Source organism: Chenopodium quinoa, unplaced genomic scaffold, assembly GCF_001683475.1.
Source record: "Chenopodium quinoa cultivar QQ74 unplaced genomic scaffold, ASM168347v1, whole genome shotgun sequence".
NCBI lineage: Eukaryota > Viridiplantae > Streptophyta > Magnoliopsida > Caryophyllales > Amaranthaceae > Chenopodium > Chenopodium quinoa.
The window spans coordinates 300,682-428,288 of NW_018745521.1; the positions used below are offsets into that span (position 1 = coordinate 300,682).

Consider the following 127,607-nt stretch of genomic DNA (forward strand, 5'->3'; position numbering starts at 1 on the left):
ATTCCGTTGCAAGTTTCCGACGGAAATTTCCGTCGGAGGTGGATTGGTTTCCAACGGAATTTTTCGTCAGAAGAGGAATATTCTGACGGAAATTTCCGTCGAAAAAGTCAATTAAAAAAAAAATAAAAAACTAGCCCCCACCCCACCCTGCCCAGACCACCCCCCACCCCCACACCCACACCCCCTTCCCCCCTGACTACCCTCCCACGCCACCACCAGCCCACCCCACCCCACCCCCTGCCCCCACTGACTACCCCTCTACCCACCCACAACCAACACTGCCCCCCTACCCCCTGCCCCTAAACCGGACCACCGGCCCACACCCACACTTAATCCACCCATCCAAACCCGAAATCATCCAAAAAAAACCGAAACTACCCAAAAAACCTTAAACCACCCAGATCTACCACCCAAACTCACGAAACCACCAAAAACACCCACCACCTTCATAAATCGCCACCCACACATCACACACGCACACACAACAACGTTACACCCAAAAATCTAAAAAAAAAAACAAAGAAAAAAAAACCGAAATCGACAAAAAAAAATAATAAAACATACCTTATTCGGCCATGAAATCGACGAAAACGGTTTAACAAGGCCAAATTCGGCCATGAAAAGTCTAGATCTAGGCTTTTAATGGTCGAATTTGGCCTAAAAAACCTTAAAAATAAACAAAACACACCCCGTGGTGGCTAGTAGAGGCGGTTACGATTCGGCGATGGTGGTGGTCCGGTTGCGCAAGGAGACGAGGGAGAGGAGACATGAGAAGGAGAAGATACGAGAAAAGAGGAAAAGGGAGGAGAAGGAAGGATAAGAGAGAGAAAGAGAAGGCGGAAGAGAGAGAAGGGGGAGAGAAGAGAAGAGGAATTCAGAGGAAGAGGAAAGAGAAGAGAAGAGGAGAGGAGAGAGAAGGAGAAAGGGGAAGTGGCGGAAATGGAAGGCTGTACTTTTAGGGTTTAGTTGTTAAATTTTTTTTTTTAAATAAGTTTTTGACGGAATATTCCGTCGGAAACTTAATGTTCCGTCGGAATATAAATTTTCCGACGAAATATTCCGTCGGAAAGCCCATAATTTCAGACGGATTTTTATTCCATAGGAAATCCGTCGGAAATTTCCGACGGAATATAAGTCCGCCGGAATATACAGGATTTCCGACGGAATTTTGGGTCCGTTAGAAAACGTCCGTCGGAATCTGGCCTTTTTCTTGTAGTGTGTAATGCGACGGTGCTTTCCGAGGGATTTTTTCCGTCGTTGATTGGCTGTTTTCTAGTAGTGTCTTTCTGCCTACACCAACAATCATTCTCTTCTCTCTCTTTAGCCTAAACACTAGTCTACCCTTTTCTCTCACAATACTTCCCTTAAGCACTCCCCGGAGTCCATACTTTACCCGTAGTTCTACACTTAAATCAAGGCGTGAAAGGTAGAACTATTTGAGGGTTTGGCCCCAAATCAACTCTAGTTTAGTTTAATTTAAATTACATTATTGTTTCTTAATTTTCCTTGAAGTTACTAACGCGTTTATTATTTTATAATTGCAAGCAAGCAAAATCAAAGTAAGGAATCATGTTCCTTTTGTTCCTATTATATTTCTAACGATTTTTCTTATGTTTGTCATATATTGATGGTTGGATAGTATTGTTAAATTGCTTCCAATGTTGATGTTGATTTTTATCATATTTTTGATCACCATATTGCATGTTTAATGGGAATATGTAAGTGAATATCACGATTAATAAGATAATTTGGACGACCGGTTTAGGTCCCCTTTTAATTTTGTTGTTAATTAAAGTGATCACGATATTATAGAATTATATGTTGCAATAACAATAAACCAATTTAGCTTAATATTAGTTTGGAGCAAATTGAATCTTTGTTTGCATGCCTTTGAGATCGCAGGAATCACTTTTCACAAAAAGAATCGAGTAGAGGCCAATACGGGCGAATGTAACTCCATGACTCACTTCGTACCATCATCCCCGATCCTCCTTTCATGGTGCCGAACCATATGGAGTTAGTAATATCATGGATTATGAATGGGGTGTAACCTTCACGGGTCAATTGTTGTTGCCTATCGTTGTCCCTTAATGTGGCCTTAAATGATCCGTGAACGGTTTACAAGTTCCTTAAAAACTTGTTGTCTGCTCCCTACTTTCCTTGTCCCTAATCGTTGTCTCTAATCGTATATGTCAATCCCTACTTCTTATGAGTGCCAAACATATTTATCAAATGCTTAAAGTAGGCGCGTTTCGAATGACGTCTACACTCCTCTATTTTCTCTCTCCTCTATTTTATTTTTCTGTCTTTTGAATTCGTTCATCATCCTTTTAATTGAATACCTTCATCACCATTGCCGATCACCATAGATTGAATTCCTTCATCACCATAAATTAAATTCAAATTCTGTTTTCTTCAACCTTCGATTTGAAGTTTTATTAATGGAGTTTCTACAATGAAATGAAGCTGAAAATGGCGGCTTCGACGAGGAGAAGGTGGTTAAGATGACGAAGATGATTATTTTTTGATGATATTTCATTATCTAAATCACCATGGCTAGGTTTGAGTTTCGAAATATGTAGCTTTCATATTCTTTTGATTTTTTTGTTAGTGATATTTATGTATTTTGTTATGAACAGTTTTGTATTTGATTATATTTTGGTATTTTGAACATTTTAAGTTAAAAATATGAACCTATGATACGTATCCTATAAATATATATATCTTTGGAATTATGAACATCTTTATTAGAATTATGAACATGTGATACATTACTTATGAACTTTTTTTTGTTTTGTTTAGATCTATGTATTTTAAAACATATTAAAAATTTTGGCATTCTCTACTTTATAATTTATATATCTAAACATTTGATTCTTTGCATATGAAAATTTATTTTGTTTTCGATTTATGTATTTTAAAAACCTTTTTAAATTTTGTAATTATGAACATATAATGTTATATTTGAACATGTATATGTTTATTTTGAACATTTGAGTTAGGTCAATATATGAACATAAGTTAGTTTGGGTTAAAGAATTATGAACCTGAGTTGGGATTTGATACATAAAATGAACATTTAGTACATTATAATGAATATAAAAGAATTTATAATGAATTAATATGATCTATTTTTCGTTAATAATTATATAATTAACGTTTTAAACGATAGTTTCTGAAAACAAATATAGAAATATGAACATGACATTATCAGAATTTGAACATATAATTTTTGAAAATAAACATTGAAATTTTTAAATATAATCGTTACACTATTTTATAATGAGGATCAATAAATATGAACATGACACTACTCGAATTTGGACATTTATTATTTGAAAATGAACATTGAAATTTTAAATATATGAACACAACACTATATTATAATGAACATCAATTTTATGAAGAATTTTGTCTGACTCTGGATAATTCAATACTTTTGTAATATAAACTGAATATTTAGTGCAAATAAAATGAACATTTCTTTATAAAATACGAACATATAAAATTGGATATTTTTGTTCATTTTTTATGAAGTGTTCATATTTTTTTGACTAAATGTTCATTTTTTTTATAAAGTGTTCATATCTTTTTACTAACTGTTCATATTATAGGCGTGAGGTGCACATAATAAGTATTCATATAATATTTTTTTATAAGTAGAATAGTATGCTAGCTAGTAGCTAGTGTGGTATATAGAGCAATTGGGAGAAGATGAAAAACTTGTAAAATTGGCGGGTAAAGAAAATGCTGCTACTAAGAACTCGTCTCTTCATCCCTCAACTATCATCTTCTCTACTACCCACCATTTCCAACCCTTCAAAACCCCTCAATTTTTCTCTCTCCTTTCCTCTGCAATCCTCATTTTCTCTCTCCTCCACCATCCCCATTTTCCATCGACATGCATTATCAAGCTCCGCAGCTCCTCCACCGCCTTCGGACGCCACCAAATTCACCAGCACTGTGCTCTTTGTCCCGCCGGGAGTCGACCCGAATGACATAACCGAAGATATGATCTTACCCGGGTCCAACATTGTTGTCGGACCTTATGCGGGTCATGCCCAGATTAAGGAAGTTGCGTTTGTAAAGAGTAGTAGTCGGGCTAAGGATTGCCCCGTTGATGGGTTGCCTGAGTTTGCTGTTCTTGGTCGATCTAATGTTGGGAAATCTTCGCTTATTAATACTCTTGTTAAGAAGAAAGAGGTTGCTTTGACTTCTAAAAAACCAGGTTTTGTTAATTTGTTTGTTTTCTTTTATGCCCACCATCTGTTTGTTTAAATTCCTCAATGAAAAATACAATTGAAGTGTTTCTGAAGTGTGATTAGTTTGATATGATTTAAAAGAAACTGGGATTGGATTTTTAGGGGTAATTCGCTGTTGGGGTTATTTGCGTATGATTCATACTTGTGATTTCATTTGTTTTGTTAACTTTGTGTTTGATTAGGATGTTGAATTTATATGCAGGGAAGACTCAGCTTATCAATCATTTTCTGATCAACAAGAGTTGGTATATTGTTGATTTGCCTGGATATGGGTGAGTCTCTGTAATTTTGGTTTTAATTTGGGCAATTTCTGTAATTCTTGAGTCTATTTCATGCTGGGAATATTGTATACTTGTATTGTGCATCAATTGTTATTCGTGTTTATACCTGATCATCTGCTTGAATGATATTGAAGTGCCAAAAAAGGATTGCTTTTACGCCTTGAGGCATTGCTTCAAAATTATTGATCATCCTGTAAAACATGTTGTATGTATTTAGGCTACATCCGTTGTAGTTAATTTGGTCTCCAATCGTGTTGTTTATTTTCAAGTTTAGGAAGTAAATGTCTCCTTACATGTCATTGTGGAAATTAATCGCCCTTAATTGAGTCATATTTAACCTTGGATAGCAATGGTGGATAGCAATTATGCATATGATGATCTTGAAATCTGCTTCAATAGTGCAACATTTGAAAGATCACTTTTTTATGCCTGATTTTCTTACATAGGTTTGCCAAAGCGTCTGAATCTGCTCGAACAGATTGGTCTGCATTCACTAAAGGCTACTTCTTGAATAGAGATGCACTCGTTTCTGTGTTACTCCTAGTTGATGCAAGTGTTCCCCCACAGAAGATAGATGTGGATTGTGCTAATTGGCTTGGGCGCAACAATGTATCCAATTTTTGAACACTATACTATCGTTAATTCATTTAACATTTTTGAATGTGATTTAAATGTGCTACTGATTTTCCGTCTCTTGCTGCTTTGGTTTACGCTTTTCAGATACCTATCACCTTTGTGTTCACCAAGTGTGATAAGATGAAAGGCAGAAAAGGCGTACGGCCTGAGGATAACATCAGAAGTTTCCATGAGTTAATCAGACAGAATTACAAACAACATCCCCCATGGATCATGACTAGCAGTGTCACTGGTCTAGGCCGAGACCAACTTCTACTCCACATGTCACAACTAAGAAACTATTGGGATAGTTAGAAAGTATATTAGAAGATTTCTGGTTTACAACTACAGAAATGTCTACTTACCCTATGTTATCTTTTGCAAGTTTGTATAAAATGGAATGAAGTTTTGAAATTTTATAAAGAAAAAAAAATGGGAAGATGTTTATGTTGCTTGATATACTATTGGTACTCGTATATGACACTTACATTTATTATTATACTGCAAACACATCATCTGTAAGCTAAGTGGGATGACAATTTGAAACATGATCTGTCTACATCCAACATCAATATCTTCATTTTACTTTCTTATTATTACTATATACAAGCATCTGTAGTGAACGTAAATTATTGTTTTATTACATATTCATTCTATCAGTTTCGAATCATTACCTTTCTCATCTCTAGAAAGATCATATCTTAACAAATTCAAGGGTTCCCTTACCATCATGAGCCTTCCTGTAGAAGTACAAGGTATAATCAGAATACAACACCTCCTTGTACTTGGGTTCCTCATCACTCTCGACCAAAACTTCCTTTAGAGGTCCGATCATCTTGCTAGGCTTTGGGTTCACAAACAGGGGAATTGAAATCCTGTCTTTACTTCCATTTGCTATTACACGGTGTTCTATGCTCTTGTACTTGCCATTGCTCATGATTTGCAGCGCATCACCTATGTTAATCACCAACGCCCCGGGGATAGGTGGCACATGGACCCAACTTTCTCCATCAGGTGCTCGAACATAGAGTCCACCAATATCATCCTGCAGGAGGATGGTAAAGGTGGACACGTCTGAGTGCCTCCCTACTCCTACTGTCAGTTCAGGTTTCGGACACTTTGGGTAGAAGTTGAGATTAATCCTTTTGGAACCCGAAAGAAGAGACCAGTTTTCCTCATTGATCTCTTGAATGTTGAGTCCTTTCAACAGGACTTGCAGGAGGGACTTAATCACAACTTGGCACTTGTTCATGTAGTCCAGAAGTTGGTCCCTGAACATCAATGGTAATACAGATAATTATTTTGATGTATTTAGCATTCTCATGACAAAACAATGATATAATTAGTGATTGCATAGTGCAGCTTAACGGTTAATTACCTGCAAATAGTAGGCCATAAAGCAAAAGCCTCGTCATCAGAGACATAAAAGAGACTAAGGTAATCCTTCCATTCTAAGGCATTCTCAACCTCGGGTATAAAGCTAGTACTTAACCTCACATGATTGCTAGGTGAATTCTCCTTGAAATAATTCCTCTTGTCCTCTGGTGCCATAGCAAAGAGCGCGAGGGTTGCTCGTTTCACATTCTCAAGCACTTCAAGTGGCACCCCATGGTTGATGATCTGAAAGAATCCCCACTTCTGAGCAGCATCACATAGTGATTTTAAAACTGCTTGGTCATCCCAATTAGACACATCAATTATGGGGATCGATGCCTCTTCCATGATCTTCATGTTGGACGGCCTCTCTGATTGAGGTTGTAGGTACTCCTTTGGCAAATCCTTCAATTCCATCTCCGATAAACCTTTCACTCCACGGCCCGATTTGATAAGAAAAGTGGTTAGATCTTCTGTTTCATGAGCCATTTTTCGTAAGCTTGGTGCAAGTGCAAAATTGCTCTTTGTATTAGGCTCTTTCTTTTTTTCTCATGAGTTAATTGTTGTATTATGGGTGAAATTTATAATGTTTTGATTCTAATTCTTTGTCTTGCTGAAACAATCTTCCTCCAAGAAAGTCAGCAAGGTGTATAAACGATCTTACATTAGCATGGATCGTTCGGAATACCTTAGGAAAATTAGCAACAGATCATTAGCATATAATTATGATCAGAGTGACCACTTTTGATTAATTCTCCCTGTGTAGTTATCAGCAAATAAATAACCGCATTAAATAAAGTATTTTGATCGCTTACTTCAATTTAATCTCCCTTAATATACTCCGTAGTACGTTTATCACTTTTAATTCGAGTTAATAAGGACAGTAATTATAAACACTTCATTAAGGATGTAACGTACTCGCAGATAATTACTCCGTAGTACGGAATGCAAAGCATTTAGTGACTATTGACATAAATATATAATATTCCATAAAAAACAATTAACTACAAAATTACGTTTCGATTAAGGCAAATTCTAGAATAGACCTGGTGCACAATAACTTATTGTGCACCCAACCATTTATTATATCATTATAAAAGTGATTATATCATCCAGAAACTTATTATGTAAATGTATATCATTAAAAAAAAGTATCAAACAGTAATAAAATCATTCTAAAAATAATTATATCATCTAAAAGATAAATTGTTTAAAATACAATTATATCATTTAAAATATGACTCACAAAAAAATAATTATATCATCTAAAAAAGTAATTATATCATCCAGAATGTGACTATATTATTTGAGGGAAAATTTGTTAATTACTACCTCAAAAACAGAGGCTTTATGAATTACTACCCCTAAAAAAAAGTTTTTAATTACTACCTCTAAAACCGATTAATTCAAGTGATTGCTACCCTTTTCCCTAATCAGCCCATAATTAGGTGATTTAAGCTCTTAATGACATCATTATCCGGCTAATTTGTAATTAGTTACTTTTAAACCTTAATTAACTAATTAAAACCTAGAACCACCTCCACACCACCATTGCACCACCACCGCCCACCCTCCACCCACATAGCCTAGTACCCTCCACCCACCATTAGAGAATTTATTGTAGACCGTGTCCGTACAAGACCTGCTGATCAATTAATAGTACCCGTACTTTGTACTAAATGTCAAATAACTATTTTGGTACTCCGTACTATAGAATGTCAACAAATTATTATAAGGATAATGCTATACATAGCCTTAAAATCTAAGTATTAAGAAGCTGAAAAAAGAAAATATTTGTGAAATATGATCATTAAATCATTAATTACACTGATTTGTGCGTGATTTTGTCATGCATTCCTGAATAATACCAAAAGGAAAGATATTCAATGTTTATTTGTAATCCTTAGGCAACATATAACATTACTCTTATTTTAATATGGTTAAAAAAAAAACCTTCTTCTTTCTAAAAAAGACGAGGATCAAGGATAGATTTTCAAATCCTAGTAAAATGATAATTTCTCCATTATATATAAAAGGATAGATTTCCAAATCCTATTAGAATTATAATTTCTTCAAGGAAATTACACCATTATTATAAATATAATTCTCCTATCTTTCGAATTACAGTACATCAATTCAAACTCTTCTTTTTTCTATAGTTTAGCACTTTAGCTTCTTCATAATTTCATCAAAACCTTCGAGAAAATTGTTTTTATTCTTGATCATGAAAAAAAGCAAAGAAACAGAGAGTAACAACATTGGAGAAAGTTCAAACTTTGAGGGAAATTCTGATGAATCAATCATGGAGACACAAAGGGTTCAACATTTGATAAACAATTACACCTTCTATGACTTTATGGAAACGGAAAATACCATAAAATCTACTCTTTTAGACCAAAAATGTGAGGTTAATGGTGAAAAATATGTCGATTTATCTTCGTTGAAGGAAAATACAGGGGAAGAGGAAGTTGATCATCTTATCCTCTCTCTTTCTCTTTCTACTAACACCACCACTAGAATTACTTCCATTAGTTCGTCTGCTCAAAATAATAGTATTCCCAATATATTCGAAGCCACATCCTAATGGAGCTTTACGAAAATCCTAACACCAAGTGACATTGATAATCAAGATCGACTTTTACTCTACAAGAAATGGGTGTATAAAAACTTCAGCACCAGAATTCAAGAGGAAAGCAAGAAAGATGGTTATCAAATTGATTTCATTGATTGGGATGATAAATATGAATTTAAGATGACTTTAAAAATATGGTCAAGTGGAAGTTGTGTGCTCATTGGAAATTACAAAAGCAAAGTTGTCAACCGAAGAGGACTTAAACTAGGAGATAAAATTGGACTTCATTGGGATGGAATTGACGAGAAGATGTACTTTACTGTGTTGAAGAGAAATATAAATGATAACCCTAATATATTAAAATTAGATCCTCCTAAGAAAAAAGAGGGGATGGAAGAAGAGTGATTGAATTAGACAAAATATTTTCATATTGCACACCTGAAGCAATGAAGCATTATTTGCAAGAAAGATACGAAAAGAATATATGTAGTTGTCAGTTTGTACTTATTTTTCAGTTAGTATTTCGTTTTGATTTTATTTAAGCAAGCATATCATGAGCGCACAGGAAAAACGAGTGATCAATTATGCATTTGTATAATAGGCTTGAGATAACATATGATCGTTAAACATCATTTATCGTCACATCGTTATAAGCTTTTATGAGATGTTTGTTTTTATGTATAACTCCAAAAATTGAATACTTGTAATTATTTGATGCACATCAAATATATGAAATTCATTCCAAAAAGAGTGATCACACATTGTAGATATGGTACTTCGTACCTTTTTATGTACAACAATATAGATACCTCGAAGATGCTGTCACCCATCTAAGGCTACTTTGTAAAACACAAAGATAAAAGAAAACTGAGGAGGGTTGAGAAGGTAAAAGTTAAGCTCAGGCATGTAATCTTGCTCCAAGAATATAGAGTTATGATATCTCAACTTTCGTTCTCATTTTACTTGGGTTTGTCACTGGGGTAGACTGGAACCTCCCCTCTGTATACCTTCCATGGACCACCATAAAACATAGGTTTCATCAGAGGTACTGTCTCTCCTGGATGGTCTTCCCAATATTTTTCCTGCTTGAAGTCAGCAATGAATGTTAAGAACCGAGAAAGCCTTGGGCCTGACTCCACTGCCTCATAGAGCACAGGCCAAGGGGCTAGTCACTTACTACTTATCAGATAAAAAGCTCAGTTGTAACTAGTAATGAGCATAACATAAAACTTTCAATAGCATAACAAAAGCTATGCAGTACAGTAGCACACAATTTAATAAATCAGGTTTCCCCAAATGCCAAATTGCCAACCATATTTTCCAACCTTATAGCAAGAAACCAGTACACAACCCAAAAAGGTTTTCTGTTTTCATAGACAAAGTTCACACCAAATTCTAAAAAGGGTTAGTTACCGAAATGGTGATCAGAATTCAGGGCCGGGGAGCTCTTCAATGTCCATTAGTGATATTCTAATACAAGGGCGGACAGTAAAAAGACTTGTGTGATTACACTTCACTCTTCAATAATAACTAAATGTCACCCGGCTAAAAACACTCTATTTTCCCCTAAATACCAAATTATTCCTGAGAAGATTTGCTAGCCTAGGCTGTTCACACTCAGCTGTACAAAGCTTTTAGGAATCTATCTTAAACATGGGCAATCTCTTAGTGTTAACTTACTTAGAATATGGAATAATGGATAAACTAACAGGAAAGTCCTTCATAATTATCTTAGATATATTGAGAGAAAAAAAAAAAAAATCTGAGCATTTATTTGTGCACTATAAAAGCTGTGTCTTATAGCCACATTGAAAACTACATTCCTTATGCTCACAGTAAAATTGCACTGCTTTCACTAGGAGCCAGATAAAAAGTCAAATCAATATTGCATTATCGACAAAAGATCATATAACAGCAAGTGATAGGAGCCCAAATCTGTTCGTGTCAAGAAGTTCAAAAGGACTGAAGAATTCCTTGAAATTGTGGGAGTAGGTGGCCTAAATGGCAATTCTTGATCTAAGTGGGACATAATTCACTTTTATCAAAAAAAATATATATATTCACTTAAATTCTAAATCAGTCATAAGGAAGCAAGCATAGAATAAAACCAAGATAATCCCATGAACGATTTCACCGCACATAATGGTTGCCTTAAATTCTTATACATGAAAATATCCAGAAAATGTAGGACTATGGTTTTTTTTTTTTTGGTTGGAGGGGGGGGGTGTCCATAGAAGATCAAGTAACTTACTTTATAGAGTTGCTCCGTGATTGCTGCTCCAATAACTCCAGTGTAGAAAGCAGCAACATAAAGAGTGACAAGAGGCGTAAATGATTTAGGCCGTCTGTAAGGTTCAATCATATCCCACAAAATTGTTCTTTCCCATTTGGTGTACACATAATCTGCATACTTCTTCCATAGATAGCTGGTCATATTGTCACTGAGCAAGAATAAGAGAAAATATAAGAAAACTATCAAAAATCTCTGCAAGTTGTTCTACAACTAGTCTATAACAGTGTGAGAATGATAAGAAGGGAATGAAAAGGACAGAAAGTGAGAGAGAAGGGGGATATGACTTGGGGTAGAGGGAAGGGGAGGGATCCATATTCCTTCCCTTCAAATAAACCAAATATTATTTACATCTTTGGTAACGATCGAGTACCTTTAAGTCAGTGGCGGAGCCAAGATTTTCAACTTGGGGGACAAAAAGCTTTAACTTGACAAAAAGCTTAACAAAACAAAAACAAAAAAAAAACAAAAAAAAAAACTCAAACACACAAATTGATTAATCCTAATATTAAAATTTGACTCATTTTCATTGAGTTTCGGTCTTTTTAACAAGAATTGTCGAAGATCGGGTTGTTTAGTAGTTGCCTTGGACTTGTTTGAATTAGGTGAATCATTTGACATTTCCTAATTAAATTGAAAAATATATATCAATTTCCACAATCCACAATACCACATCATTACATAATAATAAAACCTAAAATTCTAAATTTCTAATTCAACTATACATTTCAATAAATTCAAAAAAAAGGAGAAAATAATGCAATCAAAAGTTCACAAAATTAACTATACATTTCATTATTTCAATAAATTCACAAAAACAAAAGAAAAAAACAAGTAATAAACCAATTAACCAACAGATTTCAATATTCAGAGATTTCAATAAGACAATAAACCAACACATTTCAAAATTTCAATAGTTCAATACTTCAAATCTTCAACACCCAGAATAATTGAATAAAAGTATAAACTATAAAACAATTAAACAAGTAAATAATTCAGAGATTAAATTCAGATTTAAATACCGTGAATTGGGTCTAGCAATTTAGCGAAGTGAGCGAAGTCGAATGGAGAGCAGCGAGTCCAGCGACGAGCCGACGAACGGACGAAGCAGTGAATCACGAAGCAGCGACGGCGGCGAATCGACGGACGGAGAGACGGAGTGCCGGGAGTGGAGCCGACGAGCGAGAGCGGCGGACTGGCAGAGGATTTTCGAACATCGAGGTGAGAGGAAAGTTAGGTTTCACTTTTCAGAGTTCAGTTTTCTTTTCTTCATTTTCAGAGTTCAGTAATGTCCCCCGCTGGCTTCACCCTTGCTTTAAGTGTATAGCGTGAGGAATAAATTGTAAGTAAACCAAAACACTTGCCTAATCAAGCAGCTTAAATTAATTGAAATGTGCAGAATAATGATGGGCAGAAATTTGGCATAAATTGGTTTAGTAAGGATTTGCTTGGCCCATCCCACGCATACCCATGTATCATAATGTTCCATAGAAACAAAATACTTTTGGGCATTTTTTCGAACAGGTGGTGGGCATAAACCAGGGCATTGCAATTGCAATTACATAAAGATCAACAAGTTTTGTAGCCAAACCAATATTTAAAGCAAACCCAAAGAGGCAATTTGAGCATGGAAAAATCCAATCCTTAATTTAGAACAGCTTCATATGATATACTAAACAGAAAATAGATAATTAAAACCCATTTCAATTCAAGAAAATCCAACTACATATTCACAAATAACAGATAAACCCTGCTCACTTAATTTCAAATTCATATAAAACCTGGAAATAAAACTATCATATGAAATACCAAATTCACACGCATAAGATTGTATATAAAAGTGATAATTAGATGATCATCAACAAATGGCTTAAACATCCAACATCAAAATCAAACCCTAAAATATCAAGACTAGTAACAATCAATTCATAATTGAAAGCATGGAGTAAGAAAATTGAACGAATACAATGAAAAATAAAATCGAGGGAGAGGGAAAAGGACCTGGTAACAAGCCTCGATGATAGCAACTGCGATTAAAGTAGTGAACAAAGTGCAGATCAAAGAAAAAAAATAAAATAAAATTTGGGGGTTCAATAAACCTTAGTCTCCCAATTGACATTTGCAGCAATTCCCTTAATAATGGACAAGGTAGGGAGAAAGGAAGACAGACAAAGCCGATAACTGATTTTACTGTGCTACGGTAAATGATTTTACAAGACTTAATTACACTGTAATTGCTTCTCATGGTTGCCTACAATAATAAAATGAGTTTAGTCTTAATTTAATGATTTTCGTATACTTTGCTTTTATTTATTTTTTCAGATGGTTTTTATCACGATTTATATCAGCCGATCCCAAATCATTTAGATCATTTGGGGTAGTATATGATTAAAAAACATAATTTTTGTGAAATTTATGAGATTAATTTGTTGAAATTATCTAAAATAATTTAATAGAATGAGATTAAATTGTAAAAGCTTTTTTTATTTATTTTTTTTTATTGTTGTATATTAAAAATAATAATTACTCATATTAGGAGTTTTGGTGAGGTTGCAAATAATAATTACTCATATTAGGAGTTTTGGTGAGGTAGCAAGTGCAATTGTGCAAAATAGACCCAAAAGGTTGGATGTGCTCTTTTGAGTTAATCATGTGAAGTGGGGTGGAAATAAATCGTAACATAGCTCATGCAATGCAAAAGATGGTTAAATTAGGTTCATGTTGCTTCTTAGGGTACAACCTTACAAGCACAATCTTGTTGCAAACATTCCTTAATGCATTCTTCCCTTAGCAGAAATTAGCTGCTTGGTAATATTGATAATACTATCAACAAATATACACTTCTGAGTCCTGTTTGATTAAAAAGTTGATATTCAAGTGCTCATGCAAATAGAGACAGATACAATAGCAGAATTGTTATCAGTTCTATCCCAGTATCTGGTGGCTGCACAACCCTGATAACTGGTAATAACCATTGCATATGCAGTACTGACATTCTTCCTTGGTTCTACGAAGTGATACAAACTAAGGATAGTAACACCATAACTCCATTTATTGGACTTCACTGAACTTGCATAACTTAAAATAAACGGAAACAAAGACGAAACTTGAAAGGACTATTCAGCTAGCAATAAGGTGTTATAGGCTTTTTATAATACAAGGTCTCCCTTGAATGGGTTAAACCAGTTTCAATATCTCAAGGACTTCAAAAAAATAGAGGGTAGACCAAGTAACACAATGCCATCTTTGTTCAAACATTATATAACATCATCAATTTCATTATCAATGGAATAATAAGGAAGCAACTTCAGTAAAATCCACCATATCATAGGGCCAACACAGTGCAATACTGCAATTCCTTAGGGAGCTTCACTGTGGATCGCTGAAGAAACTGTTAAGACCTGGCATAATTTCAGGGCTCTTGGTGCGTACAAACTTCCTAAGGGGATGCTCTGCATATTTCTCTCCTTCCGCAAAATTCTCCAGGATTCCAGCAGCTCGGTTTTCCTTAGTCACCCTGTAAATTTTTTAGGAAAAGTTAAGCAACACAGTTGTAAATTATCAAGAACACAATATATTTACTGTGATATGAAGAAACTAAAACGGCACAAAAGAAATTAACTGGATAATAAACAAATCTTCACTTTGCAGAATAGAGCCAACCATGGATTAAAAGAGGAGAGGGCCTGAGGGAGAGTACGGGTTCTTTTTATCCTAAATTGAATGTGGAATATGGAATAGAGAAGGCACAGTTAGAGGTTTCCACTATTATTTCTCCTTGATAAACACAAATCATTCCAAAATCCAAGGAAAGATTTTTTATAAAAAAGAAACACTTTTCATCCCTTCTCTCCTTTCCTTTTGAGTAGTTGTTTAAACATGTGCTTTTGTAAGAACTTGAGCTATTCCCAGTAAATTACATATTATGCATCCACAGAAGCAATACAGACATAATGGAGTTCAACTTTTTTCCTGTTACTCTACTCCAAGTGAGTATCACAATATTTTATTAAGGGTTAGACTTTGATTCCTGGGATACTATAGAAAAACACAGTTTGTACTCCCTTCACTTTACTTTTGCCACACCACTTCTATAGTTCTCTGACTTCTATCAAATGCTGGAAGCAATATACATGTGATTCTAATTGCTTCCTCAAGGATATTATACTCTAGGTTGAGAGAATCCACCATATTTTATTTTTGGCCTATAATGGGGCTCTAATCATCAAGTGCATTATTCATTAACTTAATTATCATTAAATTGTATCTAGTATAAATTTTACTCTGCTTTCGCTAACAAAACTGTCATGAATCTTGATCGAAGAGTAATGTTAATCAACTAGAAGCCAGAGTGTATGTTGGCGTAGAATCTTAAAAATGATAAATGCAAGGAAGTAGGAGGAACACTGTCCCCAGCATTAGACTCAGTTCAAACAAAATGTCCTGTGTCTAAGTCCAAATAGTCCTTTCAAAAAGATGTTGGTTGAGCCAAAATGAAGATGAGGGTCAAATATTCTCAGGTACAGGTTATTCATAGAAAATACACAAAGAAAAACAACTAGGGTTCCATCAGCTGCAGGTACTCTCACACTTGGGGAAAGACTTTCAAGTTCTAACTTCTAAACTGAAATATGTGTTACTCACAACATGTTAGCCGACATGCTTACATTCATAGGGCCTCTTTCCACTCAATTTGTGACTAATTGCAATAACTAAGAGCACAAGCTAATTTTAGAAACATGGGCACAATAGAAGGATTGATGATATGCTAATTAGGAAGTAACTAATCGCCCATACGCCCACATATTTAAGGCATGGCTCAAATGAAAAAAACAACATGCACTTGAGGAATGAAAAACCAGAAAGTTAACATTGCTCTGTTCACGAGCAGGGCAACATAATCAACTGAAAATTTTCATGTCAAAACATTCACACATGCCTAAAGAAATCCCATTTCAAACCATTCGGCCGAGCTTCTATATAATCCCCTATATTTTCACACAATTGATCGACAAGTCCGAGATAAACCACCATATTTTACATTCCAACATTACACAGCTCAAAATCCCTTCTTTTTTGCTTATTTACTCAAATTTAAAACCTAATTCAATACTGCTACTATAATACATGAAATGGAAATCAATTAATATTAATAGTAACACATCAAAACAACCTAATGAAATCAATTAAGATAAATTAAACCTAATAATATTATGAATCCCGCTTTATGTTAATAATTTATTTAATTCTATTTAGAATTTAAAAAGAAAATCAAGAAAATGAATTAGAGAGAGAAAGATATACCTGACTTCAGGGTTTCCGCAAATATTCCGGACGAGCTGAAACCCGCAAATTCCGACGGCTAGACCAACCGATGCAAACAGAGGGTAAACCTACAAAACCCATTTCACAATTTTTATTACTCCGTATAAAAAACAAAAAAATATAATTTATTTTCTAATCAAATCTATTTTACTCCATTAGATCTGATTGAATATCATCCAAAATCATACGAATTTCATGCTAATAATAGCAAATTTTTCACAGATCTAAAAATACTGAATCTTCCATCAAAAAAATCGTAGAAAAAAATAGAAAAAAAAAAAAAAAAAAAAAAGAGGAGAGAGAAGGAAGAGAGAGAACCTCGGGTCTGACCCATCGGAAGCCGCCACCCATTGTTGAGTTTAAGAGAGAGAAACAACAAAGGTTAGAGAGAGAAAATCGGAGGACGGAGAGGTCAACTATTAACAAACAGGCAGGACGTTTTCTTTTTGGGGGCGTCTAAATGAGGAAGATGGAGAATTTAAATATAAAAAAATACGAATACGGAGTAAATGAATAATTTATGAAGTTGAATTATAATTGGTTGATTGAATGTGGGCGCTTTCTTCGAATATTCGTTTGTGATTGGTCAGACCCATGCTTAAATAATAATCCGTCGACATTTTTATTTTATTTTTATTGAAGCTTTTTGTATCTCTGTAAAGACTGCAACACAATCCTAGCCACACGTTTTTCATCAAATTGTTGGTAAAATAATTACATAAATTGTATGAATATTGTACGAGTATGAATGTAGGATACTCCGTACTTTTTTTTTTTATGGAATGAATATATAATACTAGTATGTACTCCGTATTTTAATTTCAATAATTTTCTCAAATTAATTTTGGTGCTTAGAGAGTTACAAGGGAAGGTGATGAGAATCGATCCCATTATTTTCTAGAATTAGAAGGAAAGCTCTAACCACTTAAGTTATACCTCTCTCTCATTTTCTCAAATTAATTTGATTTCACTTTTAACTCCCTCTTAAAAATAATTTTATTTTTAAAAAATCTTAAAAATAAAATTAGTATCTACTATCTATAAGACGAGTATAAAATTAAAATCACCGCATTAACACTTTGTTTGGAGTGAAGGAAATGGAGGGAAAGAAAGGGAAGAGAAGTTGAGGGATAGATAATCTCTCATTTGGATAATAAATGAGGAAGGAAGAGAATTGAATGGAAAAGAGATGGAAGGATCAAATTGCAAGAAATTGATCTCTCTAATGGAAAGATTTGGATGGAAAACTCTTCATTCTTCCCTCCCCTCCCCTCCCCTTCCCTTCCCACCTCTTCTCCTCCCTCCCCTTCCCTTCCCACCCCTTCTCCTTCCTCCCATTCTTTTCTCCCCTCCTAATCTATCCAAACACATTGTAAGGGTCTTTTTGGATGAAGGGATTTGGATGGAAAAGAAAATAAAGGAAATGAATTTTATCATATTCCCATGTTTGGTTGAATAAATTACATAAAAATCCAAAGGAAATGAAGGGAAGTAGAAGGAAAGTCCCTTTACAAATTTTTAGCTTTTATTTCCTCCCAAAATTGGAGGAATTCGACTGGAAAGAGAAAAATAATAGTTATAAATTATGAATTTCCTTTCTGTTCCATTCATTTCCTTTCATTAACCAAATATTGGAAAATAAAATCACCTTTCTTTCACTTCTTTTCCTTTCTTTTCCCTTCCCTTCCTTTCTCTTCTTTTCCTTTACTAATATTGAACCAAACAAAGCCTAACAATTATCACAAATTAAGATAAGAAAGTCATCAATTTAGGTTCTATCCTGCTCACTTTTTTTTTTTTTCCCCTAATGGAAGGTTCCATTCTACTCACCTTATTTTTGCTTGTTTCAGTTTAGATGAAATAAGTTTTACTCAGTTTCAAATTACAACTAAAGTAAGTTCTCATAAGTTTAGGTGAATTCAAATAAGGGTTTGTTCTATTCACTTGATTTTAACGTACTTGAATTTATCATATTTTATCTAAAGATGTCTAGACTAACCTTGACTTATTAGACATTATTAAAACTTATTTTAGTTGTAATTTGAACTTTTTTTTAAAAAAAACCTAGTTGTAATTTGAACTTGAGTAAACTCTTAGGGTTCGTTTGGCATTGTTGTGGTTTTCTATTTTTTGGTTTTTTGATTTTCAAAATCATATGATATATGTCGTATAATGAATAAAAAAATTAGTCAAGCTTATTAAAATCCTGATAATTTAGAAAACTGACAACAAAAAAGTGGAAACACCTTTTTCTTATTTCCAATTTTTGGTTTTAAAAAAAATAGAAAACTGAAAACAAAAAATAATGTCAAACAAACCCTTAATTATTAGATTTTTTTTCATGAATTTATCTTTTTTAAACTTATCTAAACTTATTAAATTTGAAATAAGTTAAATGTGTCAAAAATAAACAAGTGAAATAAGTATGACACAATTTAATTAAATTTATCTTATCTCTTACTTCCTTTTTTTCACAAATATTGCAACGAGGATGAAATTACGCACCCTAAAGCACATTTTATATGCTAAATATGTATAATTACATAAGAGTAAAAATTATAAAAAAATTGATATTGTGAAAGTATTTTACGAGACGAATCTAACAAGATCCCATATGACTATATTTAACTTTACATATAAATCATAATATGTGGTCAAACAAGCGTGATGAATAGTGTTTTCAGTTGTTGCAATATTACTAGAATGGAGGAAGTATATCAAAATTTTCTTAACTTAACTAAATTTATTTTATCTCTTATGACACAATTTTCACTTATTTTCGCTTTTTCTTATGACACAATAAAAAGGGTCAATCCCATTTCATGCTAATTGCACAACACATTCAAAATCAATGCAATAATATTTCATGAAATGGGATCGACTCTTTTGACACAATAAGTGAAATTTGACACAATTAGAATTGAGACTCTTTTGAATGTGTTGTGCAATTAGCATTAGAAAGTATCACACAATACATATTATTTGGTATTTAGTTGCAAAAACTATGAAGGATGGAGAAAAGCTTATATAATATCGATTTGGTTAAGATAAAATATAGGGAAGTTTAGTAGATGAGGTCCCCAAGTAGGTTACAACATCAGGATGTAGAAAATGCTTAGTCCTACAAGGGCATCGTTATGTTGTCTACAAAATACAAATTTTCATAACATGAGGGGATCTTACATTAATTTTCAAATATAATTTATTGATGTTATTAATAAAAAAAAAATTAAACTTAATAGTTGAATTGCTTGAAATGACTAAAAACTGGTCCATTTTAAAAAAAAAAATGCCATGGAAAATGACCTCTTTGATTTAAGTAACTAGATTGTATCCGTGCTAATACAGGATACTAATAATGTAAGAGGAATTTATAGATTTTTTTTTTTTTTTTTTTTTTTTTTTTGGGAAAGGAAAGGAAAGGAAGTTATATAATATCGATTTGGTTAAGATAAAATATAGGGAAGTTTAGTAGACGAGGTACCCAAGTAGGTTACAACATCAGGATGTAGAAAATGCTTAGTCCTACAAGGGCATCGTTATGTTGTCTACAAAATATAAATTTTCATAACATGAGGGGATCTTATATTAATTTTCAAATATAATTTATTGATGTTACTAATAAAAAAATTAAACTTAATAGTTGAATTGCTTGAAATGATTAAAAACTAGTCCATTTAAAAAAAAGTATAATTTGTAAATTACCACCCAAAAAATAGACTAATTTTGATATAACCACCCAAAAAATATTTTATTTTAAATTACCACCCATTAAATTAAAAAAACGCGCAGACCACCCATTTAGAATTTCCGGTGGAATTTCCGTAAGTGGGCCCCACTTTTTTTTTTTTCTCCTTTTTTTTCTTCTATTTTTTGGCTTTCTCACTCACTCTCCCCGATTGTTTCACTCTTCTTCTTCCTACCTTCTTTCTTTCTTCTTCCCAACCACCACCACCACCATTGCTCCACCTTTCACACCATCTCTGGCAACCGTTAACCACAGCACCACCACCGAAAACTGCTTAACCCCTTCGCCAGCCCCCCATAATTGCTCTCCTCCCCTTTCGTTCGCCACCGAAAAGATGCCATGATTAATCAATCAATCAAAAATTCAAGTTACCCAGAAAAATTAATCTCTTGCCGGGTATAAATTCATCCAAACAAGGAACAAGAAAGGGGATTTGGGGATAATTTGGAAGAGAAAAAATAACCAACAAAGAGAAAATTTGAATTGGGAGTTTTCTTCAATTGAATTGGGGGTTTTCTTAAAATAGGAACCCTATTTTAAGAAAACCCCCAATTCAATTGAAGCATGAACCCTAAATCGACCCTTATTCTTTCGGTGGGGTTTGTTGAGGGCGGTGAGATGTGTGTGGAGGGCAGTGAAGTTGAAGGCGGTGGTCGGACCATCTGGGTTTCAATTGGGGTTCAAGATTGAAGATGTTCTTTGTTGGGGTTCAAGATTGAAGATGTTCTTTGCCAAATTGCTGCAATTAAATCCCAGAATTGTAGTAATTGGCTGCCGAATTGCTGTTTGCAGTAGGCCAATTGGTGATTGCGGACTGCAGAGGTTGCCGAATTGCTGTTTGCGGTAGGCGAACTGGTGGTAATTATGGTGGCTGAACTGGTGGCTGTTTGTTGATGTTGTTGTTGCGGGTTGTTGTTGGCAGGCGCGACAGGGGAAGAGGAGGGGAAAGGTGGAGCAATGGTGGTGGTGGTGGTTGGGAAGAAGAAAGGAAGAAGGTAGGAAGAAGAAGAGTGAAAAAATCGGGGAGAGAGAGTGAGAAAGCCAGAAAATAGAAGAAAAAAAGGGAAAAAAAATTTAAAAAGTGGGGCCCACTGACGGAAATTCCATCGGAAATTCTAAATGGGTGGTAATCTGCGCGTTTTTTCAATTTAATTGGTGGTAATTTAAAATAAAATATTTTTTGGGTGGTTATATCAAAATTGGTCTATTTTGTGGGTGGTAATTTACAAATTATCCTAAAAAAAGGCCACGGAAAATGACCTCTTTGATTTAAGTTACTAGATTGTACCTGTGCTAATGCACGGGATATTAATAGTGTAAAAGGAACTTATATATATATATATATATATATATATTTTTTGGAAAGGAAGTTATGGGTTTTATTTTTTTTTGGGAAAGGAAGTTATGGATTATTTTTTCATGTTAATTTGGAATTGTAGCAGTTATTTGTTAGTAGTTTTCAAAAAAAAATTAAAAAAAAAAGGGATAGAGAATGCATGAGAATTGAGAGTTGAAGGTTTGGAGTGTTGTGGTGAATTTACTCTAAGGGCATGCTTGGATTAGGGGAGATGTATCAGTAGGGTAATAAAAGTCAAACTAAGCAAAATAAAAGTGAAAATAGGGAAGGAGGAGATAGTGTGGTTGTTAGGAAAATTATGTAGTGATGGTGTGATTGTAAGGAAAATTATGTAGTGATTAGGGGTGAGTACAACCGGGTACCCGGTCATATTCTCACTACCCGGATCCGGAACCGGTTATGACCGGGTCCCAAGAATTGGAACTGGTCCCGGAATCGGTTAATACCAGATCCAAGTTTCTTGGAACTGGTCCCGGAACCGGTTCCAAGACCGGGTACCCGGTTCTTATTCTTTAGTTTTATTGTTATTTTTTTTTGTTTTGGAAATTAAAAGGCAAAAGTCAAAGATTTAGGAAAAAAATTTGGGTTTTAGTTTGAAAATGAAGGTCTTTTACGGGGAAGAAGGTGAATAGGTAAGATTTTATTTTTATTTTTTTTATGAGTCAACGTTTTTTTTATTAAAATTATGGACCTTGATTTTTGGGGGCCCTGCTCTGTAGGTGAGGAAAAATCGGTCCAAAGCCGGGCCTGCTAATTGATTGCTTAACTCAATGATTCTTGGCGGTGGTGACCTGGTGGCAATATGTGTTGGTTCCTTCACTAGTGAGGTATAGACGTATAGTCGATTTGCAGTAAAACAGCAGCGCATGTTTTGATTATCGTGGTACATATGTCATCTTTGCGCAACCACATTTTGTAGAAGTTCAACAAGTGCACACACCACCTAAAAATTGCTATTGAAATCATGAAGTCATTTATATGGACTCCTCAAATTCAAAAGTATAAGAAGAGATAATAGTCATGGTACTTATGTGCAAAATTTATAATTTCTAGTCTTACAACTACTTCGTCTTTTTTTTTTTTTTTTTTTGACAGGTAGTCCCGTAATTCGTTGATGCCACCACAACCAAAAACATTGATTTTTGGCTCACTCGATGATTAATTATAAAACAACCAAATTAATGCATCAATTAAAGACTAACATGATTTAATTATATAAAGATTATACACAAAAGCTTATGATGTGAATCATGCCTCATAAAGAAACATATATATGAAGTATAATATTAAAAAATAAAAAATATCTCATTCAATGTGCGATGATATAAATACAACATTTGCTAAACAAAGTGTAACAATAGGCAAAAACTAATGAATTGAGATGACTATTAGTAGTTGTAATAAACATCTATTACACCAATTGATGCGTAATTTTGTTATGCATTTCTAAATTAATACCATTATAATATAAAATACTTCATCTGTTTTTTATTAGACTAGGGTGGTTAATGCGCGCACCATAACTAGTCTTATTAGGGGAACTTTTTCAGTTGTTAGTTACATTAATGAGGGAAGATATATAAACAAATATTTTAGGGGTATAAATGTTCTAAAACTACTATAAATAAATAGTTTAAAAAAGGCAAAATAAAACATGTACATATTAGTGAGGGTAAACATGTAAATGCACATTTTGAAGGGTATAATTGGTACTATTCATAATAGTAATCTTGTACTTTTTATAAGGTAGGGAATAGGGATGCATCACTTTCTAAAAATAGAAGTTTCAATTTAGATGCATCACTTTCCCTTTTAGTTAATAAAATTCTCTTCATTTCTTCGCTATCACATGGACCCTTTTTATTTTTCTTTTTACCTCCCTCTATTCCAAAATCACTTAGGAATCCGCACTTACAAAAATGATGCAATTAAAAAAATGGAGAAAGTATTAAAAAATGATCTATCCCCTAACACCCTGAAGTCGCTTGTGAGCATTATTCACAACAATATAATGAAAAATTATGCTTGTGTAATGAGAAGAACACTTTTTTTTTTTTAATTTTTTTTTTATAGAGAGCCAAACGAAAAGTGATGAAAATCGCTTCCAAAATCTCTTAGAATTGGAAAGGGAGTTTTTAATCACTTGACTTCTCTCTCACTCTCAGAAGAACATAATATGTTATCGGAACCATACTGTACATCATGACTTGAAAGTCGATACCTTTTATCCTCTCTCTATGTTTATTGGTATGATGTAAAGTTTTACTCTGTACAAAATGACAACTGTTAGAAGTACTCAGTCATGTAATCTGCCGACTCCAAATCGGAGAACTGTTGGCCATTTGCTCACCTGAAATACACTCAAAAACAAACAAAATATACGAGTACATATAATCCACACTAATTAAAAATAATTAATTAAATTACATAAATAAGACATTTTAACAGAACCAAAAGCCAAAAAATATCGCCGATAATCACCCCGACCAAAGCGCAGAGAGCCACACGAAATAACCCCTCGAGAATTCCACAATTCTCAGAAACAAAATAAGAGGAGAGAGAGAGAAAGCTTCAAAGCTTCATCAATGGCGTCAACAACTGGCATAGCCTTATTTCTCTCTCTCAAACCCTTTCAACTTTCTCACCAACACCAAAACCATCTTCCTTTTCTCTCTTCTTCATCTTCTCGCCATTTTCTCTCTCCAACAACCTCTCTTTCTTATCGCCGGAATCGCATCATCGGATGCCTAATATCCGGCGTCGGCGGCGGCGGACTTTCCGATACGAGGAAATCGGAATTTTCTAGAGAGTTCGCCGTTATCGCTACCATGTTGAAGCGCATCGAACCTCTAGATACTTCCGATATTTCCAAAGGTGTTTCTGAATCTGCTAAGGATTCTATGAAACAGACGATTTCTACTATGCTTGGACTTTTGCCTTCCGATCAGTTTTCCGTTTCTGTTAGGGTTTCGAAGGTTCCTCTTCATCATCTTCTCGCCTCTTCTATTATAACTGGGTACTGTATTATCTCTTGCTCAATTATTTAATCATTTTTTAGTGATTTGATTATGGTAGGGAATGTTAGTTTTGCTGTGAATTTTGGATGAATTGTGTTTTTTATTGTTGAATTGTTGATTTTGTGATTGTTAAATGTTGATTGATGTTTTGATTTGGCGAATTATTAGAGTTCTGCAATAAATTTTGGGTTAATTGTGTTTTTTGGTTGTAGAATTGGGAATTTCGGATTGTCAGAGGTTGATAGGGAGTGCAATTTTAGAGAGAAATTTTCAGTTGAATTCTGTTTTTGATTGTGGAATTGGTGCAATTGGATAAAGAATGCTACTTTTCAAAGGTGAATTTGAGCTATTTTGATTGTTAGATTATGGAAATTAATACATTTTGGATTGTTTGAACTTTGAATTGAAATATTTCAGTTGGAAGGTTAAGTTCAAATAGAATTTTCAGTGACTTCTGTATGTGATGATGAAAGCCGAAATCGGTACATTTTGATAGAGAGCTTCCTTTTACTGAGCTTATCACTTATAAGAAGAAGAATGCAGTTTCAGATCTAAACCCACCTTAACACAACCCCCCCCCCCCCCCCCCCCCCCCCCCCCCCCCAAACTTCCAGACACCCCTTCAGTAGGGTATATGAATTTTCAGACAGTCGGTTTCGATAAGGAATGTAAGTTTGTAAACGAGTTATCTGCGAATTCTGTCTGCTATAGGCGGATTAGTAATTGTAGATTGAATGTTTGTAGTATTTGTTTTGGCCCCTTTGTTATTTAGATAGTGATGATATTCAAATTCTTATATTGCTTGGTTTCAAACTTTAAGATATTGGTAGGATAGGCAACTTCATAGATATATCTTTTTAGTAAATTATATTCGAGGTAGCCAAATGTTTATACTCTTGTTATTTTTATTTGTGATAGGTATACGCTATGGAATGCGGAATATCGTATATCATTGATGAGAAATTTTGAGCTGTCTATGGATAGTTCGGAATCACGTAAATTTGAGGAGGGGAGTGAGGCGTATGGATTGGACCGTGAGGAACGAGAGTGTGAAGGTGCAAATGCATGTAATGATTTAGGCATCAATAGTTTTGAGCAGATTACTTCTCATAGCTTAAAAGATTTATCTCTTGAAGCTTTGAGATACATCCAACAGTTGGAAACAGAGTTAAGCTCTGCACAAAAGGTGAGAATTCTGTCCACTTGGAGTTGTTTAGTGGTATTATTGTTGTCTATTCCTATGCTGTGTTTCTGTAATACGAAATTCTTGAAATTGAGTAATCTAAAAATACCTCACCGCCTCACTTGCTGTGCAAAAAGGATATCAATCCTTGTCTCCTGTAGAAGAGTTAAGACTGAGCTTACCTAAGTGTAGCTTATTTGCTTCCTATGATATTTATGCTGCGCTTAATTGACCGTTCAAGTTGGATATTCCCCAAAGATGGTCTTTTAACAGGGAGAACGAAACAAAGGCGTTATATCTATTTGGTGAATTTGTTGATGAATTTTGAATTTTCAAGAACAAATCTTTCTTCTTCACATAGTAGGGTTCTTGTTGTTCTTCCACTGTTATAACCACAAACCTGCTACAACTCAGCCTTTTGGTCTCTTTGCTATTTATACTATGAAGATCCGGGACACGTGTTATTTAACTTTTGGAATCTATAAGTTTTGGGACTGGAACGTGTGCTAGTTTTGAGGATGAAATGCCCATATTTCCAACAGGGCTATATTTGTTCAAACCTGTATTTTGCTTATGCTGTGAGGAGTGTCCTGTCTACTAAAACCAGAATTACCAGATGCCATAAGAGGTAAAAAGAGAGGACTAGATGGATGGCGTTATTTGTAAGGGAATACCAGGAGATTGGCGAAGCGGTTTGGACAAAATGTCGAAATTAGTGGTTTAGGCCTTACCCTGGGATTGGACTTGCCTGTTTTGTTACTTTCTCTTCAATTTCCTAAGCTCAGCTTGTCCCAAAGGTTAAGACTATCATCTATGATGTGTGGATTCCAAGGTCGACAACCTTGTGACTCTTACAATACTTTCTGTACGGGTTCTTGAATTTATCCAAAAATTAGAATCTGCCATCTTCAACATCTTATTCTTAAAAACTTAAAATAAATCCTTATAGTTCTGTAGTTCCAGTCTGGCAAGAAGATGAAAATATCATTATGCTGTAACATTTCATGCTTAATTTAAATTCCCAATTGCTTCTTATTTAGTTATAGGCAGTTGCATGAGGAAGCTGTGGTATGATGCTGTTGAATAAGTTCGTATTCATGGATTTGGAGCTTGTTCCCTGTGGCTATCATTTCTCTGATTGGATGGATCTAGTATCTAATTCACTGTAGAAAATTTTGGGTAATTCATAGAATCACGGGAGTAGGTGAAGAATATATGCTAGAAATTAACTAGAACCATTTAGAAGACTACAAAAATGGAGTTGGGCTGTAGAACAAAGATGTAGGGTAGTTCTCAGTTTTTACTGGAATGCTGTGAGAAACTGGGAACTACCCTACATCTTTGTTCTACAGCCCAACTCCATGTTGTCTTGAGCTCATTGTTCATATGCTGTCCTGTTGTTGAGGCAACGTTTAGGGAGACTAGGTTTTATTGCAGAAATGTGTGTGAAGTTTGATGTGTATGTTGTGAGATTCCAGTGTTTATTCTAAACTTGTGATAACTTCTCTCATTTCAGGAACTAGACGCACAGAGGCAAGATTCTGTGCAAATTGAATCAAGTAAGGGTAACCATAATAATCTGCTGGAGTACCTCAGGTCCTTGGAGTCATCTATGGTGTGTGTTAAAGATTGATCTTAATGTTAGTGCCTTTGTTGCCATCTTAAATGTTCATGTGCAAGTGTTGACATCATATCTGGCATATACAGGTGTCTGAACTCTCACAGCCTAATTCAGTAGAGGTAAAGGAAGTAATCCATGAATTAGTTCAAAATACGATACATAGATTTTTCAAAGATGGCCCCATATCCAAACCCATTAAGACTCCGACCATAGCAAGCATAAAGGACCACCAAGTTGGTGACAGTGAAGGTTTTGAAATGATCACCACTTCCAGGGATTCGCTTGCAAAACTTTTGTTCTGGTGAGTAGCTCTTACTTTGTTGCTTGCAATTAGTCAAGACTCAAGAGTCATCAATTCTACATGACATCAAGCTATTAAGTTTCTAGCATTATTTGCCCTTACGCTTCATTCATTTCACCAATTGCACTACTAAATTTAGGTAGCTGTAGTTTATCACATACGTAATAGAGTAACAGTCATCGTTTGGTAGGTTTGATTATTTGGTTTGGTTCTAAGCGGTGTCTTCATTGCTGGCAGGTGTATGCTGTTAGGACATCACTTGCGAGGCTTGGAAAACAGATTACACCTAAGCTGCGTTGTTGGATTATTGTAAAGAGTACAGAAATAACCCTGTATATTCATCCCTTTTTTCTCATCTCAGAAGATGCTTGTTGTATTCTTGCTGGAAAAACTGCAATACAACCGACTTTTATTATTATATTATTCGGATATTCAATTAATCTAAATGAGTTTACTAAATATTCTCTCTATTAGCAATCACTCATATCCGTAATCCGGCCAATGTCTATGAACCAGTAGTTTGTATTTGTGAGGTTGATCTCATCCTTATCAAACAAGAACTTTGTTTTCCCTGAAATGCCAAAAGCTGTCACCTTCAATTGCCTTAAAATGCAATCCCTCCTGACTACAATTTTTTATTTTTAAACGGTAAGATACGGAGAAAGGCCCCATTCTATCACAGGAATGGGGGATGAGGAATCGAATCTCCATCACTTGGGGGACCATCCCTCCATCTCATAAGATCCTCAATCCCTCCTGACTACATGCCCACAGTAGGATTGAATGATTAAAAAGACGGAACAAGTCATAGATCGTAAATTTGTGACTTATATGAAATACTCACATCACTTGTCAAGGGTAAATTCACATATATGTAGGGTGTTTGTAAAAAGTTCACATTTTCAACATATCGATTGTACAACTACTAATGCATATAAGTATGATAACTAATGTGTACAGAAACAGTAGCTTTTATAAGGTGTTTTTTTTTATTTATTTTGGGGGGGGGGGGGGGGTGGGGGTGTCCATAAGGCACGGCCACAATGTATAAACAAAGATTGTAATCTTGTTAATTAGTTTCTAATGCTAAAATCCATATATCAGCATATGCAAACATCACCAAGAAATGAATGCTTCACAGGCCTAACATAATTCCTCAGCTAATTCATCCCAATGATATAGGTACTTAAGAAAAACACAGTCAAGCCGAACTTTGTAAAGTATCAGGAAACATGAAAGACACTCCTCATATACACCGCATGATCTACAGAACCAAGTCTTAAAACCATGCTTACTTGCTGCAAAAATCATTCGGCTGAACTGCTAAAGCTGCATCAGCGTTTGAAGAATCATACTGCTTTCTGCAGCCAGGACAACGCCCATCTACCTCGAGTATCTTTTTGTGACAGAACAGGCAAAGCTGAAAACCACAAGGGCAAGGGAAGAAGCTCAAGTCTGTAACATCAAAATCCTCACAACAAATCGGACAAGCAGAAGGTCCACTCGAAAAGCAGTGTTCTGAAGTCAGCTGATTTTGATTATACTGCTGCAGCTTTGGAAGGCCAGGCAAACTTCTAGGACGATCAACATCATACAGGCTCCAAGCGCGCTGTTCCCTTGATATCGACAATTTACACCAGCAGATTCTGTTTCTGAAGCATGGTGTTCCATATCTGAAGTGTGTCTGTTTTCTGCTGCCAAAGCATCTGCCACTGCTTCCCAATCATCTAAACACCTATCATCCATTTCACAGCAACTACTAGAGCAACTGGCACTACTGCTATTGTGATATAATCTTCTGATACTCGAGCCATTCATCCGAGACACAGCATCATCGTTACATGATATCGGTATCTCATCCTTGTGTTTTCTTGCATTCACAGCCAGATTGTCCTGCATTGTGTCCCTCTCGTGGCCATTTGGAATGGATTGAGAAAGTTCGAATTCTCCACCAACATAGTCATCCACTGAACAAATTATAAGCCAAACGGAAAAAATACATCAAATCACCAAACATTATCAGCAAAACTTAAACTAATTTAAACCAAGAACATAAAATTGGCAAACCCCAGATATTCTATCCATCAAAATCAAAGTCCCACCAATTTATTTTTATTAACGTTGTCAAAGGAATCAAAATCCAACCTTTCAAAATCTCAATTCACATACATTAAAGAAAACCAAAAGAATTTTTGTAAAAAACAATCAATCATATTATCCAAATTTCTTAACATAACCAAGATCAATTATATGATCATCAAACCGTCTGATACAAGAATTTACGCGTTCACGTACCTTGAGATAATCTTTGATCTCTTGTAACATCGACCTTGTTTTGTTTTGATTTCCCATGTTTGCTCCCCTGTTTTTTTCCACAAAAACAATCATCAATTCTCTAAACACAAAAATGATCAAAATAAATACCCGTCAAAAACAAAAATGATAAAAAAAAAAAAAACAATTTTTTTTAACAAAAAAATCCCAACAAAAGAAAAAAAATAAAATAAAAATAAACATACCCTCTTCTTCTTGGAAGAGTTCCTGTAAGGCCCGCAAGCACGAGCATCAGAAATTGCATCAGACCTCATAATTCTGAAATTTCTGAAATCAAAAGGTTTCTTATTAATTTTTATTTTAAAAACCCCAGAATTTATTGATGAAGAAGAATATATTAGATTATTGGTAACGGTGAAATAGATTGAAAAGAAAAGAAAATTAAGAGAGAGAAAGGAGGAGATGATATAGCGCAGCACGAATGTTATGAGGCATTGAGGCCACAAAATTCGGGAGGGAAAAGAGAAAAACGAAGGACCCTTTTTTTTATAAAATAAGTAAAATAAAAAGAATGATTTATTGTGAATTACTTCATATTAACAATTGACATCTGTTACATCTGTAATCCCTCCGTTTTTTAAAACTTGCTCAATTTCTAGTTTTTTTACTATTCATTTGTTCTACTTTGACTAATGTTTATGATTTATATATAAGGAAAAATAGTCTCATGGATATTTGTTGGAATCGTCTCAATAAATAAATTATTAATTTTCAATTGTTAGAATTTATGTTTATTGATAATTAAAGATATTAGTGATTAAAGATTAGCATCGACATACGTGCTCCAGAGAAATGGAGCAAGTATTTAAAAACGGAGGGAGTACATGTGTTTATATACTTTGGCCGGGAAATAAATTCCCGTAGAAAGTTGTATTTATTTCCCAAATGAAATTCTTAAGGTTGCGTTTGGATACTCTTATTTCATTTCAAATAGTGAAATTCAATTCTAGATTTTTAATTGCTAGAATTCAATTCCAAGTCATTTGTTTGGGAAAATAAGAATTTGGAATTTGGAATTTTAAATGCTAATAAGACGTTTGTTAATACAAAGTATTTCAAATCCAGAATTTCAAACAAAGGCAAATTCTGCTAATAAAATCTCCACAAAAATACAACATACTTACATCAAAGTATTAATTCAAGTTCACTCACACCTAAACAAATCTACTTATCATCATCATTACATATAAAAATTAGACTAACTCTGTTAATTTGATACATTTTTTATCATATTGAACTCATCGAATCTATTTTTTTACGAACCTTTCACAACTCTTTGTCTTGTCCTTTGGAATTCAGACTTCTTGCAAGTTACAAAGCACATTGGTAGAGTTTATTCAAGTCAAAGATGCAGCCAACTTTGAGTTACAGTTGCAGAGCTAAATCAATTCTCGGAAATTTTCAGAATTAGGGAAAGTCAACAACAATAAATCATTTGATTGAAATATGCAAAAGCAAGCAATTAAGGCTAGTAAAAAATTGAACAACTACACTATTAGCTTACTAACAGCAACATGTCTAGAACAAAATTGCTCCTTTCTTTGCAGTGAACAATTGATCTGAACAATTAATTCAGGATTTTAGGTTTTTAAGATAATCTTACACAAATTTAGAAATTATCAAGAATGAAATAAACATTGCAAATCATATTAGATAAAAATTTACAGATCTATCAAAGCATGCATATAACTTCGAAAATCAATTGGAAACAAAATACATTATAGAAAGAAAATTGGGCCAATTTGAAGGAAAGTTAGGCCAATTTAAGGGAAAAAAACAAAATCTGAAGGAAAATCAGATATTTACCAAGAAGATCCAACAAAATAAAACATAAGATTGTAGAAAATAAAACCTAAATTTATCAAGAATCGATGTGGTTTCGCACAAATTCCTAGCAGACGAGGCGTGGGAGAGCGAACAAGAAGAGCGAGAAAGCGCATGAGAAGAGAGAGAAAGCACAAGGAGAGAGGAAGAAGATGCACTGTCGTTGTTTACGATGGATTTCAAATTATGAAAAATAGACTTAAGTTTTAAGTGGGTTGGAATTGGGCCAATTCCAATTCAAAATTTTTTGGATCACCCAAACAAGGTGTCTGATCCAATTCCAACATTTCAAATGAAATGCTCCATACCAAATACGTCAAGTTGTTTGGTTGTGACAATGAAAAGTTGAAATTCCTATGATTTTGAATGAGTAAGGGGGCCTAGATAATTTACTTCCTATATTTTGCGGGAAAAGGGAGTTTAAAGGCATAACAGTAATGCACAAACAAATACATATAATTGGCAATTTTGTAAATAATACAAATTAAAAGTACTATTGAGAGGTAAAAAGTACTATTGAAAGGTAGAAAGTATGCTAAACATTTTAAGTAGTACTTTTCATGCTCCCAGTAGTATTGAATACATGTCAGTAGTACTAATGAACAGTAACAATAGTATTACTGAGAAGTGAAAAAGTTTGTTATGTAAAATTAGTTGTGCATAATTGTTATGCATCACAACTTTCTCTTGTGGAAAGTGGAAATTCCCATCAATTTCAACTTCTCCCATTTTTATTTTTCTGTGTCAACCAAACAACTACCCAAATTACAAACTCCCATGAATTTTCACTACCCTCATTTTATTTTATCAACCAAACAACCACTTTTATAAAGTTATTTTCCAACTTTTTCTGTTGTTGATTATGTCTTCTAACGTTCGTTATTACTTTGATCAATATAATTTTTTTAATCTGTAAGGGGCACGTAAGGTTTTTTTTTTTTCATTACTATTTTTTTTTTTTTTGGAAACGCATCAGCATATATATTAATTAAGGGCAAAAGCGTCCGAGAGTACGCAAGGAGCAATTTCCGGAGGACAATGGTTGACCCATACTTGCTCAACTGCAAACAGTAAAACTCCAGCAAGATAATGGGCTACATTGTTACCTTCGCGTTTTACATGAGCCACACAAGGAATTAAACTCGCAACTTAATGACAGAATATCCTCTAGTACTCCATCTAAATCAGAGTAGAAAACAACAGCCTTTGAAAGGCGATTTACCAACTCTTGGCCAATCATGTTAAGTTTAATATGGGTTTTTTTAAGGGTAATGATATATGGAGTACAAAGTATACAGTTGTATGTATTGTAAAAAAGCAAAAGCTATTAATTACACCGATTGACGCGTGATTTTGGTATTCATTCCCAAATAATTACAGTCTAGGAAATATTGGGCGACGTTCGTTAGCAAGATCTTTGTAAAAATAGTACTCGTGTATATTTATTCCTTTTAATTATTAATAGGAATTAGTTATAATGTGACTTAATGTACACATATGACAACATACTTTGATTTTTTAAAGTAACTTTAGTACTTTGATAATACAATAAGAGAAGTCAATGGTCAACTATTTTTTCAAGGTAACTATTCCGTAGAGCAACACTTTTTATATACAATCGGCTGCACATAGAGGTAGGAACACCTAAGGATAGTTTCTTTTGCTTATTAATTAAAGATTTTAAATAAGCAAAAAAATGATAAATGAATACTACCTTGGGTGCATCTTGCGCCCTAATGTATATAATTTTTCTCCAAATGGCGAAAAATATAAAATTCATATGAATAAAACCAATCCTAAGACTTTAACCAATCAAATAATATAGGTGACATCTATTAACTATTATTAAAACAAAACATTGCTGACATTATCAACCCTCAAATTATCCTACGTGTCATTCTAACATTAAAAATTTCCCCCTCCATTTTCTATGTGTAATGTCATCATTTTTTTATTTTTTTTAACCTACACTATACATTTTTCTAAAAAAAAAAAATTACCACTCTTTTTTACACAAATGATAAAACTTTATTTTATGCTTAATAATAAAAATTAATTGTGCAACGCACGAGTCTAATCTAGTACATGTAATAAAATACTTGTAACTTAGTTAGATCACTTTAAAAAAAATAAATAAATTAGCATAGGAAAGTCACAAGACATAATATACGAGTATAATTTTAATGATGCACACCTTAAATTCGATTAATTGTTCCCTCAAAAAAAAAAAAAAAAAAAAAAATCGATTAATTGTAGATTTGTAGTCCTTGATATATATGCACAGAATGTCACTTTAATTTGGGTGATAGATTGATACGCCTGAGATTTGAATGACTGGTGAAAGTGACCCAACCTTTCTGTGAATTCTCTGCTATCTTCTAGAATATTGTAGAGCATCAGTTGCTTCCCTATTAACTCCGTACTTCACAGTTTGAGAATTTTTGCTAGCCCAATCCATTACAAGATCGAGCCAAAAAAATACAACAATATCAAATCCATAACCATGTTGATAGTGTAATTTGAACTAATAATGTGACAACATTACATTCGAGCAAAAGCAATACAAGCAGACTGAACAACGGCAAGACTGGAAAAAAAAAAAAAAATCCATATCATAAATGTCTGAAAATCTTGTCTCTACAATCTGTATACACTTACACCTATATCACTATCCAAAGGGTTAACTAAAGGTTCCACTTCCAGGAACCCATCAGACAGTGGCGCTACAGCTGAAGATTGCAATACCTATGAGAATTCAAGAAGATTACAATCTAGAGGAATTTATATAATCATACAAGTATTCTACAAGAGCATAAATCTTCACCAACTGTTTCTATGTACATCATCTCGGCCGAACCCTAAGCGCAGAAGGGTAAAGTAGACATCGTTCTCATAAACAATTGTGCTTTTCCCAGGAAAGATAAGATTTACCAAGGGGAGGTTCATCATATCAAGGAAATCCTTGGGTGTTCCACTTTACATATTGTTAGAACCTGTAAAAAGACAGCTAGAGATGTGAATATTGACATCAACTAGAACTTTGCACATCTTTTTGAGTGTACGTGGTTCAAATATTCGCTGCATCGTAACATTGTGAGAAGAACAGAAGCTAGCTATTAATATGCAAGATAAAAGTTACCTGAATTTTACAGCATCTGTACGAGTTGTAATTTACCGGCATGCTTCAGATAAAAACTTGTGGAATTTGTTTAACCTTGCCTGGTTTAGTCTTGCACAAAAATCTGATTGCGATCTTTTCCTTCTATTCTTTGCTCGGAAAAAGAAATCTTCTGTGTCTAGAACATAGGATATCTGTATGAACAGAACAGCAAGATCACACAAAGCAAACCAGAGATCAAAAGCAAAAATATATTAGCTGAATGGTATATCTGGTAGGATATCAAGTATGCCAGCCATACATGTGATCAACATTACCAATTCACAAAACTGAGTGGAGATGTCTTTCAAAGGCACAGATGATGGTAATCTCTCATTGCAAGTTGGGCTAATATCAATATCCTAACAACATCTAACATGAACACTGAAGCATGCTCTAGTAGCAATGCAGACGTCATCAAGCAAACAGGAATTTTTCACAAGGAAGTTCTATGAGAAAACATGGAGGAACAGATGCCCAGAATTAAATAAAAAAAGATAGTAATCAAATACTTATAACTGCATGAAATTAATTTAACAGACACACAGTTCAACTTGTGTGGCAGAAAAGAGTGGTATTTTCACCAGAAAGAAAATGAGATGTTACTCGAAAAGCTAACCAACAGACTGACAGAGCATTCCATGCACAAGTGACAGCAAAGTGAAACACACCTTGGAAGAACTGCAAGCTATTTTACATTCCAACCCATTAAATAACTGAATGCCCTCCATAGCTTTTGACGTGGCTAAATATTCATCAAGTCCAGTATACTTCTTTTTGTTCCTGCATCAGAGAGCAGGTGAACCAATGATAAAAGGACTTCCAGAGGAGATCAAAGAAGTAATATGCTTAACTTCAGAAAAATTATGTAGTTTAAAGAGCATCCCTCTACCCTCCTCCCTCACTCCAAACCCTCTTCCCAGATCCCAACCATAACGTCCTGTTTTAGAAATATGGTGAAAATCTTGAAATCGCCAGGCAATATTTTTTTTTATTTTTATTTTTTTAAAGATAAAGAACCATGAGAAGCAAGAACAAAGAAATTTGAAAACCATAGCAGAAGATAAAATATTTACGCCATCCCTATGGAAGAGCACAGATATATTTAGATCTAATTCTCAGTAATTAGCTATGAACATAGAAATAACTACCTCTGCAGCATAATTCCTTGGGATTCTTTTCTACTGGAGACAACTGAGAGAAAATCATTGTACAGATAAGCTGCAAAGTTAGGTTCTAGAGAAACTGCAACCATCTCAGGCTTCTCGTTTCCATTGTCCATCAACTGAATTGACAAGCGAGCAGGGAAAGAGGACTAGAAGCACAAAAATAAGTAAGTATTTTTTTTAAAAAAACACGGAATAGAAATATCACGAGCTATATGCTAAATACTAGTAAGAGCTGAGAATCAAAATCTTACAAACTTAAACCGGTAAATATTGTCTTCGTGCAGTAAAACACGTGCATTTTCATGATAGACTGAATCAACAAACTTTCCAGGTTTCCGTGATTTTTCGTACTCATACAGTTGGAGAAGCTTATTGTCCATCTCATCAGTTGCAACAGCTTGAAGCTGTATGAAAAAAAGATCAGAAAAGAAAACATTGAACGTAGTTCTTTTCCCCTTTTATCTTAATACAAAAAGATTGGGTCAGAGCATCATACCTGCTTTACAAGTTTATATATCAATTTGTCCAATGTAAATAACACATATGACTGATTTCCAAGAATAGCTCGGCAATCATCCTCAAACTTTGAATTATCAGATGAACCATCAAGCAGATAGTAAAGGGCTGTCATAAAACTGCAAAGAAATCAAAGTCATAATCTATCAAGCTCCAAATAAAAGATGATTCCATTGACTGTAGTATAAATGCTTCATTACCTAGAATATGGATCTGAAGGGCTAGAATCTTTCGAATTTCTCCACTTTGTTTCGGAGTTTGTTTTAGCAGCAAATAGCCTTTCGTACAATGTCTGGCACGACAACATCACAGATCAAGCAGCTCCAATTAGTTTCGTCAACAGAAAAAAAGTTAAGAGATGACTACACACGGTCCATTCGGTAGATGGTAATTAATGGCGGCAATAATTTTACATGTAAAATTTTAAAAATTGTCACATAGCAATGACCATGGAATATAACTCCATCCCCAAACATGTGTATTACGTCATAGATTCCCATTACCACTCAATACCACCTCTATAGTGGTAATGGTGAATGGGCTGTAATGGAAATTTATAAGGAAATAGACACATTATGGATGAACAAGTGTTATCAATTTATCATGGACATTGTCATGAGTCTACAAAATCATGTATAAATTCATTAGCATTACCACCTTTTATTAACGACTATCAAATGGGCCATTAGATGCAGAAGAAATGATAAAAAGAAATCAAGAGTAACAGGAACATGTTCTTACTCGATGGAGCCTAAGTAGGACATAAAAATTATCATTTCCGTAAAAAACTCTAGAATCTTTCTTCTCAATGTCTCGAGAAACCAAATATACATGTTTCGCAAGAGGCTTAACTGACGACAGAAAACGTTCAGATAATGGCAATGGGCTTGCATCACCACCTGAATAGTGCACTTCAGCTTCACCTTCACTCTCAGCCTTACCTTCAATCTCATCATGTTCAACATCTTCCTCTTCTTCGTGTTCCTCCCTAGAGCACTCGTCACCAGCAGATTCACTGACAGACATATCATCACCAGCCTCAGATGCATTTTCACTGTCCTCGTCATCAGCATCTGCATCATTTTCAACCCCTGCATCCTTGCCATTGCCAACTTGAGGATTCTGATTGTCTGTATTACGTTTTACTTGCCCAGCTTGTGTACCTGCCTCTCCATATGCCGCAGAGTTATCTTCGTCAATATCACCATTTGGTGACAATTCGCCTTCTTCTTTTTCAACTTTGGGTTGCCCAGTAGATTCTTCAAGGCGCTGATTCACTTTAGAGCCTTGGGTGAAGTTTCCATTGACCAGCGTGGCAGCTGTAGCATCCGTAGCCTGCTTGGCATCACAGGGCATTTGAAAGTCAGCAGAGAAGATAAACAAAAGACATGCGATCAGCTTCATAAAATAATATTATTCAATAAATGAATTGAATACAAACATGACGTACCATTGATCGTGCTTGAATAGCATCAATAGAACTCTTGGGACCCTGAGAATCTTCATCACCATTGTCTGGCTTCAATATGATTGATTGAGAACCTTCAAAATGTCAATTCTCAGTATCGTAAAAGCCATAAAAGTTACAATAGGTAAAGTATTTAAGTCCTTAACAAACATTGCACATCTATATAGTATACTGATGATAAGTACACTCCCTAAATATTTCAATTAGAGAAACTTAAAGCTTATGTCTGAGCATGATTCCAACCTGATGGTAGTTCTGTATTGCTTCTACTGTGGCGACTTTCTGCACCACTTTGAGGTGATGCACTGGAACTAAATAACCGTTCTGGTACTCTATCAGCTGCACTAACATCATTTAACGTCTTTGGCTGGGCATCAAATGACGAACCTTCTTTACCTACTGCATCTGATTCACAAAAACTAAGCTCTCTTGCTGTAGCATCACCATTAGTCCTAGAAAATTTTGCGGCATCAGCAAGTGAGTTTTCTTCACTATTTACATCCAATTTCAGCTGTCTAGGGTTCACAGTTGCAGCATCAGTTGCAGGACTCCCAAGCATTTCTGATACAGCACCATTTCTTGTAGGCCGTTGCCGAAATTTAACATCTTCAACACCTTCAGCAACATGAGTCCGAGACGTAATGCCAAGAATGGGCTCCAAGAAGGAAGTCCAAAGCCTCATCACTTTGTTAAGTTGCTCTTTGGTTGTCAAAACCTCCTCACAAGAAAACTTTATTAGTTTATACAAGTCTTCATGAACGTCACTATCATGATACTCAAAGTCAAAATGAGGGACCAACGGCCTTTTGTTTCCAGCAGCAACCGCCAAAAGCATGCAATCCTCATTTTGCATATTCTCTTTGATGTCTTTGATTTCTGCGATCAAGGCTGTTATAGAAAAGGTGTTAGAACAAAAGCTAAATTAAAATAAAAAGAAAAACAACTTTAATACTCGTATAGACCACTTCAAGATTTTTAGGAAATTGTGTTGTGCTTAAGCCTAAAATGCAGCTTGAATGTCTTAATGTTCCTTTTCATACTAAGAACCATACAGCAGGAATCACCAATACAAAACAGTAAATTTAAAAATGCAGACTAGCTCAATCTAATCTTTGTAATTTTAGATAAAACAACTAGATATAAGACATGACTATTAAAAAAGAAAAACATTATGAGAAGAACTAGATATAAAAGGCAAACACATTCATTATGAAAACCTTTTTTGTAGTAGAAATTAGCATTACAAAACAGTGAATTAAGAAATGCAGACTAGCTCAATCTAGTCTTTCAAATGATGTAGCAACTAGATATAAGACAAGTCAGTTAAAGAGAGAAAAAAAATAAATTAAAAAAATAAAAAATAAATAAATGGCCTGTCGAAAATAGTCCCCTGTTTTGGAAGAAAATCACCAGGGAGAATTCTCAACATACTTTCAAGCTATGACTTTTTAACTTTTCATAAACGGCTTTTTTAGTTAAGATCACTACATCAGTTGAGAAAACAAATTTGTAAACTGTCAGATGGATCTCTCTATCCTCCGTAAGAAACATTCAGAAAAGAGATCTTCACCAAGACAACATAGTTAAAATAAAACATGTTTAGAAACCTTTAACACAGGAAAGTTAACAACAGTCATACAGACTGACCACAGGAAAGGTCTGACAGAAATTCAGATCTAAGAACCATTCAGCCTTTCCTGACTGATAAAGTTATAAGTTCATCACTATTACAACAGAAGAGGAAAGGCTAAGTCTGGCAATTAAAAGGCTTTATTAACAAATAAAAAAATGAAACAAAAATACAATCCCTATGTAGCAGTCGATCTGCATTGCACTCAATTTTGAGGTGCGAAGGACAATTCAAGGATAGATCATGTATACAAAGCACCAGCAATAGTCTGAATACTAAAGTGCATCAAAAAAATTACTCACCCTTTGCACTCAAGTTCTTGGAATCTTGCTGCTTGAAATAGAAGCTTCTATGATCAAGTGACTTGTAGTGGTTTCTGGCATATATGTCAGCCCAAACCTTGTTAAAGTCTGTACGACACTTAGTCCACTCTTCTTGTTTCTGCTTAAGTCGAGTTAATATTACAGGCAATGCAAGAGCTTGATTTTTACGCAATATGTCCATCACATCCAAACCATGGTCACCATAAAGACGCTCTATGCACCTCAAATTAAGAGCTGTATGAGACAAAAGGAAAAGGAAATGCAAATTTCAAGTTTCATATAATAGAGTATTTTTAGTTCCAAATGGAGAGCAGAAAAAAAGACCATACGTGTAAAGTAGTCCTCAATACGAATAGGACCATCTGAGCTGATCATGTTACAATTAACATGGTTTAGTAGATCCTCCACATGTTTGGCAGTAGAGCTCACAGACTCCAGCAACATGTCTAACTCAAATCTGAACACAAAAGATAAAATTTCTGATTCAGAACAGAAATTTAGGAAGATGATATTGCAAGTTTAACCTAAAAGGCAAAAGTCAAAGTTCACAGAAACATCAATGGTAGATGGACCAACACAAGAGCTCACATCAAGTAAAAGCTTGTGGTGGCATATAAAAAAAAATATATATATATAAAAAAAAATAATAAAAAAAAAACACGGAAATTTGTAGATTGAGAACAGCTAATTTTAAAATAGAAATTGTAACAAAAAGATATAAATCAATACACTGCAACTGCTTACCTGTCATCTTCACATCTAAAAAGGCTTTCCTCATATTGGTTTCTGCGCATGTGTTTAAAGGAGTAGTCCTCACTTCCTGAGGTTACAGAGACCCAATAATCATTCAAAACCTGTGCACCGATTTCTGATCGTTGGCTTGCAGTTGGTATTGGATACTGTGGTGGGAAGAAAACCATTGTGCATTAGTGCACATCTCAATTAAACCAAGGGAAACAATAGCTGATAGGCATTATAACATACATCATCAGGTAAAAGTCGATAGCTTGGTGTGCAGCGTTCACAATTAGAAAGATCAAGTTCTTGGATCGACTTAGAAGTATATTCCCTATTAGGTTTTTCTTTAGCTGGATCTAACTCACGCTTGGGCCCTTTATCTTTCTCATCCACCCTAACTTGTCTTGGCAAATGTCCATCACTTAATAAAGACTCTGCAGCTCAAACCACATTCCATTAAACTCAATGATAGAATGAGTGCAATTAATAATGTAAATAATATACGAGGAATCACAAACAAAAATTATCCTCATGGATAATGAAGATTTTCAAACGATAACATGACCGCAGTTCTTCTAAGAGTCTGCCACACATTATGCTATGTATATCAACTCATAAAGAGATACAAGATAATGATTATAAATACTTACTTTTGCCTAAAACACCAGCAAGGAATCCTTCTGCAAATCGAAACAAGAAGTAAGAGGTAAAAAACCAGAGGAAAACACACACACACACACACACCACCAAAGAGAACTTGGGCTTGAGCACTTAAAATTCAAATCTTACCTAGATGATTCTCAGAACGCTCCAAAAATTCATTAAATCCCTCCATAAGATCTGGGTGCTTCCCCAGCAGATCAGCAACCTTAAATGATAAGCTAGAGTCATTAAAGATCTTAAAATTAAAGCAGTATCCCATTCAATACAATGTGACCCTAACTTGTCTTGGTTTCAGTAAGCATGGCCCAAAAAAAAAAAAAAAAAAAAGTTGAGCAGTTTCCTGTTGCCACAATCCTCCCTTCCCCACCCAAAAAGTAAAAAATAAGTTCCTCCACCTTTATGAGAACCATTCATTACAGTAGCCCAAATCTGTAAATCTTTACCATCATAAATCACCTGAAAAGAATTGTTTGATTTATGGCAGCTATGTCTATTGTGCATTCTTAATTTGATTACTTTGTAGCCAAGATAGTAAGGAGCATAAGATATATTTGGGACTTTTAATGGAAACTCCGTCTTCAATAGCAGACAAAAATTTTGGGAAATTGTCCCTGTTTGCAAAACATCTCTCTCTCAGAAAACACACACACACACACACACACTGTAATTGATGTATGTGAGAAAATTGAATTTTTTTTTCCCCCTTTCCATGGGAACTTAGTAACTTACCCATCAAAAAATGACACTGAATTGACCGACACAACAATTTAAGGCGGCCAACACCCTAGGTAGTAGACATTAAAAAAAAAAAAAAAAAAAAAAGAACCTTGTCTTGAATGAAATGTGGCATTGCAAATGGGGTCAATGAAGTAGATCAGGGGGGAAAAAGAAAAAAAAAAAAAAAAAAAGGTCATGTGGCAAAAGTAAATTAAACCTCAACCAACAAAACAAGCTCCACATTTGGGAGCGGGCCGGGTCATTTAATTTAGAGCTGAAGCATAAAAAGTAAAGAGCTTGATCAACCGTTTAGACTTCAGAACATCAAATAATATTAATTTATCTCAAGAAAACTAGAATACCTAGCAACTTGACCACATCTATCTAGCGAGTGGAAGTCAGAGTCATAATGGAAAATGCTTGTTAAAATTTAATTTCATCCAGACAACCCAATAACCACCCTACTGAACATGACTTTGGCTTACAGAGTTTTCTTTTCTCTGGAAATTAATACTGGAGACTGATAACAAGTAAAAGGCAGATGACTTAGAAGAATTTAGCAATTTGTAGATGCCTCACTAGGTAGGGTGGATTCATCATGGACATTAATCCTAGCGGCTGATAATTTCAGGATCCTTATGCCTCAGGTAATAGTCAAATGTGAATTCTACTCCTTTCTTGTGATTTGTAATCCAAGATAATATAACCATCAATATGAGCCATGCAATTATAAGACTTTTGGTCTACAATAACGTTTACAACCATAGAGCAAAGCAAGCAAATGTCTATAAAAGGACACAGCTCAAACCAGCTTCGAATGAATGTGCAGGAAATTATAATCCGGAAAACAAACATTCCCAATGAACAAAGATATCATGTTTCTTAAGCAAAGACTGATTAATACATACCAAACTTTGCAATTCACTTCGGGTGATTATTTCTGTAGTATATATATGCAAACACTTCAAGAATGCCTGATGATCATCTTCACTAGCCAGTTTCTCCTTGACCTTCTCAACAAAACTAAATGCTTCAGCATGCATGCCTAAAACAGTATCAATCAGAAGACATATCAGAAATCCGATGAGTTGAGTACTAAATATTACAAGTCAATTTGAGATAACAAGAAAAATCCACAAGTTTAGATTTCCACGTCAAGTCAAATTAAAAGATAAAGTGCAAAAATTCATCAGCAAATTTCCTATTTGTAACAGGGTTGAGTCCATCTAAAAAATAAATTCAATATTATCCAGCTCATATGAATCAAGCATGCTGGAATTAGACAATATAGCACATCTACAATCCAAGTTTAATGATTTGCATCTCTGTGAATTGAAGGACACGGATCATTAATAATATACACTTAAATATATATGCACAAGATCTGGAAAAGGTGCATGTGTATATCTATGAGAAAATTCTCCGACCCACTCTTACCTCTTTGTCACCAAAAAATAACCCCTAAAGTCATGGAAACCCCTCCAAATGACTGTACCAGGAATGTTTCAAAAAATGCCCTATTCACTGATCATTGAATTGAACAGTGACATTCCAATTTACAACTGTTATGAGTCAAACATAACACAACATTGTATATATAATCATCAAGGTATTAATAGATAATTCATCATGGAGATTTCATCACAAAAGCATCACATATATACTCAAGCTTTTATGTAAAAATGGAAATTAAAAATCCTTTATGAGGTTGAGGGCATTTTACAATAAATTAAGGCTTTAAATACATCCATAGCAATTTATCATTTTCTTGATGATCAAACTGGTATGAATGGTGCCCGTTTTAAGGCTCAAAAAGGATGAAGAAGCAATACAGGACAAGATCCGTCATACTTTTGGTCTCCAGATTAGAAGGTATTCTAAATGGCATAGATTATCAAGCACAGAATAAAACCTAGTTTTACAGCAAACTTAAGGCTCAGAAACAAAATCTTAATTAACAAACAGCTACAAACAATTAAAAGGTAATTGAGCTGAATATAATAGTATAACTCAGGTATCCCAAGGACTTGACACTATACTGACTAGCAAACAAAAACTAATACGAAGTGTATAAGAATCGGTGTGAGTGTGTTCAACAAATTGTACACTAAGTCATAAGTTCTACAAACAAAAACCAGTTGTGGATCAATGCCACATTTTAATGGAGCAAGACCTCTAGCATTGGCAAATAACTGAAATAAGTACATGCATAAGCATTGCAACGTATTTGCCACATCATTAGACATACTTTTCATAGCAGCTTTGTCATCTGAAGATGCCAAAAGGGAATTTGCTCCAAAACCTTCAACTTTGCGGGCAGGCTTTCTTTTGTCGGGAAGACGTTGGCTGTTGAAATCCCTATTGTTATCGTGCTCAGGTTCTCTATCATCCAGATCACGATTCCTCCTTTCACGATTATCCTTATCACGCTTCCTCTGATCCTTGTGTGATTTTATTGCCCCTCTATCTTCATCCAAGTCAGGGCGCTCAACACTATGATCATGCTCGAGATGGGAAGGGCCAACTCTATCCTTAGTTTCCTTACGCAAGCGCTGCTGTGATTAACAGATGATAACAATCAAATAGGACAATGGCATTTATGTACAATCATACAGCCAAAATTGAAATTAATTACCTTATCCAGATGCATCTGTCGTGAAGGCACAGCAGAGCTTCTTTCATCAAATCGAGGTAAACTACTTCGTATGTGCTGAGAATGGTGAACAGTTGCTGACGATGAATTATCAGGTAAGAATCTAGTAAACTCTTCTAAAAGATCTGGGTGGTCTTCAAAAAGTTGTGAAACCTGCAAAATAATTACAGACACAGAAGCAAATAAAATTAACAGCAATATAAAAGAAAATAGCCATGATATAATACTGAAGAAAGGCCAACAACTTACCTCATCATAAACTTCACTGATGTTTTTATGCTCCTTACGATACAAATTCAATATATCAAGGAAAGATTTATACACTTGCTCATCATTATGGAATCGCTTCTGCATGAGGAAGGATGGAGAGAGAGACTGTCAATAAGAAGCTAAAATGTCAAGCTTTAATGGACTGAAAAGGTATAAATGCCTACCTTTATCTTGTTGACAAAATTTATAGCCTCATCAAACTCCACAGCTTTTTTTGGTGGAGGCTCCTCATCATCCAAGGTAATCTCATAACCCTTAGGAAGAAAAGTATTAAATCCATAAATCAGGTTATTGTGCCCCTTGAATAGTTCCTTTACCCGAGCTATGACACCCTCGGTGTCAATTCTGCACATAATAAGAAAACCAATTACATTTTACAACTTTGCAAATGGAACAAACAGCCATCTATGTATTTCACTACGGTCACATACGAAATTACAAAGCTTAAACCTAGAATAGAATAAAAATCTTACCTTTGTGCCTTAAAATCTTTCATGACCTCAAGGAAGTGGTCATATTTATCCCTTTGATCCTGAAACATCTCTTTCACTTCTTTAAGATATTGAAGGGCGTCATCTGTTGTCAACTTCTGTCCAACGCCCCCACTTCCGCCATTGTTCTGAGGTTGCCCATATCTTCACAGAAACACAAAAAAAAATGTCAACCAAATTCATGCAAAGCAATCTCAGCCGAATTCAACAACCCTAATCATCTCATCTCACTTCACTCAAAACCAGGAAGAAAGATCAAGGCATGAGAGGGAAAAAAGTATCATGAAACTCCAAGCATGTTTCGCAGCCCTACAAGTCTTGAAGTCCCAATTAACATAAATGTGCATCCCTCTATGCTCTCAAGAGTAAGCTTTACAAAATTGTAATCATAACCATAAAGTTCACCAAAATGAACTTTAGGGTTCTGCTAACCAAATTACCATAATCTCCAAAATTAGGTTCCAAACTTAACAATTCCCAATTGCCAATAGAAAATTTAGCACAACCCTTGTTTCAAATTAACAATTTCCACAACATGAATTTCCCACAATAACATGATCAACAATACAATTAAGCAAAATTCAATTAAAATAAAAACTCCCAATTTAGAAACAGAACAAATTATGGAAAAACACTCACGATTCTCCTCGAGAAGCACCAAAAGGTCGTTTAAATTGAGAGCCAGCAAAGCTCTCATCTCGTAATCTCTTCATTTCTGCAAATAAACCAAAAATCATCAAAAAATCGCAAAATTTACAAACCCCATAACCATAATTTGCTCAATTATTCAAGAAACAATTCTTAACCTTTCTGTTTCTCCAATGATTCAGCAAACAAAAAACAATAGCAAAATTGGGTATTAGATCTAACCCTAAAAGAGTATCAAAGAACACTTCACAAACAATAAGATCACCAACAAAGCAAAACCCCAATTGGGTAAAAATCACTTAGTTTAATTTTACAACACAACCCCTTTTGATTTTTCAGAGTAATTTGTGAAAATTTGCAGTTGTTTTTCAAAGTATTTGCTCAATAAACCAAGTTGAAATTGGAGTTTTGAAAAATTTAGTTCGAAGCAAAAAACAGGTGAATGTAATATGAAGAAGAAAATTGGTACGAAGTTGAGAGAAGTAGAGAGAGAAAATTAAGGAAGAAAGGCTGAAGACGAGCGAAGAGTTCTTTTTATTTTGCTTAACAAAAATTTCTTACGTGATGTATTCATGTATTATGAGTTTATAAAAAATAAAAATAATGTTGTATACCCAAGTCAAATATTTATAGGGGTTTTATATTCCAATTTTGATTTTGAATTAACAAAATATAATTATGATTATGAGCATTTTCCTAAGTTACTAAGGAAAAATTATAATCTAATAAAATGCTCATGATACCTTTCCCTAAAAAAAAAGGAAAAATTATACTCTAGCTAATATTTACATGCAATATATTCTCATATACCTAATACGTAGTATATACGAGGTATATATTCAAAAAAAAAAATATATACGAGGTATATCAAATATATGAAGATATTGTATATTGTGCAGTTGTGCACCATATTAGTCTGAAGATGTATATCGAGAAAATATATACTCTTCGTAGTAATTATCATGATTGTGTTTATCAAGAAAATAAAATCATTATTATAATATGTGATAGTGTAAATATAACGTCAATTATTCTAAGACTTCTAACCTTAAATAATCAAACAAGCTTAGATAAACCTAATAAATTTCACAAACATATTACTCCATAATAATCTATCTACAAGTTAAGTTTATTAAAGTATTTATTAGGTCTAGTGGTTCGACATGGCTTGGAAGTCTCTAGTTGGATTGAACACTCGATTAGCATAGCCTTTTACCCTTATTAGCTCATGGCCTAAATCTACCAGAAAAAAGGCCTGCAAAATTTGGCCAAAAATGATTTGATCATATATGTTTACCTCTATCGACAAATTTGCATGTATTTATTAAAGAATGAAAAAATAATTAGTGCTTGTTTGGTTGGAAGATATTTTCCTTGGAAATGGAAATTCCTAGGCAATAGCTAAAATATGTTCTGTTTGGTTAGAAATTTTCTAGGAAATAAAATTTCTAAGGGAATTGTAAATTTCTACATAGCATGGAAAATAACTCACCAAGCTCCCCCCCCCCCCCTAGGTGAGTGAATTCGTACCATGCATAGGAAGTTATTTCCTAGGAAATACTAATTTCTATGATGTCAACCAAACACTTTTTTAAAAAATTTATACAATTAGCAAGGGAAATGATTTCCCATGGTATATGATTTCACGAGGGAATTTATTTCCCATGTTGAACCAAACAAGCACTTATTATAAGACTCAAGCTACATGTATGGTCCATCTAAAGTTCAAATTAAATAGGATAAATATTGATAAGGGTTACCAAGTACAAATTACAATTAAAATAAGTTTTAATAAGTTTAGATAAGTTCAAATTAATTATGTTAAGTTCACATAAGTAATTGAAAATCAGGTAAAGTGAACACACCCTTAATCAAGACCTAGTTTTTTTTTTTGTTTTTTTGTTTTTTGTTTTTTTTATAACTATTGAAAATATATACCAAACTTGTATAGTCTAAGTCTTAAACCAACTATAATGGTTCGGGCAGATTTCGGTCCTACACTAGTCCAATCTACAAGCCTTGAATTTTCAAACTTTTAGTTTTTGACCTGGTTTAGTTTATTTGTTTTGATTTCAACGGATGTCATTTTAATTAATTCACTTGTTATTCTTATGTTTCACGATAAAAAATATAGCTGATTTTAATTGAACACTAAATAATTATTGACTATTTAATAGAAATATGCCTATATATTAGTGCTAAAAAGCACTAACTTTTATGAGGATCGCATTGACATCACTTCAATACTAAACCAAAGTTGATTTACTAGGTAGGATCAGGTGCTACATGAATGATCTCATAGCTTTGTTAGAAAAGACTTATACTCAACTATTGCCTATCTTTTAACGCCATGTTGACCTTTTGTGATCATACTTTTAGTGATTTTGGCAATAATCAAGGGGCAAAATTAGGGGGCTCAATTAGTCAAATGCTCAAAGAGGAGAAAAAGTTTTGTCATTTTTAGATTAAGATTGTCCCCCAATGGATGGTTTGCCAGGTTGGGGGCTAGCCGGCTAGGAGGACATTTTGTAAAGCATAATTTACTTCGTAACTTTGAGGTAAAAGTAAAACAAAGTAGTGTAAGACATACCTATCAAAATCACATTCAAAGTTGATATACTGCTACTCTGCTAGCATGTTGTTTTTTATTTTCTAAGGTCACATAATACTTCAAGAAACCTACTCATCAATCAATATGAAAGAACCCGAAGACACCCAAGTGAAATTTTTATTACATTAAAATTCATTAGCCTAAGAATAAGGTAAATAAGAAGATCAATTTTTCCTATTTCAATGGCAAAAGAATAAAAACAATGCAAGAAACACTGTTGGTGACATTTTAGATGATAAATTTTCATTAAGTATATGCTATTAATTTGCCTAAGTAGAACAGCTTATAATCTTGCACTTTAAAGGCTTTTTTTTCTTCATATTTTTACAATGAAACCTTGGCTGTTGTAAAAAAAAAAAGAGAAAAAAAAAAAAAAAAAAAAAACAATGAAACCTTGAAAAAGCACGAAAGTAAGAGCATAATAAGAAGTTTACAATTTAGCCACCAACTTTCACTATTCAAAAACATTCCATTGTATAATAAAGTAGGCTGTAGAAAGATAGGAGTATAGGACTAAATGACTAATGCCAAGAGTATCTTTACAACCCTACACCATGATTACCATCAATTTTCAAGTATTAACCAAGGAGGAGCTTTAAAAATGATTCATGAGATGAACTAAGAGGATCCAATCCTTTATGTTTAAGGGAAAAATAATCCTCTCTCCCTCCTTCCTCTCTCTTCTGCCCTTCTGTATCACAGTCAAGCTGCCGAGATCAATGGGGTAAATGTTTGACAGTGGTGGTGATTGGTGAACATAGGTGTTGTTTATGGAGGATTGGTCATGGCCTTACTGGTAGTAAGCATGTAGCAGTTTATTCTCTCTAGTAGTACAAATATAGGTGGCACGTGGCAGTGTCATGGTCGCCATGATAGCACTGGGGGACGGAGATTGATGTGGTGGTATGGGAGTCAGTGTGGTGGATTAGGGAAGACCAAGGGTGTGCAGCGAGGTTACCATTTTGGATCAAACTTGTAACATGTCTTGTTTGGGCGACAGAATGAAAGGGGCAAAATGACCAAAGCAAGCAACATATAGAAAGTCAGAGAGCTGCACTTGCAGCAAGACAGCACTTGATAAATTCCATAGACACCTTGAATTTGTCCTCCATCATCTAAGTATGACTAATTTCACAACTAATGAACACAAACGTATCCGAATCCAAGAACAAAGTAACAATAATGCTAGAAGTAAAGTCAACACAGACCCTGTTGAGGAATGAATACAGCCAGATTCACCTTCCACAACAAGAACTCGGGAAGTCAGTAATTACAATGGTATGGATAATTATAAATTATATACACAAGGCAAATAGTCATAACTATTACAAACGCATGAGAAAGAGTCCTCACATTTCCATGGCTAAGAACAAACACCAAAAATCTGATGCTCAGATACATATCTGATATCCACTCGTGCTCAGTGTAGCGCCTCTTGTTGTGTAATTTGTCTGTACTCTATACTAGCTATAATTCAGAAGAAAAATTAGACAGCAGGAAATCTGTACAAATCATGTCATACCATGTTATTTGATAATTGGTCGGTATTAAACACAAAGTATAATTTTCTGTGTCACTGAATTTACAATAAGACTAAACATGTGCAAATTCTAAGATCAGAATTTATACATCTATATTACCAAGCAACAAGACCTGCAGGATGTCAAAAAACACCAACTTTTCTTCCAGAAGAGGGTTCCTTGCGCTATTGACTCTGATTTTTAGCAGGACCTATAGTATGATTAGTATCCATGTTTTCAAGTTGGTGATCTGAAGTACCACCTATCCCATTTTCAGTACCTCGACAATCTAGGATCACTGGTTGACAGCTATCTTGCCATGTGAAAACAGCCTTGTTACCTCCTTGACCTTGACCATCAACAATACTCATAGACTGATTCTCTTGTTGAGGAAAGCATGGAACTTGAGTCTGACACTGCAGTCTGTTTGCTTTACTACTAGTAGACTGAAAACCAAATTCATCACCTTCTTTGAAACTAATAATATCAGTGTTAATACTGCAATGATTCTGAAACAAAAAAGTCTCAGTATCAATCTTCCTGCGAAGATCAACCAGCAGAGCCCTCAGTCTCAGTACCTCAGCCTCAAGAGCAGCCTGCCATTGAAGCTTCCTAACCAAATGCTGATTCAAAACACGAAGTTTCCTGACTTCTTCTTCCAAATAGGCTGTATGCGCCTTCTTTTTCTCTCTGTACTTCCTAACCGCCTCTCGATTACCTAAAGGCCTTCTAGCCTTCAAAGACGAGGTCTCACACCGAGTTTTGGTATCTTCCTCTGACGAAAAAACCTGAGTATGAGTGTGATAGCATGTATGTGTATGGACTGCATCAGGACCATGTGGGTTACAAGTATGAGTGTGTGTACAAATTCTTGTTTGCTTCAACAATTCATCAAATAATGAATCAACTGACGCTGATCCTCCTGGAAGACTAATATCATCATTTTTACATGTACTTGAATTCTGTAACAAGGAAGAATCAGAAGGCTCTACTTCTCCATCATCCATGTTCTATCTTTTGGTTGGGGAATTTTATCAATCAGGTGGTGTGCGTCACTGAAATGGGCACAAAATTACACACCAAAGCATCAATCTTTTTGTGGGGTTTATATTGGATTAATCCAAATCTTCTCCTAAGTGAGCCCTAGTTGACCAAAATTACAATAGTGAAAGAAATGGCCAAAATTGACTTTACAACCAAAGAATATATGCTAAAAGATGGAAAGCAAAAATCCTTAATAAGAACATAATCTATATATAATTTTGATTGATTGCACGAAGCATATATTCTCAGAAACAACCCACTAAAATTAGAAAGGACCCCATAATTGAGAAGATATATTATGAGGCCCTTTAATCTTAATCAACAGAAAATAGGGGGTTTTAGGGTGAAAATTGAAAAAATTTGCCAACTTTTTTGAGATTTGAAAGTACCCAGATGAAGATACTTCACTATCATTAAAGAATTTTAAGCAAAAAAACAAGATTTTGATGAGTTGAGAATCCAACAAGTGTTAGGGAGAATCGTTTCTAATTGTAGCAAATAAAAGTTGAAATGAGAAGCAACCAGAAAGATTACCTTTTTGATGGAGGAAGAGACAATTTTCAAGGAAAAAAGAAGTATATAGGCACTACTAATGCAAGTTAATAAAAAATGACAAATCATTATGAAAAAAAGTAATAAAATACTTCCTCCATTCTCTTTTATAGAGTAAATGCCGTGTGATAGTATATTATATACAGTAATAGGTTACCGATATGAAATGTCTATGCATCCGAGAGTGTACGATGATCATTATCTACTAGCAAGAGTGACAACATTTCCTTTTAAAAAAGGTATTAAGTCATTTTCTAGAAAATGATTAATTAAAATATAGAGTAGTTACAATCTTTGGTGTTTAATTAGCCAAATTCTGCTAAAGGCAATAAGCAGGTGGAATTGTAAGAGCTTTAGCAAGTTGTCAACCAAACTTGCGCAAGTTTTGTACTCTTCCTTGTTGAATCCTCTCGTTTAGTAACATTTTCAAAGTCAAATTGTAAAATTTTATGGCCTTTAAAGAACTACAGTACACTTTTATTCATTTACATATATGCTGAATTAAAATACAATACAAAAAGATAGAGATTGAAAGATGATTTTAATTTGGAATTAAATTCAAAATTAGTCATCACATTGATTACGATTTATTTGAATGACTAACATTAAAATTAAATCCAGCTAGAGTACTTGCATTAGGCTTCCAGAGTGTCTCCCTACACAGAAAGCTAATATGCTTGATTGCATATTCTCAGTAATACATTTGCTCCTGGAAACAACTAAACAGTCACTGTTAATTTATGTTAAGCACATAACATAATTCTGAAACCTATAATTACACAGATGCAAACACCACCTCCATTCCATAGCAAAGAACTCATCTCGCCCCATCTTCTTATTCACACTGCCGGGCTTCCAATTAACTTAAATGATGGCTTTAAATCCGTTTTAGATCGAGCTTTGGCCATAACAAAATCATCTATAATTTTCAGGCCTAGGTGCTTCATCAAGACCACCCGTAGTATCTCCTCAGGATTCGGGTTGATGTGTGTTCTCATGTTCAGTTTATCATGCGAATTAGTACGTGCCATGTATATATCAGCTTCCACACGGAATTCCCTTGAGCACAACGCCTTCTCAAGTTTAGCTACTTTATTCTCCAGTTCTTTCAGTCTTTCCTTCTGAGAGGCAGCATCTTGGTCTTGCAATGAGGCCGAGACAATATCAAAGATTGGACCACCCCCTACAAACAAATGCCAAGTTTGTTGATCACTATATTGCAAGAAATTTTACTACATATTGTAAAATGATACATTAAACCAATTGCACAGGGTAAAAAAGTCCTTTAACGAGTTGCCATAGTAAAAGGATACTGAAAAGATTTCATACTCAGACTATTTCACCTGTTAATATGTTCTGTTCTTGTTCTGTAGTCCGAATATTAGAAGCATTATGGAGATCTTTTTTTTGTTTGCTGAATATGTCAATAAATGAGCCAACTGGTCGAATGTAGTGTGGAACTGTTTATGGTCAGTGCTAACTTTGTAACAAAAAAAAATGTTGGGGTTTTCGAATAAGTCAATCAGATTAAACTCAATTTAAAAGCCTGATAGTTGTAACCAACTAAGTATTACCTACAAAAACTGACTGAACACAAGGTTCAAAACTGTATTACAGAAATAAATCAGGTCGACTAACAAGTAACAGCAAATTGGTGAAGAGGAATTGTAGCATGCATAAGCTTGACCAGCCAGAGACAGTGAGCTTTTTTAAATCAAAACTTGGTTTTAACAGAAAATAAACATTCATAATCAACATATTGTAGAAATTGCCAAGATTTTTTCTTCATATAAAAGATTGATATGAGATTTTGAGACAAGAACAAACACAAGTACAACCATCATCCACTTGATGACAAAACTCTAAATGACAAGGGCTGGAAACGTACATGATAGGGTTCCATATTTGAAAAGACGAATTAGGTCATTAAATCAAGAAAAGAGACTGCATCACACTGAATTGGTTATGGGAGGTTGAGATTATCAATTCGGAAGGACTCCATTGTATCTTTAATATTTGGAAGCAAATCACTAAAATGAGCAAATTTGATTACTAAAATTGAAAATTGTGAGGTGCACAACTAATTAAAACCTTGCTTTAATCCAAATTTAACCATGAACAATAAACATCACTAGTTCCTTAATGGCTCGATCTTGAAACTAAATCCTCAGTGGCATGTGTATTTTTATAAAACACACCCCAAAAAACATAAAATAAAGTGTTAAAACTATAATGTTTCATGATATATACAACAAAAACAAGAACTAAATCTGTGAACATCAGGTAACACCTAAACTATAGATAAGTTGCACATAGGTTGTAAATAGGGCCGTCTTATACTTTTTGGGGGCCCTATGCTATAAAAAAAATATGAAATTTTGATTGCTACATTTTTATCCACTTAAAATTTAAAATAATACAGCTAAATAGGTGAAAATTATCAAAAGGTATAAACAGCAAAAAAAATTGAAAAAAAACTAAGTCAGGGATTAAAATTATCAAAATAAAAACATTTATCAAAACACCAAATAAAAAAAATAAAAAATAAAAAATCGGAAAATTAGGGTATAATCGAAAAAAATAATAGTAAAAAAAGAGGAAAAAAAAAACAAAACTAAGCTAAAAAGTGAAGGGGAAAGGATTTGAACAATAACTTGATGGAAGGGAGACAGCCAACGGACAAAATGCACTACCAACTAAGCCAACTTGTTCGAACAATTTAATCTCCTTAACAAATATATATACACTATATGAAAATTCAAATTTTGGGGTCCCTAATAAAATGAGGCCCTGTGCTGTTGGGCTATTTGCACAGCCCAACCCTGGTTGTAAATTTGATTTAGTCAAAAACAAAAGGCTTATAATCCTAAAGTTCACACCAAGTTAAACATCAAAGCACCCTTCTGTAGCTCTTTATTAAGTACGAGGGGGCTTCCCAAGTTGAGAGGGTTTCGTGAATGAAAAAAGCCAATCGTCAATGAATGTTTCAATGAATGTCCTTGAGAGAACTCTTCATTTGGTTTTAGGAGTGTTCAGTCAACTCACGAGTGAGTAGACCAAAGTTTTGTCAAAAAATGAATACTTGTAGTTTTTATTTTTCAAACCAAAATAAAGAAAAAAAAACTAATTTTCATAAATCATAATAACCTTTCACAAATTGGGGTGCCCATGTTGTCGTAAATAAGGCTAGGGGCGGACACCCAATTCGCAATTAAAAATGCGAAAAATGACCACTCATCATATCCCATTAACTGCCTGAAGGATCATGCTTTTATTGTCAAAGAAGCTTCTGCTTATAAACACTTCACCAGCTAATACCTTCTTTCTTTAGTCAATGTGGGACTTTGCCAGCATTTTTTTTTTGCTTCACTTGTACACTTCACTTAGACACTTAACTTCATGTATTGTATCATTTTTCTTCCTTTTACTCCACAACAAAACAATCGGTGTCGTAGACAAGTCCTATAAAAGGGTCATCAAGCATTACTTCGCCATGTTATCTTCACTAATTGTACATTAAAAATTGCTACCAAATATCATACGAGTACTACATTGCAATGTTGAACAAATTATGATTGTTTTAATCACAATCACACAGCATATTTCGATTCATGTCCATAAGACGTGACTAAGTTTTACGCAGGCCACCACAAACCTACCACAATTCTCCTCCTTTATCCAGGCTTGAGTCCGGCGTCACCCGTGGTGAATGCCACAGGTGGAGTTTGTTTAACTCATACAGCATTCATACTAAATTACACAGAATAACATTGCAACCAAAAAAAAATGCAATTAAATAAGCACAAAATTTGACGATCACAAAACCTAATTAAAATTAAAATATCACAAAAAAAAAAAAAAAAAATTATTGATAAGTGAATTAATTAATTAATCAATCAGTGACATACCATAACTACGAGCAACGAAAAGAGCACCGGGTTTTGGACGAGAAATTTAAGGTTACGGCTTAAGAGTTGACGGATTTGATCATCGGAAATGTTGTCGTGAACGCGCTTGTGTTCTAACGGCGCCGTCAACCTGCCGGCTAACGTCGTAACCTTTTTGAACGGCTCCGGTGACCTTCGCCGTCACCGGCGTTAAGTTATCACGAATACGATGATCGGAATAGAATTCCGTTACCGTCTGCGTCACCTGAGTTGCACGTGGTTATTGGATTTTCAATGCGCCGGCGGCTTTGGTGATCAAGTTCTTCCACGCTGCCATTGATTCTCTCCCCTCCCTTCTAATGTGTAATGTGTTGTTGATCAAGTATCCAACACTTCCTATTAGCCATTATAGAGTAATTTTGATTGATATGTGAGAGGTTTCACCTAATAGGGTTCTATTCCTTACCAACAAAATAAAATGATTTATAAACGTAAATAATAAATAATAATAGTACCTTCGTTCGTAAGGAATAGAGTTAGAATAATAATAGATTTCATAGGGTATTGGATTCCATAGCTATGGGTAGAGTTAGAATCCCTTGGAAATGAAATTTCATTACTAAAAACATCAACCAAACAAAAAAAATAGATGGAATGGATTATAACTGCATTCCAATCCATTTCAAATGATCCAACCAAACGACCACTTAGATTAGATAGATTTTATAATACTTCGTGTTTCGGGGTTTTTTGATGTGTCCTGCGGGAGAGTTACAATTCCGAGAATGCCCTTCAACGCCTGTACCTGCAAAACCACGAAGTCCCGGTTGGTTGGAGCTCCGCCTCCGACGATCAAGTCAGTTACGTATAGGAGGAAAAGTGTGCGTAAATAGTGAAATTCCTTCTCACGTAATGAGAGAATTCCGCAATTAATATTGCTCAAGATTGGTGTATGTCTTTTTGAATGTATTGAATACCCCATTAATGGGGTCCTTCCACTATTTATAGTGGGGAGGCTTGGTTCCCCATTTAGGATTCATGGGACACGTGTTAGCAGGGGATTGGAGCCCTGCTGACCAATGGTTGGGTGCCACGTGTCGCTTGCCCATAGGGCCACATGTCTGGGGTATTTCTACCCCAAACACTTCGTATTAACTTTTTGTATGAAGGGTACTCGTAAGTTTTTATAACTAAAGATATTCAACGTTGCAAATGTACATTGAATTTGAAATGTGTAAATCCCTTATGGTCAATAATGATATAAGTATATAACAGAGGAATTACTACGTAATTCGTATAAATTTAGAAATTTAAAACATGTATTGCATCACATGCAATTATGCAAATAGATCAAGTCTATTACGGAGTATGGAGTACAAACGAAGTATATGTGCATAGAATAGAGATTAATGTTGAACAAGCCCTCCTTTTTTTCGTCGGCTTTGAAATCTATTCATCTCCTTCTTCTTCTTGTTATTGACCTTATTGTTCATCATACTCTAGTATTACTTTTTGCAGTTTGCATTCGTAGCAATTATCCTCACAAAATTACTCCACCTCCGCCTTGATTACAAGAGCATCTAAGTAAATGGTGTTAATGCGTAGAACAAGATGTTAAAATAAGAGGTAGATGTACCTAGCTTTTAATAATAATGGAGGTTTTACAAGTACTGTTATCTAATCAATTGAATACGCTTGAATAATACTGGGAACTTTTATAAATACTTCGTACTGAAACGCAAACTTACTTGTCAATATCATATCAGCACACCTATCGATTCTGTTTTGCTTGAATAACACTTTTTTGACTGCATTGCTGTGTAGATTATATCTGGAAAACAAAAACCTATTGCAGACCAACAATTGACAAAAGGCTTAAGCTACACCAGTATACCTCCGTCTGCAGAAGAAATACGTATACATATGCATGACGAAACAGCCACCTACTTTCAAAAAATCACCATGATTATATTACCAAGAAGACATATATATATATCCACAAAAATCAGATCGCATAAGCAATCATATTGGCCTAAAGAATGTTTTGTATACATTCACCCAAATGTACAATCACACTATGAAAGAATGAAAGAATCAATGTTTGCTGTATTAACTAGTGGCGTGTCTAGACATAAGCTGAGAATCACGTCTTTGTAACTCCTGACCAGATTGAGTTACTGACCCATCAAGCTTGTCATATTCTGCCTTTCGATGAGAGAAATGTCGCCGCAATGAGAGTTTTTGTAGCAAGACAGCTTCAGGAGACTGAATTAATCCTCCTTTCTGCTTTTCAGCTTGCTTGCTATGACGAGAAGAACCATTCCTTTCTAACAGCTGCTTCTGTTTCCCTCTTGTGATAATAGATTGGCCTTCTTTCCCATGTACTTTCTCATATTCAAGTTTCAATTCTTCTAAACGCTTCGAAATCTAGGCATCAAAAGTTGACGAAGTATAAATTAAACGGAGTACTGAATTAGAATAAGATACGAAAATTTTAGTCAAAGGAAACCTAGCTTGAGATGAAATGTAAGAGTGCAAAAGTTACCTTCTAAAGCATTATAAATTAGGGAGGAAAACGTACAAAAACCACATTAAATTCATTGCAAAAATAATCTAGGACCCTGCTAATTAGCCTATCTTTCTTTAGGATATCATTTTTTACATTAACTTATTTTGGTGTTTAATTGCAGATCATTCCAAATAGAACTTTTGAGGTAGGGAAGTGAGAGAGGTTCCACAAGTACATCCTGTAGTATATTAGGGAAGTGTGTGAGGTTCCACAGGTACATCCTGTAGAATATGTAAAATAAATATTTTTTTAAAAGTTTTGGGTTAACAGCAAAAAGAAGATTTTTGCTAAGTTACAACTTCGATTATAACACTTCACAACAACCCAGTCTCAAAGATCGACAATACCATCCATTGCCAGGTGATTTTCTTCCAAAATTACCTTCCTATTAGTCAGAAAACCCCAAAGCAGCCCTATAATTCTTTAATTCTTGATCATATAAGATGTCCATGAAAAACAGCCATCTAACACTTAAACCCATCATGATATCTAAAATATTTTACCACATAAGAGAAACTGAGTTTTTTAATAAAGATGGAAGTGCTAACCTTGATTGAATAGGCCAAGGGCAACAATGTATCAGGGTCCATGACTTCTTCAGGAAAATTTTTCAACGCATGTATGAGTGACTCAAAAGGTAACTTCGTCTGATAATCAAATAAAACACTTTGATCATCAGCAGCCAAGTACAAGTAAAATCAGAGTTTAAACAAAAAGCAACAGAGAAATAGACAACCCCCCATGGGAAATCAGACTCTACATATAATTGATCCAAGAATAACACGAACACACATGTAACACCCACACATACAAGTCCTCCACAACCTTTCTTATTATTAACCGTTCAAGTAAGGCCACCACATTCGAGCACATATTGTTCCATGATGGCATGATGAGTACAGTATAAATAAAATTCTTCGTCATGATCATCCCCAATAAAAGCTAAACATAAAAGCAGAAAATTGTACAAACGCTCACCAAGTCATCTTGACAACTCTTCAAGAGGGCCAAACCAACTCTGAAGACAACTTTTACACCCTGTCCATGAAGGGGGAAAAAATATGAACACAATTCCAGAAATACCTAAACAATAGGGGATTTTAAAAAAAAAAAAATGTTTTTTTTTTTAATTACAAATATTAAAGTTTTTTAATTACAAATATTAAAGTAATTTACTAACCTCATAAAGAAAGACATCCCAAATTCGTAGGGCCAAGTGAAAGGGAAAAGAATAAGAGAACACAGTGATGAACCATTGACTTGCATACATGCTGGGGTTTATCAACTCTTGAGAAAAATGATCTCCAAGCTTGGGCAAGTATTCCTTCACCAAAAGATCAAACTGAAAAAGGTATTGTTGTACCAAAGGCAATCCTGACTGTACACGGTAAAAGAGTCATATATCTATATCCAGAAGTATTAATGGAGGGGAAATTCAGGTAATGACTTCCAAGAGTTAGAAAAGGCCACAATTTTATAAGAGAAAATTAACAGGATAAGACTTTCCATACAATAAATGAATCAGACATCTTTATAACATGAAGAAGATTGCAACAAAGGACACACCCATAGACCATAGGTTACATTATGTTAAAAGCCCAAGAGTTAAAGACAAACACAAAAACACCACTGAAGCAGCCATCCCATGACCCATTGGGGGCACCAACTTAAACATCTTACCCAGATACTGCCATACTGCCAGTCATGCCATGCCATACTGATTTTTTGGCATATGTGCTACCTGTAATAGGTCCTACAAACATCGTTGAGTTCATCATCATGGATTCCACTGCCACACTCTGGGTCAGTGACTTATACTGTAATCTTTCTAGCCAGACCACAAGGTAGGTTCAACTTGGTCCTTTTTGGTTTACTTTTTCAGAACAGCCACGCAAGAATCTACCAGGATTATGACAACCATCCTGGTACAACACTACACCAAAGCCGCAAACAAGGGGATAGGCTATTATGTTAGGACAACCCTAGAACTCAAGAACTTACTAAAGAAATATAAAGAAAAGCATCAAGGACAGAATCAGTATTTCAGTGAACTTGATGGTTCTAACAGCTAATCTCCCAAGTTTAACCAACAGATCAAAAATAGGTCCCTGCTTTTCAATTTAAGGCTTAAAACACAACACCTTTAGCACAGCAATATCCCAGACACAGTAAGCATTCGAAACCTTTTGGACAGCTCCCTTGGTCAATTACTACCTCTTTAATTTTCAACAACCATCAGCCCATTACCATAATATTAGCTGCAACATACAACTACAAGCACAAAAGTGAATAGCCAGTGGTACGGTGGCACCTAACAATGGACATTATTTTCTGCATAAACCTCATTCTCTTAAATTTAACCTAAATACCTAGGACCGGAAGGTCCAGAACTTATTATACTAAAACAGGCAGGGTCCATTGACCACAATTCTATTCAGTATCCACAAAACATGCTCATGTTGTAGCAGTTGTAGTTATGTTATAATCATGGATCAGCGTTTCTTCATAACTTTCTGAATAGTCCTCCACAACCCAGCACCTCTCAGTCTCTCACTCTCTCAGGGCTCTCACCGGCCAAGAGCAGTATTATTACCATGTACATGACATACATCACAAAGTCCTAACATCCTCTAGATTTCCAAACTCAATCTGTCAGTATGCAGACCCCTCCAGCAGAGTTTCCCAAAGTTACTTACAACAGATACAAGCTAACAATAACTCTAGCCATAACTTTGCATGTGGACATTAGTTCAAAACACATGTTGGGAACATTGATAGTACAGCAAAAGTGATTTAGAATAACAATTGAATGGGACTATATAAAGTTGAAACCTTTTTTTTTTAAAAGCTAATAATACATTACTCATGCATAAAATCATATATTACCAGATATAACCCTTCCATCGGGGCATGAACAGCTCCTTTAAGCAATGCAACCAGCAACCAAAATGCATCTTCCTCGCTCATATAAAGAAGCAGTAGACCAGCTATGAACCCCATACCCTGCATTCCAGAAAACAGATTCATCAAGAAATTCATAGGTGACAAGTTGTCTTCACCTGAAAAGATGTTACAGGATATAGCAAACCTGAACATATCCAACATCTCTGTCATATACAGAATATGCTTTTAGAACGTTGTAGAGTGATCTCTGACCAGGACCATGCCTTTGCTGGAAGAAGACATGAGATGGGAAAGTACGTGATATATCTCGAATAATGTCCAGCTCTGACGCTGAAGTCTCATATATAACCAGTTGCTGCACCAAATATTAGTAAATGAAATTAATACATGTAACCTAATATGGAAAATAAACAAGATGGAAGTGAAAAGAGCAATGACATCCAGATACACTTAACAAATACTCAAAACCAACACTACATGTTGAGCTATGAGGCACCAATTGGTTATAAAGTCACTTAATATACACACAACAAGACAATAGAAATCCATTGATATTTGAGTTAAAACAGCAACATGCTTAAGTTTAAGACTTAAAGAGGCATGAAAATTGACAAATGACACATAATATAGATAAATAGATGATCATCATGATCTGTTAATGTCAAATAAAAATGATCTGCTAATCATCATGATACACATGCAACTGAATCTTGTAAGGGCACACCCCACCCTACTTCAAAAAAAAAAAGGGAAATAGAAAGACCCAGTATTTTTAGATCTAGCTTACTAAGCATATCAAGAGTCCTAAAACATTGACTCACATATCATCAAATGGGATCGGTGTAAACCTTGTTCACTACAGCTAACGAGATAAGCCAGAAATAACGCACTATAAAGCTTGTCAGACATTTTTCATTAAAAAAAAAAAATTAATAATAATAATAAAAAGATCAAATTCCACTCAACCTTGGCTAACAAACAAGTAATACAATACCTATGGTGTGGCACTTGAGGCTAAAATTAGCAGCACTTAGTCACATTTGAAACTGCAGAGTAATGCAGACTACTTCAACTTGGGTAGGAGACAACAATTAACAGACTACAATAGGTTTCTTGATTTAATAGAAGACTATTTGACAAACCAAATATTAAATAACTACTGATAGAAAAACAGGTAGATACAAAAGATACCAAGACATTGCTTAACAGCTGCGGAACCAATCACAGGAACTGTCCCAAGGAGCATTGAGATTGCTATACACATGAGATCACAAGCTCAAAAACTATCTTGAAAAGAGAAATTCATTCCTAGCATTCCATGTGACGCAGAAAGATTGTTTTAGTTGTATAGGGTCCAATTGGATATTGGCAAGTTTATTTCTCTCCTTTATAAGATAAGATGAAGGTGCTAAATTATACACATGAGACTTCCAGAAAAGTTAGCAATAATGCGTAAAGTCCAAACCCAATACCTCCAAATAAGCTCCTACCCTTGGTTCTATAAGGGGGTTCAATGTAAACAACCTTACCTCTGCAACAAAGAGGTTTCAAATTGACCATTACTTCAATACCCAACAAATTAACAATTGTCTATTACTTCAAAATAAGAAACACATGCAGTTGAATCAATCATATATAGTTCACTATAGCCCAAAAGCCAAAAGATAATGCATCATTAACTCCCAAGGAAAAGGATAGAACCTGACCTCTAGGGTTTTAAAATTAAAAAAATGGGAGGATGATTACCTCATAGACCCCAGGATTCATGAGCAAGAGATCACGACTTCCAGAGATTAATTGCCAAACTAGGCCCCTCAAACAATCAGGAATACCTTTTCTTACACGTCTTTTAACGACAAGAGGTTTCCTCCTTACAAAATGCTTCCAATCACTCCCACCAACCCCAATCATCTTTCTCCATTTTCGAACTCTTCTTTCCTCCCTGTGAAAGGTATCCATCTCATGTGTGTAATTAATAAATAACATGGGAAACAAAAGATAGAGAGATAAATGAAAAGGAGGGAGTATGTAATTTTGAAGACTCAGCTATGTTGTCTATGTATACTGAGCAAAAGACAGTTTTTCATGCATCAACAAATGCAACAATGTATAAGTTGTGAATAGCAAAAACATGGAAGGAAAAACCAACAAACAACTATAATCCCTCAGATAACCCACCCACCAGAGAGAGGAGAGAGAGACATAGGTTGATTGTAGTGGCACAGTAATGTAAGAGGATATAAGTCCATGCTATGGTTTGTATCCAGAATTTAATTAATCAGACATTAAAGTCAGAGAAGAGTAGTATCACTGACACACTGTTCCATTAAGCATTATCAAAGCGATGAAAGGATATAATTAGGTCAAAGTGTGATCTGTTATTAAAGTTTACAAAGGCAATCCAGTTGGTTGAGATAGAAACAACAGTTTCATACTAAAGCTTATGCTATCCTTAAGGATTATAAGGGAAAAATAAGTAGACACTTGCAATTGATAGAAAACTGTCAAATGAACATCATCTTACATAAAACATTAAGTCATGTGCCATCAAATTATGCATTCAAATTTTCCCAAAAGCCAAAAATGACGAACCCTACAAAGAATTGCACATGATGTAGTGATCATGCTAGGACAACTTAAATTCCACAATAATTACCTCTCTGATCCAGAAGTCGACTTGCTCCTCTTTAATTGATCAGGAGAACTGCTACTTTCTGGCTTTATAAACCCAAATCTGTCCACTAGTTTAGGTGATGATGGTCCAGAATCATCTTCATCTATTTTCTTCTTCTCCATCATACTATCTAACACACGATTTAAGTCCCCAATATTCCCCTACCACTCTTCTTAGCATGTTGCAACTTGCCCCAATTGAACAGCACCAAGTTTCTGGGAATTCAATGCAAAAGTAAAAGAACAAAATTTAGAAATGGGATTGCATATGTTTTCAATAATAATCACAGGACATTGTTCTGCTTAGCCCTACGCGAAGCAAAGTAACATCAATCGACGCGTGATTTTGTCATGATCGTGCTCATCCAGCCAACATTGTCATACATAGCATATAATCATCTATGCATGCTGTAGTTTTTCAACACCCAATTAAGTTTACAGCTTAACAGACCAACACAGCATATCAAACAAACTAAAACAAGCGAGATTGTACAAATTTGAACCCAGAAACTGAAAGATCACGCGAAAAATGCCCACAAATCACAGAAAAAGACAATTTACATAAGAAAATTCAAAATCTGAGAAAAACCCATTAAACCCCACGATTTTTCTTCAATCAGAGTCAACTGGGTTTTGTTAAAAGATCAATAACATGATTTCAAAATAAAAATAAAAAATCACAAGTTAAAACGAAAGGAAAGAACGATACCATGAGAGTAGAAAAACCCAGAAGCGGCTTCTTCTGTAAACAACGGTGATCTAGAAGTAGAAAATTAACTAAACTTTTAGAATTTTGGGGGCAAAAATCTAGGAAATTGTATAATTTTCTACCAAAATCTTGTTGTTGTGCTGGAAAATCTGGGTGATTTATTTGATGAAGACCAAAAATGGATAGACCAACCAGAAATTATGAACATTTGACTCTGGGACCTGGGAACTGATTGGGGGGAATTTTGTGTAATTCCTTTCTTTATTTTATTTTCTCTTTTTTTTTTTTTTTTTTTTTTTTTTGTAACTTATATTTTGATTATTTTCCACTTTTAGGAATTTTTGACAATAACAATATTGCATGTTAGCCACAATTGAGTGGAAAAGAATGTTCTCTAACCTTTGTTTTAAAAGGGGTGTTGTTAAACGTCATTCGCATTTTACTAGGTGACGTTCACATTTTTTACATGAATTTCCTAAATTGCCCTCCGTATATAAATACTCGATAAAGTAAGTTAAGGCTTTACGAGACGTTTCCCATATCACAAAATCACTCTTTGACACTTTCTCTCTCTAAAACCTTCCAAAAAATCTGAAAATATGAAGAAAAAAAATCAGAATTTTTTTTTAAAAAAAAAAAACCAAGAAGGCTACTCAAACACAAGCAAATCTTGCAATCAAACGTTGAATCCGACAATGGCAGACCGACGGAGAATTAGGCTGACGTTTGGTGGTCGTGGTTGCGGCGTTAGTGGCGGCGAGCCGGTGAGTTTTTTTTTTGTTTTAAATTTTTGAATTTTGAAAAAAAAAATCTGGAAACTGGACTTCCGCCCGGAAATTCCAGAAGTCCAGGGGAACTTCCGGAAATTTCAGGCGGAAGTGGGGTTTCCGCCTGAAATTTCCGAAAGTTCCCCTGAACTTTCGGATTTTCTGGGCGGAAGTCCAGTTTCCAGGTTTTTTTTTTCTGTTATTCCCCTTTTTTCTGTTTTTCCCTTTTTTTTTGGTTTTTGTGTTTTTCTGTTGTTCCACGTTTTTTTTTCTTCTGTTTTTCCTTTGTTTTTTAATTTATGTTCTTCTTATTTTTTTTTTGTCCTCGATTTTGTTGATTTGGTGCATGTTTTAATTTGAAAATATTTGTGTCCTTCATTTTATTTTATTTTTGAAGTAATTTGTGTCCTTCATTTGTGGCTTTAAAATAATTTTTTTCTTGATTTAGTTTTGCAATAGTTATTTATATGTAATTTTTGTTGATTTAGTTTTACAATAATTATAGTTTAGCAATAATTCTTGATTTTATTTTAATAAGTTTGTTGTTGCTATGTATTGTTATTGTTATGTAAATTTGGTTTGGTTTGTATTGGTTTTTGCTGCTGTTGTTGTTATGTATTATGGTTGTTTACTTAAATTGTTGTTATTGTTATTGTAATTGTTTTTTTTATTGGGTTGTCGTTGTTGAGTTTAAATTTTGGCAGTTTTGTGGTTAATTATAGTTTTGATTTGGTCTGTTATTGTGTTAAAATTATTTGTAGTGTGTTAGTGTGTTGTTATTGTTAGTAGTGTATTAGTATTGTAAGAATAATATTATTGTTATTATTTGTAATGTTGTTATTATTGTTTATTTGATTTGATTTATTATAGTTTTGATTTGATTTTTTTTACTATGAATTATTATTGAAATATGATTCTGTACTTATTTTTTTAATGCAGATTGAGGGTTCTGGTCCTCGTCATGCAAGATCAAGACGTTTGAATACGTCTGTTAGGAGGGAGTTAGGTTGTGCAGGACCTTCACATGCACCGTTTCAGCATGAGCAGCAGTATGGGACTGCTGGTGCTTGGTCGGGGGAGCACCAGTCACAGGGGAGCGCCCCCATGTATTCGTCTACTGGAGTACCTTCATCAGATGAGGATGAGGATGAAGATTGAGGAAGTCAATCTGCTGGAGATGCACAGTACGACCCTCAGGATTACCGTACTGTGTATAGGGGTGACCATGGGAGATATGTTAGCAGTAGTGAACCAGGTCAAGCTTCTACCAGCTCGTTAGAGTCATGGGTGGTGCAGGAGCCGATGCCAGGTAGGCCTAAGGATGGTACCGTTATTCCGAGTTTTGGGGGTCACGTGTCTGCCTAAATATGGGGTGGGCAGGAGCGAAACGTGTTGCGGTGTTTGAGCAGGACACAGTTGTGTTCTGAATTGGGTAACTGGCGCGCTCGTCTTCCGCCGGAGCACCTGGAACCGATTGATGGCACTAGTCTATCTCATTTACCCGGTATCATGTTCCGGCGATTTGACTGGCCCTTAATTTCTGCTTTTGTTGAGAGATGGCAGCCAGACACGAACACGTTTCACATGCCTTTTGGGGAGATCACGATCATGCTGCATGATGTGTATCATATTCTAGGGCTTCGTGTCGACGGTTCCATGGTTTCCACTACTCCTAGCACGGACGTTTTACGGGACGCGTGCTCGGTTACCTTGGATATGACTGAGGAAGAGCTGAATGAGAAGTGCGGTACCAAAATCGTATGGCAGGGTAATGGGGTCCTGACTGAGAGGATAGTGGAGTCGACCTTGGAGGCGCAGAGGCCCTTCAGTTTCCATTACAGGGCGTACCTGTGGTTAGTACTCGGCGGTTGTTTGTTTTTGGACAAGAGTGGAAACCGTACTCATCCTTCCTTCCTCAACGAGCTGTTTGTTGAGGATGTTCAGATTAGTGAGTACTCCTGGGGTTCTGCTGTGCTAGCATACATGTACCGGCAATTGGGTACAACATCACGAAGAGATGCTGATTCTATCGCTGGCTGCCTTACGCTTCTGCAGGCGTGGATCTACGAGTACTTTCCGTGTTTCCGGCCTCAGCAGGGGACCTTGACCAGAGAGCTTGCTATTCCTCGTGCGTCCGCCTGGGATGTTGGATCGGGGTGCCCTAACAAGAGCATGGAGCGCCTTCTCGCTTTTCGGGCTAGGTTGGATCATTTGACTGACAATGAAGTTAACTGGCTACCGTACGGAGTTGATCCAGCACGACGCGTGCCTGCTACTCTTTTCATTGGCTGCATCTAGTATCGTAGCATCATTGAGCCATACATGCCTGATCGAGTGGTTCGGCAACTTGGATACGTCCAGGGCCTTCCACCAGCCATTATGAGAAGGCTAAGAGACCGACGAACTTGAAGATGTATCGGGTTGACTTTCCGCCAGAGATGACATCTGTGATGTGGACTCGGTTTGTCCCTGGTATGTCTTTTAGTGTCGTGGTAGGTGCCCTCAGCAGACTTGGTGGTGGTGCTCCTACAGTCGGTCCTGGTTACATGCAGTGGTTGTACCGATTTTCTCATCCACGTGTTTCTCCAGTTGCGTCATCACATGAGAGTCACACACTGCCAGAGAGAACTAACACGGATTACGTCAGTAGTTGCATTTTTTGGTATAATTTAATAAGTTGCTATTTTAATATGTTGTTTTTAATATGTTGTTTTTTTAATATGTTGTTTTTAATATGTTGTTTTTTTTAAAAAAAAAAAAAAACTTGTGATTTATTTAATATGTTGTTTTTTTAATTGAAGTGGATGGGTCGGTCTATGGAGGTCATCAACAGGACTTGGGTCGTGGTGCTCGGTCCACCAACCTGCAACCGGGGGAAGTGGCGAATCAGGTGCAAGTTCAATACAAATAAAATGTGAGGCCCCAACTGTAGCGATGACAAACTCTCGCTCCGGTGCTGTGACCCCCCTTCTTGCCCGCAACGGCAATATCGTGAGGCATGGGTAGTAGCAAGTTGGTGTTTGGCCTACACCAAGAATAATAACCGCTGCGTTGAACCAAGTCGCAATAGGAAATAAATCTTGTATTGCAACCATCCAATGACGGGAATCAACCGCCCCACCGTCCCATCGAATACGCTGCACATTGATCTCAAGTCTTCCAAGCCCATAAATCCTCTCATATAGGGCTCGATAACCGAGGACCTCATTCGCTATTGTCTCTCGAGCGTCATACCATCGGCCTTGATCACCGAAGAAGAACTCGGCCACACAACGAAACCCACAGTTCCCATCGCCAATGACATCCTTCCATCTTGTGATGTAAGGCAACATCGGCCTTGGAAGCATGTGTCGATAACGGCTTTGGCTAATGTCGTTTACATCTCCTACACAAATGTAGGTTTCAGTTAATAGTTTAGTGAACGCTGATTTATGTAAAAAACACAACACTCAATCGTACCTGTTTGTCGTGCGCCGCGTTCAGTGTGTTGGCGGTTTACATGTTCAAAATAAGAACGATCACGTCTTGTATCATTGTTTCTTGGTCGACCACGAACCCGGTGGTTTACAGCAGACTCTCTGAGATCGGAATGATCCGGATGCAGCTCCTCTTCAATGATGCGAGACACGTTTCGAAGAACAGCAGGATCACTATCAAACACCTCCTCCATCAGAGAACGAAAATGTGCGGCATCCTCGGTCGAGTCATTGCCAGGCACCGTCCCACCATCTCCAGAACCAATAACCAAGGTCCTCCAAAACGGGTGAATTTGCCTTATGTACAATCATGTCTCAGCAGCTAGTGAATCATGTATCTGGCATGCACAGGGCAACCCGTGGGTCACACGCATTGCACATCCACATCGTTCGTGCACTTGATAACTCAGCTCCCTCATCCTCCTTGTCTCCTCATCGAGAACCTTCAAACAATGCTGAGACACCTTCCCGTTTATACGTGACAGTGGCAACTGTCGGTACTTTTTACCTATCTTCGACCTAGAAGCCTCCAAACCATTACGAATTGCGATGATTTGATTACCAATGTGGCTATGAACTCGAGCCCATACGGTATCCAAAAAACCTGCACATTATAAAGAAAAACCGTTATGATTTGTAACTGAAATTCCTAAATAAAAGTACATACATGAAGTACAATAAGCAAACACCAAACTTGTCGAGGAATCAAACCACATCTTCACGGCCGAATGTTGGCTCTCAACTCTGCATGTGCTGGTGTTGCCATAATGTAGAACTTGGTTTGTCCAAAATGTCACGAACTTCGTTTTATGACAAAGCCACGTGTTCTCTACATATTGTATCACTGCTGGATAACTTGCCCACCTATCTTTCATGTTTTCTACAGCGGCCTCATAATCTTCCTCGGTTGCAGCGTACATGATACGTTTCCATTTTCCGTTTTTGAAAGACGCACCGGTCTTCTTGTTTTTGAACATAGCAGTGACCCGAGCCTCCACATCTTTGTTAATGTGCCATCGACAAAGTAAGTGCGAGGTTCCTGGAAACACTTCCCTCAATGCAGCACATAGCCCAAGCTCACGGTCTGTCAAGAAAACCGACGACTCCTTATCATACCCAATCACATCTCTCAACCTCTGCAAAACCCATCGATAGCTTGTCGTGCTCTCGTTGCGCATGAACACGTAAGCGACGAGAAAATTCTGATTTGTCGGTGTCACGCTAACTATATCAAAGAACGGCATCCCGTATCGGTTAGTCTTGTAAGTGGAATCCATACCGATCACATACGGGTACGTCCGTAGGATGTCTACCATGACTGGATGCGCCATAAAGGCGTGCTGTAAAACGCCTTCATCATCGGACATGACCCAGTAAACATACTGACTCTGTCTCGCCAGATGTAGAAATTGTTGAACAACTCCTCTCCAATCAGACATCTCCTCTCTGAAGTCATTCCGGCAGTTGTAGATGTGTCTGATGTTTGGATGATCATCAGGAAATTGCTCCGCAATAGTCGCCATGATGTTACGTGGTGCAACCTTAGACTTCGTCATGTCACGCACAACCTGCTTCGCGTTCGGGCTCAACCCACTAATTTTACGATGACCCTCTGGATACACAATCATTGGATGGTTGTGGGTCCCAGTTACATCATCTTTCGCCCGGATAAACCAAGTATTGGTGACGAACTCGTAACATATCTTGATGTAGAAAGGACAACCAATGCCCTTGGTTTTGGTGTCCTTCCGAATTGCGTTCTCAAGATCTCTCGGCTTACTCGTGCGTCCCCGGTCACATCTTAAATATCGAACTGGTCGACCATCCCTCTGTTTGTTGAAAGACGATTTCACCAAAATAAATCCCAGATTTATTGCAACAGCATCCGCCCATGTAACTGCATCGTCAAACGTTAGAAAAACCGTGTCTGTCACAAAATGTGCACTGTAATTCACAACGTCACCGTCGTCTTCAACCTCCGAATCCTATCAAAATAACAACACAAACAAATAAAACACGCAAGGATTAGTATTTTAAATTTAACAATAATAATAACAATAATAATATAAATAATCATAATAATAATAAAAATAACAATAATAACAACAATAATATTAATAGTATTAATAGTAATAATAATAATAATAATAATAATAACAATAACAATAATAATACTAATGATAATAATAATAATAATAACAATAATAATACTAATGATAATAATAATAACAATAACAATAATAATACTAATAATAATAACAACAATAACTACGTAACATTAACAAATGATAACAAATATAATAATAATAACAACAATAGTAATAATAATAGTAGTAATAATATTAATAATAATCATAATCATAACAGAAATTTACAAAATTAACAAAACTAATATTAATAACCATAATAATAATAATAATAATAACAATAACAATTACGTAAAAAAAAAAAAAAATTACATCCGCTTTTTTTTTTCCGGAAATCTGGGGGAGATCCGCCCAAAATTTCCGGATGTCCCTAATTACATCCGGAAATTTCATCCGGATGTGTACATCCGCCTGAAATTTCCGGATGTAATTGGGGACATCCGGAAATTTTGGGCGGATCTCCCCCAGATTTCCGGAAAAAAAGCGGATGTCCTTTTTACAAAAAAAAAAAAAATCCGAAATACTTACAGATTCTTCCGTCGAACCCTCCGGCGTGTGACCGTTGTCGTCGGCCATCGTAAAACACCACTCCGTACACTTTCCTTTTCTGGCCGGGATTTTTAAATTCCTCGGGATTAGCGTACAATGGTGGAACCGAGATTTTTTAATGCTCGGGATTTTTTTAACACAAGTGGTGGGCTCTGTAATGTTTTTAATGTTGTCGGTAACTAAATTTACCCATGGTGGACCCTTAAATAGATAAAATGCCCACAAGGGCAAAAATGCCATTTTAATTAAAAATGTGAACGTCACCCAGTAATTTGCGAACGACGAATAGCGATTCAGTTTAAAAGGGTTTATGGTCGCGGCGTCCTCAAATCTCCAGCTAACGCCCATATTTATAATCTGAAATTACGTTTTTACCCTTGTTATTAAAAAATTAAATTTACTTCAACTTACCACTTTTATCGTCTACAAAAATTTGATTATAATAATAGTAATAGCAACAAAACTAACACAAATAGAACAACTATAATAAGAAGAAATAACAATAACAATTATCATAATAACACCAACAATAATTACAAAAATAATAAAAACAACAACAATAATAACAACAACAACAATAGCAACAAAACCAAGAACAACTAAAAAATGAGGCATGCGCAAAATTTTGGATGGTGTGGGCTCGTATTAAGATGTAAATGCTTGTTTAAAGTGATTCTTTGAAAGACATTCTTGTTTAAAGTATTAAGATGTAAATGTTTTTTTAAAGTATTAAGAGAAGGTGTTTCATGCTCCGGAGAAGAGGATTTTTTACCCTTCAGATTTTGGGAAAATTATCAATGACATTCTGCAAATTGCTTCTACCTGCAGTTGCTGCTCCTAGAAATTTCGAACCACCGTGGCGAAAGCACCTACAAATTTCAAACCACCGCTGGACGTTCGAAATTTCTGGGCGTTTGGGGTGGAACGCCCAAAAATTTCGAACGTCCCATGGTGGTTCGAAATATCTAGGCGTTACCGCCTTAGTTTTTCGGAAAAAAGGGCATATCAGCCCATACCAGAAAATTAAAAAAAAAAGTAAAAAAACTTGCCTCCGACGACGCCATCGACGACAGCTTTCCCCTTATCCTCCTCAGTATTTTTGCGTGAAAATCAGGTAGATCTATGAGGTGGTGGTGGTAAAAAGAGGTGGTAAAAGTAGGTGGTGGTGGAAAATTGAAACGACCAAAGAAACCTCTATGAGGGGTAATGTCAGTATATAGAAGAATGATGGTCAAGGTTATAAAGTGCAATAAAGTAACTTCACTTATGGTGGTGGTGGTTTAGAGAGAGAAAAAGGAGTAAGGGTGAGTTAGATATTATGTTTGGGATGGTAAATTTTTGCTTATACAGGAGGGTAAATTCGTAAAATGAATTTTATTTTGTAGTCGTTAACTGGAGATTCGAGGGCGGTGTTTAACAACCCATATAATAAAAAATTGTCACAAAAATTTTTCTTCCTCCAAAAATTACGAAGCGACGATGGATCCACTCAAAAAGTTGTATGAGACAATGAATCGAGAATATGCCGAATTGTTATATTTATGTATTTGGATTCTTAGTCCTTTTCTAGTTATTTCTTGTTTAATTTTGTTAAATCTATTTTCTTTGTCGTTAATCATTAATTGTAGATGTCGTATGACTTTAATCAATGAAAATTAGTGTCCTTTGGGATTTTTTTTTTTTTTTTTAAAAAAAAGGGTTTATGGTGACATGAGAGGTCTATTGCCCAAGAATGATTGGATCCTTCTCGATAGCTCATTAATATTCCACTTATTTCAAATTAGTGACACAATTTGACTTTTTACAATAATTATAAGTGTTAACTTGGTTTATAATACAAGCATTTTTTAAATTCATTAATATATTAAAAATTTATTTTATAAGTAAGATTTTGTTATATAATTTCATAATATCAATTTTTGAATATAATTTTCCCTAATATTTAATTATGTGCATACAAATTGTAAGACTAATAAATTAATGAGTATATCAAGTTTACATATGATATAGTTATAAATAGTAAAGTTAGAGCATAATGTGTCATGAGACTTATATAACTATAATAGTTTGACTATATATATGATAATCAACTAATTATCATTTTAACTTTAACGCGTTAATGATCACGCTTAAAATTGGTGTTGAATCATTTTTCACATCACCTAGCCTCTTGGATTTAAAATAAAATAAAATAAAATAAAAATTATTCATGATTGAAGTGTTATTAGAACTTATTTTTGTTTTTTTAAAAAAAGTGTTACCAACCCATGAGACAAAAGTGTTACCAACCCATGAGACATAATCTAGCATATAGCAATTTCAAATAACACCTCACCTTTATCATCCAAATTTTCTCCTTTTTTTTATTTTTTATTTTTTTAATTTTTTAGTGTATAGAATCATTTATCTCATTATTTCTTTTGCACTCTTGAAAATTTATATGCAAACTTTTTTTTTTTTAAACCTCAATAATAGTGTATTTTAAAATTTAGTGTGCTTCAAACAGTATAACAAAATAACTTTATTTAAATCCTTATTGAATAGTTCAAATTCTTCTTGTAGTTTTATCATGATCGTACGTTGATAAGAATTGCAAGCTTTTATAGAGTTAGGTAAATCTCATGACGCGACTATAAAGGAATCAAAACCCAAAAAGGTTGGGGGGAGCATATAAAGTTCAAGTGAAAATATCATGATAAGAATTAATGACACACATGGATTGACGATTAGAAGTTTGATTATTAAGTAAATCCATGGCTAAATGATATATGAAAAATATACTCAATATCATACATATATTTTATTATTGTAACAATCAACACGAACCCTTCTTAGATGTCAAGTGTCAAGCGTTTACTATTTAGTACGAGTATGTAATAAATGCAAATATTCTATCGGACTAATCACTAACATGAACACTTCTCTTGTACTTTGTCCTAAATCATACATACTCCGTTACTTTAAGCCATTTAGAAGATATTAATCTTAATTTAACTACATTTATTATTGCAAAACAATTACCATACGCATGTACGAAATTGAAAGTACACATATTAATATAGTGTTAATTGATTTTCTAAATTAAATTTAATTCAGTTCATCTTAACTTGAGTTATAATAATTTTCTCAAGGTCATATAAATCAACGAATTATTCCGTCGGTTTTCAATAATATTATTCATTACTCACTTGATCTAGTCTAGTTTATTTCAATTTAAATTCAATACTCCCTCCGTGTTTTATTAAGTGTTATACTTTGATCATACACGGCTTGACCATTGATATATCTAGTTATATGCTACTAAAATCATAGGAAAGTTGATATTGTAAAAGTATACATTATAACGAATCCAACAATGTATTATTCAATAATATTTGTTCTTTTTTAATTATATTATGAGTAGTAAATTAATCAAGTCAAAATCATTATGTGAATAGTAAAAAAATCAAAATATAACACTTATTAAAATATAGAGGGAGTAATATAACTTAAAAACATCTTCTATATTTAGAGACGATAATTCGAAACAAATACATAAAACGAGTCAGTTTTACTCGATCTACCATCCATCGAAGACCATCAAATTCAATGTAGCCACAAGGCTCAACCTCAAAGTAGGGTTGGGGCTCAATTGAACAAAGAACAGAACTTGGGGCCTTTGGAACTAAAATTGGAGCAAAGAATTCGCACAAAAAAAGCCCAGAAAACGAAAAAACAAAAAACAAAAACATCTTTCGCAACCCTAAAAACAAAAAAAAAAAAAACTCTTCCCTTTTTCTCTTGCACAAAACCCAGCTTTCTCCTCCGCCCTTTATCGTCGCAATTCGAAAAATGAAGAAGAAGAAGCAAACTTCTGACGCCCTAATTATCGCCGCCGACGATACCACCGCCTCCGCAGTCGCCGGAAACTCCTCCGACGTTGTCGGCGACATCAAAACCTTAGTCAAAGACCATGCTAGCTTCTTCGACAAGCTTGTGGAGTTAATTCCGGCGAAGTTCTACCTTCCGACGAACGACGATGAAAAACCGTGGTTTCAAGGGTTATCCAAAGCAGCAAAAGCAGAAGCGAAGCTTAAATCGATTGAAAACACGAAGAAATCGAGACGTGATCGATTAGACCCTGAGAAATCGTCGAAATCAACCCTAGATTTGTTGAAGGAGTCATTGGAGAGCAAAAAATCGGTTAAGAAAGATTCAGATGACGAGGAGGATGATGATGGTGGTGGTGGTGGTGGGGGAGGGTTTAACATGAGGAATTTGGATGATGATAAGAGGTCAGTGACATATGAGGAGCTGAGGCAGAGGTTGCATAGGAGGATTGAGGAGTTACGAGCGAGCCGAGGCGATGGAAGCGGCGAGGGGAAGAGGAGGAAGGCGGAGAGGAGAGAGATGAAGGATGGGAGGAAGAGGTGGAGGGATGATGAGAGAGAGGAGAATATAGAAGTTAAGGAGAAGAAAGAAAATGAAAGAGATATTGAGAAGGAAGTTTCAGAAGCTGCTAAAGGAATTGAGTTTGGGAAGGTGAAATTAGCTGCTTCTAGTGATGATGGTAAGAATTTCTATTGGAAAATCTCTTTTGTTTGCACTTATTTTATTTCTTTTTTGATAATTTTTGCCTTGTTTCTGTTGAATTATTGGTTATTATTCTTGTAAATTGCAGCAAGGTTAATCATTCAATCGTCGAAAGTTGTAACATCTTTACTGTTTTATTGTTCTTGTGCTAAACTAATTGTGTTAGATGACTATGGTCCAGCATATATTTTGTTGTAGCAATTTTTTCTGATTAATAATACAAACCATTGTAGAATTTATGTTTGGAGGTTAGTTTGTGCTAAATGTGATATATGCCGCTCTATAGTTTTAATGGGATTTATTTATTTGTTTATATATTTGAAATCATGAGATGTTGAAATGGCTAAAATGTTTTTCTAGGTTGGATTGATGGCAGTAGTTACTATGATGGACATTATTGAACACGGGAACTGAAAATTGTCTACTTTTTGTTCTTTCTAATTGCAGTATCTAAGAAGAAGAAGAGGAGATTGTCGAAGGAGAAGGAGCTACAAAGAGCTCAGAAGCTGGAAGAGGCAATGAAGGATCCGGAAAAGGGTGGTGAGTTGGCAAAGCAGCACTCTTGGAAGTCAGCAATGGAGAGGACAATGGGAAATAAAGTGCATGATGATCCCAAGCTGCTGAAGAAAAGCTTACAGAAGGATAAGAAGAAGCATGCCAAGAGTGTTGAGAAGTGGAAGCAGAGGATTGAAACTACTGAGAAGATGAAGCGAGGGAAGCAGGATAAGAGAAATGAGAATATTAAGGCCAAGAAGGACAAAAAGAAGCAGTCAAAAATTGATAAGAGAGAAAAGAAGCTTATGAGGCCAGGGTTTGAGGGCCGCAAAGAGGGCTTTGTTACAGGGAATTAAGGTTTGCAATAGAGTTTTTTATATTAAAAATTAGTCATTATGTATTCTCACTCCTTTGAAAAAAAAAATCCAAAAAAAAAAAAAGAAAATCAACTTTTCATGGTTGTAGTTAGTTAAAGGGGGGATGGGGAGAATCAAGCTTTTGCTCCTTTAAGTTGTTTTGCTGTTAAAGTCCAATCATTATTAATGAAGTTCACTCTTTTTTGACTTTCCCTTTTTTAGTTACATTGTCACATTTGCTTGCAGTTGTCCTTTTTTTTCTTTTTATTTCTGGATGATTTCCATGATTTGTTTGGTACTTTGGTGTTATATTTAAATCACAGGGAGTGGATTATGCTTGTACATTGTCTTCTGAAGATTTAGCTTTATGCACCCAATTTATGAAGGTCTTTAGTATTACTAATCATTTCTGTGGTTGTTTTCTCCATACTATAACCATATATCGACTATCGAAATATCGAGTATTGAAATGTAAGGTGAGCTGCTGTAGACCTTTTGTTGTATATTACTCAATGGTTTGGCATCCTTTGAGCTGAAGCTCAATATACAAATTTATTAAGTTTGGGCTCCAGCGTAAATGAGAAATGTCAGTGCTGGAGCCTTCCAGCCTAGTCTCTCTATCTCTATCTCCATTTCTATCTCTAGCTCTTGCTTTCATTTGCTGCATTTTACACTGCATTTTACAGTGGTAATGGTTGCTTAGATGCTTCCTTTGCTCATTGCAGCCTTCATTTTCAGATGCATATTGGTTACTTTTGGTACACATGAGTCTGTGAGTTTCACCATACCATGCTTGTTTAATCAGTTGTGTTTCCATTTTCCAAGGCTCAATAAAGTTGCGAAATCCGTCATTTTGATGATACAAAGAGTTGGTTTCTGTTGGTTTTTTGTCCTCATAGAAGATATGGCCTCAACGCCACAGTGTTGGCACTAATTAGAATGCTTGTGATATGTACTAACTGCAGATGAATCAAAATACACAGCTGCTTTGGCAGTACTTGTGAGCTTTTGAGTTCCAGATTTTCAATATATGTTTCTCTGTCCGGCTTACTTTTGACATAAGGTAAGTAATATTTCTTAGTTTTTTGGATTTTTTTTTTAATTTCGACTATCTTGCTAAATGAAAAGATTGTGAAGTTGCACTGATATAATGATGTTATTAACATTTCCCTGGGTACATTTTGTAAGGAAAATCATTTGTGAAGTAAGGTCAACTAGCATAGTAATCTGACCTTAGTCTTGGTGTATTTTAATCCTAGTAATGTTGATTAATTATATATGAGAAAAGATTAAAGTGTATGATGATAAGATTGATCTCTAGTAGCTAATAGCTAGTTCTAGGGAAACAACTACAATTATATGACTGAAGGACTTGGAAATTTCCATTTCTTGGGAGTGCTGTTGATTCAAAGTGGTTCTCTGTGTTTCTGATTAAGCAGTGGTTACCCGTCAGTCCATCACTGTGACTAGATATAGAAACTTAGAAAGAGAGAAATGTTACCATTATATTGATATCCAGAGGACCGGAGATTGGCGATTTAACCCTTGTGCTAAGCTAAGTGCTGGTTGTATGCCACACCGAAAGCCACCAAAAAGGTGAATGAAGTGTTTGTTTGCATAGTAAATATTGAAGTGCATAATTATTTTAGTATCAACTATCAAGAACAAAGTGCATACAAGTGCATAACTTGTGGGAACTTACCGATTAACCAAATAGCTTGGGCAATGCCAAATCCTGAAGATTGCTATAAATGCTTGTTCTCAGTGATCGGTTGCAAAATGGCCTGTACTCTGATGGGGCAGCAGTGAGGATCCTTGGAAATTTGGGCTAATGCCTGATCCAGTAATACATTATGGAAGGGTTATAACATTTAGCTGGTACCTAAACCATCTCAATTGGAAAGAAAAGTTTTTTTTTTTTTTTTTTTTTTTTTTTTTTGTCAGATATCTCTCTATGTCCATTAGTTGGTAATTGTTCAGAATGGGTTAAGGTTATTGTGGCAGTTGTAGGACTGAACATAATTTTGATGCTCGCTGGGTGAGGACAAATCGATGAATGCATGAGGGAAAAAAGGCAATGACTGATAAGGCTCCTGGCTTCTTTCAAAGTGTGCGGGATCATGACGGGATCATACAACTCTAGGAAGGGATCAGGCTTATTCAGTGCTTCCAGCTACAGTGAGTCGGGGAAAACCAAGGAGGGAGTGTTCATCAGGTCGCCTGGGTCTAAAAGGACATAAGTAGTAAATCAAGTTGGAAATAAAAGTTGCCAAAACTCAGAGAGACAATTGGAAATGTATTGGGCCAAATGTGGTATGTGTAGCTGCAGCTTTCACAGGCTAGGCTACTGATTCATCCTTTCAGAACCTGGGTTAGTGGCCAATGTACAATGGAAATGTTATACCCTGACAAAACTTTATATTTCTATAACTGTTGTTTTTAGATGATATACTTGTTCCTTACCTGGTCTCTGTCACATGGAGGATCTGCTGTTACTGCATCAATCCTCAGCTGTGTCTTAGCAGAGATATCAAAACTGGTGTAACAAAGTTGGGGCATCTTTACTTATGCTGTATAGGTTGTTTACTATGAAGAAGACCTGATCCTACTGTCATGAATTTAACATCCTCATAAGCCGTGCCGTAAGCCTCTCTGGTCACCCTGAATATAAGGATTGGTGGTGTCTGAAGCTTTGCATCTCAACGTCAAGGAGATGGAAGTGAAAGAGCTTTTTTTAACCCTTGACATATGAGGAGTATCCAAAAATGCTGCTGATGGTGTTTAGAAGCTTTTGGACTAATCAACAACCTTTTATGGGCCTGCCATGCAGTGAACGAGACATGCTCTTATCCATTAGTGACAGCATTTCAGATTTTAATGGTAATGTTGCAAATGGCTCTCTTGCCGAAATTTTAGAGCTATAACAACCCAGGTCTTTACTCATTCTGCTGAATCTTGTTCAATACTCTTATTCTGGAAGACGTGGTGCAATGGTATCATATTGGCAGTTTATAGAATTATAGATGTGAGTTGCATATTTATGTACTTTGTAAATTGATTGGTCTTCCTGATGTCAACGAGGCAAGTTTACTAAGTTACCACAGGTAATTTTTTCTGCTAATTTCTTTTTTTACAAAAATAAATAAATAAAATTTTCTGCTAACTTAAGTTGCTTTGCTCTTTTGGTTTAGCTTTGACTCCAACTTATGTTGTTTTAATCTAAATGTACTTTTATGATTTGGAGAGGTTGGTAACTAACCATCTGATTGCTGTGTCTTTGATGTATACGTTATGTACTTGTGTTCTTCTGTTCATCCTGTTTAAAATACCTAGCTAGTAGTCATTAACTCTGAAACTAATTGTGCCTTCATGTACAGATAATCGTTTTTCTGTTTATTTATCCATATTTTAGTCTGGGATATGGCAAATTGAGAATACTTTCTTGATTGGGTGTCACTGCTTGCATATTAGTTAGTAAAATTATTAATGGTGATATGAAGTTGGATAGCATTTTTTACGCTGAACTTAGTTTCATTTTAATGTGTGGGTGTGGGTGTGGGTGTGGATTTTTAGATGTGGGTTGCTGTGTTGGTGTTAATTTTTTGTAGTAAATGTTGATTCTTAGTTTCCAATTCTATCCTTGATTTTGAGGATTTTTTTCTGCCCAATATCGTTTGTTTGCCTTCTTTCAACAGTATATTTAGACATTAAAATGGATCTCATTTTCCCTTTTAGTAAGTATTTATGTTAAACCTGTCACTGCCATCCACTTTTAAGATTGGCCCAGTTAGAATGTACTGTTCCTTTAGTTACCTACAAGCAGACTACAATCAAGGTGTTTACTACAGTATCCATCTAAGGTTCTTCCCAACTCTTGTAGTCTTATCTAATTGAATGACTGGATGACCTTAGCTTTTGCTTTGTAATGTCTGGCAGTCTGCAGAAGAATGTCTAATTAGTTATCAGATAGAATACTTTAGGAACGATTGTCGATTACTACTTACAAAAGGCGCACCGTGCGGTTTAGCCGTTTAGGTGATTACTACTAAAAAATTGCTGCTGTTTGTAATGGACTCAAATGGCCCAAGCCCACTAGCACCAACCATTCGGACCTACACGAGGAGGCACAAGGGGCAGCAAGGCAACACTGCAACAACAACAACACCACCTAAGGCAACAACAACCAAGGAAGACATGTGAAGCAGCCACTAGTAGTAAATTAGACAATCAGAGGTTTAGTTGTTTGATTTTTTTATAGTAAAAGACAAGTAGAAAGGAAAAGAAGAGATTCACTTTTTTGTAGTCAACTCTCTTTGTAGTAATTTGTAATATATAGGAAAGGGGGGAGGAGGAAACAGGGTATGCTTTTGATGATTAGACTTTTGAAGAGTTTGGTAACCTCAAGTTACTCTTAGAGACTAATAGCCTCAAGCTATTATCTATCCCTTGTAACCTTTGACTTGCATTCAATCAAAAATCCTTCCAAGCTTTCCTCTAAATTATGTTCAATTAGCTACTGTTCTTAATTTCCAAAACCAGTCCATAACACTGTTTTTTCAGTAAAATCAACATGACTAATATAGAATTGCTTATGAGATCATGGGTCAATTGGAAACTACATATTTCTTCTCATTGCATTTAGGTGATGTTGATTTAATGCTATTTCTTTTAGCAGAAGCTAATGTCATGCATTTTCTGCAGGTTATGAATCACATTGCAGCAGGTCATGAAATACTTTTGCCTTGCCAGAAGGTAGAGACGATTTATGCCCATATAGCTAATAGGAAAAATTACTCTGTATATTTTTACATGAATAGGTGTACTTGATTCTTGACATATCTGTCATCTGTGTCACTCCCTCACAATATCTTTACTATGAAGCCTTTCCTGTCCTTGAGGTTGCATTTAAATGGTTGATCTGGCTGGTCACCAACTCTGCAAACTAGGGCCTTTCCTTTTCCCTCTCTTGTTCATCCTGATGAAGTGAACATAACAGTTACAGTGGTTTCGTACATACACTTCAGAGGATAATGCATTCTGATCTTTTGCCGGATGTTTTATTCAACAAAGCGTCTGCCACATCACAGTAATTACAGTACATGAACTGGGGTTATGTTCTTCTTCAGTTACAAAATGGTTTACTTCCTAGTTGCATCACTTCCCCTTATCAGCTTATCTTAGTAGGGGACCTGGAAATCTTCTTATATACCTCATTCACAAGATGAATGAGTTCTTTCAAAAGTAAAAAGGTGGGGGCTTTTGTGCTGCAATTTTGAGGGATCAGCCACAAAAGGTTATGTACAACATCAGATGACAGAGCTTAGGCAGAAAGTCTGGGATTTGCTCGCTAAACGGGCTTATATTGCTGGTTCTTTTACCAAAATGCTTCCTGATGTCGTGTCGACTTTTTGAGGAAATCATTACGAAAGAAAGTGGTGTTCCAGAGGAAGCTGCTGTGAAATGGTTTACAGCATTGGAGAAAGCTGGTCGAGTGATTGGTACTATGTTAAAGCATGGTTCTGATTTCTGAGACATGCTCGACTAGTTTAGTGCCTAGTGTGGGTCTATTAGATATTGTTACATCTAGTCTAGTAAAATTGTAAAAAGGATAATGGTTATTCTTAAATTGTTCAACCTTGTGTTATGGACCATGTATTTTTGATGATCATATGCCATATGTTGGGATAAATGAGCTCCTGAAGATGCAGGAAACACATGCAATTAGCCGCCGCTTAGAAACAATGAGATATTCATATATGTAAATACATAAATTATGTGAAAATTGATAAATCCTATGATTTTGCTCAGTTACATTTATTCTAGTTCTATTTCTTCATAGAGTTCCTAATTATAAGGCTCCCAACCTAACCTAACCTATTGGAACCGCCAACAAACAAACTTAACAAGTTTCCTTCATGGTACCCAACATCTTACTAAAACAAGGTTTGGTTTTGGTTTTTTTTTTTTTTTTTTTTTTTTTTCCAGAGAAACACACTAAAAAAGTTTAGCTTTAGGGTACCTTGGTGAAATTATTAATTAAGTTCATGAAATTAATGTAAAACACAAGATATCTTTCAACTATAATGTCACATGTTATGGAACCTCAAATCGTTCTTTGATTAAACTTTCTAACCCCCCAAAATATGAGGTTGTGTATGAATATATGAAAATAATGTTTTGTTCAAATTCGCTAAAAAAAATGAAATTACCCAAATAACATACACTATTAAAGATAATATATTTAAGTGTTTTTCTTCTATAACTATGTTCACTTCACTTTATCAAAGGTTTTCTAATATGAATTTTAAGAAATCCATTCTTTCCATTTTATTTATAGTATGACTCATTATCCACTTATATACTCCGATTTCTAAAATAAAATGGTATTACTATTTTATTAATAACATGATTTTCTTTCTTTTTTAAAAAAAAGATAAATAAAAAAAATAAATAAATAAACTTCTACAACTCTACATGAAAATGATGAAATCCGTCCCAAACTTTAACTCATTAGATTTTTGCCATTTAGACATTCACCATATCACCAAATCACAAAAACCATACAAAAGAGGTTTAAACCGAAAACTATTCTTATCTTCCCAATCATCCCCCCTAAGGTTGAAGCAACATCTTCTGTTCTACACAATTCCACCTCTTCAATCTTCAGGGGCATTATATTATTCGAGGTAGAATTAATTTCATATCTCCCTTCACTTCTTCACCTATACTACTGAAGAAACTCAATTTTTATGGTTGCTTTTTTTTGGATTTAAGCTTAATTATAACTCTGATTAACAGTATAAAGAATTGGGTTTTTAATTTTTTTGTTGCCAATTATAGTTTTGATGGGTCAATTTCAGTAGCAATTTCGCAATCACATAATCAAAATGTCATCTTTTTGCCTTGTTTCTAGTTGTGGATTAGTGGGTAATCCCAGAAGTTATAAATTTCATGCTGTTAGAGCTAAATCTTTTGATAGCTGTATATGTAGATCTTATTCTGTATTGCCCAATTATAATTGTGCTTCTTTTTATTCAATGAAGCCTCAAATTTATAGTAATTTGCTGCCTGAGGTTGTTTGTTGTAGTAAAGTAAGGTCAATTAGTGATAGAACTAGTAAAAATAAAGATGCCCTTTTGGAGAATAGGGAGTTTTTTGATGTAAAGAGGAGATTTTCGTTACGATTGCGGCCGAGGTTGAGGTTGTTGTCATTAAGATTGAAAAGGGTTTCGGTTAGATCAACGTTGAATGATTTTGGGATGTTTTTGAGAAAGCATATGAAGAAGGTTACCCTTGTCACTTCAATTTCCTTTGCTTTAGGAGTTTGTTATTTGTTTGTGAAGTTAATGTCAATTCCATCACCGAAAGTTGTTCCTTATTCGGACTTGGTAATGAGCATTCAAACTGGGTCTGCTTCGAAAGTTCTTTTCGAAGAAGGGTCTCGCCGGATATACTACAATACTAAGGCTCCTAATGTTGAATCTCCTCAATCAGAGGAAGAGAATTCGGGTTTGGAGAATGATCAAGCTGAAAATGTAGCAGCTGGAGTTGCTGCCGCGGCTGGGGTTACCACTGAAGTTAGTACCACAGGTGTGCCTGCAAAAGGCACTAGGAAAAAATCTGCTGCTCCTCAGTGGCAGTATGCTACTAGAAAGGTTGATAATGACGAAAGCTTTCTCTTAGGTTTGATGCGAGAAAAGGGTATTACATACAGTTCAGCTCCTCAATCAGCACTAATGTCATTCAGGAGTATATTACTTACTATCTTGACATTATGGATTCCACTGGCTCCGTTAATGTGGCTACTGTATCGACAACTTTATGCTTCTAATGGGCCTGCGAAGAAACGAAAGCCTAGTAATCAGGCTGTTAGCTTTGATGATGTGGAAGGTGTTGATACTGCAAAAGTTGAGCTCATGGAGGTATGCTATCTTCCCTTCCAACTTGTAAAATCAGATGCACTCATAAGACAGAAACATGTTTACTCTGATTGATATTCTCTTAGTCTATTATCATGAATTTTCCCTAATTCTGCTGTCCATATTGCCTTTGTTTAGCCTTCTTTGAAGGCAGTGAATTTAATGATAGATGTTGATTATTGAAATTAGGCAACCACCTATAGGCTTTTGTGAATAAATACTTACTCAGATTTTAGAATCAGAGGCTTTGGCTATATAAAGTAATTTGAGGGTATGGGACAACCAGAAAGTTTCTTTTTTTTGGAAGTTCATGGTGGCCAGTATGTGAGATGAGTATGTTCATCTTTATCAAGTAGATTTCAAGACAAGGAGTTGTCAGTTTTTTTTATGTTCAAATCACGTCTGATTTATTCTCATCAAAAGATTTCTTTGCACAAGCAATCCTATAGACTAGAATAGAGTTCTAGTATTCCAGAGACATGTTAACACCTGTAACTGGTTGGCTGTAGTTATGCTTCTAAACCGTATGGTGAATGGCATCTTAAGTTGATGTCTGGACCTTGCTTTGGGATAACTCATGGATCTTAGCATCTTATAGCTCTTTTTACTCTGACAACTCATTTGGTAGGCGGTAATAGATGGTGGTTATTGTGATGAGCTACTTTAGTCTAAAAAAATCCTATGCCACTGTACATAATAATGCAACTCTACCCTCAAGCATGTGGTGCTCTTCATATGTTTTCAATACTGTCATTAATGCTCTAGTGGTGGTTGTCATGGACATATTGAGAAGAAATTACCTAAGGGTGGAGTTGTGTTTTGATGGCCATCAGAATGTGACTTCCTTTGCAAAACTACATTTTACATAAAAATGTGTGTGTGTGTGTGTGTTAATAGCTAATGTTGAAGATCAAAGTTTAGTTGGTTGACTTTTTTCCGTTGAAAAGATTTACAATGTAATTTTCTAGGAAAGGCTTATTGTGTGGAGGTTGGGAAGCAATTATGTTTTGTTGTGTGCCTGCAAACCCCTCTGATGAGACTTCTCTAGGCCATATGGGAATGTTTATGCAAAGTAGAATTTAAGGGAAAAGGAGTTCCTCCTAACATTGTCCTTTCTGTAAGGTTAGTATGTGGCAAAAGATCTAAAATTTATTACCCCTGACACAGCTATAGTCATGTTTTGGAGACCTAATTCAATCATTGGTTGAAATCCAGGCAGAAATTAGAATTGGAAGTCTCCTTGGTTTGATGATTGTAGCAGGCTAGCAGCTCAAGAACTGTATAGTCTTCACCTAAGAAGACACTAAACCCAAATGGCATTCCTGGAACTTGTATAAATCTATAAACTTAAAAATCCATTTAAGGCATTCCATGGGAAACCAGGAGGCCTCTTTTAAGTTCTAATAACGATGATATTGGTGTTTGATTTATGGCATAAAACCCGAGGCTATTACCCCAGAAAAGGCGAGTCATGTGTAGGAGGCCCATCCAACATGGATATCTAGTCTGAGTTTTCCTAGCAAACTCCTAGGCCCCACTTATGGGATTAAGGCTTTGATTGATATTTGCTGTCACCATAAATGATGTTGAACCTATCTTGGTCCTGACATTACCCAAAACCAAAGGCTATTAATCATGCACTTTGAGGTGAGAGTTAATCCCTCCAACCTCAAGGTTAAGAGTTTGGATGATTCTTTGGCAGATCCCTACTTAAAAGTTGAAAGTTATTTACTAGTAATCATGTTCGGATTATAACAAAACCATGATGGCCCTATGGACCCTTTTCCATAGCTATATAACTGAAGAACTCCCCCCTGTTGAAACCCATGTGGGAAATTTAAAGTGAAATTGATGAAACCCATGAGAAAGCCTTGTAGAGCTCATGCCTATCAAACCTTTCCAAAGGCCAAGTATTGTACTACAGGCCATGACTTTGTGTGTCTGATTTAGGTGGGGAGTTTGCCAATCTGTCATACATTAGGGCACTTAAACAGATGATTAATGTAATATGCATGTCTAAATTTGGGAGAATGTTAGAACTGTTCTCATCTATTTTGTATGCTTTCACTTTTAGACTTGGAGGGTATTGGATTATTTTAGGAGTTCAAGACATTATTTTCTGTTACTTGTTGGGGCAGGGTTTGGATTCAGCAGTTTCTTCACTTAAGTCAAAACTGCCATAGACTACTCATACTTACAAGGTTTTTTTTTCTTTGTAGATAGTATTGTGCCTTCAGGGTGCTATCAATTACAACAAATTAGGAGCAAGGTTACCACGAGGTGTTCTGCTGGTAGGTCCTCCTGGAACTGGAAAAACCTTGCTAGCCCGTGCTGTGGCAGGAGAAGCTGGTGTACCATTCTTCTCTGTATCAGCCAGTGAATTTGTTGAGTTGTTTGTCGGGAGAGGAGCTGCACGTATTAGAGAACTTTTCAGTGTTGCAAGGAAATGTGCTCCATCAATTATATTCATTGATGAACTTGATGCTGTTGGAGGAAGGCGGGGTAGAAGTTTCAATGATGAACGTGATCAGACACTCAACCAGGTAACTTTGTCCTGCATATATAATATAGGTGCATCTTGTTGAAAGCTCCAAAATGATACACCCCCTTACTCCCCCACATAAGTAGAAAATAAAAAGAAAGAAAACACATGGTGAATTGAAGTTTTTGATATCAGTAGCTGGTAGCCTTAGTGCTTTTCATTGTACTTGGTTATTCTTCCTTGAGTTCCTTCATTATGTATTCTTTATTGATTTATCATTTATGTGGATGGCTTTGTTTGTTTAGTAGTTCCCCTGGATTCTTTTGAGGTATGTTCTACCCCCCACCCCCCGGGAGTTTTTTTACAGCATTATGTTTACATGATGTAAAAACTTCACTGTGTTATCTATGTAGGCTAATCAACCTACTATGTAATCCCTGGTTTCTCATAGTTGCTTGATTATTTCGACTGTTCATATGCATATCTGAGGTCCATTGGATGTGTTTGAGTTTGTTTGTTTGTTTTTTTTTTTTTTTTATCACTTACCCTGTGTATTAGACTGAGAGTTGGATATTTTTTTGCTGGCAGTTGCTGACAGAAATGGACGGATTTGAGTCAGATACAAAGGTGATTGTTATTGCTGCAACAAACAGACCTGAAGCATTAGATCAGGCTCTTTGTCGTCCTGGTCGCTTCTCAAGGAAAGTTCTTGTAGGGGAGCCAGATGAAGAAGGGAGGAAAAAGATACTGGCTGTGCATTTAAGGGATATTCCTCTTGAGGAAGATAAACAGCTTATCTGCAACCTCGTTGCATCCCTCACCCAAGGCCTTGTTGGTGCTGATCTTGCCAACATTGTCAATGAAGCTGCATTACTTGCTGCACGCAGAGGTAAGAATCTCGGCTATATGTGATGCAGTTTACACGCTTTCGTTAAACATACATTAACTCTACCCCCCAAACCCCAACCCCATTATCCCCCTTTCCATTTTTATGTCCGCATTTGCACAATTCATAAGAGGCATCACCCCCTAGAAACTTTACCTCCTAAAGTAGCCAGCATCATGTACCTTGTTTCCGCTTCATGGGAATTCAGAAATTTTCCTTCAGTTTGCAATATGATCTATATATACCAAATACAGAATCTGAACGTTCATTTTAGTATTTCAAATCACTGCTGCCTTCTTTCATAAATTTTTGCTGATGTTTTAATTGGATTTTAACATTTTTGAACTTTATTTGCTTGTAAAAAGGTGGAGAAGCAGTTTCAAGAGAAGATATAATGGAGGGCATAGAACGAGCAAAGTTTGGGATCAACAACAAGCAACCAATCGCGAGTGTAATCAGCAAGGAGCTTGGTAAATTATTCCCCTGGATGCCATCTATTATGGGAAAATCTGATACAAAAACTGAAGGAACTCAGGGGCCACTAGGTTATCAAACATTAAGCTCATGATACCACAATTCTTTTTTTTTTTTTTTTTTTTTTTTTTGGTAATGGTTATATTTTTTGCCACATTTACTTTAAAAAATGAAGGTCTCTGTTACAGTCTTATACAGCAGAAAACTTGGCTCTTTTCTGTAGTTAGTTTAGAGGTGGGCCAGGCTATTAGTGGATTAGGCTGGCCAGGCCCAGGCCCATATGGCCTCAACTTGGATAGCATCATAGCAGGCCAGGCCCTTGCTTGGACCCAGTGAAAGAGATTGATGGATTCTGGGCTTTGTTTCAAAAATTTACTCGGACACTTCAGATGCCTGTTTAAGGCCTGGCCTGGTATTTTCGGCCTTATTTAGCAACATTTTGACAATTAATGCAAATCAGTACAGTATATTTGCACACTTCAGTGAGTACTCAAAGCTTACTATTAGAACATTTGAACCGTGTAATATGTAATGACAAGTGATTCGATTAACTAGTAAGGAAGTTGTTCCACCTTAGTTAGATCTCTTGCTTATAAGCTAGAGAATGCAACAACATTTATTGAGAGAATTGCGTCCGGTCAGAGTTTCGACCCAACTTAGATTAAATCTAGTAAGCTTTGAATAACCGGAAATTGCTCTAGAATAAATACTGAAAGTAACATCTTGAAATTCTATGCTGAATATGTCAGTGACTCCCAGCTGTAATTGCATGATCTTAGTCCCCCACGGCCCACACTCAACTCGTTCATAATAGGAAAATTCAGATGCAGACAAATTTCAAGGACCATCCCAGTCACAAACTACCCATTCTTCACTTTCTCTTCCATTACATGAGTCATGAGGAATGGACAATCAATTAAGAAACCATTACCTGCTGTAATTGTAACTGTAGTATTATTGCAAAATTTCTTGATTTATTAACTTTATTTATGGTTGAATTGTGTTCTATTTAATTGGTCTTGTATGATCGGATGTGATTTTCAAAACTTTTATCATAAGATGTTAGATTCATATTCACGTTAGTTTTTATACTTTGCATGTGAAATTTTCATAATCATGGAATTAATGATATTTAGCGGTGAGTAAACACCATAAAAATATATGGTGTGAACACAATCAAAAGTGATTAAATAATGTATATTAAATTAAATTCGGGTGTTAGGTACCACTTTCTAACTGAGAGTTTAACTAAGCTAGATTTTGTATTCCATTACTTCCTCAAAGTTGTTTTTTTGCATGTTTTTTTTTCTTTTTATGTAATGGTTGTTCTTGCAATCTTGCATTGCAAATTATGATACTCCGTATCATTTTATGTAGCATTGAATTTAATTTTACAAATTAGTTTCTCCAAAGAAAACAAAAGTTGCATGGTCAATATTTGTGTTGTACCACTTCAAACACAAAAAAAAAAAAAAAAAAAAAAAAATTCATTTTGGGCCGTCTATTTTCTGTCATGCTGTGCGGCCATTAATCTCTTCATAACCGATATTCAAGGACGAACGTTGATTACTGTGTCAATTTTTTATTTTTATTTTTTTCCCTACATTTTTGAGTAATAAAAATTTAAGAAATTTCATTAACTTCCCAAAATACCTAGTTCCCAAAGGCTACCATCTAGGGCAAAACTATAGCTATTGCCGATTGCGCCCTTGTTGATTTTTTTATTTTATTTTAATTTTGAAATACTGTGTAATGAAATATGAAACTAATATTCTCCCTATCTTATAATATAGTGTTTGATCTATTAAAAAAGGATAATTAGATTTAACAATATAAACTTATAACATCATAAAAATAATTAGATGTACAAATATTAATAGAGGTCTACTCCGTAAAATTATAGTAGGTCAGTAGCCATTATATAGTCGAATTAAATTGGAATACCTGAATAAGCCAGTACCAAGAGTTTTTATTACAATCAAAGGTTTATAAGGGTGCAATTTGAAAGTAACGATTATTTGAAATAACTATTTTAGCAAATCACCAAATCTGAATTCAAACACTCCTAGTCCTACTGTATAGTGGACTGGAAGCCTATGATAATGAGGGGTATAGAAGTAAATTAAAAAAATTAACAAGTTGCAATCTAACTGGTAGATATTATAGTAGGATAATATTTGTCACATATTAGGATAATATTTGTAGATATTTTGTATCCTTATCGTACGAGGTTTACGATAATTGTAACACTCTATATATATTGATCAATGGTACACACTCCAGATTGAGGAGTTTCCCCGAAATCCATCACAGTATCACAACCTAGGTTTTAGATCTCAATTTTTTATTTTTCCAATTTTATTGGTTTTTTTGTTTTTATTGGGACCTTGCCTTTATCAAGCTTCCGCACCTTTTTCTTTTTGTTCTTTGTTTTCTCGTTGATTTCGATATACCATAATTTCTTTTTATTTTTTGTTCACTGCATATTGAATTGTCATGGCCAAGGACGATGACCCCACTCCTCCACCACCCACGTCGGAGTTTCACCCCGCTTTGACAGTGAATAATATTAAAAATGCAATTCCTCTTGTTCTTGATTATGAGAAGGTCAAATATTCTAATTGGGTTGAGCTTTTTGAGAACCATGCTTGCGCCAACAATGATTTAGATCACATTGACTCCACCGTTTCCCGTCCTTCGGATGTCTCGAACTCTTTGTGGGAGCGTCTTGATGCAATTGTCAAGCAGTGGATATACGGCACCATCTCCACCGACCTCCTTGAAACGATTTTGTCTCGAAAATCAACTACTTAAGAAATTTGGGATCGTATTAAAGAAATTTATCAAGATAACAAGAACACTAGGGCCGTTTATCTTGAAAATCAATTCAACTTGCTTATCTTAGCAATTTTCCTAATGTTACTACATATTGTCAACAACTCAAGAGCATATCCGATCAATTAGCCAATATTGATCAACCCGTTTCGGAGCAAAAGATGGTAATCCATCTAGCGTCTGGTCTCACCAACACCGATTTCGATACAGTGGCGACAATGATTCAACAAACCGATCCCTTGCCCACTTTCAACACTGCCAGGTCTCGACTTCTTCTCGAAGAATCTCGTCGAGCCAATGATCAAGGCCAATTGCAGCAGTCTTCTTTTATTGCCCATCAAGATTCGGCCTCCTCTCAAGGTTATAGTCAAACGCAGCAACCCCCTTCCAATGGTGGTCGCGGCTCAAGTGGCTGTGGCTCAAGCGGCAGCCATGGGGGACGTCCAGGTGACAAGGTCGGAGATGGAAAAGGACGTGGCAAAGGTCGAGGCAACAACTCGACAAAGCAAGCAAACGCATCCCAGCAGCAACAACAAGGCTCGTCCCAACAGCCTCAACAATCTCAGTGGGCCAGCCAACCTGTGTGGCCCAATCAGCCCCCTTAGCAGTGGGCTCCTTAACAATGGCCTGGATATTAGGCCATACCCCCCTGCCCATACCCTAAGGCCCAGGGACCAATTTGGCAGCCCAGGTCGGTTGCATCTCCAAACCAGACCACTCGTAGCCCACCTCAGCAAGCCTACGTGGCTGGGCCACCTCAATACGGGCAACTATATACTCCTACTGAATTGGGCTCTGCTTATTCGTCCATGACTCTTGCAAACACGGACAATGGATGGTATATGGACTCGGGTGCCACCTCGCACATGACTCATAACTCAGGTACTCTCATGTCTCTGTTTAATTTGAGCACTAATAATAATATTTTAGTAGGTAATGGTCACCGCATTCCAATAACGAGTTATGGTCACACTACTTTCCCTAACAATAACTTAGCACTTCGTGATGTTTTATAAGCCCCTCAAATCATTAAAAACTTAATTTCAGTTCGTAAATTTACCTCTGATAATCTAGTTTCTATTGAATTTGACCCTTATGGTTTTTCTGTGAAGGACCTTCGAACGGGGAGGATAATCACGAGATGTAATAGTTCGGGAGACCTTTACTCAGTCGCCACCAACACTCTACCATCCTCATGTCTTGCATCAACACTCATGGTCACTTCTCCAACTACTTGGCATAGTCGTTTGGGACACCTTGGTGCTAGTTCTTTAAATTTTCTTAGGAGAAAAAATTACATTGATATTGATAAGGAGCATGACTCCGATTTTTGCACTTCTTGTCAATTAGGGAAACATGTTAGACAACCTTTTTATGACTCCACTAGTCATACTCTTTGTGCTTTTGATATTATTCATGTTGATTTGTTTACTTCTCCTATTCGGAGTGTCAATGGTCATGAATATTATTTAGTTCTAATTAATGATTTTACTCATTTTGTTTGGACTATTTCCATTGCATATAAGTCTCAAGCCTTTCTGACTTTTATAAACTTTCGAAATTATGTACAAACTCAATTCGAAAGACCTATCAAAGCTTTTCAAAGCGATCACGACCGTGAATTTGATTATGACCCATTCAAAAAACAATGCTTAGATAATGGTATGGTTTTCAGGTTTTTCATGTCCTCACACTTCATCTCAAAATAGAAAGGCAGAGCGCATGATCCGCACTATTAATAATGTCAAACGCACACTTCTCTTTCATGCCTCACTTCCACCCAACTTTTGGGTCTATGCTCTTGAGACTGCTATTTATCTTTTGAACATTTTACCAACAAAAGCTCTTAATAACATAACCGCTACTCATGCGTTGTTTCAAAAACAACCTACTTATGATCATCTAAGGGTGTTCGGTTGTCTTTGTTTCCCTAATCTCTCATCCACCGCTCCCCATAAACTAGCTCCTCGTACCACTCCTTGTGTGTAATTAGGGTACCCCCAAACCATAGAGGTTATAAGTGTCTTGATATATCATCAAACAAAATTTTTATTTCACGCCACATGACTTTTGATGAAAATACTTTCCCTTATTTGAATTTGCACAAGTATAAGTTAGAGGATTATAATTTTTGGCCATTGATGATGCATCCCCCCTTTCAACCCATGTTCTCATGCGCTACAGTAGGCCCACTCACCCTCAAGCCCACTTACCTTCTTCTCCCTTAAGCCCAAACACATTACACACCACTCCATTATCTCCTGCTCACGAATAGTGCACACCGTAGCCTACCCGCGGTAGCACCTCACCAGCCGCGACCCCACCATGGACTGCACTGTCCCCCTCCCTACGACCGGTCAGTCTAGCCTCACCACAACCCATATACACCCCACCACCCTTTCGGGGCATTCCTCCAATTCAGCCCACTATGCCGCCTCCCCCTTCTCCTCGCATCACTCGTAGTCAACGGGGTATTTTTAAGCCTAACCTGAAATATTGTAACCTCACCGTTCAACCTTCGGGTCCACCTCACCTAAAATCACCTCTTCCAAAGTCTTACAAACAAGCTTTAAATGACCATAATTGGAATGCGGCGATGAATGATGAGTATAGTGCTTTAATTAAAAAAGGGACATGGGAGTTGGTGCCTAAGCCTGCGTGGGTGAATATTGTTAATTGTTTGTGGCTCTTTAAGCATAAATACAAGTCTAACGGTGACCTTGGAAGGCACAAAGCTCGTCTTGTATGTGATGGCAGGTCGTAGGAAATTGGTGTGGATTGTGATGAGACGTTCAGTCCAGCAGTTAAACCGGCCACTATTCGCACCGTACTCAGTTTAGCTATGGCTAAAAAGTGGTCGATTCATCAATTAGATGTCAAAAATGCCTTCTTATATGGTGACTTACATAAAACTGTTTATATGCATCAACCCCCGGGTTCGTTGATCGGCGTGCACCCACTTATGTTTGCCGGCTCCGAAAGGCTCTCTATGGTTTGAAACAAGCTCCTAGAGCTTGGTACCAACGATTTGCGAACTTTCTTATCAAACTGGGTTTTGTCATTACCAAAAGTGACAACTCTCTCTTTACTTTTCGGCAGGGTGATGACATGGCATATTTGCTTCTATATGTTGATGATATTATTTTAACTACCTCATCTGACAGGTTGCGTGCAGGGATCATATCTCAGTTGCAAACTGAGTTCCCGATGACTGATTTAGGTCCATTGAGCTACTTTTTGGGGATTGCGGTGACCCGTACTCCCTCTTATTTGCTACTTTCACAGGAAAAGTATGCACAGGAGATTTTAGAGCGTGCAGGTATGGGCTCTTGTAAACCTACAGCTACTCCAGTTGTCACTAAGTCCAAACTTAGTGCAGAAGCAGGACCACCTTTTCGGGATCCTACTTTGTATCGCAGTTTAGCCGGTGCTCTTCAGTATGTCACTTTCACCAGGCCAGATATTGCCTATGCGGTACAACAGGTATGTCTTTTTATGCATGATCCCCGGAAATCTCATTATGATGCATTGAAACGCATTATGCGTTATTATCTAGGTACCATTGATCATGGCTTGCATTTATATCCATCTGCTGTTCATCGTTTGATTACTTACACCGACGCTGACTGGGGAGGTTGTCTCGATACCCGTCGTTCAACATCGGGTTATTGTTACTTTCTTGGGGACAACCTCATTTCTTGGCCATCTAAGCGCAAGCATACTTTATCTAAATCGAGTGCAGAAGCAGAATATCGAGGCGTCGCAAATGTTGTCTCTGAGGCATGTTGGCTCCGTAATCTTTTACTTGAGTTACATTGCCCTCTTCGATAGGCTACTATTGTTTATTGTGATAATGTCAGTGCTGTTTACCTTTCTGGCAACCCGGTACAACACCAGCGTACCAAACATGTGGAGATGGATATTCATTTTGTTCGATAAAAAGTTGTTTTGGGTCAAGTTCGGGTTCTACATGTTCCTTCTAGATATCAGTTTGCGGACATTTTCACAAAAGGCTTGCCATGAGACTTATTTTTGGATTTTAGATCCAGTCTTAGCGTACGACCTCCTCCCGCTATGACTGCGGGAGTGTGATAGATATTATAGTATGATAATATTTGTCACAGATTAGGATAATATTTGTAGATATTCTATATCCTTATCGTATGAGGTTTACGATAATTGTAACATTGTATATATATTGATCAATGGTACACACTCCAGATTGAGGAGTTTTCCCGAAATCCATCGATGACTATTTGGACTATGAGCATAAGCAATAACTCAATAATGTATTACGTACGTACGTATGTGGTCACAAGTATAAAAGATAACAAGATAACATAATTTTATGGTGGGACATGGGATTAACGATCATCAATCAACCATCATCCATCACATGACTAATTATATGGCACTACTTAATTAAAGAATATACTCCATACTACATATATACTCTCTATGTGTATGCTATTTTGTATTTTCTTTTTCGCTGACTCATGATAGTCTGGGAAATTCGGAAAATACAATTTTACGATGAAATGTAGTAAAACTGTAAATAAATCAGTAATTTTTCATTAAATATAATCATAATTAAGGATTTATTTATAAAAATATCATACTAACTTGTTGATTTATTTATTGTTTTTGTCACTTGATAAACAAAATTTAGAGATAAATTGAGGCTTCCTAATATATTTCTCCTATTTGACTATTTCTTATGAAATTTATCAAATTTATTAAAGAGTTTGTGAAAAAAAAAATGGAGATATTTGGACCGTCCCTTAAAAAAAAAAAAAGAAAATATAATGAAGCATGCTTCACGGACAAAAATTCTAAAAAATTTGAGCAGTGACTGAAGGTTGAACGTTGAATAAACTTAGGTCATAGTCATACGAAATTAAGATATTCATAAAAAAAAATACAAGGCTGTATCTTAGTCAGTACCACATGCAATTAACTTAATGTTTATCTTTTTAATTAATTGAGTTTTAAGTTTGAAGTCGAAGGGTTGTCACTTTGTTTTGCCAATTTGACAACTCTCCCTAATTAGTTGCAAGTCGGTGTATCTTTTTTCAATTTTTTGCATTCTAACCGACCAACATTATTTATTTATTATGCAGTACTTTCAGTAGGAGTACGATTCAAGAAAGAGTCTTTTTGTTTTTGTGTTTTTTTATTTTTATTTTTATTTTTATTTTTAAATTTGTAAAGTTTACCGAATTAACTGATGTAACTTTATACTCCATATAATATGTTTTTTACTTACAACTCTTTAAGTTGTGCATTATTTACCTATTACTGTATATTAATGAAAACTTTTAAAAACTAAATGTATATAGAATCAAAGATAAAAAGGAAATTACATACACTGTCAAGTATCTTAATATGATAGCGCTATATCAAAATATCTTTATAAGTCTTCAAAAAAAAAAATATCTTTATAATAAGGGTGTGTTCTATTCACCTGATTTTTACTTATCTGATCTTATCTGAACTTATCCAAACTTATTAGCCCTTATTAGAGCTTATTTTAGTTATAAATTAAACTTGGGTAGCCCTGATTAACCCTTATCACAACTTATCTAAACTTATTTTTCCTGAACTTATCTTATCTGAACTTATTAACTCTGAAATAAGTGGAAATAAGGTGAACAGAACAAGGCCTAAGTATTAAGTGATTAATGTTGTACATTTAAGAAAGAAAAAATGAAATTCATTATACTGGTATTAGTCATCAATGAATGTTTACTCGTACAATTTAAAAGGAGTAATTATGAGAATAATGAGCCCTAAATGTAAGTTTGTAAATTCTCAATTTAGATTAGGTAAATATAGAAGGATTTTCATTTTCTTTAGTAGACTAATTGCATTACTCCTTCTGTCTCTAAAAGAACAACTTTTTTGGGCATTTTTCACGGATATTGAGAAACTTAAGTGGGAAGTACAAGTATATGGAGAAGATAATAAAAGTATATTGAAAAAGTTAATTTGCATGGGATTTGTAAGAAAATAGAGAGAGAATGTAATAAAAGTACATGGAAAAAGCAAAATTTATTTAGTGAAACTAATCTTGCACAAATATTATTGCAAATTGGAGGGTATTTTAATGCAAATGGGATGAACATTTTGGGACTAAAATTTGGCCAAAAGGGTCATTCTTTTAAGGAAGGAGGGAGTACTAATAAGGAGGGAGTACTAATGAATCTTTTATCTTTAGTAAATCCATTAAAACAAGTTGCAAAAGTTAGTAAGAGATCAAACTTTAATTATGCTAATAAACATGTAATTTTGTGATTCATACACTTAAAAAGATGATACTAAAACTATTTCCAACATTATGTATATATGTGAAACGATTTGTTTCCATGTATAAAATATTAAAATGTAATACCAGTGGCGGACCCAGGAATTTCCGACTGGTGAGTCACAATCGATAATCAAATATGTAAAAAAATTTTTTTTACCAAACAACCAAATAATAGTACTAAAAAATACATCTAAATATTCAAACAGTACAAAATACAACCAAATGTTCATATAATACTACAAAAGATAATTAAATAGTAATGCAAACTTATTACAATAGTTCTCGACGAGTTTTCATGTTTTGATATCGATTTATGATATCTTCCATGCTAACATTCAAAAACAAATCATTCTCCAAATAAGTAATTAAACAATCATTCAACATTTGATTTAAAATAATCACTCAGGCACTCAGCAAGTCAGCACTTCAGCATTATCATTATTACCCCTAAAACAAAAACTTAGAATTCAAACAATATAGATTTAAAATAATAATAATCATAATTGTGAAAACTAAATAATAGCAGAGACAAAGAAAAGCTTAAGTTTGATAAAATCTGGAAAATTATAATCTTACTCGTCCCACTTCGCTAGAAGATCGTCCGTAAACTTATCGAGGTTAGTGTTATCCCATGGATTTGCATCCCGAAACTCAGTTAGAGGAGGAATAGAACAAAAAAGACGAACAAGGATAGAGTCATCCATTTTTCTTTAAAGTTTTTTCTCAATTTCTATTGCTTCTCTTCGATTAGGGTTTTCTGGAAAATTTGAGAGGAAAGAGGTTTGCAATTCAGTAATCTAAACTGCAATTTTATAACCTGCAAGTATTTGGAGTCGGTTTTGGTTTTAATCTTTTTTCTAATATCAGGCCTCCTGTTTTTCTTTCCTTTTTCTTTTCCTGTTATTGTCCACCGTCCACGACTCCACGGAGACGGAGCAGGCGAAGAGAACGGTGCCTGGGTGGAGAACTGGAGATGAAGCGAAGAGGCGAAGAGAACTAGAGAAGAAGGCTAGGGTTTGAACTTTGAGGAACAGAGGAAGACAGTAACTCGGAAAGCTAAAGAAAGTTTTTTTTTTTTTTTTTTTTTTTAAAATAATTTAAAATTTTTTTTGGGCCCTGGTGAGTCACTTGACCCACCAGGCACAAGCCCAGGTCCGCCACTGTGTGATACTCGTATTAGTTTGTTTCCATTTATTAAGGTGTGAAATTTGTTTCCATGTATTAAATGCCAACTCAATGTGATTCTATACAATAAATTGAAATCTCACGATTTATTTTGGTTAGACATCGTATACAATAAATTAAAATCTCATGAATTTTTATATTCTAGATGGACATCTCACATGATTTTTTTTTTTTTTTTTTTTTTTTTTTTTTTTTTTTTTTGAAAACACGTGATATTTAATGTTTAGAAAGCAATCGATGTTTAATTTTTAGATAGCAATATCACATAATTTTAATTTTTTTGAAAATAAATCTCAACTTTTTTTTAAGGTGTCAAGATAAAACCAATATTTTTTTTTTTTTTTTTTTTTTTTTTTTTTTTTTTTTTTTGTAAGGTCTATTTGCATGGCAAGAACACACAGCTGTAATCATAAAGATTAAAAACTTTCCACGTAATATTGCTGCGTTTTATGATTCAATGCTGACGTGTATAAGATTCATGGAATCCTCACCTTGAAAGATTCCCTTAATTAGTAAACAATAGACCTGTTAATTCGCTAATTACAGCTTTTTCTCTCTTCAACGGCTCAAAAATTAGTATAACCTCAAATTTAACTGTCTTTTTAGTCAATTTTTAAAAACAACCTATCGTCTTATTTTTTTTCTATAAAACACCCTTTTTGTTCTCAACTTCAGCAACTCACAAAAACCTTTTTTCAGAAAAATACAGAGAAAAAACAGAGAGAAACAGAGGATTTGAGAGATAAAAAACAGGGGATTCTTATCAATTGATGGCAATTCGATTTACACCAAAGCTTTTTCAGAGATTTAGCCAAATCACAAGGCCTTTGAATTCATCTCCATCTACCTTACCAGTTTTACCCTTCAATTTCGATGAAAAATCTGAATCATTCGTCGTGAAAAAACCCGAAACTGAAACCAAAACCAAAACAGAGTCCTCAATTCTGAATTTTGAGAATACCCAGGAGTTGTTTCCAACTTTTTCAACCACAAAATTGATAAGATCAGTGTTTAATCTTAACATGGCATCAATTGATCCTGTTGTTGATATGGGTATTTGGGTTATGAGATCAAAATTGCTTGATGTTCCTGGATTCCGTCAGGCAATTTTAGGGTCTGTTAAACATAGTTTTTATGAGCAATTTGTTGCTGGTAAAGATTTGAAGGAAACTAGTGAGACGGTCCAAAAATTATATGGTGATGGATTAAGAGGGATGTTAAATTATGGATTAGAGCATGCTTATGATAATGATTCATGTGATCAAAATTACAAGACTTTTCTCAATACTATTGAATCAACCAAGTTATTCCCTCCGTCTTCGGTATGTATTAAATCTTTATAACATTTTTTTTAATTTAATGATGTTTTATGTTAATATAATCTTGATTATTTGAGGTATGTTTCTTTTATTTAATTAAAATATATTATTGGGTATTTTTGTTGCATGATATTTGCTTTTTTTTAGGACTTAAGTAGGTTTGCATGGCACTTTTGGACTTTTGGTTTGGTTTGGTTAAGCTTTTGTGAGGCTATGATAAAAAAAAAATACAAATTTCCGGTGTGTGTATATGCTAACAAGTTACCTGGGATATTGGGACCCAAAAACCCAAATCTCTACTACAGCAATCGTACATCGCACGAGGACTAATTATTGCATGGTCCGGGACCTCGCACTTTAGGTGGAGGTCTCGCGACTAGACCGAGGACAACTATATCAATCGAGGCACGATGCATGGATGATGGAAATGATGGAGGCGATATGATTTCAAGATGAGAGGCAATTCAAAGAAGATCTGTAACCAAACCAAGATAAAAATTTGCCAACTTTTATGTGTGACACGTTTTTTTAGCATCATATTTTTTTTTTTTTAGCACTTTTAAAATTTACCTAATTAAAGTTTGTTACTATTTCTTTTGGCAGGTAAGCTTTGTGATCGTGAAGATAAGTGCAATTTGTCGTATGGACTTGTTAGAGAAAATTAGCAATTTGCTTAGATGGGAGAAACAAAACCCTTCATTTAAACTCCCATGGAAGCAAAATTCGCTACCAATTTTATCCGATTCGAGCCCTGTATACCATACCCTAGATAAACCCGACCCGCTAACCCGACAAGAAGAGCAAGATCTTGAATTAGCTCACGAACGATTATCTAAACTTTGTCAAAGATGTTTAGAGCTTAATGTGCCATTAACCGTTGATGCCGAGGATACCAAGATTCAACCCGGGATCGATTATTTGACGTATAACTCGGCGATTGAGTACAACAAATTGGGTGACACCCCAATTGTGTACGGTACACTTCAAGCGTACTTAAAAGATGCAAAAGAAAGAATGCTGTTAGCAACCAAAGCCGCTGAGAAAATGGGTTTACCATTAGGGTTTAAGATAGTTAGAGGAGCCTACATGTCTAGTGAAAGCAAATTGGCTGCTTCACTTGGGTATGAGTCTCCTATTCATAACACTATCCAAGATACACATGATTGTTATAATGATTGTGCATCTTTTATGCTCGATAAAATCGTTAATGGGTCAGGTGCTGCAGTCCTTGCCACCCATAATGTCGAATCAGGTAATTTTAATGAATTTTTTATGTCTCACCAATAATACCCTTTTCGTTACATTTACATGTTATTTTTCAAATGCTAATGTTTTCTTTTGTTTTGTTGACGATAGGGAAATTGGCTGCGACGAAAGCCAGGGAATTGGGGATAGGAAAGGAGAATGAAAGGCTACAATTTGCACAATTATACGGAATGTCGGAGGCGCTTTCATATGGCCTAAAAAATGCTGGTTTTCAAGTGAGCAAATACTTAACATTTGGGCCAGTTGAAGAGGTCATTCCTTACCTTTTAAGAAGGGCTGAAGAGAATAGAGGGATGTTGTCCTCTTCAAACCTTGATAGGCAACTCATGGGGTATACATCAATCTTTTTTGCACTTTATATTTATTTTGATGTAACATATTAATAGTTTATTATAAGAAAAAAATATGAATATTATTTATTGATATATGAGTTAAATTTTTTTTTTTACTTGATTTTTGTAGGATGGAATTGAAGAGAAGAATGAAGGCTATTGTTGGGCTGTGAGAAAAACGGGGAAATTTGCTGCTGTTTTGATGTAGATAAATAAAGTACTAGTAGAACTTTCTATTAAAGAAAGTACTTTAATATGTTTTGTTAGTTGTAACTTGTAATTAAATTCATTTCTCAAGAATTGTAAATGTTGATTTACCTCTTGTGCTAATGAAAATTTTCAAGTGGATTTATTTATAATCTAAATATTGTTCTTTGAGTTACTTTTTGTTTTGATTCCAAAGAGGCAAAAGCCAATAGAAACAAAGCAAAATAAGAAGCAACAAAACAAGAAAAATAAAGCAGAACAAAGGTAAGCAGATATTAGGCGTGGGAAAACCACTCCCCTAATATCCTCCTCTAAAATGCTAGAAAGACTAGACGGAATAAAACTAAGAATATCCTCTTTGCAACACCATCGCAGCTAAGCACATACCATCCATGAAGAGGAGGTTGCCAAGAGATAAAGTGTTGTACTTTTGGGGTAGGGAAAAAAAGTCTTCATGGCTGTTCAAACTCCAAAATGCTTCATCTACTCTTATGCGCAAAAGGCACCTATATCCACTGGGATTTCATCACTACGATTAAACACATAGCAATTCCTCCAACGCCACACCCACCATGTCACAATGCTAAACAAAGTAGGTCAACCCATATCATCTTCATTCTGAGAATCCTTAAGATTATGCATTAACCAATCCTTCAAGGGAAGTTGGAAGAAATTCTGAAATAAATTCGGGGTTAATACTATGCGCCATATTTGCTTTGCAGCAGGACAATCTCGCAAAATGTGGAGCGTACTCTCTTCTTTGTGACCACAAATAAAACATTGAGGATTATCTGTGATACGACGCTTAAAACAATTCAAATTGCCAAGAATTCTATTGGCAGGCCAACCAAAGAAACGCTCTAATGCCTTGTTGTACAGGGGTTGCCCAGATTCTTTCCCAACACTCTTCATCTAGAACCTGCGTTTCATGCCTCATAATACTTAGCACAGATTTAATGGTGAATTTACGTTTGTTGCCATCCTTCCAGTAAATTAAATCACCTAACTCCGGGTCTGCACGCACAACATGGTGCTGAATTAATCTAAGGGTCTCTTAAGCTAAATAGGGAGCAAAAATGTCCCATCTCCAACCTTGCCCTTTCTCATACATTTCCTCAACTGTTGCACCGGCTAGTTCCTCAGGAAGAGGCTGAATAACAAGATCACTTAAGGGCTTATCAGTGGCCCATTTATGATCCCAAAATAATGTTCTAGTGCCATTCCCAACTGCCGTTTTCATACCCAAATTTAGGAGCTTTGCATTGTCAGTAATCCCACACCAAACATTGGACATGCCTTGCTTCGGAACGAACATATCAACATCACATCTACCCTTGCAATATTTGGATCGTAGCACCCGAGACCAAAGAGAATGTGGTTCAGTCAACACACGCCATCCTAATTTGGTTAGGAAAGCAGCATTAGCTTGTTTGGCCGAGAGAACGCCTACTCCACCTAGCTTTTTTGGTTTTTGCAAAATTTCCCAGGCCAACAAATGTATCCGTCTCTTCTCATCATTCCCACCCCATATGAACCGTCTTGTTTTTCTGTCAATTTCTTCACAAATAGTATGGGGGATTTTAGCCGTTTGCATCAAATAAAGGGACATGGTATTGAGCGTGGACTTAGCAAGTGTGATTCGACCGGCTAGGGAAAGATATTTGGATTTCCAACTCGAGAGACGACGATCAATCTTTTCGATCACAAAGATGACTGTAGGTGTCCTTAGTCACTTTACTAGTAAGAGTTGGCATCCCAAGGTACATCCCAAGGTCCGATGTAGCTTCCATACCTAGTGCTGTACTGATATCATGCTGATTCAAATCTGTCACCCGAGATTTAGGGAGACTAACTTTCTGTCCAGAAGCTTCACAAAACCGGTGCAGGCAAGTGCGAATCAGGTGAGCTTGGTCAATGCTAGCTTCTGCAAATAACACAACATCATCGGCAAAGAACAAATTGGAAAGGGAGGGGCCATCCCGGCTAGCCCTTATGGGTTTCCAATGTCCATTAACAATGGATTCTTCTGTCACTTGGTAGAATCGTTCCATACATATAACAAATAAATATGGCGAAAGCGGATCCCCCTGCCTTATACCCCGACTTGGTTTAAAGGCACGAGAAGGTTCACCATTCCACAATATTTGAAGAGAAGCATTAGTAACCCCCTCCATGATTAAATCCACCATCATAATTGGAATATTCATTTGAGCAAGAGTGTCTCGGATGAAGGACCATCAAAGTGATCGTAAGTTTTCTCGAAATCAATTTTGATTGCCATGTACCCTTTAGCCCCCTGCTTTCTCCTCATAGTGTGAAGCACCTCTTGCATAATCACTATATTGTCAGTTATTTGTCTTCCCGGCACAAAGCTTGATTGAGTGTTTGAAATTAAATTAGAAAGCACCGGTTTCAAGCAATTTATGGATGACTTTGGTGACAATTTTGTAGACCACATTACACAATTGTCACCAAAGTCATCATCTTGAAACCGGTGCTTCCTAATTTAATTTGTTGATGTTCTTTGAATCTTTGATGATTATCAATTAGGGAGTAGTATGAAAATACCACTTAGAAATTAAAAATGGAGTAATCCTTAAAAGTTAAACCTATAAAGTTATGTCATATTTTCAATTAAAAAATGAGTTGAGATGATGAAATATAATTATGGACTGATACAAGTTAATCAATAAAGAGTACGATCTTTAAGCGCATTAATTAAAGAATCTTGTAACTTGTGTGAATTTTTTGAGGCAAGATAAACCCCATTAAAGGTGATTTGTACCTTTGTTAATAAGTGGGAATAAATTAGCTTAGTGTGAGGCCATCATATATACAAGTACATGTATATCACTTAGGGCTTGTTTAGCTCACCTTCTTTTTTATTATTTGAATTTATTAGGTCTGGTCTGATCTGATCTGATTTGACCAAATTTTGACCTTAAGTACACGATAATCTATAAGGTAAAAATATATCAAGTGGGCTCTTTTTAGATTCGTAATAATGTGTATTTTATTAATATGTAATTTAGCGATTAAAAACTACACTAAAAGACAATGGTCTGATGTGAACTTATTTTTTCTGAATTAAGTAAAAATAAGTTGAACTAAATAAGGCCTTAGTGTAAAATGATCAAACATACAGAGTACATGCATAAAGTATAACACTTAACTTGGACTTGTAATTTGGAGAAAATACGAGTTTCTCTCGGTGATAAACAAAATCTGTTTATCACATGGCATTTTCGTAAATAAATCAACAACTTTTTCATTAATGTGGACTCCACAATTGATGGTGATTGGATGAAATTGTTGATATATTTACAAAATTGCCATGTAATAAACAAAAATTGTTTATCACTGAGATCAACTGAGACAAGCTATGTAAGTTGTAACTATTTCTAATATGAGTAATATATGAGAATAAGTTAGTGTACTGTGAGACGATCTCACATCTACACGTAATACTTAACTAGCTCAATCTTATTTTATTATTTTTATAAAAAAAAAAAAAAGAAGCAATTTAGCATGTTTAAATACCATAATAACTTTATCCTGTTTTTTCATAGTTTGTTATAGAGGAAGTCTTTATCAAGTAGTAACTAATTTGTGGGCCAATTAGCCTAATCTTCAAAAGCTCATCATATGAGTCATATGTAATTTACGACGAAGATTAATGGTTGATTGAAGAGCTATTAGTCTTCCTCAAAATATTAATTAGTCATGCATGAAGCACACTCATTTATTTTATGTTTTATTTTCAAACTATCATCGAATAAAGAAAGAATATTTCAAAAATGTTACTTTCTCTAACTATTCAACGCTTAATTAATATTCTAAAGAATGAAAAGTCTTTATTGTTAATCATTTTCTTTGACAATTTTTAGTTTTTTTTAAGTTCATTTGAGCTTGACGTTTGACTAAAAAATTATTTTTGAATCAACTGCTTTGATAATTATCTAGGTAAATAATTAATTAATTACCTATAAAATGTATAGATAATTAAATTTATACATAGTTTTCGCATACTTAATATTATCATAATATAAGTAATATTTTAAACAGAGAGTAATAGTTTACTCTTCACCTATTCAAACAACTAACTTATGAATTGTTCAATTATATTCCGTGTCAATTAAGTAATTTACCAAATATCCTACTAAATGCGTTCATTTGAAATTAGCCTAATTAGTAAATTATATGAATAAATCACGTTATTAGATAATTCAAATTACGAGTAGATGAATAAAACATACCTTAATCCGTAATATTTTTGTAGGATACCTTAATCAGTAATATAATTAGGTAAGACGATGACCTATTTCCATAATTATACAATGAGCAAATTGAAAAAAATAGGTAAGGGTTGGGCAAGAATTTAAGTCAGATTATTGTTGCAACTTGCAAGTGGTGAAATGAGACAAATTAGAGGTTGTAATAACTAATAAGTGTTGAATGCAAACGTGTAAGTGTGCTTCCCGCGTGATAACAGCTGCTGATGTTGATATGATGTGGAATTCCAATCCTTTTACACGCCAAATATTCTTTGCTTTGAATTAAATTTTAAGATAAGATTTGGTAGCATGAATTGAAGCATGATTTTAATTGAAAAGTATCCCCATGATGTTGGAAAAAGTGTTTTGGCAACTTGTTCAATTATTCTAGAGGTCTTTTTAATTGATTTGGAAATAAATTTAAATCCTATCACCTCCCAATGTGCTGATTGTTTATTCTTATCAATAAATTGGTACTTTATTCGATTTAAAAGTTTTTTTATTTTAAGATGATTGTCCAATAAAAAAAATTATGAAAAGTTTTTAAAAAAACGGAGTGAGTAATCATGTTTAGATATAACATATGAGTAACTTTTAAATGATTTAACAAAATCTTGTCCATTTTTTTTTAAGAAAAAAACACATTTGATTGACAAAGGTGTGATGAGAGTTAAAGATGGCTCTGGGCCGTGTTAGGTTGTGTTTCATGTCGGGCCCACATGCTTTGGAATTAGTTAGGCTTGGCCTAGGAGTTACGTACCGTGTTGGGCCGAAATTTTCAAAAGGTTGGTCCGTGCACGGCCTAGGCTAACGTGCCATCTTGCCGGGCTTGTGTGCCTAAATAAAATTTCATTGATTTTAGCGTGATTTGTCGTGCTGGGCCAGGCCGTGTCGTGCCTTATTGTGCTTCTCCCAAATAACGGCGGCCTAGCTAGGCCCGGCCTACGGCCCAACACGCACAGTAACATGCCATGTCGTGTTTTTTTCATGTCGGATCGTGACGGGTCGGTCTAGTGCCATCTTTAAATGAGAGTATTAATTGGGCGAATGAATTGAACCAATGCTTTGGATTAGATAATTGCTTTGGATTAGATAATTATTCTATTTCAATGAATAAAATATAATATCATTTCATTTCAACCAATATAATGCTATTTTGTCAATCTATACTTGTATTATTTGTTGTATGATAGTGGTAAATTAAAGGAGAAAAAGTGATGGCGTGGTAGTGCACTAGTGCTGGTCTTACATGTCAAAATAAATAAATTAATAATACAAGTAAAAGATAGTGTTGATCAATTGAGGATATGAAATGGGGATAAATTAATCTTTAGATTTTTCTTTTTATTAATTGATTGATTATTGGTTTCCATTAACAAAATATATAATTGCCACATACAAAGTGTTTGGGTCCAATTTAGTCCAATTGGGCCTAAGCACTAAATGATCCAATTAAAAGCCCAAGGTCAAGGTTCAGCTCTCCAATTGTGCTAAAGTCAAAGGTCAGCCCACAAAGCAAGCCAATTGGGCTAAGGCCCAACCTCTCCATGTATAATGAGGTATAAAGCATCATATTGATAGATTCAAGGGGAGATTCATTCTGATTCATTCATAGATTCATATGTTCATTCATATATTCTGATATATTCCATAAAAGCCTCAAGCAACAAACTCTCTTGCATAGTGTCTTCTTCTTACACATTGTACTGACTTTAGCATCGGAGGGGCCTTCCTCGGCAACACCCCCGAGGCTAGTTTACGTGTGTTTACTGTGCAGGAAATCTTCGGCCCAACATAACTTGGACCGAATCCAGCCTTCTCCATTTCAGCGGACCTTCGGCAAGGTCCCATTGTTTTCACCCGAAACAATTTGGCAGCCGTCTGTGGGGAAGACTTTCAAAAATCTTTAAGCCAAATTCCTAACCAAGATCATCTTGCAATTATCTTAGCAGCAATGGCTAAGAACCACAAGAGCAAAAGCCTCCGTCAAGGAGCGGGCGAAAAGCCTAAAACCCCTACACCATCGCCCTCGCCGGACCGGAACTCTCCCAAGGGTGCCGGCTCGGGGGGAGGATCATACAAGGAGGATTCCCTATCTCCCGTAATTCATGACTCTCAATATAGGCCGGGCCACTCTCGGTCTAGCAGGGGTCAGTCCGATCATAGGACATATTCAGTGTCCCAAAGCCAACCATCGGCTGCGCGCCCTCATTCCCACACTCGGCCGAGGACCCCTTTGACGGGGCCCAGCTCGGAAGAGGTGGCAAGAGCGCTGGCAGTACTCATGGAGGCGATGAGGGCACAAAATATGCCACCACCTCGTGATCGAACTCCTCCGCATACCCGGCATCAGCGGAGGAAGTTAGACCATGATGGTGGGAAGCTTCCTTCCTTCCGGGAACTGGAAGAGTGGGAGGAGGATTCTTGGAAAAATGAAAAACAGAGGAAAAAGAACCCTCAATTTTTAAAAGGATCCTCATCCTCAAGACCAGAAGCGCATAAGAGCAGCAGCTCAGCTTCTCGGCCAGAATCTACTCACCGAGAACCTGAGACTGTTCGCAGAAGCGTCCTTGACCGACTCGGCGGCCAGGAACCGAGCGTGCGTAGTCGCCTCTCGTTCCCTGCAGCCGAGGCCCAGACTTCCCAGCCAGGGACGAAAACCACTCCTACCTCTCTAAGAGGGCGGAGCGCGGTCCCTTCGGCCAGGAACAAGGGCAAGGCCGTTATGCTACCCGCTAGTTCACCATTCGAGCAATGGATACTGGAAGAGCGCGTACCCACGGTTAAAATACCGTCGCACATCACATATGACGGGACCACGGATCCGAAGGACCACGTGGCCTCGTATGAGACTCATATGCATCTTTGCCCCAGATCCGAGGCGACTCGGTGCAAATATTTCCCAACCACTCTCAAGGGGGTCGCGCAAGCGTGGATCTCCAAGGGAGTAAGGCAAGGCTCCGTAACAGGGTGGGATGATCTGTCCTCCAAGTTCAGGAGCAAGTTTTCCACGGCAAACCGCCGAGAGAAGACTACCGCAGAGCTCATGAGTCTGCAACAGGGGGAAACCGAAAGCCTCCGAGACTACCTGACCCGTTTCAGTAACGAGTCATCAAGCGTCTCCCAGCTGGACCAGGGGCTAGCCGTTTTCGCAATGCAGAATGGCCTTTAGCCAGGAAAGTTCCTAGACTTCATGGTCATGCATACCCCGCAGACCTTGGAGGAAGCTCTTAGTGCTTCGGATAAGTTCATCCGAGCCGAAGAATGGAACAAAGCGAAAACCCAACCTCAATCCGGGGGAGGGAAACAAAGGCAAATACCCTTGTCTGAAGGCCAAGGCCATAAGGCAAAGGGAAAGTCAAAGGCCCCGGAGCAATCTTTGGCCAACGACCCAAAGAAGGAAAGATTTGCCTCATACACAGGCAGATACGAGTCCTACACTCCGCTCTCTCTTCCACGCGCCAAAATTTACAGTGTGACGAAGGAGGAGCAGAGTTACCGAAAGCCGAGACCACTCACAGAGTGGTATCAGCGAAAAAATAAAAATCAGTGGTGTGAGTTCCACGAGTCTTCGGGCCACAACACTAAGGAGTGTATCCAACTGAAGGACCAGATAGAGGACATGGTCCGGAAGGGATACTTGAAAAAATACATCGCGGATCACCGCGGAAAAAAAAAAAGAATCCGAGAGGTCAGCAAAGGACCCTCGGCAGGACCTTGATTTCCCCCGGAAAAACAGTAAAAAGCCGGAGGGGAAATTCCCTCCGATCAATGTTATCTCGGGAGGAATATACTCTCGGAGGGAGCACAAGCGCCACCTTAGAGCTTTGACTCACCAGGTGAACAACGCTGACATTCAATCTCCCCAGTCGCCGGTGCCGAACATGACGTTCACAGCCGCCGACTGCCGGGGGATTACGTTCCCTCACGAGGATCCGTTGGTGATCATCGCCACGGTGGCCAACCACGACGTCAGTAAGGTCCTTGTTGACGGTGGCAGTGGAGCAAACATTCTGTTCCGAAAGGCCTACAATCAAATTAAGCTGAAGCCCAAGCACCTTACGCCGGTACCCTATCCGGTATCCGGGTTCAATGGGGCTTCAACTTATCCAGATGGGAAGGTGACACTTCCTGTCACCATCGGTTGCGATGAGGCAGCCCGGAACGTCATGATTGAATTTTTGGTCATCGACGCTCCTTCAGTGTACAACGTGATTTTGGGGAGACCCATAATTCACGAGATCCAAGGGGTCGTCTCAACTTATCATCAGCTGATGATTTACGTCTCAGACGCCGGCTTCCCCGAAAGGATACAGGGCAACCAAAAGGACGCCCGAAGGTGCAACTACCTCAAGCCATCCAGTAGTCGCCCAGATGACGACAAGGATGAGGAGGAGAAAGAAAAAGAAAGAGAGCCAAGCACAAAAAAGCCGAAAGGCCTAAGTGCTTCGGCCCAAGGATCTGTACCCAGAGGTAAAGGGCCCGAAAGGGAAAAGGCTAGCTCCTCAGCTGAGCCGCAAGACTCAGAGAGCCAGCCGAAGAACAAAAAGACTGGGACACCTGCTGACATTGGCAGCAGGCCAGATTATGAAGAGTCCAATCCATTAGCAATGGACATGGACCAACAGACTGAAACAGTTGAGTTGGCCGAAGGAGACGCTGAGAAATGTGTAACAATCGGGATGGACCTTGATCCGAACACCCGTTGCGAACTTATTCAGCTCCTTCGGGATAACAGAGATGTGTTTGCTTTCTCGGCAGCTGATATGCCCGGGATAAGTTCAGACCTCATCTCCCATAAGCTTAATGTTGACCCGACGTGTCGACCAGTTAAGCAAAAGAAGCGGAATTACTCCGCCAATAAGAACCGAGACATCGCAGCCGAGGTCTAAAAATTATTGGAGGCAGGATTCATTGAACCTTGCCAATATCCAGAATGGCTGGCAAATGTGGTGATGGTTCAGAAGCCCAATGGTACCTGGAGGATGTGCGTTGACTTCACGGACCTAAATAAGGCTTGTCCAAAGGATTTCTATCCCTTGCCGAGAATCGATCAGCTAGTCGATTCGACAAGTGGCCATGCCTTGCTTAGCTTCATGGACGCATTCTCGGGGTATCATCAGATCTTTATGCACCCCGACGATCGAGCCAAGACAGCATTCGTCACGAACGCTGGGGTGTACAATTACAAAATGATGCCCTTCGGATTGAAAAATGCGGGGGCAACCTATCAAAGGCTGGTGGATCAAGTTTTCGCCGATCAAAAGGGCCGAAACATGGAAGTCTATGTTGACGATTCGATCGTCAAAAGAAAAAAACTAGAAGACCATGTAAAGGACCTGGCTGAAACTTTCGCCACCTTGAGAAAGCATCAAATGAAGCTGAATCCGAAGAAGTGTGTCTTCGGCGTGAAGTCAGGGAAATTCCTGGGGTTCATGGTCAGCAAAAGGGGGATTGATGTCAATCCCTCTAAAGTCAAAGCGGCACTCGACCTTCTTGAGCCGATAACGAAGCGAGATGTTCAGCGGCTCACCGGAAGAATGGCAGCCCTCTCGAGGTTCATTTCCAGAGCTTCGGATAAGGGGTTACCTTTCTTCAAAGCCCTAAAACTCCCGAAAACAAAAGAGCTCGTTTGGGAGGAAGAGCAAAAAGACGCCTTTAAACAGCTTCGGGAGCATCTGGCTCAACTCCCAACGCTGGCAAGCCCAGCTGAAGGAGAAACTTTGTACCTATATGTGGCCGTTAGCCCAGCCACCATCAGCGCAGTATTGCTGAAGGAAGAGAGTAAGAGTCAGCAACCGATCTACTTCGTCAATCATACACTGACGGATGCCGAGACTCGCTACCCTCTACTCGAGAAAGTCGCTTTCGCGGTAGTAGTAGCTGCTCGGAAGCTGAGGCCCTATTTTGATTGTCATCAGATAGTGGTCTTAACTGATCAGCCGTTGGAAAAATTTCTCGGCAAGGTTGAAAAATCTGGTAGGCTAGCCAAGTGGGCTTTTGAGCTCACCGAATTCAGCATCAGCTACCGTCCGAGGGCTGCCATTAAGGCTCAAGCTCTAGCGGATTTCTTGGCCGAATGCTCATACCAAGAAGCGCTAGACAGTGAAAAGAAAGTCTGGACCGTGTTTACGGATGGGTCTTCCACCGAAAACGGTTCGGGGGCAGGAGTAGTGATAACTTCTCCCGAAGGCAAATCCTTTGAGTATGCACTAAAGTTTTCTTTTAAGGCCTCGAACAATGAAGCCGAGTATGAGGCAGCAATCGCCGGCCTAAAATTGTGCATCTCCTTGGAAGCCGATCATGTCTGCTTAAAAACAGACTCTCAGCTAGTTGCATATCAGATCAGTGGCAGCAACGAGGCCAAAGAGCCCTCCATGATAGCTTATCTTGCCAAGATCAAATCAGTCATTGCAGAGCTGAAAACTTTTGAGGTTCAGCTGATCCCAAGGGGTCAGAATACTCAAGCCGATGCACTCTCCAAACTTGCTAGTTCATCTTTTACCGAGCTGAACAGATCTGTATATGTAGAAGTGCGTCGAGAGAGAAGTGTCGACGAAGCACCTGAAGTGTGCTGCGCTGACCCAGAGCCTAGTTGGATGGACCCCATCCTAGCTTTCAAGCTTCGGGGAGAAACTCCTGAGGATAAAGCTTTGGCCTCCAAGATGAAGAGAACCAGCTCTAGGTTCATTGTCTTCAGGGGGGAACTTCTGAAAAAGTCCTTCTCAGCCCCATTGCTGAAATGCGTGGGACCAACAGATGCAGATTATATCCTACGGGAGATTCACCTCGGCATCTGTGGGAACCACATTGGGGGAAGAACCTTAGCCCACAAGGCATTGAGGGCTGGATATTACTGGCCCACCATGATCGCAGATGCTAAGGAGCTGGTTCGGAAATGCGAAAAATGTCAAAAATACGCTCCAGTTATCCATCAGCCAGCAAGGGATCTTCAGCCGATCCTTAATCCACTCCCGTTTGCCCAATGGGGACTGGATATACTGGGACCATTTCCAGAGGCTGTGTACCAGAAAAAATGGCTGATAGTTGGTGTCGACTACTTCAGTAAATGGATCGAGGCCGAAGCAGCCTCGAACATTACAGAGCAAACTGTCAGAAAATTTATCTGGCAGAATATCATCACTCGCTTTGGCATCCCGAGAGTATTTGTCTTCGATCATGGGAGGCAATTTGATAACTTACCGCTGAAGCGGTATACAGATCAGTTCGGCATCAGACTGGCATATTCAGCGGTATGCCACCCGCAAAGTAACGGACAAGCCGAGGCTGCAAATAAACAGATCTTAAATGCCCTCAAGAAGAGGGTGGAAGATCAAAAGTCCAAATGGCTAGAGGAGCTCCCTGGAACCCTTTGGTCCCTTCGGACAACTGAAAAAGAGGCAACGGGCCACTCACCTTTTGAAATGGTGTATGGTGCCGAAGCCGTCCTTCCAGTGGAAATTGGCTCTGAGAGCCTTCGAGTGCACCACTTCTCGGCTGAGAATGAGCGACTGATGAGGGAATCTCTTGATTTCCTCGACGAAGTAAGAGACTCAGCCCGAGATAGAATGGCCGCCTATAAGCAGAGAATCAGCAAATTTTATAACCGAAGGGTCCATGCAAGGCCTCTCAAAATTGGAGACCTTGTCCTTCGGAATGCTGCTGCAGTTTAGAAAGGCCGAATCCATGGGAAACTCTCAGCTGCATGGGAAGGACCTTATGAAATTTATGATGAGCTTCAGCCAGGGACATACCGACTTCGGCAGTTGGATGGAACTGAGTTGAAAAATCACTGGAACGCTGATGTACTGAAAAAATACCATGTGTAAACCCTTCGGGGCAGAACAATCTTTGTAAGTACATTTTGAACTAATGAAAGGCCTTGGAGCCGCCATTTATATAAATGTTTGCAACTTTTTATCCTTTCAAAATTTTCTTTGTTCTATCTACTCTTTAAGGGTTTTTTTATTCAGCCTCGTCTGAAACCTTCGCCTTCGGGTAACTGGGTTTCAGATTGCTGACAAAACTCGTCTTTTTAAAGAACACTGGTCTTTCAGCTGAAGTCAAACTTCAGTAAGACTTGTTCTCCAAAGACATGAGTCCATGGACAATTCTGGGATATTACCTTAACTGAGCCTTGTATCCCAGAGAGCCATTATCCGAAGCATTGCCTTAAGTTGGCCCTGTGTTTCGGGTATCCATTTTTCAAAGATAGACAGAAAATCAAGGATAACAGCAACAGTTGAAAATTTTTATATCAGCCTCGTCTTAAACCTTCGCCTTCGGGTAACTGGGTTTCAGATTGCTGACAAAACTCGTCTTTTTAAAAGAACACTGGTCTTTCAGCTGAAGTCAAACTTCAGTAAGACTTGTTCCAAAGAGGTTAGTCCATGGACAATTCTGGGATATTGCCTTAACTGAGCCTTGTATCCCAGAGAGCCATTATCCGAAACATTGCCTTAAGTTGGCCCTGTGTTTCGGATATGCGTCTTTTTAAAGAACACTGGTCTTTCAGCTGAAGTCAAACTTCAGTAAGACTTGTTCTCCAAAGACATTAGTCCATGTACAATTCTGGGATATTGCCTTAACTGAGCCTTGTATCCCAGAAAGCTAATATCCAAAGCATTGCCTTCAGTTGGCCCTGTGTTTCGGATATCCAACTTTCAGATGAAGTCAATCTTCAGTAAGACTTGTATCCCAGAAGCATTGCCTTCAGTTGGCCCTGTGTTTCGGATACCCATTTTGAAGAAGTGAAGAAATTGCTTATTCCGCTGAAGTCATACTTCAATTTCTGGGGGGCAAGAAGCACTCTCAGTGCAAGTATGTACGGCAGAATTGAAGAAACAGAAACAGTAAAGCATTCAAAAACAAAGCAACTGAAGAAAAGAACATCAGATATATAATTCATGCTCAGAAATTGAGCTACAAGTTCAATTAAACTGTATCGGCAGCCGCCCACAAGCGGAAAATAACAGCTGCCGAAATACGTACATAAGCAAAAAAAAATAAACTGCTGTACGACAAGGCAAGCTGAAGCAAAAAACAAGGCAAAAAATTCAGAAAGCGGCAAGTCTAAAGTTAAGCACATGATGAACCGCAAGATTCTGAAGACGACTGCCCGAGTTCCTATGCTTCAGCCTGAGGATCAGACTGATCAGCGTTGAGCCTCATGGTGGCCTCAGCCCCAGCAGCAGAAGAAGCGGGCTTTGCACTCTGCCGAGCCTCCCTTTCCCTCTGTTCAGCTTCCAACTCCATTCTCTCAGCTTCCTCTTCGGCTTCCTCAGCCTTAAGGATTTCAGCTTCGGCTGGAGTTGCATACTTCATATGAGGGTCTTCGGGATTCTGGACCCATTCAGCACATTTAGACCAGTCCAGCTTCGGTTCAGCATGAAGGCAGACTCTTCGGCATACTCGGAACCCGTTTCTGAAACCCATCTCATATTCCTCTTGGGTATAGACACGGACTTTGAGTAGAGCCTCAGCATCAGCCAGCTTCTTCTGGGTCTCCTCCAAGTCTTCCTTGGATTTCTTCAGCTCATCAGCGAGCTTGGAGGAGGAACCTTTCAGCTCATTCAGCTCCTGCTGAACTTGGGAAGCCTTTGTCTGAGCTTGGGCCACTTCAACTTTTTGTGTCATCAGTTGATCCTCAGCCTCATGGAGTTTAGCTCTCTGAGCTTCGGCAGCAGCATCAGCCTCTGAGAGTTGGACATCTTTGGCCCGGAGCAGCTCTTCAACAGCCATTCGGCTAGCTTCAAGAGCTTCTAGACGTTGCTGCACTTCAGCTTGTGCAGCAGCTCCTTCCTGAATACGACTCTCAACAGCAGCCTTGAATTTGGAGACGTCCACTCCCATATGCTCCTGGAGGAATTTTTCCCCTTCCATCAGTGGGGGAAAAACTTCCTTCTCCATAGCGTCGCAGAAGGTTTTGAGGGCTTCAGCAGCTCCTTTCTCATACTCCTCACCCTTCTGCTGCTTCTCTTCAGCTGCTGCTTGCTTCAGCTTAACAAGCTTTAATTCCTCTTCAGCCACCTTCTTGTCGTGCACAGCAGCGTCTACCCTATCTTGTAGGGTATCTATCAGCTCTACAGTGAGAGTCTGATTGTGCACGAACTGAAAACAAGAAGACAAAAAAAAAAAATAATAAAAAAATAAAAAAATATATAGAGCTGAATTTCAGAGGAAATGAAGACAAGGAAAATTACCTGCATCATCAGCAGTTGGTTAGACCTGGCTGGGTCAGGAACTGATCTGCTGGATTCTCTCATCCCAGCAGTGGCCTTCAGCGACCAGATCCTTGCCCTATCTACTTCGGACATGCCAGCAAAATCGCCGAAGTAGGCTGCAGCTCCTTCTCGGTTCTGACCCCATATGAGGTCCCAGATGTGGTCTGGGATTGGAATTCGGGGGGCCGAGAAACCCATTTCTCCAGATTGCAGAGTCTGGAAAGAAGGGAAGGATGACGATGGAGCTTGATTAGCTTTGGATGGCTCAGCATCATCCTTCTCAGAGGAGTCAATTACTATGACCTCCTCTTCTTCAGGGGTGAGGACGAAAGCCTCAACCTCTCTTGCGATGTCTGCCGTGAAGCCCTCAGCACTGGACATCACGGCATCCTTGTTTTCGTGCTCAGCAGCACTCTCCTTAATTTCTTCTTGGACCCCTCCCTTAGATTCGGGAGTTCTCTGATCCACCTCCATCTCAGGAGGTGGCGGAGGGGTCTTTTGAGGTGATTGGGGTGGTGGCCGGGGAACCCTCGGCGATCCATTGCCTTCCTCGGGTTCCCTTATTGCAACGCCGATGGTCATCGGCCTCCTCTGAAAGTCATGAGGGCCGATGATGGCCATCCTTCGGCGCCTTTTCAGAAGGGGCTGCTCGTCCATATCTGAGTCTGAAGACTCTCCTTGTATTTGGTCTTCGGGACGAGTAGGAGCTTTCCCTTCTCTGTGTCTGTTACTCTCTTCAGACTGTAACAGACAGGGGGGAGGAAGAATGTGAGTAAAAAAAAAAAAAAAAAAAAAAGAAGAAAAGAAAAAAGAAAAAGTTAAGTCTGAAAGCTCACCGAGGTCTTCAGCAAAGCCTCGTCTTCTTCAGCTGCTCTAGCTGCAGCTTCTGCTTCAGCAGCTCTGGAGGACCCTTCTCCTCCTTCGCAAGCTTCGAGAACCCGTGCAACCTCTTCGGCTGTGCGGGCAGCTTCAGCTTCTTCGTCCAGCAGCTGAAACCAGGGGTCTCTCTTCTTCCACCAAGGCTTCTGCCTCTGATACAGAGCAACAGCCTCAATTTGGAAGTGGGAAGAGTCTAGATGAACTTCCCTATGCCTCGGCTCAGTGATAGACGGGGCCCGTTCAGTTACAACTCGTTCTCGGTTGACACCAAGACGAGCGTAGTTAATGCCAACGTTGGTCTCGTCCCGCTCTGAAAAAAGGAAAGGGGAAAGGTTAGCTCAGATAGGTTGGCACAGCATAAAAAAGCGAAGCGAGAGAAGAAAAAGAGATAGTTAAAAAGCCTCGGCCCCAGCCGAAGAAGCTTACCATCCTTAAACTTTCGGCTGAGGCCAACAGCTGCTAGCATGTTCTCTTGGAAAACGTAATGCGTATCGGGGAGCCAAGTCTCCGGGATATGCTGCATTCGGCCACTGCCCCCCCGGTTCGGCAGCTTGCCGAAGATATGTTGCTGATCCAGGTTCGGATCCGCCCCGTTATCTGCGGGGGGACCTAGACTTCCCATTTCGGGATCAGGCTCAGCGAGGTACCGGGGAGCGCTGAAGACGCAAGGGTGGCCCGGATCTGTGGGTGCCCTAACCCAAATCCATTGACCTCTCCAGTCCTTGTCTGAAGAGTCGTTTGGCCACATGGTTAGGTATTGGGGCCGGGACTCAATCCGGTACCACCCAGAACCATGGCTTCCGTGCCCACTTTGAATATTTGGCACTAGCCGATGGAGCTTTTTGAAGCAGTGCAGGTTCAGCACGTACTTGAAGAACTTGCAGACCCATAAGTATGTCATCACCCTTCGGATGCTGGTGGGAGTTAACTGACATAGAGAGATGTTGTAATGGATCAGCAAGTCTCGGACGAATACGTCCAAAGGGAACCTCAGCCCGTACTGAAGCTGTCTTGTGTACACCCCCACATACCCCGGGGGTGGACGATGGATTCTATCGGAGGCCGAGGGCATTCGGCACCAATACCCATCAGCTTCAAAAATGCCGTAATGCAACTCAATTTGCTCGGCAAATCGATATTGATCGGCATTCTCCACCCACCATGGGTAGGGGCGGTTCTTTATCATGGCCGAAGCAACTTCGGCATTCTCCCATTCTGAAAACCCGGGGAGGATATCCCAAAGGACAGCGGGAACTTCATCATCCCGTCCAGAAGCGCTCGGCTCCTCCGTTCTCTGAGGAGGAGCCGAGGAAAGGGGAGTCGCCCTAATCCCTTCAGCAGGGTCAGACTCTGGCCTTTGTCCATTCCAGGTCCCAATCCTGTTCCTAGGATCGGGAATCGGCCTTGCTCTTCTTGGAGCACGGGCTCTACCTCTAACTCCTCTTGCCATTGATTATTTCGAAGAAAAAAAGCCGAAAGAAAAGGGGAAGGAGTTCGAATTCGAAGAAAAATAAACTGAAATCAAAGGAATTTACCTTAATCTGAAGCGAAAGTTGACGATTTACGAGTTCGTAGTGGCAAGTCTCAGTTTCTAAGCTTAATGCTCGGGGAATTTGCGAAGTTTTGATGCGGGTTCTTGGTTTCTCTCTCGAGAATTCTGGGTTTGTGTTGGTGAATAAGTGAGGAGAGATGACGCGCCTCTGTTTATATCTCCAGGTACGGGATACGAGGAGTCTGCGTTTTAATTTCTCTTAAATACTCCACTAAGTAACCGTTAAACATATGATCTTGTGATTAAACTGCCCATTATCCGTCCAACTTCCACAATCATTAATCGTTGTTATCTCATTAATTACGGTTTAAATTCAAATTTTTGGATTAATTAAATCATTTACTTCCCTCCTTTTCTGAATTAAATCAAACCCGACCCGTCATTCTTCCGAATCGGGTCTGGGGGCAAGTTGTTTGGGTCCAATTTAGTCCAATTGGGCCTAAGCACTAAATGATCCAATTAAAAGCCCAAGGTCAAGGTTCAGCTCTCCAATTGTGCTAAAGTCAAAGGTCAGCCCACAAAGCAAGCCAATTGGGCTAAGGCCCAACCTCTCCATGTATAATGAGGTATAAAGCATCATATTGATAGATTCAAGGGAGATTCATTCTGATTCATTCATAGATTCATATGTTCATTCATATATTCTGATATATTCCATAAAAGCCTCAAGCAACAAACTCTCTTGCATAGTGTCTTCTTCTTACACATTGTACTGACTTTAGCATCGGAGGGCCTTCCTCGGCAACACCCCCGAGGCTAGTTTACGTGTGTTTACTGTGCAGGAAATCTTCGGCCCAACATAACTTGGACCGAATCCAGCCTTCTCCATTTCAGCGGACCTTCGGCAAGGTCCCATTGTTTTCACCCGAAACACAAAGTATGAGTAACTTGTTAAAACTAATTTCTTGCAACCATCAATTTAACTAAAAGCTAGAAATAGGGACAACCACTTGTGACAAAAGTTCAATACAAAACTAATAGTGTACATCTAGTATAGTAGTACCTCTTCTAAAAGATTTTCCTTAAAACTATGGATCTCATATCAACCAATTACTGGCTAACGTCTTCTTTTTTTCTTACCTTAAAAAAATTAAAAAAAAAAAAAATTACCAACCACGTATCAAGGACTTAAGAGTTCATTACACATTACATGCATACAATTGTCAACTTTCATGTGATGCAAAAACTATTTATACCTCTCTTTATCCTTGGAAGCAAATCATCCAAAATTCAGTGTTTTCAAAAGACTTAAAACAACAATTCACATCTCCTCTCAAAGAAATTTTCAGAAAATGAATAACTCGTCTGAAAATCTTGGTTTCCATGCTGGTGAGGCCAAGGGCCAAGCCAAGGTAAAACAACATTTGGTTTATTTTTCGTCACTATAGAGGTTAAATTAAATAGGATATTTTTTTTATTTTTTTTAAAAATAATTTACGACATTTTAATCTAACAATAACGGAACAAAAGGTGAATATCTAAGTTAAAAATTAGCTTAACACCCGTCTTTATGAAGAGGTGGACTATGGCTTAGTCATGTATGGAGTACTAGCTAGTATAGACAAGGTCCCATTACAAGCTAGAAAGCTAAGAAATAGTTTAATAAAATGGTTTCAAAAATAGTTTAGATGTTAATTAATATAATCAAATAATGTTTTTTTGTTGGAAATAATAAAAATTATTTACACATGCTAATAATAAACACATTGGATTTATTATTTCATTGGTTTGTGTTACAGGAGAAGACTAGCAACATCTCAGAAAAGGCTACCAATGCTGCCCAATCTGCCAAGGAATCATGCCAAGAGGTCCATTCTTATTTCCCTTAAGTACATATCAATTTTTACAAGTGTTACATTAATGAAAATTATATTTACATATAAATTAAACTTAGGTTATTTATGAATTAATATGTGAAATTTGTGTTATTTAATATAGACTGGAGCACAAATGCAAGCTAAAGCGCAAGGCGCTATGGAAGCAGTGAAGGATTCCATGAGCAGCAGCAAATAGATGAGGCAGTTATGTTTCGAAAATCATCAGCCATTGAAGAAGCTTAGCTTGATTGTGCCAGATTTTCTAGGGCCTTTTTTTTTTTTTTTTTTTTTTTTTTTTGGTTTTCTCTTAGCAATTTTGTTTATCTTGTATGCTCTATTTAAGAAGCCATGCAATTAATAATCTAGTTTACGTTTAAATGAAAAGTCCTGTGAGTTACAAGTATACGTTTTACCGCATTTAATCTCTTATATGAAGTTTTAATGCAATTACCCCGTATAATATATAAACATCAATCCTTAAGCTAGCGCAAGTACACAAAATTAATTGTGGATGAGATTATAAGAATCTCGTTTGATTTGAGCGTGTTATTAGGCTTTAACAAGAGCTAGTTAGAGTAATACTGTGTCACACACGTTTAAATCTCAATATTAGCATATATATGAGCAAATTAATTAAACAATACTCGTATAATTGATTAAGTAGTGTACGCACATGTAAATAATTAATTTGTTAAACTTCTTCTTCTTTTTTTTTTCCCCCCTTAGGTTATAAATAAACCGTCGAGTTATGTATGTACCTTTGCAAGTTACAACATAAGGAGGATTTGATAAGTAGTACTCTGTACTTTGTTAATTAGTTGAAAAAATCATCCTACTAATTTAATAAGATGTGAAAATTTTACCCTATTCGAGTTAGCAAATATTCACTTAAAGGACTCTATTTGATAAATCTCTCATAATTAAAGACGATAGAAAATTTTCCGATATACCACCTTATATATTATATATAGAAGTATAAAGTATTTAAAGATCGATATTTAAAGGCAATGTAATGGTAATATCAAATATTGTATTAGGAAAATCTTCACCATGTTGACATAAATATGATTAATGCAAAGGTCTACATTGTTGTAGTATCAAAGATATATCTTTGATATTATCTACTCATATTATTTATCTAATACTGTGAATAATATCTTTGAGAAAGGATATTACTAGCATTAAGAAAAGATTATTAAGATAATCCTATTGTCATAGAGTATAGATGCAATAAGTTAGGTGAATATACAGAGGAAATAATCGATAATATCAGGTTACATCTTTGAATTGGCCTTATGGCTTTACCTGAGGTGAGTGGCCATTTGGCCCAATCCACGAGCTCATTTGAAAAACCTGCCATGTCATTTTTGACTACCTATTTGAAGTTATCAGCCCATTTGGACATTGATCATTTAATTAATTACTCGTACTAGATTAGTCTCGTTACTCTCGTGCAATGCACGATTTAAACAAATAAAATTTCTAAATTTGTTTATTTTTTCATACTGAAATTATAAAAAAAATACTTAAAACAAATAATAAATCAGAATTAAATGAATGATGAAAAAATTTAGAGCTCATATAAAAATTGAATGATGAAAGGGGTACCTGAGGAAGAGAAATTAAATTATTATTGTTAGAGAGAATAGACTGTTTTTTGGAAATTAAAACTAATAATAATATTACTTACCAAAATTTTAATAAAATTAAAAAAAAAATGATGACATCATTTATAGTTTTTGAGGGAAATTTTTTAATGACAACATGACATGTGTCTAATTTTAGGATATAATGATGTCAGCGGTTGCTATTTTAATATTAGTTATATAAGATTATAGATTTTTATAGGGACTAATTGTTCATAAGTAGTGTAAAACTACAAGAGAAAAAGATTAATGGTAATTTGGATGTGAACATTCAGTAATTTTATTTTGTTAAAACTCTTTTTAGGGAAGCTAATGAAATTGCTGCACTCTAACTCATTTTGGCCCGTTAAAACTCTTCTATTAGAGTGTGAGTGGAAATGTCTATTGATTATAAAAGATGTAATTGCTACTGATTTTTGTTTAGCCAATAATAAAAGTTAAATTTGTTGGTTGCTACCAAAAAACACTGTAAAGCACATGTTTAATTTGTTTTCAATTATGTTTGGTGTATAGGGAGGCATGTTGAAAACCATTTTCGTACATCATAAAAAATTACTCTAATATCTACAATAAAAATATATAATTAAATAAATACTACTTCTTGGCGATCGTTATAATTTTGTACTGATTAATTCCAGAATTGAAACTTAAATTATTTTTATAGATCTATTAAATGAAAAACAATGTAACTTATGGTAATTTTAAATTAACACAATAATGATACTAGGAATACAGATCAATTTCACTAACTCTAATACTCTAATTCTGGCTGCTCTACTTTATACGAGTAAACATTTGTAGTGAGTGGAATTAAGACCTGAGCTCAGATCAGTTTGTTTAGTTTACTTCCCTCTTTAGAAAATCACTATTCTGCAATGTAATTTGCTACTTCTTCCATCCAAAATTAGCAATCATTCTCGATTTTAGGTCAAATGTTAACTAATTAATTTATTTATACTTATAATAAATTAAATAATACGAGTGAACAATAATAAATAGAGATATTCTGTTAAATATGAGTTTAAGCCGCACCCGCAAACTAAGAGAGAGAGTCCACTTCACAAATCCAAAGGAGATTTCATCCCAAAATCATACGACAATAGGAGGAGAAGCCCCTTAGCCTTACAAAGTTTTTAACTCTATCTTGTTTTATCAATGTAGGACGCTTACATGTGTTATGTGGTACGATATACTTTAACATATTCTATACTTCAGTAGACGAGAATGAAGGGGAAACCATAAAAAAACACACTCCTTTTTCCTCTCCAAACTTTATCTCTAATCCTAATTTAACTGTTACATTACCACTTGGCAATGAATTAATTAACCTAAATACCCCATTATTGTCAAATATAATTGAAATTTTTGTATATCTTGCAATTTTTAATTTTCCTTGAAATATGGATCGTACATCAACATTTTAGCACCATTTGTAAGGAGCACATTCCAAAAAAGTTTCAACCACTCACTCGATTATCAAACAATACTATAAATACACTCCTTTTCTAAGAAGCAAATCATCAACACTTGAGTTTTTTCACAAGTAACAAAGCAAGAAAAACCTTTATCTTCTCAAGAACAAAACACAAGTTCAATACATAGAAAATGAACTCACAAAACATTAACTACCATGCTGGTCAAGCCAAGGCCCAAACTGAGGTGAGAATTTTTGAAACTTTTCATTTCATATATGTTTAACGTGTTATGTTATGTCTCTTTAATTCTTTAAATTTCACTTGGTTTTTCTTTAAAGATTTATTAAACACCCGAGTTTGATAGTAATATGACCTATAATTCAATTTTTTTTTTCCTTGTTACCATTACACCATGTCTTAATTTTCACGGTTCAATTCTTAAGCATGTGCGTACTTGTGCTAATTCTTGTTGTTGTGTGTTGTCTCACAGGAGAAGGCTAGCAACTTGACAGACAAGGCTAGCTCCGCTGCCCAATCAACCAAGGAATCCATTCAAGAGGTCCATTTCTGTCTTTCTCTTATTTTAAACCAAATCTTGCATGTTTTGAGACGGTTGTATGATAAGACATGTGCTTTCATTATAAAATTAGTCGTATATATTACTTTCAAAGGTGACATTTCCTCGCATGCTAGAAATTTCTTAATACCATAGTTTGATTACATGTAGGCTGGAGCACAAATGCAAGCTAAGGCACGAGACACAATGGATTCAGTGAAGGAAGCCACCGGAATGAACAAATGAAGCACCTAACTTTAATTGAAGTCTTGGCTACTTTTTATGAATCTAGCTTTTTTAATAAGTGGGGCGAAGCTTGAGTTTCTAGCCATTTTTTTCTAGTACTATGTTTTGGTGTTTTTAGGGTTTATTTTAATTTTATCCTAAATAGAGATGATTTATATCCTCTAGATGTCCAATGTAATATCGTACTACTACTAGTTCTTCGAACTTCTTATATAAAATGAAGTGAAATTTTATTTGCCTCAATTAGTTTTCGATTTCCTCTCGGTACTTAAAGTTTTATTTATTTTGATTGAATATGAAAATTATTATTTCCTTTCAAATTAACACCATCTTGTGTTATTACTTCGTACAAATGAAAGTTGGGAATTAAATGTTGTATGCTCGTATTCTTCCTTTCTCAATGAATAAATTAAAACTTATCAAAGTGTACAACATTATGCTTTTAATTTCACTAGCTTAAGAAGACGTGATGGTTTGAGATTCAGTTAGGATTATCCTCCTTACACCATAGAAAAGAAGTTAATAAATATTAGAGTATGTAAATAAAAAAAAAAAATACTTATATTGATTCTTAAAATAAGTTAATAGCTTAGTTGCGCCATTAAGGATGACATTTCAAATATTTTAGTTTATCAATAATTTTCACTTAGAGTTGTTGTTAAAAAAATGAAAAGAAAACAAAAACATATGCTGGATCACTTGCATGTATGTAGCAATATTTATCTTTTAACAAATTTGTCTTATTTTATCGGGATCATATTTTCAACTTAACTTATGGTCTTTTCACATAAATAAAGTTACTTCTTATGGTCCAATGGGGTTTGATATGATTTTTTATTTATTTGAAATTAATGTATTTTTCATGTCTTGATATATCTTTGATTGTATTTGTAAGCTAATAATATAAGATGAACCATCATCAAGTGAGGTCGGTCTTATTACTTTTGGATTTGTAATGTTATAATCTAGTATCATATCATATCATATATCACTAATAAATAAATTCGGTTTCAATTTCGCAGCCACGAAATAGCAACACTTGGCATTCCAGTTTTTCGCCAAGTGTCACGCCACGTAGGCGACAAATAGGTATTATTGTGACACACATGATGCTAAGTAAGCGAAGTTTGGATAGATTTTTAAGGATAAAAAAAGTAGTACAAAGTTTTATTACCGATATACTTCTAATATTTCATACATACAAAATTAATCATAACTTTTAATAAATATCTTATAACCCGGTACTATTTTCATCAGAAGATTCGTTTTAAAAAGTTCTTTAAAATAAGATCCATTTATAATATATTTAATTTATTTACAAAAATAATATAGAATTAGTGAAAATAAGTTTTATTCATGAAAAATGATTTTTGTTTTGGTAAAAATACTTTTAGTTTAGTAAAAATAATTTCAATTCAATAAAATATATTTCAATTCAATATGTCTAAATATCCTGCATTATCAAAAGGGATTATATGATCGTATTAACATTCAATCCATAAAGTTTATCCTAAACTTTTATCAACCATCTAGGCATCGCCTGGGCACAAAACTAGTCATATCATATATCACTAATAAATAAAGCCGGTCTCGCAGCTAGGCACGAGACAACGACACTTGATATTCCAGTTTTTCACCAAGTGTCGCGCCATGTAGGAGATAAACAAAGCAATTTTTGGATATATTTTTTAAAGATAAAATTGTTATATAGAGTTTTATTATCGATTAAATTTTAATATTTTATACATACAAAATTAATCATAACTTTTAATAAATAACCTATAACTCAATTCTATTTCCATCATCAAATTTTTTTTTAAAAAGTTCTTTAAAATAAGATCCATTTATAATATATTTAATCACAAGCTTTTATACGTAGCTGGCCAAACCATGTCACCAACTATTACAAGATCAGAGTTACTTCGTTAGTGCTATAGAGGTTACTTGGTTAGTGTTATAGTGGTTACTCAATCAGTATTATATTATAGATAGGGTTAATTAGTCAGTGTTAGAGGTTACTCAGTTAGTATTACAAAGGTTACTTGATCGGTTTTATAGGGGTTACTTTGTCCGGCCAGATGGGTGTGGTTAGCCGCATACAAAATGCATTGTTATTTAAATTATTTTAAAAAATATTAGATAATTAGTAAAATAATTTTTAATAAAAAATAATTTTAATTTGGTAAAATACTTTCAGTTCATTGAAAATATTTTAAGTTCAATAAAAATAATTTCAAGTCAATAATAACGTAGATATCTATTTACAAACAAAACTACACAAAATACACTCCATATGATATCGTAAATCTAAAATCCTACATTATCAGAACAAATTATTCGACCGTATTTAACATTCAAGTAAAAATGTTGATTTTAAAAATTTATCAACCATCTGGGTATCGCCCGGGC

The 127,607-nt window shown here is 36.2% G+C and overlaps 17 protein-coding genes and 2 long non-coding RNA genes across 21 annotated transcripts; 10 read left to right on the forward strand and 9 right to left on the reverse strand.

Annotated features, from left to right (window-relative positions):
* Nucleotides 1-3,680: 3,680 nt before the first annotated feature.
* Nucleotides 3,681-5,658, forward strand: LOC110715299 (GTP-binding protein At2g22870-like). The gene is made up of 4 exons (XM_021893868.1): nucleotides 3,681-4,228; nucleotides 4,465-4,534; nucleotides 4,990-5,152; nucleotides 5,264-5,658. Exons 1-4 carry the CDS (start codon nucleotides 3,748-3,750, stop codon nucleotides 5,471-5,473), a joined length of 924 nt encoding a protein of 307 aa, XP_021749560.1. The 5' UTR covers nucleotides 3,681-3,747; the 3' UTR covers nucleotides 5,474-5,658.
* Nucleotides 5,659-5,815: 157 nt separating this feature from the next.
* Nucleotides 5,816-7,612, reverse strand: LOC110715271 (feruloyl CoA ortho-hydroxylase 2-like). Its single transcript, XM_021893835.1, has 3 exons — nucleotides 7,579-7,612; nucleotides 6,537-7,080; nucleotides 5,816-6,429 (listed from the first exon to the last, which is right to left on the reverse strand). The coding sequence occupies exons 1-3, from the start codon at nucleotides 7,610-7,612 to the stop codon at nucleotides 5,853-5,855; spliced, it is 1,155 nt and encodes a 384-aa protein (XP_021749527.1). The 3' UTR covers nucleotides 5,816-5,852.
* A 2,199-nt stretch (nucleotides 7,613-9,811) lies between these two features.
* Nucleotides 9,812-13,520, reverse strand: LOC110715316 (uncharacterized protein At4g29660-like). The gene is made up of 4 exons (XM_021893885.1): nucleotides 13,396-13,520; nucleotides 12,417-12,707; nucleotides 11,356-11,545; nucleotides 9,812-10,186 (listed from the first exon to the last, which is right to left on the reverse strand). The coding sequence occupies exons 3-4, from the start codon at nucleotides 11,536-11,538 to the stop codon at nucleotides 10,064-10,066; spliced, it is 306 nt and encodes a 101-aa protein (XP_021749577.1). The 5' UTR covers nucleotides 11,539-11,545; nucleotides 12,417-12,707; nucleotides 13,396-13,520; the 3' UTR covers nucleotides 9,812-10,063.
* A 779-nt stretch (nucleotides 13,521-14,299) lies between these two features.
* Nucleotides 14,300-17,201, reverse strand: LOC110715317. The gene is made up of 3 exons (XM_021893886.1): nucleotides 17,038-17,201; nucleotides 16,699-16,787; nucleotides 14,300-14,911 (listed from the first exon to the last, which is right to left on the reverse strand). The coding sequence occupies exons 1-3, from the start codon at nucleotides 17,068-17,070 to the stop codon at nucleotides 14,764-14,766; spliced, it is 270 nt and encodes an 89-aa protein (XP_021749578.1). The 5' UTR covers nucleotides 17,071-17,201; the 3' UTR covers nucleotides 14,300-14,763.
* A 7,070-nt stretch (nucleotides 17,202-24,271) lies between these two features.
* Nucleotides 24,272-28,386, forward strand: LOC110715276. The gene is made up of 5 exons (XM_021893839.1): nucleotides 24,272-24,840; nucleotides 25,760-26,027; nucleotides 27,541-27,639; nucleotides 27,732-27,946; nucleotides 28,184-28,386. Exons 1-5 carry the CDS (start codon nucleotides 24,410-24,412, stop codon nucleotides 28,257-28,259), a joined length of 1,089 nt encoding a protein of 362 aa, XP_021749531.1. The 5' UTR covers nucleotides 24,272-24,409; the 3' UTR covers nucleotides 28,260-28,386.
* Nucleotides 28,387-28,872: 486 nt separating this feature from the next.
* LOC110715277 lies at nucleotides 28,873-32,275 on the reverse strand. The gene is made up of 4 exons (XM_021893841.1): nucleotides 31,544-32,275; nucleotides 30,466-30,547; nucleotides 30,242-30,308; nucleotides 28,873-29,913 (listed from the first exon to the last, which is right to left on the reverse strand). Exons 2-4 carry the CDS (start codon nucleotides 30,532-30,534, stop codon nucleotides 29,471-29,473), a joined length of 579 nt encoding a protein of 192 aa, XP_021749533.1. The 5' UTR covers nucleotides 30,535-30,547; nucleotides 31,544-32,275; the 3' UTR covers nucleotides 28,873-29,470.
* A 2,417-nt stretch (nucleotides 32,276-34,692) lies between these two features.
* Nucleotides 34,693-47,110, reverse strand: LOC110715288 (paired amphipathic helix protein Sin3-like 2). 3 transcript variants are annotated; one of them, XM_021893854.1, is made up of 24 exons: nucleotides 46,770-47,110; nucleotides 46,539-46,614; nucleotides 45,882-46,043; nucleotides 45,573-45,753; nucleotides 45,388-45,486; nucleotides 45,121-45,291; nucleotides 44,734-45,040; nucleotides 43,394-43,530; nucleotides 41,895-41,973; nucleotides 41,756-41,785; nucleotides 41,352-41,539; nucleotides 41,112-41,266; nucleotides 40,697-40,824; nucleotides 40,347-40,601; nucleotides 38,658-39,302; nucleotides 38,397-38,488; nucleotides 37,688-38,281; nucleotides 37,147-37,238; nucleotides 36,927-37,065; nucleotides 36,682-36,834; nucleotides 36,413-36,576; nucleotides 35,933-36,044; nucleotides 35,244-35,416; nucleotides 34,693-35,097 (listed from the first exon to the last, which is right to left on the reverse strand). In XM_021893854.1, the coding sequence occupies exons 2-23, from the start codon at nucleotides 46,610-46,612 to the stop codon at nucleotides 35,276-35,278; spliced, it is 4,098 nt and encodes a 1,365-aa protein (XP_021749546.1). In that variant the 5' UTR covers nucleotides 46,613-46,614; nucleotides 46,770-47,110; the 3' UTR covers nucleotides 34,693-35,097; nucleotides 35,244-35,275. The 3 variants fall into 3 exon arrangements, with proteins under 3 accessions (XP_021749546.1, XP_021749547.1, XP_021749545.1); XM_021893855.1 differs by having other exon boundaries at nucleotides 44,734-45,037; nucleotides 46,706-47,110; XM_021893853.1 differs by having other exon boundaries at nucleotides 46,706-47,110.
* A 3,549-nt stretch (nucleotides 47,111-50,659) lies between these two features.
* LOC110715294 (basic leucine zipper 23-like) lies at nucleotides 50,660-52,353 on the reverse strand. The gene has a single exon (XM_021893862.1). It carries the CDS (start codon nucleotides 51,683-51,685, stop codon nucleotides 50,864-50,866), a length of 822 nt encoding a protein of 273 aa, XP_021749554.1. The 5' UTR covers nucleotides 51,686-52,353; the 3' UTR covers nucleotides 50,660-50,863.
* Nucleotides 52,354-58,108: 5,755 nt separating this feature from the next.
* Nucleotides 58,109-65,739, reverse strand: LOC110715284 (EVI5-like protein). Its single transcript, XM_021893848.1, has 9 exons — nucleotides 65,017-65,739; nucleotides 64,291-64,523; nucleotides 63,381-63,576; nucleotides 61,819-61,989; nucleotides 61,617-61,733; nucleotides 59,911-60,108; nucleotides 59,709-59,768; nucleotides 59,279-59,377; nucleotides 58,109-58,588 (listed from the first exon to the last, which is right to left on the reverse strand). Exons 2-9 carry the CDS (start codon nucleotides 64,431-64,433, stop codon nucleotides 58,271-58,273), a joined length of 1,302 nt encoding a protein of 433 aa, XP_021749540.1. The 5' UTR covers nucleotides 64,434-64,523; nucleotides 65,017-65,739; the 3' UTR covers nucleotides 58,109-58,270.
* Nucleotides 65,740-67,066: 1,327 nt separating this feature from the next.
* Nucleotides 67,067-68,081, forward strand: LOC110715272 (protein MAIN-LIKE 1-like). Its single transcript, XM_021893836.1, has 2 exons — nucleotides 67,067-67,092; nucleotides 67,193-68,081. Exons 1-2 carry the CDS (start codon nucleotides 67,067-67,069, stop codon nucleotides 68,079-68,081), a joined length of 915 nt encoding a protein of 304 aa, XP_021749528.1.
* Nucleotides 68,082-68,538: 457 nt separating this feature from the next.
* LOC110715302 lies at nucleotides 68,539-69,542 on the reverse strand. The gene is made up of 2 exons (XM_021893871.1): nucleotides 69,243-69,542; nucleotides 68,539-69,168 (listed from the first exon to the last, which is right to left on the reverse strand). Exons 1-2 carry the CDS (start codon nucleotides 69,451-69,453, stop codon nucleotides 68,555-68,557), a joined length of 825 nt encoding a protein of 274 aa, XP_021749563.1. The 5' UTR covers nucleotides 69,454-69,542; the 3' UTR covers nucleotides 68,539-68,554.
* Nucleotides 69,543-69,567: 25 nt separating this feature from the next.
* LOC110715273 (protein FAR1-RELATED SEQUENCE 5-like) lies at nucleotides 69,568-72,303 on the reverse strand. The gene is made up of 3 exons (XM_021893837.1): nucleotides 72,145-72,303; nucleotides 69,927-71,244; nucleotides 69,568-69,863 (listed from the first exon to the last, which is right to left on the reverse strand). The coding sequence occupies exons 1-3, from the start codon at nucleotides 72,301-72,303 to the stop codon at nucleotides 69,568-69,570; spliced, it is 1,773 nt and encodes a 590-aa protein (XP_021749529.1).
* Nucleotides 72,304-75,473: 3,170 nt separating this feature from the next.
* On the forward strand, nucleotides 75,474-77,590 carry LOC110715279 (surfeit locus protein 6-like). The gene is made up of 2 exons (XM_021893843.1): nucleotides 75,474-76,504; nucleotides 76,975-77,590. The coding sequence occupies exons 1-2, from the start codon at nucleotides 75,787-75,789 to the stop codon at nucleotides 77,376-77,378; spliced, it is 1,122 nt and encodes a 373-aa protein (XP_021749535.1). The 5' UTR covers nucleotides 75,474-75,786; the 3' UTR covers nucleotides 77,379-77,590.
* A 6,012-nt stretch (nucleotides 77,591-83,602) lies between these two features.
* On the forward strand, nucleotides 83,603-89,585 carry LOC110715282 (probable inactive ATP-dependent zinc metalloprotease FTSHI 3, chloroplastic). Its single transcript, XM_021893847.1, has 4 exons — nucleotides 83,603-85,300; nucleotides 87,517-87,840; nucleotides 88,368-88,668; nucleotides 89,031-89,585. Exons 1-4 carry the CDS (start codon nucleotides 84,266-84,268, stop codon nucleotides 89,231-89,233), a joined length of 1,863 nt encoding a protein of 620 aa, XP_021749539.1. The 5' UTR covers nucleotides 83,603-84,265; the 3' UTR covers nucleotides 89,234-89,585.
* Nucleotides 89,586-91,251: 1,666 nt separating this feature from the next.
* Nucleotides 91,252-93,309, forward strand: LOC110715310. The gene is made up of 2 exons (XR_002510282.1): nucleotides 91,252-92,856; nucleotides 93,087-93,309. It is a non-coding gene; the product is annotated as an uncharacterized LOC110715310 (long non-coding RNA).
* A 1,773-nt stretch (nucleotides 93,310-95,082) lies between these two features.
* On the forward strand, nucleotides 95,083-95,805 carry LOC110715275 (uncharacterized mitochondrial protein AtMg00810-like). Its single transcript, XM_021893838.1, has one exon. The coding sequence runs from the start codon at nucleotides 95,083-95,085 to the stop codon at nucleotides 95,803-95,805; it is 723 nt and encodes a 240-aa protein (XP_021749530.1).
* A 4,256-nt stretch (nucleotides 95,806-100,061) lies between these two features.
* LOC110715321 (proline dehydrogenase 2, mitochondrial-like) lies at nucleotides 100,062-102,748 on the forward strand. Its single transcript, XM_021893889.1, has 4 exons — nucleotides 100,062-100,788; nucleotides 101,389-102,037; nucleotides 102,142-102,382; nucleotides 102,514-102,748. The coding sequence occupies exons 1-4, from the start codon at nucleotides 100,237-100,239 to the stop codon at nucleotides 102,554-102,556; spliced, it is 1,485 nt and encodes a 494-aa protein (XP_021749581.1). The 5' UTR covers nucleotides 100,062-100,236; the 3' UTR covers nucleotides 102,557-102,748.
* Nucleotides 102,749-120,561: 17,813 nt separating this feature from the next.
* Nucleotides 120,562-122,177, forward strand: LOC110715291. Its single transcript, XR_002510280.1, has 3 exons — nucleotides 120,562-120,870; nucleotides 121,258-121,326; nucleotides 121,457-122,177. It is a non-coding gene; the product is annotated as an uncharacterized LOC110715291 (long non-coding RNA).
* A 2,362-nt stretch (nucleotides 122,178-124,539) lies between these two features.
* LOC110715290 (late embryogenesis abundant protein, group 3-like) lies at nucleotides 124,540-125,452 on the forward strand. The gene is made up of 3 exons (XM_021893857.1): nucleotides 124,540-124,640; nucleotides 124,887-124,955; nucleotides 125,124-125,452. The coding sequence occupies exons 1-3, from the start codon at nucleotides 124,587-124,589 to the stop codon at nucleotides 125,196-125,198; spliced, it is 198 nt and encodes a 65-aa protein (XP_021749549.1). The 5' UTR covers nucleotides 124,540-124,586; the 3' UTR covers nucleotides 125,199-125,452.
* Nucleotides 125,453-127,607: the final 2,155 nt, after the last annotated feature.

Excerpts from the sequence above, each read along its gene's own strand:
- LOC110715299 (XM_021893868.1), top strand. The coding sequence starts at position 3,748 with ATGCTGCTACTAAGAACTCGTCTCTTCATCCCTCAACTATCATCTTCT. Across the intron at positions 4,229-4,464 it reads TTTGACTTCTAAAAAACCAG|GGAAGACTCAGCTTATCAAT; the intron begins GTTTTGTTAATT and ends ATTTATATGCAG. Across the intron at positions 4,535-4,989 it reads GTTGATTTGCCTGGATATGG|GTTTGCCAAAGCGTCTGAAT; the intron begins GTGAGTCTCTGT and ends TTTCTTACATAG.
- LOC110715271 (XM_021893835.1), bottom strand. The coding sequence starts at position 7,612 with ATGGTTGGGTGCACAATAAGTTATTGTGCACCAG. Across the intron at positions 7,081-7,578 it reads AATAAGTTATTGTGCACCAG|AAAAAAAGAAAGAGCCTAAT; the intron begins GTCTATTCTAGA and ends TTAACTCATGAG. Across the intron at positions 6,430-6,536 it reads TTATGGCCTACTATTTGCAG|GGACCAACTTCTGGACTACA; the intron begins GTAATTAACCGT and ends ATTGATGTTCAG.
- LOC110715316 (XM_021893885.1), bottom strand. The coding sequence starts at position 11,538 with ATGACCAGCTATCTATGGAAGAAGTATGCAGATTATGTGTACACCAAA. Across the intron at positions 10,187-11,355 it reads TCACGGAGCAACTCTATAAA|GAAAAATATTGGGAAGACCA; the intron begins GTAAGTTACTTG and ends GACTTCAAGCAG.
- LOC110715317 (XM_021893886.1), bottom strand. The coding sequence starts at position 17,070 with ATGGGTGGCGGCTTCCGATGGGTCAGACCCGAG. Across the intron at positions 16,788-17,037 it reads TCCGATGGGTCAGACCCGAG|GTTTACCCTCTGTTTGCATC; the intron begins GTTCTCTCTCTT and ends TGGGTTTTGTAG. Across the intron at positions 14,912-16,698 it reads TGCGGAAACCCTGAAGTCAG|GGTGACTAAGGAAAACCGAG; the intron begins GTATATCTTTCT and ends AAAAATTTACAG.
- LOC110715276 (XM_021893839.1), top strand. The coding sequence starts at position 24,410 with ATGGCGTCAACAACTGGCATAGCCTTATTTCTCTCTCTCAAACCCTTT. Across the intron at positions 24,841-25,759 it reads GCCTCTTCTATTATAACTGG|GTATACGCTATGGAATGCGG; the intron begins GTACTGTATTAT and ends TATTTGTGATAG. Across the intron at positions 27,947-28,183 it reads CTTGCAAAACTTTTGTTCTG|GTGTATGCTGTTAGGACATC; the intron begins GTGAGTAGCTCT and ends CATTGCTGGCAG.
- LOC110715277 (XM_021893841.1), bottom strand. The coding sequence starts at position 30,534 with ATGAGGTCTGATGCAATTTCTGATGCTCGTGCTTGCGGGCCTTACAGG. Across the intron at positions 30,309-30,465 it reads ACTCTTCCAAGAAGAAGAGG|GGGAGCAAACATGGGAAATC; the intron begins GTATGTTTATTT and ends GGAAAAAAACAG. Across the intron at positions 29,914-30,241 it reads AGATCAAAGATTATCTCAAG|TGGATGACTATGTTGGTGGA; the intron begins GTACGTGAACGC and ends TAATTTGTTCAG.
- LOC110715288 (XM_021893854.1), bottom strand. The coding sequence starts at position 46,612 with ATGAAGAGATTACGAGATGAGAGCTTTGCTGGCTCTCAATTTAAACGA. Across the intron at positions 41,540-41,755 it reads TGCTGGTGTTTTAGGCAAAA|AGTCTTTATTAAGTGATGGA; the intron begins GTAAGTATTTAT and ends TTTGAGCTGCAG. Across the intron at positions 39,303-40,346 it reads CAAGAACTTGAGTGCAAAGG|CCTTGATCGCAGAAATCAAA; the intron begins GTGAGTAATTTT and ends TTTCTATAACAG.
- LOC110715294 (XM_021893862.1), bottom strand. The coding sequence starts at position 51,685 with ATGGATGATGGAGAAGTAGAGCCTTCTGATTCTTCCTTGTTACAGAAT.
- LOC110715284 (XM_021893848.1), bottom strand. The coding sequence starts at position 64,433 with ATGATGGAGAAGAAGAAAATAGATGAAGATGATTCTGGACCATCATCA. Across the intron at positions 61,990-63,380 it reads TGAATCCTGGGGTCTATGAG|CAACTGGTTATATATGAGAC; the intron begins GTAATCATCCTC and ends TATTTGGTGCAG. Across the intron at positions 58,589-59,278 it reads CCTTGGCCTATTCAATCAAG|ATTTCGAAGCGTTTAGAAGA; the intron begins GTTAGCACTTCC and ends TTTGATGCCTAG.
- LOC110715272 (XM_021893836.1), top strand. The coding sequence starts at position 67,067 with ATGGGTGGTGCAGGAGCCGATGCCAG. Across the intron at positions 67,093-67,192 it reads GGTGCAGGAGCCGATGCCAG|GACACAGTTGTGTTCTGAAT; the intron begins GTAGGCCTAAGG and ends GTGTTTGAGCAG.
- LOC110715302 (XM_021893871.1), bottom strand. The coding sequence starts at position 69,453 with ATGGAGGAGGTGTTTGATAGTGATCCTGCTGTTCTTCGAAACGTGTCT. Across the intron at positions 69,169-69,242 it reads ACGCGGCGCACGACAAACAG|GAGATGTAAACGACATTAGC; the intron begins GTACGATTGAGT and ends ACATTTGTGTAG.
- LOC110715273 (XM_021893837.1), bottom strand. The coding sequence starts at position 72,303 with ATGGGCGTTAGCTGGAGATTTGAGGACGCCGCGACCATAAACCCTTTT. Across the intron at positions 71,245-72,144 it reads TATTTAAGGGTCCACCATGG|GATTCGGAGGTTGAAGACGA; the intron begins GTAAATTTAGTT and ends TTATTTTGATAG. Across the intron at positions 69,864-69,926 it reads GTTTGCTTATTGTACTTCAT|GTTTTTTGGATACCGTATGG; the intron begins GTATGTACTTTT and ends TATAATGTGCAG.
- LOC110715279 (XM_021893843.1), top strand. The coding sequence starts at position 75,787 with ATGAAGAAGAAGAAGCAAACTTCTGACGCCCTAATTATCGCCGCCGAC. Across the intron at positions 76,505-76,974 it reads AGCTGCTTCTAGTGATGATG|TATCTAAGAAGAAGAAGAGG; the intron begins GTAAGAATTTCT and ends TTCTAATTGCAG.
- LOC110715282 (XM_021893847.1), top strand. The coding sequence starts at position 84,266 with ATGTCATCTTTTTGCCTTGTTTCTAGTTGTGGATTAGTGGGTAATCCC. Across the intron at positions 85,301-87,516 it reads CAAAAGTTGAGCTCATGGAG|ATAGTATTGTGCCTTCAGGG; the intron begins GTATGCTATCTT and ends TTTTCTTTGTAG. Across the intron at positions 88,669-89,030 it reads ATTACTTGCTGCACGCAGAG|GTGGAGAAGCAGTTTCAAGA; the intron begins GTAAGAATCTCG and ends GCTTGTAAAAAG.
- LOC110715275 (XM_021893838.1), top strand. The coding sequence starts at position 95,083 with ATGGCATATTTGCTTCTATATGTTGATGATATTATTTTAACTACCTCA.
- LOC110715321 (XM_021893889.1), top strand. The coding sequence starts at position 100,237 with ATGGCAATTCGATTTACACCAAAGCTTTTTCAGAGATTTAGCCAAATC. Across the intron at positions 100,789-101,388 it reads AGTTATTCCCTCCGTCTTCG|GTAAGCTTTGTGATCGTGAA; the intron begins GTATGTATTAAA and ends TTCTTTTGGCAG. Across the intron at positions 102,038-102,141 it reads CACCCATAATGTCGAATCAG|GGAAATTGGCTGCGACGAAA; the intron begins GTAATTTTAATG and ends TGTTGACGATAG.
- LOC110715290 (XM_021893857.1), top strand. The coding sequence starts at position 124,587 with ATGAACTCACAAAACATTAACTACCATGCTGGTCAAGCCAAGGCCCAA. Across the intron at positions 124,641-124,886 it reads AAGCCAAGGCCCAAACTGAG|GAGAAGGCTAGCAACTTGAC; the intron begins GTGAGAATTTTT and ends GTTGTCTCACAG. Across the intron at positions 124,956-125,123 it reads CCAAGGAATCCATTCAAGAG|GCTGGAGCACAAATGCAAGC; the intron begins GTCCATTTCTGT and ends GATTACATGTAG.